Source organism: Rhynchophorus ferrugineus, unplaced genomic scaffold (assembly GCF_030347505.1).
Source record: "Rhynchophorus ferrugineus isolate W39M unplaced genomic scaffold, kcgeb_rfMv2 rfM7, whole genome shotgun sequence".
Lineage (NCBI taxonomy): Eukaryota > Metazoa > Arthropoda > Insecta > Coleoptera > Curculionidae > Rhynchophorus > Rhynchophorus ferrugineus.
The window spans coordinates 1,251,349-1,373,244 of NW_027472586.1; the positions used below are offsets into that span (position 1 = coordinate 1,251,349).

The following is a 121,896-nucleotide window of genomic DNA, read 5'->3' on the forward strand; positions in this document are numbered from 1 at the left end:
CATTAACTGTTACACATTAGTAAGGAAATAGTTCAGTAGCGTTAGATCAGGTTAGTTTAAAGGACCCTTTCCTTGGAATGATGTGGCGATTGTTCGGATGTCAGTTTAACTAATGACCATCCTAACATTTAAAAAAAAACGAGGCCTAATTATGTCTTCTATCCTATAATGTTATATTAGTAGCTAATATTTTTTTACATTTAAAACACGACATACAATTTCTGAGAAAAGGCTGCGTTTCGAAGCAAGAGGAGACGAGACTATATTACGAGAGAGAGAGAAATAATTAACTCAGTAGATGCAATTAAAGTGATTGACGTGAGTTTATGTGTAGCTTCAATTAAAAATAAAAATACCTTTATAAAATCGATAGCGTAGGATTTTATGTTAGAAATTTTCGGTTGTTTGGTGAGTTTTGGTTGTTTCTATATTTAAACCTTGAAAAATTGAACATTAGCAAATTATTTTTACAAATACTAATGAAAAGCAATAAAAAATGGATAAGATAAAATTAGCACACTGTTCGAAAACTAGATTCAAACCACAGTTGTTGAACAAAATAATAGTATCAATCTATGGAAAGCTCTATTTGATATAAACTCATTCTTTCTCGACTTTCACCAACTCTAATATTCTTAAACATATCGTAAATTCCCTCTCGGAACCACCTATTATTCGTTTTTAAATTTCAACGTTGCCGTTACGCAAATAAAGGTAAATAAACTAATACAATGTCGAAACTCCATAACAATTAAATGTACACGATTAATTAACATAGAGAAACTAGCTGACGTCATCTTGTCCACCCAAAAAATATCACTAAAACGCAAACAAAATAATATCTTTAGTTTTAACAGCTATGGGTCGATTTTTATTTACGAATATAATATACCGTAAACTTTTTTTTAAAAAGCGTGATTTATATAACAGTTTCAGACAGTTATTAATAAAACACAGTTACTTTTTCTAATCAATTTACTTTCGTTGCTCCCATTTAACATTATAATTGTTCTATTGTCTATATTTTTTCAAGAAAGCAACGGTTTACAAAGAAAAGCAATATTTTTATAAATTAGAGGATCAATTTTAATAAATACGGACTGTGATAAAGTCGTTAAAATGGCGGAGGATCTTTTCCTTCTCGTTTCCTATTCCCGAGAAACTATTTACAGTATAACTGACAAAAAAATATGGCGAAACACTTAATGACAAAGCTATTAAGGCAAAACCGAGCTGATCGTTTTTAAAGAATCGAACCATTCGAGTGTTTCAACACCTACTGGTAATTATCACACTTCCCAGGCTTCACACAATGCAGGCAACGCTGGTATTTTCACACAATCCCGGTCCCCAGACCAGAAATTACCGTGACGCGTCAACGGCGTCTTATAAAGAGGTCCGCTGATTGATATATGAGTCCCTAACGTTAAACGACGGTTATATGGGTTCGGCTATACGATAAACAGAGCCTGGCTTATTCGATTTTGGTGCGAAACAAAAAAATCGACGTCGATCTTAGAGGAATTGTACCGTTTTCGAAAAACAGAACGAAATGGCGAAGGAACCGCTCCTTCGCCATTTTCGCAGGACCGGTTGTTATAATCGATGAATCGAATTGCTGATTCCTGTATGAATTTTTATATGTTATTTATAATTAAAATCAATAAATTTGTGGTGGGTAATGATTTCAACATTCAAATCAGTAAATAAAACAATGTCCGGAAACTCATGACATGCATTCCTGCTATTTTATCCACTAATTCTACCTTATTAGAGAATATTTTTGAACTAAACTGAATGATCTATTTCTCGTTTTTTTTAAATCGATATCATCAACCATAAATACTGAAGATAAATCTTAAATTCGGATAATAAATGACCGGAAATGACACTATTTAAAACCCATTTACTAACAAGACCAAATAGGACTTAATGAAATCAAAATGTCACGTCTCCTACATCCTACATCCATTTAGATCTTTATCAAGTGCTAATCGAGCTACTCATTAGAATGAACTAGTTCTTAAATATTTAGAATAAGGAGATATAAAACTTTATCCTGTATTATTAAAACTTTATCACGAATTAATTACGAATAAAAAACGTTCAAACCTAAAAAATAACTCACCTTTAATGGTCGCCTGATTGTAACCGTCTCGATGGTGGTGGTCTGAGCCATGTTCCTGCAACAAAACAACCGTTCATCCGACTCACCAGCATGTAAACGCTGAAAAAGAATATAGTCTATCCAAAGTAGCAATGAACTCATGCCATTATGATATTTAATATATTACCTATAGTGTTGGGAACAATCGACTGAAATCGACTGTTCAGTAATTGACTACTTTTTACTATCGATTGTTTCAGTCGTTTACTTTTAGTTACTATTTTCGGTTCTACTAGTTCATTCGACTGATTTTTAACGTTCTGGCCTTCCGTCCTAGCCGCGACCTTGAAAGTAATGCGCCAAATGTATGCTTATATAGATTTATATGTATATAACTATATATTGTAAATTAATATAGCAGCATTTTGGAACGCTAGCTTTCGAGGGCAAAAAAATTAAATTGTAAATGATAAATAGTAAGATACTTTTGACTGGCATAATAGGTAATACTTTGGACTGGTACAATAGGTAATACTTTTTTGATAAACTTTCACGATTTTTGTACAAGCCTCTTGTTTGTCGAAACTTTTTTCCTATAATCTTGAAAACTAAAATTAGGTTCCAAGGATTTCAGAAATTGCATAGATCCAAAATATTTGAAGAATTTTTTACAGTAGCAGTTGTTAAATTTCTTTTAAAAATATTAACGATAAAGAGGTGAATAAAGTATATTAAATATTTGTAATAAATACATTTTCTGATAGGAAAACTCTACTGTCATATTTTGTTGGCTATTAAGAAGAGCACCAGAGTTTTTATTTGTTAACGAATGGACTATCTTAACAGAATGTGTTCAACTTTTTAAAACCCATTGAAATAATGATTACCGAGTTATCTGGTGAAAGATATCCCAACGATGCCTTTAATTATATGGTTAATAAGAAACTGACAAGAGAATGGAGAAAAAATGACAAAATTGTCTATTAAATGTCATCAATAAAAGATTGGCAATTTTAGAAATGAATACGATACGAACCGTGCATTTGACTGAAAATAGTAATTACTATTTTCAGTCGCTATTTTTTTGAATATCGACTGTTTTGCGACTATCGACTGTTTCGACTGTTTTCAGTCGATAGTTACCAACGTTAATTACCTATCACAGTTTTTAAATTCGTTTTAATACCAGATAATATTTTCCTTCTGATTTTATTCCAGTGAAGAAGAGATACAGTGCTGTTTGATACCTTCACAAAAACAAACTATTAGTATGGAAAGTATTCATAGAAAACTAGGATATGCAGCTCTTTGAGGGAGATAAGTCATCACGTCAAACACTGCCAGGAAACATAGGATTTAAATAGTATAAAGATAACCCACGAAGAAGTCCAATGCAACTTCCAGACATTGATTTTAAAATTAAGACGCTAATAAAAAGAATAAATAAAGAAAATTTGATTAAAAAAGGTAAAAGTTAGAATAACATTTGATTAGGTTTTGTAAATCATGTTATTTTTTCAATAATTCATCGCAGATATATTGTTCTTCATTCTAGAAGCAGGAATCCAACAAAAGGATCCCAACAAGTGGTCGACAAAGGCTGTATTTAAAGATTGTCTTGCAAAGCATAAATTAAGTTGTTTGTTTAATTGTTTTATGTAATTTATTTTTTTAGAAATAGGCCTAATCAGATGATCAGATGGGTGATTAATATGGCTACAGAGTGTAACGTCTTCCTCCCTATCATTGCTTATTGTAAAGTGTGAAAGATTTATGTGCCTACATATGTGTGTGTAAGCATTTGGTTGAAATGTACACGGAGATAATGAATACTAACTGTTGTGCAGATATGGCAAATGCATTAGGGAAATGCAGTAATTAAAACTAACTTTATCAAGAAAAATGTACATAAGTAGTAATAGAACAAAACTAAGGAGAAATGCAGTGATATCAGAATGATTTGACAAGAAAACACAGCAATGAAGGAAACAAGAACTAAAAATAACAAGGCAAATATGTTCCCCAATGAAAATAAAATATATTACTTGGATGTACAATTAGTAATTAGGTGGATTGAGCCTCCAGGGGATACTATGTAAATATAATAAAATAACTCTCACCTACAAACAATTGTGGCTGTTTAATTAACCGTAGTTTAAGTCCTTCGATAATATATACATTAGACGTACTATATTGTTAAAGTAAATTATATTTTATAACATTTTTGTTACACTATTTTTTTATATTATATTATTATTATTTTTATTTATAACATGATGGTATTAAATGCGACATTACACCGTTTTGACGTCATAAATCGAGAAAACGTGAGTTCACTGTTACTTTGAATAGACTATAATATATCCCAACCCCTACGACATCTCTCATCTGAGAATCAAAGACCCGTTCTAATCTCCCCGCAATTTTCCGCTACCCCGGGCTCCAGAGCGAGACAAAACCCATCTTATGCTTTTTCGAAACCCTCTACGGTCTGCGGAGGGGCGAAGAGCGCAGAGGGCAACAATCGCCCGCTGACCTATGGTCACGATTCCGGCCATCACGTTCTCCACGGTTTACTTTCGGCCTTATCTTAACGCGTCTCGGTCCACCACGACGAGGACGACATGCCTCGCATTGTCACAGTGAAGTCTTTGTGTTCTCGGACAAACGAGGCCCAGGTACGAGAGAAAAAATCCGGGGTCGATACTAATCACAAAGGTGAGAAAACATATCGAATTACTGGCGCACCGAACGGAAAGCAATTAAAAATCTCGCATTGCCATGGAAACATCGAGGGAAAACCGTCCCTGTTCCCAAAACAACATAGCCGCTCTTAAAATAGCCTATCGATTTTTTATTTGCATTTTAATTGATTAAATTGTTATTGTCCGGTTTGTTTTTGTGCGTGGTCAGCGGTTCAGAACAACAATCCTATTATTAGAGTCGGTTTCTAGGTTAATTCAACAATAACAAAACCAACAAACGCGATTAATTAAATAATTGTCAGATGACTGTCGATAGCGTTAAACGACTGACTGGTCTGAACGACGTCCACTCTAAAAATACCATCAATAATTAACACAAAGAGATGACATGTTAGTCATAATAACGCATCTCAATAATGTGCTGATTTCACGGAGAAAATAGAGTGGACGATGAGTAATGCAAGGTTTTCTCTCGGAAAGGACACCCAGCGAAAAATCGGAGCAAGGATAAACGCTACAATACACACTTACACTTATATTCCGGGGGATTCACCAACAGCCACGATAAAACCGATAAGATTAGATAGTCCGCACTATAAATATCATCACATATCAGTCACAAACCCTATTTATACCACTGATCGTTACGGACCACGGCTGGCACGACAAAAATATGGTACATCAACTGTGAACCAAACATCCGAAATGTCAACAGCGGACAAATGTCGAACGTCTTTTGTTCATGGGATCGTTAGTGGCGGGGTTATGTTCCGTCTCGGTCTGACCGACGACGGGCGAGAGAGAGGGTCGAACGGTTCGACGGTGTATTGACTTTTGTGTTTTCAATTTTAGTTAACTTCCAAGAAGGAGCCGTACTACAGGCAACTCATTATACACGTTGCTTATACCTTCGAATATCGTGTTAACAGACGTTTTAAATGATTTTCAAGATAAATATTCCGGCAAAAATAAAACGAGAGTATTTTTTATCGTTTATTTCACAACCACAACAAGATATATACAGGGTACGATCGCTTCAGCGACCACGGTACGATTTACAAAAATAAATATCTTACGCTACTAAGTACAACGGATAGAACTAACGTGAAATCAGTCAGGGTTGGGTAACTTTTGGTCGCGGACGATCCGAACAGGAAGGTCGTCCGTCTGGAACCTGCGAAACGTGAAATTATCGTTAATTTACGTACGTTATCGATGTTTACGCGGGGCATACTTTTCTCGTTGGGGTCCCTGACCCCGCACAATTTGTACGATATCTTCTTCTTGCGCTTCTCCTTGATGTAGCCCGGTATGTACAGGCTGGGACTTTCCAGGCGTCCTATGCTGAGCAGCCGGTTGAAATCCTGTTCCAATCGGCTGGCTATGGGGCCCTTGAAGTGTAACAGAATCTGAACGCAAGCGTTGTTGTGAAGGGTCTTGGTCTGTCTTGAGTCTACCGTCAAAAACCATTCAGGGATTCCCATGACCTCACGGATGTCTTCGATGAATTGAGCTCTGCAAGATATCTGATGCATATACAGAGGGAAAAAAAGGGGGAGAAAACAATCTTACACTACAAATCGAGGCGGTTTTTCGATGTTGGCGTATTTAATGATGTCGTAATCGGGTTCTATGTTAGCGCAGGCATATCTCTCGCCTCGCCTGTTGGGGCTGAGGATGACTATGGACCTACCCACCGCCGTTACGTCTCCCTCCAGGGGGAAATTGGAGTCCACGAAAACTTTTCGTTTCAAGCCTATGTCGATGGTACCGAGTCTGGCGGATAGGTCGCCCACGTAGCATCGGAGGGGATTTTCCGGGCCACATTCCTGGCGGTAGAGTTCGTCCTGCAAGTTTATTATAAGAATCTAGTGCGGAATCATTAATAAATGAAAGTTTTACGTTGAGAGGGTCGGCTAGTTGGGTGAAGTAAGGATTCCACACGTATCCTCCCGCAACACAACGGGTGTTTTGGGTTTTAACCGCGGCATCCACGCCTACTGGATTCACGTAGATGGCCCAGTTATGATCCCTAGTCTTTTAAATAAAAATTACAGAATTTTTTTCCTGTTTGCTTTCACATGCTTCGACTACTTACGATGTTCCTGTCGTTCTTGCCGGGATATCTCAACTTCACCTCTACAGTGGTGTCGCTGCTGCTGCCGTCAGTGTAGATAAGTTGTTTCTGGAAATAACGTGTTATAAAAGAGGCATATTCAGCCACTGTTCACCATCCCTACCATCTTCATGTAACCATAGGCATAGCCTTGCGGATGATGAAAGGAGGCTATTGCTCGAATTTCCCGCGCTTCCGAGGGACTGTAGCCTCGCTCGATCGTTGAACAAACCCATCTCTTATTACCCACCTAAAAAATATACAAAATTGATATTGGATACACTCAGTGTTCAAGAACAAAGAAATAAAGTTACTGTATGGTTAATTTCTCTCAACAGCACCCAACATTTAGCTTAGAAGAATGCCAGTAAGAGGTTTTTCTTGGTCAAGGACCAGTATAGATAGAAACAAAATTGTTAATACACTTTATATTTTGTAGTACCTTCTTGTGGATGATAATAGAGCGAGCCAAGATGCTCCTAGGTCCAAACAGTGGCAACATAGTGTCGTTGTAGAAGTTCTTGTAGGTCGTCGCGTTCTCCAAGTTACCGAATTTCCCGCTGAGGTCGCCCATTTCGTACTGATCCGTGGTACCCTGATATCTCGTTGGAGAGGACGTCGGGTCGACGTTTAAAGGGTTCCAGTGACCGTATAAGGTGGTTTCCTCGCACGGAAATTGAAGATTTTCCTCCACGGGAGTCTGAAAACAGAATTATTAACACAAATTCATGGGAGTCATTTGAGAATCATTATACCACATGGACATGATAACCACTGGCGTCCTGAAGCCCATCGAAAGCAACCTCCACATTAGTTATATCGTACTCCGTTTGTTGGAAGAATTCTATTTTCCCCTTCACTGTTAAAACTCCACTATTCGCGAACCAGTCTCTGGCCACAGCTTTTCTCTTGTATACACCACCGATTCTACAATAAAATTATGTAAACACCCGATCTAGTGATCTCAATAATCAATCTCACTTAGAACAAGCCAGTCTCTCTCCTCTAGCCTTCGGACCATGGTCATCGTACAGCACAAAACTTTTACCCAGGATGCTATGGGGCCCTGTTAGGGGTAACAGCGGATCTGTCCAGAGTTTCCGAGAAATTCGATCACTATCAGCTATTTTTCCCGAGATATCCAGAGTGCCTTGTCTCTTGGACAGATCCCCAACTCTACAGAGACCGATAGAGTCCAAATTACACTGTTCTATGTTTGAAGTATTGTCGTAATCAATCTTAAATATATAATGGTTGTTTTATGATAACATATATGGTACATAAATGATGGGGGGTACCTTATAGGGATTGTAAATATTGCCTGCGCTAAGGCATCGATTCTGCCAGTCGTAAAAGTCCTTGCCTGGTGGAGATTCGTGAATTGCCCATCGGTGCTCTGCGGAATTATTCAACTGAGCGCCATCAGCATGGACTAGATACTCAATGAGGACTGTGGTATCTGTCCAGGGCTCGTCCTTAACCTACAATAAGATGAAGTAGTGTTAAAACTCACGTTATAAGACGTGTCTGTACCTACTTGTCTCATAATCAGTCTACCAACGGTTGGATACCGGAAAACAACCTGAGCGGTGAAGATTTGCTGTTGATACTTGAAGTTTGCCTCGTATAAACTTATGCTACCACATATCCACGGTTCTGCGACTATTTCTGTAGTGGGATACTGAGTATTCCTGCGAAAACAACACATTAACTACAGGGTATCATCGGGATCATGAGAACGTACTTGTAGATGATAAAGGAGCGATGGATGATGGAGTGCGGACCCTGTAACGGCAAAAACACATCCCAGAAGGTACCGTTCAGTTCTTGGCTGCCTGGTACCAGAACGGAGGCGTTGTTTCTGTTCAGGAGCTTGCCGGAAATGTCTCCAAGGGGGTATTGGTCTTGGGTACCGTATCCTGCAACCAACAAAAAGTTATCTAGGCTGTTCTGAAGGAGTATCGCACATCGCTCACCGTTAGGGGGAACGCTCCCCATATCAGTTTTTCTCGGATTGTAAACAAACTTGGTGGTCAGGCAGGCGTTCTCGTTTTGACCCCCCACTGTCTTGGCCGGTTTGATTGGAAGTTCATGTATCTTATACCTGTGGATATAAAATACAATGCTCAGCGCCCTCTAAGTTAATTTCACGGACTATTTGTTGGTTTTATTAGACATTAACGACAATATTTCGATCAAAAAACTATCAGATTTGGGGTTCCGTGAGGTCCACATGTAGTAGCAGAAGGATGGTGATGTCATTGGTCTCTATTTGGCATATTTAGCGTCAGTAAAGTTATAACAAATAAACCAACAGATAATGCAGTCTATGAATTCGAAAACAAGACAAATTTTTACCCTGCCACTGTGGAACTGAACACAATACGTGTCTCTAGATCACCTCTCGCCGTGCTCAAGTTAAAGTTGAGGAACGTAGGCTCGAACCTGTTGTGCTGCGTCAGACGAACATCGCCTTTTATTCCGCCGGACTGTATGATCACCCTAAAATAATAAAATAACAAAAAACGATCGTGTTTGTTGAGTTGCCTATACTCGAAACTCACCTAGAATGCACTGGATGATCGTAACGTATCTTTGCGCACGCCAGAAAGACGTCGTCGTGCTTCTTCTCGAATATTACCACGTACAGACGTCTCTGGGGCCCCGTTATATCGCTGGGCAACAGCATTAAGTCACTGTCTCTGTACAATATCTTGAATTTGTTCCTGTTATAGTTAGTGGATACCTTCACCTTTCCCAGACGAACGTCTATGTCTCCCATAGCTTGTCCGGATCCCCGGTTTTGTGGGTCGAAAACCAGCTGCAGGATGTTGCAGTTGACCTCGGACCTGTCCGTCAGGTCGAAGATGTCCGTGACGTAGATCTTCCAGTGGTGCTCGGTGGACGTCAGGTATTTCTCATATTTCTCCTTCTTGTGGGAGTGATACAGGTCGGTGGTGACCAGCATCTCGCTGTGGTTGTCGTTGGTGGAGAACCACCGGAAATATATGTTCCCCGCCACGGGGGAGTTGAATCGAGCCACAGCCACTTTCTCCTGGCTCTTGTCGACGATGTTTATGGAGCCACAGACCCTCCGGTTCGTCTCCACTTCCTGCAGGAGAATGGATTTGCCGTAGATGCCATTCTCGCCGCTTATTGTCAACGATTTACTGCTGAACTCGCTGGTTTGATTATCCGGTATCACCAAATAACCGAATAAATCATCCAGGGTCATTAGATTCTTGCCTAATCTTTCTCCAGAACATCTAAAATAAAAATGACACGAAATTATAGTTAACTGTGTAAAAACTGACAATCGTTTGTCAGTTTTTGACATTTATAACTTAGGTTAGATCATATTTTATTAGTTTTGATTAATGAATTTTAAGTAATATATTATTATTACAAAATAAAAATTAGTTTTTATATAATAAGTATCAAAAATTGATTTGACAACTTTGTAACTTTTGTTTATTGTGTTAATTTGATTAATAACTGTGCTGTCATAACCGTATTTTGATATATTTTCATGAAAACACGGTTTTTGTGTGTATTATTAATAATCGTGGAAACTGTTTACACATAAATAGTGTGTAGTAAGATATTTATTGGTAATGACTCTTACCGGTCTTCAATTAGCGAGTAATCTACGGGAAATTCGGTGATATACCAAGCCCATACGGTGTTTGGATATTCCAAAGTCGGTTGAAGGTCGGTATTGATCACAACTTCTTCTCCTTTTTTGGTAAATGTTATGGTACCGTGTAGACCGTTTTCGGACACATAACTTCGAAAAACTAAGGAACCTGATGATTCTAAAACTGAAAATAAAGAACATATTTTTTACTTCATGTCGATTTTAGCTTTTTTGTATCTCCAGACATCTTATACCCTGGTGTGTTCAAATAATTTTCTTTTAACACAAATATGACAAAAACCCACAAATTTTCAGGAAAAATACATGGAAATACAAAAATATGGCGTAAATTATCTTTAATTTGACAACTTTTAAGATATTTGACATAAACAAAAATTCATTCCCTTATTGAAAATTTTCACTGTATAACTTAAAAACTAAGAGATGTATAGAAATAATTATTTTATATATATTTGATTCTACGTAAGATTATTTATTTTTTTTTCTATAGAGAAATATTAAAACTATCAATTAACAGTTAGGTTAGGTTGATATATAATTTTCGTGAGTGCTGCTGTCATCATGTCTATTTAAGCATCTCTAACAATATTTTGATGGGTTTTACATCAAGTCAGCTTGAGATTCCATTGTTGAAGTTAGTAACGGTTAGAACTATGGCCATAGAGCATTATTTATACATTTTCGAAATGTATTTTGGGATGAAAATAAAGAAAACTAATAAGGATTCGTTTATTTTTGAAAATACACTTTCCGTTGTTTGATAAAAAAATTAACAAATATACAAAAGTTGTTCTATTACCATCCGATTTTTTATAATTCTTGTAATTTAGTGTAGAGAAATGTCCAAATCATCAATTGACAGTTAGGTTAGGTTGTTTGACAGTCGCCTACCTGGCATATACCTGGCATTTTTGCTAATATATATCGCTGACAAAAATACAAGAGAGTACTTGATAAATTATTTTGGGTGATTGTTACTGTTATCGTGTCTATTTGCAACAATCTCCAACAATATTTTGATGGATTTTGCACTGTCAGCATGAGCTTCCATTGTTGAAGTTAGTAACTGTCATAGAGCAATATATATGCATTTTAATCGAGGTAATAACAGATGGAATGCTACGATATGAACGAAATCGCACGCCCAAAGCTAGCCAGTTAGTTCCACCCAATCGAAACCAGAATTGCGGAAGAGAACGTCGATATCAGTTCATTGTCGCGTGATCTGGTAGGAAAAAAACCGTTGCTTTTCATTGATGTGACCGAAACCCCCAGAAAAGACTCCACCGTTCAGGTACACGCATTCTTCCTCTTCGATTGATCCCAACCGTCACTTAACAGTTCTGGGAAGTGGTCGAACGCTAATAGGGGAGGCGATCGGAGGTCGGGAATACGATCGTTGCGGAAACCGCGGGGAGTTTTTGCACGGGTTTAAAGTTAATGTTAGGGTCACCTATCGGCAGCCGAGAGCCAAATTACTCTCGATTGTGTCGGCTCTCGACCTTGACAGGAATTTTAAATGGTCCCGTTTCTTTATTCTTTTATTTAAACTCGCTGCAATCTTCGTTGATTCATGAAAATGGTAATTTCAGTGGTAAAAACGTTATTACGTGATTAACTTTCACTGATTCGTGTGTGTAGTCAACAGAACTGTGTCAGAACGAAAACGTTTATACCTTAATAGCTCTAATTATTCGATTAATGTTAGATAGCAACCTGGTGCAATGTTATATAACAATATTTATGGTATTGGTGTTAAATATTTGGAGTCCAAATTGAAAATAGTCCTTATTTTTCTAATTCTAAGGCTATATTATCTATATATCTCACCAGGGAAATAGTATCTACTACTAACAATGACCTCTTGGTCCATATTTTGTGCAACATGCACATTATATGCCCATAAAACCTGTCTATGTTGTTGGCGATCCAAGAAAAGTCAAAAAAACGAAACTGCTTTTCAGCTAAATCGCATGCTATTGGCCATATTAGATGATAATCCAATACGAATTTTACGTAGAGTCGAATGGTAGTATAATAATTTTTATGCAACTTTTAATTTTTAAGATATACATTGGAAAGAGTATTTAAAAAAAATTAAATTTCAGTTTAGATCACATATCTTAAAAAGTACAAAGTCCACAGCAATTTAAACTGGATTTTCGTTATTTTCAGGCCAAAGTGCGTATGTTTTGAGGTTTTCATCTTTATCCGAGACCAAGAAAATTTTGCTAATTTTTCCATATATACAGTCGTGAAAATTTGGGATTTTTTGCGATTTTCAAACTTTTTGTTATCATTTCTATCCAAGTAATCACAGGTTAATGAAAATTGCAGGAATTATAAATAATTTTACGTAGAATCGAATGGTAGTATAATAATTTTTATGCAACTTTTAGTTTTTAAAATATAGTTTGAAAAGGGTATTTTTTAAAAAATTGCAAATTTCAATTTAGATCACATATCTTAAAAAGTACAAAGTCCACAGCAATTTAAACTGGATTTTCGTTATTTTCAGGCCAAAGTTGCTAATTTTTCCATATATTTAGTCGTGAAAATTTGCGATTTTTTGACATTTTCAAACTTTTTGTTATAATGTCTGTTCAAACAATGACAGGTTAATAAAAATTGCAGGGGTTATAAGGAATTTGACGTAGAATTGAATGGTAGTATAGTAATTTTTATGCAACTTTTAGTTTTTAAGTTATATAATGGTTACTGCATTTTAAATGAATGGATTTCTACGATCGATCGTACAGCAATTTAAAAAGGACTTTCGTTCTTCTCACGTTAAAATACATATATTTCAGACTTTAATCGTTATTCGGGAGCTATATAATGTTCACACTTTTATACATTTTACACTTTTACCTATAGTTGTGCACACTTTCGATTTTTAATCATTTTCATGTTCTTTTGTCCTTTTTGTTTAGGATGATGATCGAATTGTAGTAGAACAATTCAATTTTAAAATTAGTGAAATCACTCCAGGCATAACACTGCGCAGAGCATATGTATATATATATATATATATATATATATATATATATATATATTATATATTATTATATATTATATATATTATATATTATATATTATTATATATATTATATATATTATATATATATATATATATATATATATATATATATATATATATATATATATATATTGATCACTCAATCATCACCCGTTGTTCGAAGTAAAATATATATAGTTGTAAATACTATAAAAAGTTGTTCAAAAGCACCAGGTTTGCAGTAAGATATTGAACAATGATCATCAGTGATCACAGAACCATATGATAGTTGGTGATCGATTTCAGTTCATATTTCATGATATTTATAGGAAACACATTGTTGGGCAACTTAATATTGCTGTTACCACATCGTACTTCGTTATTGGTTCAGAAAACCTCTTGTAATGCAATTATTAGTCACCCAAACAATCGTCACACCTCTCCCACTCACCCGATATGCTCAAGGTCACAACCAAGAGGTAAACGTCCAGGAGCTTCATGGTAAAAGTCGTCTTCGTTTTCACTACGTATCAGTCGATTTCGATTTCGCACTTTTCCAATGACATTTTGCGTTTCACTGACGCGTATCCACCGGTTTCTCTTTCGCGCTCACCACCGATGACCAACCAAGTCTCAACTGAAGAACGGTCCAAGTGCTCGAGTTGCCGCTAGTCCGGTACCGCGTAGAAAGCCGTATTCGGCAAGCAGTTTTCGCACGCGCGACGCTAGAATGACGGTACGACATCGAGCAATCAATGGGATATCGGCCAGGTAAATTCCTTATTATGTCAACAGTGGCAGTGCTTGAATAGCCTTTAAAACGCCTCAATGGAATGGGTAGGGTGACAATAAAGAAGTAACACCAATATTAAGATGAATTCATAGCGGAATTAAATATATTATGTCAGAACAGGAATCAGAACTGCGTGACGTCATGGTTTCGTAAATATAATTTTGTAATTTTGTTCGTCATTCGAACTTCGGCGCTTTTTGCTTGTGTCCATGTTATTTGTATCATTTATATGGCATTTTTGGCGTTTTAAGTGCTTCATTCTAGCCATGCCATCTAAATAAACTAGATAAATATTCTAACCACACATAGAATAAAGACAAACCAAACCAAGTCCACCCACGTTAATTTGGTAGAAGCACATCTAGATCAAGTGCAAACAACTCGACAGCACTCTCCTTAGTGTGGTGGCTGATTCCAATCAGAACAAAATGAAGTTACCCAATTCCATTATCAAGCTTCTGTGGGTATACAAAAAACGTAATTTCAAAAAATAGGTGTATTTCTGTTTATGCCACTTAATTTAAAAAGTATAAATTCTACAGCAATTTAAACTGGATTTTCATTATTTTCACCCCGAAATACATATATTTTGAGGTTTTCATCTTTATCCGAGACCAACAAAATTTTGTTAATTTTTCCATACATATAGTCGTGAAAATTTGCGATTTTTTGCCATTTTCAAACTTTTTGTTATAATGTCTGTTCAAACAATGACAGATTAATAAAAATTGCAGGAGTTATAAAAAATTTTACGTAGAGTCGAATGGTAGTATAATAATTTGTATGCAACTTTTAGTTTTTAAGATATACACTGAATAGGGTATTTAAAAAAAAATTGCAAATTTCAATTTAGGTCACATATCTTAAAAAGTACAAACTTTACAGCAATTTAAACTGGATTTACATTATTTTCACCCCGAAATACATATATTTTGAGGTTTTCATCTTTATCCGAGACCAACAAAATTTTGCTAATTTTTTCATACATATAGTCGTGAAAATTTACGATTTTTTGCCATTTTCAAACTTTTTGTTATAATTTCTGTTCAAACAATGACAGATTAATAAAAATTGCAGGAGTTATAAAAAATTTTACGTAGAGTCGAATGGTAGTATAATAATTTGTATGCAACTTTTAGTTTTTAAGATATACACTGAATAGGGTATTTAAAAAAAAATTGCAAATTTCAATTTAGGTCACATATCTTAAAAAGTACAAACTTTACAGCAATTTAAACTGGATTTTCGTTATTTTCACACCGAAATACATATATTTTGAGGTTTTCATCTTTATCCGAGACCAACAAAATTTTGCTAATTTTTTCATACATATAGTCGTGAAAATTTACGATTTTTTGCCATTTTCAAACTTTTTGTTATAATGTCTGTTCAAACAATGACAGATTAATAAAAATTGCAGGAGTTATAAAAAATTTTACGTAGAGTCGAATGGTAGTATAATAATTTGTATGCAACTTTTAGTTTTTAAGATATACACTGAATAGGGTATTTAAAAAAAAATGCAAATTTCAATTTAGGTCACATATCTTAAAAAGTACAAACTTTACAGCAATTTAAACTGGATTTTCGTTATTTTCACACCGAAATACATATATTTTGAGGTTTTCATCTTTATCCGAGACCAACAAAATTTTGCTAATTTTTTCATACATATAGTCGTGAAAATTTACGATTTTTTGCCATTTTCAAACTTTTTGTTATAATTTCTGTTCAAACAATGACAGATTAATAAAAATTGCAGGAGTTATAAAAAATTTTACGTAGAGTCGAATGGTAGTATAATAATTTGTATGCAACTTTTAGTTTTTAAGATATACACTGAATAGGGTATTTAAAAAAAAATGCAAATTTCAATTTAGGTCACATATCTTAAAAAGTACAAACTTTACAGCAATTTAAACTGGATTTTCGTTATTTTCACACCGAAATACATATATTTTGAGGTTTTCATCTTTATCCGAGACCAACAAAATTTTGCTAATTTTTTCATACATATAGTCGTGAAAATTTACGATTTTTTGCCATTTTCAAACTTTTTGTTATAATTTCTGTTCAAACAATGACAGATTAATAAAAATTGCAGGAGTTATAAAAAATTTTACGTAGAGTCGAATGGTAGTATAATAATTTGTATGCAACTTTTAGTTTTTAAGATATACACTGAATAGGGTATTTAAAAAAAAATGCAAATTTCAATTTAGGTCACATATCTTAAAAAGTACAAACTTTACAGCAATTTAAACTGGATTTTCGTTATTTTCACACCGAAATACATATATTTTGAGGTTTTCATCTTTATCCGAGACCAACAAAATTTTGCTAATTTTTTCATACATATAGTCGTGAAAATTTACGATTTTTTGCCATTTTCAAACTTTTTGTTATAATTTCTGTTCAAACAATGACAGATTAATAAAAATTGCAGGAGTTATAAAAAATTTTACGTAGAGTCGAATGGTAGTATAATAATTTGTATGCAACTTTTAGTTTTTAAGATATACACTGAATAGGGTATTTAAAAAAAAATGCAAATTTCAATTTAGGTCACATATCTTAAAAAGTACAAACTTTACAGCAATTTAAACTGGATTTTCGTTATTTTCACACCGAAATACATATATTTTGAGGTTTTCATCTTTATCCGAGACCAACAAAATTTTGCTAATTTTTTCATACATATAGTCGTGAAAATTTACGATTTTTTGCCATTTTCAAACTTTTTGTTATAATTTCTGTTCAAACAATGACAGATTAATAAAAATTGCAGGAGTTATAAAAAATTTTACGTAGAGTCGAATGGTAGTATAATAATTTGTATGCAACTTTTAGTTTTTAAGATATACACTGAATAGGGTATTTAAAAAAAAATGCAAATTTCAATTTAGGTCACATATCTTAAAAAGTACAAACTTTACAGCAATTTAAACTGGATTTACATTATTTTCACCCCGAAATACATATATTTTGAGGTTTTCATCTTTATCCGAGACCAACAAAATTTTGATAATTTTTCCATACATATAGTCGTGAAAATTTGCGATTTTTTGCCATTTTCAAACTTTTTGTTATAATGTCTGTTCAAACAATGACAGATTAATAAAAATTGCAGGAGTTATAAAAAATTTTACGTAGAGTCGAATGGTAGTATAATAATTTGTATGCAACTTTTAGTTTTTAAGATATACACTGAATAGGGTATTTAAAAAAAAATGCAAATTTCAATTTAGGTCACATATCTTAAAAAGTACAAACTTTACAGCAATTTAAACTGGATTTTCGTTATTTTCACACCGAAATACATATATTTTGAGGTTTTCATCTTTATCCGAGACCAACAAAATTTTGCTAATTTTTTCATACATATAGTCGTGAAAATTTACGATTTTTTGCCATTTTCAAACTTTTTGTTATAATTTCTGTTCAAACAATGACAGATTAATAAAAATTGCAGGAGTTATAAAAAATTTTACGTAGAGTCGAATGGTAGTATAATAATTTGTATGCAACTTTTAGTTTTTAAGATATACACTGAATAGGGTATTTAAAAAAAAATGCAAATTTCAATTTAGGTCACATATCTTAAAAAGTACAAACTTTACAGCAATTTAAACTGGATTTACATTATTTTCACCCCGAAATACATATATTTTGAGGTTTTCATCTTTATCCGAGACCAACAAAATTTTGTTAATTTTTCCATACATATAGTCGTGAAAATTTGCGATTTTTTGCCATTTTCAAACTTTTTGTTATAATGTCTGTTCAAACAATGACAGATTAATAAAAATTGCAGGAGTTATAAAAAATTTTACGTAGAGTCGAATGGTAGTATAATAATTTGTATGCAACTTTTAGTTTTTAAGATATACACTGAATAGGGTATTTAAAAAAAAATGCAAATTTCAATTTAGGTCACATATCTTAAAAAGTACAAACTTTACAGCAATTTAAACTGGATTTTCGTTATTTTCACACCGAAATACATATATTTTGAGGTTTTCATCTTTATCCGAGACCAACAAAATTTTGCTAATTTTTTCATACATATAGTCGTGAAAATTTACGATTTTTTGCCATTTTCAAACTTTTTGTTATAATTTCTGTTCAAACAATGACAGATTAATAAAAATTGCAGGAGTTATAAAAAATTTTACGTAGAGTCGAATGGTAGTATAATAATTTGTATGCAACTTTTAGTTTTTAAGATATACACTGAATAGGGTATTTAAAAAAAAATGCAAATTTCAATTTAGGTCACATATCTTAAAAAGTACAAACTTTACAGCAATTTAAACTGGATTTTCGTTATTTTCACACCGAAATACATATATTTTGAGGTTTTCATCTTTATCCGAGACCAACAAAATTTTGCTAATTTTTTCATACATATAGTCGTGAAAATTTACGATTTTTTGCCATTTTCAAACTTTTTGTTATAATTTCTGTTCAAACAATGACAGATTAATAAAAATTGCAGGAGTTATAAAAAATTTTACGTAGAGTCGAATGGTAGTATAATAATTTGTATGCAACTTTTAGTTTTTAAGATATACACTGAATAGGGTATTTAAAAAAAAATGCAAATTTCAATTTAGGTCACATATCTTAAAAAGTACAAACTTTACAGCAATTTAAACTGGATTTACATTATTTTCACCCCGAAATACATATATTTTGAGGTTTTCATCTTTATCCGAGACCAACAAAATTTTGTTAATTTTTCCATACATATAGTCGTGAAATTTTGCGATTTTTTGCCATTTTCAATGTTTTTGTTGCCATTTCTGTTCAAACAATGACAGATTAATAAAAATTGCAGGAGTTATAAAAAATTTTACGTAGAGTCGAATGGTAGTATAATAATTTGTATGCAACTTTTAGTTTTTAAGATATACACTGAATAGGGTATTTAAAAAAAAATTGTAAATTTAAATTTAGGTCACATATCTTAAAAAGTACAAACTTTACAGCAATTTAAACTGGATTTACATTATTTTCACCCCGAAATACATATATTTTAAGGGTTTCATCTTTATCCGAGACCAAGAAAATTTTGATAATTTTTCCATACATATAGTCGTGAAAATTTGCGATTTTTTGCCATTTTCAAACTTTTTGTTATAATGTCTGTTCAAACAATGACAGATTAATAAAAATTGCAGGAGTTATAAAAAATTTTACGTAGAGTCGAATGGTAGTATAATAATTTGTATGCAACTTTTAGTTTTTAAGATATACACTGAATAGGGTATTTAAAAAAAAATTGTAAATTTAAATTTAGGTCACATATCTTAAAAAGTACAAACTTTACAGCAATTTAAACTGGATTTACATTATTTTCACCCCGAAATACATATATTTTAAGGGTTTCATCTTTATCCGAGACCAAGAAAATTTTGATAATTTTTCCATACATATAGTCGTGAAAATTTGCGATTTTTTGCCATTTTCAAACTTTTTGTTATAATGTCTGTTCAAACAATGACAGATTAATAAAAATTGCAGGAGTTATAAAAAATTTTACGTAGAGTCGAATGGTAGTATAATAATTTGTATGCAACTTTTAGTTTTTAAGATATACACTGAATAGGGTATTTAAAAAAAAATTGTAAATTTAAATTTAGGTCACATATCTTAAAAAGTACAAACTTTACAGCAATTTAAACTGGATTTACATTATTTTCACCCCGAAATACATATATTTTAAGGGTTTCATCTTTATCCGAGACCAAGAAAATTTTGATAATTTTTCCATACATATAGTCGTGAAAATTTGCGATTTTTTGCCATTTTCAAACTTTTTGTTATAATGTCTGTTCAAACAATGACAGATTAATAAAAATTGCAGGAGTTATAAAAAATTTTACGTAGAGTCGAATGGTAGTATAATAATTTGTATGCAACTTTTAGTTTTTAAGATATACACTGAATAGGGTATTTAAAAAAAAATTGTAAATTTAAATTTAGGTCACATATCTTAAAAAGTACAAACTTTACAGCAATTTAAACTGGATTTTCGTTATTTTCACCCCGAAATACATATATTTTAAGGGTTTCATCTTTATCCGAGACCAAGAAAATTTTGATAATTTTTCCATACATATAGTCGTGAAAATTTGCGATTTTTTGCCATTTTCAAACTTTTTGTTATAATGTCTGTTCAAACAATGACAGATTAATAAAAATTGCAGGAGTTATAAAAAATTTTACGTAGAGTCGAATGGTAGTATAATAATTTGTATGCAACTTTTAGTTTTTAAGATATACACTGAATAGGGTATTTAAAAAAAAATGCAAATTTCAATTTAGGTCACATATCTTAAAAAGTACAAACTTTACAGCAATTTAAACTGGATTTTCGTTATTTTCACACCGAAATACATATATTTTGAGGTTTTCATCTTTATCCGAGACCAACAAAATTTTGCTAATTTTTTCATACATATAGTCGTGAAAATTTACGATTTTTTGCCATTTTCAAACTTTTTGTTATAATTTCTGTTCAGACAATGACAGGTTAATAAAAATTGCAGGGGTTATAAAGAATTTTAGCAACTTTTAGTTTTTAAAATATAGATTGAAAAGAGTATTTGAGAATAGTTGTAAGGTATCAAGAGGGTCTTAATGTAATTAAAATAATTTATAGTAATTGACGTAGACATGCAAAATATGTGTTCCTTACGAAATAGTGACGTCATCAACAGACGCCATCTAGCGTTTCGGATCAAGATTTAAACTGTATAGTTTAAAACCCCAATTCTTCCTTCATAACCTTTATTTACTGCAGAAATATACGATTTTGCGGTTGTTCAAAGTTGTGAATTAATTTTAAGGGAATTTATTGGTATGACCAAAACCATGACAAAAAAATCGGACGGAGTAATGACTGGTAAATAGTGCGGGTGGTGTTGAAATTCTCATTTAACACTTCCTTCTTAAGGCTGTATAATTATTGTTTTCTCTTTCAGAATTTTACCTAAACGCATTAATTGTAGCTTGTTGTAATCGACACGTACGTTCTTGGTGTAACATCCATGACTTTTACCAGCACTTTTATCTGACCTTAACATAGAGTACACATCATCAAAGTAATCCGCAATAAAAAAAGAACTCTAATGATAGTATTTTTGAGATAAAAACTGTTACTGTAATCCAATATTCATTGAAATTAAATGAACATTTTAGTAAAACAAAGACAAGTGCAGGAGAACCATCTATTCGTCAATATTAGAAGTAAGAATTGGTGTCACTGATGAAACAACTACTTCTAATCCTTAAATTTAAAGATTAATCGTAAAATTCAACTTTATTCATCAAGATACCCTTCTTCACCAGATCGCCTTCATATACACAGACTAGTATTGTTAGGCTTCAACTTTGACAATTTCTTTTTCATTCATTAGTGAACCAGTAATCCAGTTGTCATAGATTATTTTAAAACTACCTTTAATACAGACTTACACTGTGACAGGTTCAAACCTTTTACTCATTTCCATTTTATTCAGTTATTAACATAACTTAAGCTAACTAAACTAACCCCGATGGGTGTAACATATTAGGATACGAAATAAAATGAAACTTACTCAACACAGAAATCATATATAAGTCGGTCATTATTTTAGAATTTAAACAATTAGCAAATCCAACCTTTAAAGTTAAGGAACAACTTTCGAAAGAAGCATGAATAATGAGAATTAATAATTAAAATGCAGGACCATCGAAAAAAATATCACTATATAAAAATTAGCTTTCATATATTTGTCCGCAAAACTCTAAAAGTACTTTTATTCTGATATTTTAATAAAAACGTTTTATTGACTTATATGAATGTCATACATACGTTGCTATGGTACCCTTTATTTTGTGAACTGCTTTTACTCTATATCTTTTTTATAAGGATATTCATAATTAAAATATTTAATTATTATTTACCGTGTTGTCACCATCTATCAAATAGTCATGAAAGCTGTAAACTATTTATCTTGCGTACAATAAAAAAACTCTCATATATACATCAATATTGGTTCATTCATAAACTTGTATGAACTCGTCTGTTTCCTCCCCTTACGCAGTCACGGCCTACTCAATACAAACCGAGACCGATCCGTAATCCTTGTTTGTACACCCATCTAACAGATTCGGATTCTTTGACGAATGTCGATGGGTCCCTCGTCGGACCACCAACAAGACTAATTGTTTGCGCGAAAACTTCAAACGTAGCTCACAACGGTTCTTACCTGACCATTCCGTCGAATTCCTTACCCCGTACCTGATCAGAAAATTATAATAACAGTGCAAGAGGACCCGAAGAAGTCGTTGCGCATTATTAGTATCACGTAGTCGAATTCTTTCTCACAATAAATCATTCCTTTCTATGATGCGGGTTGTTAGAAGATGAAAACGGATAATTAAAATTCTTTTGGTAGGCGCTTAATGTTAAAATAATGATGGAAAACTACTTTTATACTTCAAGAAGCTATTGCTGGTTGCCTACATTCAGACTAACGTCATGTTATACTATTTTAACATAATTTTATTTTATCAATTGTTAATATATTGTCAGCTAATATAATAAGTTAAACTTTATCCAAACAAAATAATATTAAAGTTCATTAGTAAACGAAAATAGATAATTGATAATTTTGTAGAACTCTTAATATTAAAATAATGACGGAAAATTATTTTTCATTATATTTTATATCCTTGGTTTTCCATATATTTTAATATACAGTTAAATAAAGTCATTTAAAACAGCAAACGATAACTTAAATATTGTACATCGCAAATTATGTACTTAGAAAATACAATTTCAGTTTTATTATTTATTTAGATTAGGAATTTATTATATATTTCAAATTATTTTATGGTGTAGACGGTGTTAAAATAATTTTCAATGAATTTGAAACCAATATTGTTGGCTGTCTATACTTAGTAGCAAATATTCTAATGTTCTATCACTTCGTAATCACAGTATCCTCTATACTTGCTATAAAATTAATTATAATACAATTAAAATTAAGGAATACAGTACATTTTGAAGTATAAACAAAATTATATAGTGTTAATTTTTTATGACTAAAATGAACTTTTCTTACTGAGTAAATAGTTGTACAATAATTTCGACAAAAAAAACAATTTCAATTATCGATATGAGGCAAGAGCATTATCTGTTATGTTAATTTTCCTTGGTTAAAATTAACATATCTCCTCAGGATCAATTTGTTTTTAACAAATTATAACAACTATTCAATTAAATAGGAAATAACTATCTAAGACTAATTCCCTGCAACTACATATGAATTTAAACTTAATTTATATTTAGTAATATTTAATAAAATATGTTAATTAAATGCTATGAATATCAAATACCAAAACACTTAATCCAACGAAATTTACCTTGTGAAATTTGGAAAAAACGTTTACAATGTAAGAATCCTCTGAACAGTAAGTGAAAGACCATTACTTTTTTATAAATATTTTATTTTAAACAAACAGACTTATGAACCTATGTGGATTTCTTCACTGGTGGTTTGCCTTCACGGAACCCATTACGGAAACGTCTGCGTACGATTTTAAGATGACGGAGGCGGCCAGTTCCGGTGGTCTTCCTCCTCTTGGCCTTAATAGACCAGTTGTCTTAAAAGTACAAACCAAATTAGTTCTTGTACACACTGGGACATAAAAATAAGCTATCCGTATATAAACACTTACAGGAACGCATTTTGGCAGAGGGATAACCACACTGGGCACATTGTGACTTTTGAATGTGGTATGAAGACCTTCCACACCTTCTGCAAAGGGTGTGAGTCTTATTGCGGCGTTTACCAAAACTTGAGGTACCCTTCGTCTACAAAAACAAACAAAAAATAATAGTTAAAACCTTACCACGACTGTCGATAAAACTAAAAACATCTTTGAAGAATAAATCACAAAATATCAAGACATAAATATACTGTACGAGAGGTTAAGATACAAACAAAACTATAACATCACTAAAATTGCACTATATCACTAAAATACTCATTGAAATATATTGCGGGTTTAACAATAATTGATGTCAAGCAAAATAACAATGTATGTTTAAAAAGATGAAGAAAATATTTAAAGAAATTCGGAGATATTTCCGACGACCTACCATTTCTCTGACAAGTAAACTGAAAGAAGGACTACTGTTTTACCGGCGTAAACCCGTCAAACCGAGAACTGTGTCGTACATTCGATCTACTGGTTACGATTAAGTAGTTCTAGAGGTCGTATTAAAATGATTAAGTTAATTGTTTGTTGATTTATTCTTATAACATTTCCACCGATAATTTGCAGTAGTGTCAATATATGTTTTAAATATATTTGTTTTTTGGTTGTGTGGTTTTTGTTATAAACAATTTTAATCTCTAGAAGTTTGAACTCTAGGCTTATAGTTATTCTTTGTTATATTACATATTTTGGTTATTTTATATGGTTGAACAGAATAGAAAAGTGGTAATATGAATATAATGAACATTTATATGATGAAGGCAACCAGTAAAACGTAGTTTTGAAGTGAGGAATGCCTCGCAGTACGGGAGCATTTTAAAGGATAGCGGCAGCGTGAAAAATCGACGCAAATCAATAAATTTGGCGCGGAAAAAAATAAATAAATATAATCCAAGCACGGATCACTGACAGTAACGATTGGGAGCGATCGCTAAACACACATTTCTCTATGTTTTCGGATCGACTAAAAAGTCTAAAAATAAATAGCCAGCCAATTTCGACACATAAACACTGATCGGCGCATAGTTGAGCCGAGATGGACTTGTTTAAAACATCGAACGCTCGTAATCTCGACGTCTAAAGCGTTTCCATAAAAAAGCGAGATCGCCACGCGGGTCCCAGCCTGGTTTCCCGACGGATGGGCATCGTTTCTGGGGCTCGGTCCCCATCGCGGACACGGATATTGACTCTGGACGGCCCCGGTGGTCCTGACGATGTGCGTGCATTGTTTTCGAACGCAAGACACGATCGAATTTTCGCTCCTATGATTCACTCGAACGCTATTTTTAATATAAACGTGAGTTTGTGCTTGTGAATGGTCTGAGAAACTACGCTAGAGACCAGTTTGTTTGATTGATGTGAGTAATGGATGTGTGTACGTACGAACAATGTCTTGAGGCGTGATCCTGCTCTGATGCTATTTTAACGCGTCACATGTCTTGATATCATCCAGAGTCTGATGTTGTTTACTGTTCGATCGCTCAGCTATGCTATAAACAACATTTCATAATCGTTCCAACGGCTCCAAATCACTTGGAGAACTGGAACAGCCAAAATTCTTAATTTTCTAACTTAATTTTGTTGCATTTTGCATTTTTGTTAAATACATGTGCTTAATTACTCAGTTTCTTGCATTACTAGATAAAGCTCTGGCGATAAACCACTCAATTGAATATGCAATATTCGTATTGGAAATATAATTATTCTAGACAAGCCACGACTGTGATTTAACTTAAGTAATGGTCTTTATGTCAAAATTTAACAATTTAGTGGCATTGTTTATAAGAAATGGGATACAATTTCCAGATTTGGTGTATTTAGGGTTGCTGGTAATAACATCATAATTGCACAACGACATCTGTCGTCTAAATTGTTTATTCGCAGAACTTTCATAATTTCTTAAGGGCTATATCATCAAGTTTACTGCAATTATCATAGAAATGAAGCATATTAACGCAATATAGCATATTTTTGATGATATATCTGATACATTTCCTTCATCCAAAATGAAAGTTGAGTTGATTAATTGTTGTTTCTTGCTTGATTTAATGATATATAGATTGCAAGATGATGTTCACTGGTGGATCTGTGAACAAACAGAGGAAAAGCTCGGGAGGGGACAGAAGAAACGGAGAAAGAAAAAGACACAACGGACGAAACCAGAGAAAACCCGAGGTTGCCGGTTATAGTGACAATACGTTTCCCAAGGTAACGTATTTTTTATTCCTGTACCTTTAAGCTTTTTTAAACACCCACATTTTTCTGTGCTTTTCTGTCAATTTTTTGTTAAGCAACATCTATTTTGTGACAGTGTTGTTAAGAGTTCGTTGATTTTGACAGATGTCTGACAATGTGTAACGTAGACATTGTAAAAACGTATTTATTTTCAAATATGTAGTGTAATAATAGATTTTGAGTAAAATATTTTCTGGATATATTAGTATTTTGCTACAAATTCGAGAGTGCGACATCTGTCGCTAAAATCTACAATCAACTGCGCTAGTTTTGACAGCCGTCCTTATTTAACCTCATTTTGCTTATTTATTTGATATCGCGAAATGTCAGAATGTAAAACATTAGATACAGTATTAATCTGGAATAGATGAATTGTCGAATGACATTCAAATCATCGTGGCGAGTACTTAAAACAATAAAAATATATACCCAGCTAAACTATTTGTTTTTATTCCTTATTCCCGAAATATAAATAGTGACTCTAGTATCCATAAATTGCCTGAAAGACGAAGAGATGTATAGAATAAAATGGTTAATATTTTGAATAAATAAATGTTTTCATTTCCAGACACCTGTGGTCTAAGGGTCTGCAAGTAAAACGCCATCTCTATCCGAACGCAATAATTATTACACAACCTGTTAACTATCTCGTGTGAGATTGTTTGTTCTAGATATCCCATCTCGTTTTTAACCTAATCTCTCTGGCGTTAACAAAGCTCATATATAGTTAAATTAGCAAAACAAGCGCCGTCAACGTTGTTGTGGTACCATAAAAAAATATTAGGTACCTAATCTCGGCCTGTTAAATACGTAAAAAGATTAACAGCTTCGGGATTTAGATAAACCCGCAGTTATGACTATTGCCGCACTAGATTTGCATATTCTCAAGCGTTCACTACAACGGTGGTGTGTTTTCTAGGCTCACACAAGGTCCAGGTTACCTCGGCACCATGGTACCATGCCCAAGATGACTTCCTCCGAAACCCCGGCCGGTTACAGTCCGGAGAGGACGTCGCTCAGCCCCCTGATGCCGGCCGCAGCCTCGGAGAGCGAGGAGGACGCCTTCTCCAGAGCGTTCGGTCGCCAGATCAACAGGAGGAGGGGCGCGGTGAAGCACCAGAGGTAATTTATGGCGGTCGGGTATCGGCTAACGCACTGTAGCGACCGTTTATTACCGTTTTACGGGTCGATAAATCGGGAATAAAGTAATAAAAATAATCCATAAAAATATATAAAGTTGGACTATTTCTCGCCTTCTATTTACAACCGGCCGTAATGAGGATTTCTCGCATTTTTCCACGGTTTAGTCATAATCACGTCTCTGGTTTACGATGTTGTATGTGATTTGTTGCGAAACTAAATCAAACGGTGGATTCTTCGATAATGGCCGTCTGGGTCTGATGCAGGAATATCCTGATAATTCGCTCGGTGGCTCATCAGCAGTGTAGGCTAGGGATGCCGAAAAATATCGATATATCGATTTAAACAATATATCGACATCTTTAGTCGATATCGATATTTTTCGGTATTTTCTCAAAAAAAAAAAAAAATTGTTAAACATTATAAAAAACCATATATAGTCTGTTCTAAGTTACGTTGTATATACGTCACTAAAATTTGAGATATTAAAACCAGGGGCGTGCAACTCCAATGGTAAGTAGTGGGGCAAAGTTTTGATTAGTTCAATCATTGGCGGCTCTGACAACGTGAATTTGATTGGTTAGTTTAAAATAATTATGTAGAAACCTGTAAGAAAAATACTTTGCTTTGATTGGTCTGCCATTTCACGTGATTATTTTGTGACGTCACATTTATTGGCAAATAGTATTCAAATGAAAATCAAATTTAAATTTTAAAATTAATTTATTAAAATAAAATCCTATACAAATATACATAAGTGTAAATGATATAAATATATATAAACAGAAGGCAAAAAGAAACAATTATGAACTCTTTTCTAGGCAAAATTAAAATATCTATAATTCTTCTATAACGCCTTCCCGTATTTGTTTAGTGCCATCAATTTTATGGGATCTATTAGAGTTCTAACTTATCTTGATATATTGAAGGTAAACTTTAAATCCTTCCCTATTGAACACTGATTGTTCCTATAAGTTAAAGTATTACAAATATTTTAGGGATATTTTACAATTAAAAGTAGTATTTATTACTACTAATTATCCAGTTATCTTAATTATTACCTTCTTGTAAGACTTCTTTATATAGAGACATCACATTGACAGCATACGAACAACTTGGTAGATTAATTGAATTTACTACTAACATCTTCATAAGTAAGTTTTGATTGTCTGTAAACGAACAATATATAAACAGACATGTCGTAGATAGATAATTTTATATTTACCTGATAAAAACAATGTTGGATATGCAGTTACCCTAATGATTGTTCGTGAAGGAAGGGTAATTCTAAATTTTTCACTAAAATGTCCGTGACTGACACCATGATGTTGATATATTTGCATTGTGGTTTATCCAGGTAATTTAATACTATTTACTTGATCAACATATTTTTGAAAGGTGCAAGATCATTCTTTGGGAAACGATGTCTAATTTCCGTAGTAGATTTTTACCCCGGTACACTACATCTTTTACTACACTGACGTATTGTCATCAATTTTTATATTATTACCCCATAATAATTAATGTAAAACAGAAAATATGCACAACGTAAAACGAAAATGTCTTGGTCTAAACAAAAACCAAAACCTACAAACAGTAAACTTAAAAATGGACGCCCATAGAAAATGCTGACTTCACACAATTTGATGGACCAATCACGTTCCATGTTAGTGGCGGCACCAGGAATTAGCTACCAGAACTAGCCAATCACAATTTGCGATCGCAGCGCTACCGTTGATTGAACTAAACAAAACATTTCCCCAAGGTCGCCTATACCGTAAAATTTCTATTTTTTCTGTGATTAAAACGTCGATATGTTGTCGCGTCAACTCTGAGTTTTAGTTCAGTTTGGCATTGACATACATCACAATTCTAATTTAAATAAAATAACTGAACAAAAATATTATTAAACATAATTTATTTTAACATTATAGTATATCTAAAAACTACAGTTAACTATACAGCCACAATAGTTTATAGGTTAGAGTTATAACCTCTTCTATTGCTTTCAAGAATTTGGCATACGTCCGATAACTGGACGATTTTGACGATCCCTCGATATATCGATATTTTTTGAAAAAATTAAATATATTTCTTAAACATTTTATAAAACCATATAATTATTTTTAATAAACTTTTTAAATTGATACTTAATTTCAAAGGTCCGGTGTAATTTTGATACTTAATTGTAAGGGTTTATTAAAAATACCAGTATATACTCTAAAATATTTTTCCCCCCGATATATCGATCTTTTTTAAAAGTTAACGAAATCGACATATCGATAATTTTTCGGGGGCTGACGTCCCAAGTGTGGTGCTCGTCAGGTTTTGTTCTAAGATTCGTTTATTATGACTATGAATTTGCCTTGAAAGATTTACGAAGTGTTTACGTTTTAAATTCGCCTAAATAATATGAACACCTGACATATATACAATACTTATTTGTTAATAAGGTGTTGAGCATCATTTGTTTTTGAAATAGGCGCATATCTTCGCAGAACAGATTCGTAGAGTGTCTGAATAGTTTCCAATGAAATGTTGTCCCACATTTGTGCCAAAAAATCCACTAATTACCTTAATGATGTTGGAGATGGAAATCAACTCCTCATTCTCTGTTATAAACTCCCCATAACCGTTCAACTATGTTGAGATCTAGCGATTGTTCTGGACCGAGAAGATGTGTGATAATATTGTAAAGCTTCTCAAACCAAAACTGAACCCTTTTGGCTTTGTGTTTGGCCATATTATCATCGTGAAATATGGCAGTGCTTGACAATATGCAGTCGCAGTAAGAATTTTTTCATTTAGGATGAATATCTATTTATTATTCTCCATTTATTTTATGCCATCATCAGCTAATTTGTCTGCAATATTAGCTAGGATAAGTTTATAGTTAGGAGCTTTTACATTACCCAAAAAATTAGCCACAAATTCCTTAAATGATATCCATTCTTCAAGCCAAGTTTGATCCCACCATTCATTCAAATTATTTACTCTTATGTTTTGATGTATATATGTTGGCTTTATCGACAATCACTTGTTTCGAATGATGTATTAAAGTTACATGGTGACTAGATGATGTCGTTTCTCCTATTGCCATGTTACTGGCAAAAAAAAGTGAATGAATGTGGTTGGGATCAACAGCATCAAACAAAAAGCATTAAAAAACCTAACCTAACTGTTCGACATGACGGTTTTGACATTTTTGTACCCAAAATAACAGTTTCCCATTTAGTATCATTGAGTTATTCAGTATTAATCAAGGAAAACTCTAGATTTCTTATTCAACATCAATTACATTTGTTATTTGATCGAATAAATGTGTTGATGAAGCACATTGAACACTTCTACATATACCTGTTTCATCATATTCCAATTATCTGTGGTAATTCTTGTTGTCAATGACCAAGAATGGCCTGGAGGACCAAAAACGCTCGAAAACAATGAATTGCTAGATTCATTGGGCGAAAACAAAGCTCAAACTCGTGAGGAACCTTTACACGGTTTAACAGTGGATGAACCAACTGTTTCCAGATGTTTGTATGCGATGGAAAAGGTCTGAAAGAAGGTAAAATAGCTATTACATAGTTTTGTTCATGATCAGCCAAAGAATGACGAGTTTTTTGAGGTGTATTGTAATTAACGATTAAAAGTGGATCTACTAGGATAATCTCGAACGCAGGAAGTTATGGATTAGTCCAGCAGAGCCATCAACATCGAGACTGAAACGGAATATTCATGATTAAGTGTGGCTCTGAATATGGTGCGATTAGCAAGCTGCACTGTATTGGGAGATGCTAAAACCGAATAGAACTGTTACTACAGATGTTTGCTGACGTCGGTTGAATAATACATTAGAGGGGTTGTGAAATATACAGTGATGCAGCTCGAATCGGAAGTTTTGCCTACTGACCAGACTTAGCATCCTCTGATTGCCACCTGTTCGGATCGTTGCGGCATGATTTCGCTGCCATATGCTTTCAAAATATTGAAAAGGACGTAAATCGAGTAATGATTGGATCATTGCCAAACCAACATTGTCCTTTTGATATGGCATTGCTATATTGCTAAAAAATGGGAAGAATTAATACTTTTTTAAAATGAAAAAGTGATTAGAATACATGCAAGCATCTAATATAATATGAGAAAAACAGTTTTGTTAAGTTTTAATGTTAATTAGCACGAGAACATTATTTCTGTAAGGACCATCTACTCGTTCAAATACTAGTTTAGTAGAATTAGTGTTTTCATAATTCAAAACTTGATTATTTTAGAATGTTGGTACCGGTGAATCAATACAGCTCTTAAGAACTACCAATGTTTAATGTTCTGGTTAATTTTGGCCGTATTATATCACTCTTAGTATACGGTCCGGATCATCCTTGTACGTAGTAATCAAGATGACTCGGATCTATTTATTGGAAAGGCGCGTGTTTTCAGCGAAGTACAATTACACTCATTAAACCGGCTGGTTTGGTTTGGTTTCGGTTAGATTTTGCCCGTAATACGGTTCCCATACAGACGTGGACTAAAATATATCGCACTATATCGTTATCTTATTTTTATTGTCGTTAGTTAGCGTTGATAATGTCTGACAGTACGCAGATTTTTGTTAATTCAACAATAGAAATTTGTTTAGCCTCTCAATGACTCTCAATATTTGGTTATAAATCGATTTTCGTTCAGAGATAATGCCTGTTTGTTTTGTCCGTTGTTGTACATTTAATAATCTGGAAAAGTTACACGCTTTTCATTCATATAAAGTCACCAGTCGTCCATAACTTTGTCGCCCACGTATCGTAAAGTTATGAGGAAGAAATTCCAACATATTCTCAAGTAGTAAAACCATCCAAATTCATTCAGACCATTCCTGGTAAAGTTACGTTTTTTTTCCAGAGTTCATTCGGTTAAAGGACACAAGTTCGTAGCCAAGTTCTTCCGTCAGCCCACCTTCTGCGCTTTTTGCAAGGATTTTCTGTGGGGTTTCGGTAAACAGGGCTATCAGTGCCAAAGTGAGTGGCTGTGTATAACGGATAGGCCGGATCCTGCTAATCTATGTTCTCTCCTAGGTTGTCAAACGGCGGTGCACAAGAAATGCCACGACAAACTCCTGGGGAAATGTTCCGGTTCCAGTATAAACTCGGAAAGTACCATAGTAAGTATTAATTGAGAAAATAGTGTTGATGATATGGCGAAGTCGCCGCGAGCAGTTTGCGATATTGATAAAGAACGCTAGCTAACAACTTAAGATCGCGTATTTATTAATCTATTTTCAATTTAGGTCTAGTAGTGTTGACTGATCGCCAGTAGCAATATTTTGATTAATTGTTTTTAATGTCCTGCTATGTTTTATCAATTTTTTATGCATATATATTGTTAAAAGTGATATTGATAAAATAAGTGTAGCCTTTTTAATAAGTTCTGGAGTACGGATATTAAAAAATCGATATGGATTCATTATATTTTTCGATATATATGAGAAAAGAAGCGTCAACTTTTTTTTTATCTCTTAGATATAGAGAAAACTTCAAAAATATACGTATTTTATGGTAAAAGATGTTAAGATCTGTGACATAACCTTAAATTCACTCATATTTTAAGAATTCATTTTTCTTTGTATATTTCAGAAATTAAGTGATGCAGAGAAATTATTATACTGCCATTCGATTCAGCGTAAAATTCTCTATAACCTACGTCATTTTCATTAGCCTATGATTATTTAAACAGTATATTTCTAACTTATAATTTTCACTAACCTGCAATTATTTGAACAGAAATGACAAAAAAAAATCTTAAATCTGTTAGCGGTTGAAGAAATGATAACGTATGATAAACCAAACAAAAGTATTTTATTTTATATATTTTCTATTTCTTTAACTCCTTTTTTGATGTAAAACAACACTAACATTGATTTTTGTTGTTCTACTCTATTTCAACAAAAATATAGTAAAATTATATTCCAATTTAAACTAGATCTCTAATGAGAATATTAAAATTTGTAGATATGTTTTTATCCATTACTAAGGATCAGAATTAATACTAAGCAGGCCTTGAACAGTTGAACAATTAGAAACTAACGGATATTTTTTACAGTATCTTCGGGAAAGGTTCAAGATCGACGTACCTCATCGGTTCAAGATCCACAACTACATGTCGCCCACTTTCTGCGACCATTGCGGTTCCTTATTGTATGGTTTGTACCGGCAAGGCTTAAAATGCGAGGGTAAGTATCTAAAAACGTTTTAGAAAACGAATTGGCGGAGGCGCCGGTGGGTTTTGTTGCCAATAATTTCAATTATATAATATTATATGAAAAATTTTTTCTTCAGTTTGATTTTCTGTATAATTTTTTTAGTTGTATATAATTAATTATGCCCTTTTATTACGCACAAATATAATTTTAAAAAAATATGATATTATGGAGAATGCGCTTGGTTATAGGGTTAGACCTTTCTTTTGAAACATTTCAAAGAAAATAACCCTGTTTACTAACAAAATATAAACGTGTGAAGGTCGTCGTACCAATAACAAGAAACAAATTGATATAATGACCGATAAATCCCCGAATACCAATAAATAAAACGTCTAGTATCGCCGCTAAAGCATTTGTTTGGGACTCTGCTGATATATGTACAATTAATAAATTTCCCCAAGTGTTTATAGTTTGGGGAGTCGTTTAACGAGAAAAAAGGAATAAATTGCATTTTTTTCGCACTTCCCGAATTTGTTGATGTTACCAAGAACGAATATTTCGGAACGTATACATGGCGCATACACACAAATATAAAAGCGTCGAGGTCTGGAAAACAAAAAAACCCTCACCGTGTCTATTCCCAACACAATTTCCAAGTGGGTTTCGAAATAGTACGGCGCAAATATTTGGATAGAACACTACACCGAAAATGAAATATAAATAACTCTAGTTTTTTTCGATCGTTGACATATCTTTAGAGGTTTCTGTTGGCATTATGATTGAAGGGGGCGGCGCATCCACCAAAACATTGTAAATGTGTATATTTCAGTCCGCAACGTTGTGAGATCGTTAAAATTTAATTATATGTGGGGAAATATTAAAAAAATCTGTTTTAACTTTACTAATGGATTTATTAATCAATTACTAAAATTAATTAATTGATTATATTAACACTTTATATAATATTAACTGATCTTTCCTAACTTTTCAATTGTAATAAACATAACCTAAAAAAGGTAGCTTTTTAAGTTTTTTTTTACGACAGTTTGACTTTATATATTCATTAAAGGAGACTAGAGTGAAATTAATGGTTGTATTCGTTTTTTTTTGCCATTTTAGTCCAACGTTAAAGGACATAAATTGACGTATGAGCTTTTGATAAAAAATTCGACGTTAATAATGGCCATTTTTCGGATCGCTGGGAATAATTACTCTCTAATTTGATAGAAAATTGATCTATGGACGAAAAATATGTGGTTTTTTTACACGGAGTTGGGGCTTTTAGTACAGAGATAATTGGGAATCGATAAATTATTATTTCCGGCTAAATAATTTGAAAAAGGCTGTAATTTGTTAATGTATAGAAAAATATCAGGTTTCCTATTAACTACTGTGCACTCCAAAGAAGCCACTGAAAAGTATTTAGCTAAAAATGAAGTAATATTTATAGAACACGATCCTTACTTACCAGATTTGGTGACGTGTGAGATAATTTTTTTCAGTTGAAAAACAATTGTAAGTGACAAGTAAAATCTTATTTTGATAATTTTCTTAAAGATATATTACTGAAAGCTCTAAATAAGAAGAAGAGAACTGCAATATTAACTATTAATTGAGAATTCAAACAACGTATTACAGCTTCACCCTCGTATATATAAAACTGTAAAAAAATCAGTTGGAAAAGGTAGAGGAACATCTTTATATTTGTACTTTTATTTAAATATTGCTCTTTATATGGGATCCTTGCGTGCTTTTTTCGGTTATAAGGGGATGTTTTTACGTCAAAATTATGTTAGTTATGTTTATCTTTATTTTTATTTCGTACCATTTACCTTATATTTGATTTTTTTTCTTGATAACCTCCATAAATAAGAGTGAACACTGCGATAATAATCTATTTATTTCCAGTATCAGGATGGAAATTCGTATTTACAGAAAAATAAACGCCTCCCAATTGTAGGAACCTGGCGAGATGCATCCCCATACATTAAAAAATAACGTAATATCATGTAGTGTATCTTTTATATGCAGTGTGCATAAAAGAAGCTATTTCGCTGCATCTGATCCAATCGTTATGTTTACTCGGGTAGATAGATTAAATGATACAAAAGTCGGCGAGTTCGTAGGGCTAGAGTGCGCGCGCAAATAACCTCGATATCCCCCGCCGTATAATCATTATCGTTGCGTCAACATCGCGATCAATTGTCATACCTTTATGGTTATTTGTCCAGTAAACAATGGACTGTTGGGGGAATTAATTGGGCGAGCGGGCGTAGAAATGCACGCTCCGAACAGGTAAGTAACCGAGAGGCAGCGCTAATGTTATTGTTATCGTTGGATATTGTCGTTATTGCGTTACGGTGCCGCAATTCCGACGAGATTCTGCTTCGGGGACCCTTGACGACATCGTTGGCAGGAACGACGCCGAAGTGTGGGATAATGGGACGGTGTTGGTGGCCCAATTTCTTTGTCTAATCGAAATAAGAACACATACGTTAGTTTAATTCGCTGTTGAACGGCATTTTGGGTCGATTTTTATCTTTTGCCTTTTTTTGCTTCAACTTTTTCATTCCATAAGTTCGATCTATTTGGCAAGTTCAACAACGATAATAGTTTTTGAGGTGCAGAGGAAGCTGAGTCCATTAACTTCTTTCCGATAAACCATAACACGTCCCCTCTGAAGAAACGACTAGGTGGATGCATAGGGATGCATTAATAAGAACCAGAAATGATTATAAAAAATTTGGAAGGGGCAAAAAATCGCATTTTTATCTTTTGCCTTTTTTTGCTTCAACTTTTTCATTCCATAAGTTCGATCTATTTGGCAAGTTCAACAATGATAATAGTTTTTGAGGTGTAGAGGAAGCTGAGTCCATTAACTTCTTTCCGATAAACCATAACACGGCCCCTCTGAAGAAACGACTAGGTGGATGCATAGGGATGCATTAATAAGAACCAGAAATCATTATAAAAACATTGAATATGGCAAAAAATCGCAAACTTTCACGACTATATATCAGGAAAAAGTGTTTGTGACTCTCGGATACAAGTAAAACTTTCAAAATATATGTATTTTGGGCTGAAAGAAACGAAAATTCATGATAATATACTTTAGAATACGGGTTTTTAAGAAGATATAGGACATAAACTGAAATCCACCAATTCTTTGTAAAATCACTTTTCCTAGTATATCTCGGCAACTAAATGATACACAAGAATTATAGTATCACCGTTCGATTCTGCGTAAAATTCTCTACAATTTCATTAATTTTCGCACATCGGAACAGAAGTGACAGCGAGAAGCTTGGACTGGCGAACAGTATCATGAAGAATGAAAGAAAAAAGCGAACATCATAGGTCCGTTAGTTTGCAGGGTCACGTTGAACACCATATCTGTCGTCGAATATAAAATACAATATTGTTTCTGGGGATATTTATATTGAAATCGGCTTTCTCAGACTTTACAGTCTGAACATCCCTGGTCTATTTCATGTTCCATCCAACCATCCAACCATCTCCACCAACAATTCGATTATTCCACTAAGCAGACGGCAGGAGGAGCGGGAAAAGTCGCATTATGTCGTCGAAACTAATTGCGGCGCTTGTAATTTTCCAATTTCGACAATCCAGGCTGGAAGTAAGTGAATTATAGCGTGGTGCTCTAATGGAAAACGGCCAAGTGGGGGATGGAGGAAGTTTGCCGAGCCATTCCGACGGCCCGGTCTTATGATGGATCTTGACGGTCTCGAGATGTATAAGTTGTCGAATTTCGATTCGCCAGCTCTCCTCGAAGTGCTATTTCATGCGGTGTATTTGCCAGGATATTGTTTTATCGGGTTCCGGTCGAGATCTCTGGGGTCTTGCCGTAATTGTTCATAATTTTGCATAGATTACATCGATTTTATCTCTATCTCTGTTGTGCGTTATTCGTTCTAGTCTAAAAGTATTAAAAAAATCGGTTTCTTATATATCCAAAGGCTGGTCATTGCGTTATTGTATCATTAAACAGAAAAGGATGAAAATTTCATTTGTCCCTTTAACAGGTTAACTCAAAAGTCCACGGTCTACTATAGTAAAACACATTTTTTTGGAAAAATTATTTTTTTAATTGGACATAATTCCCTTGAAGGGTGATACACTGATTATAGCGACCCTCCAACTTTTCGATATCAGTTTTGTAGTGCAATTTGTCCTTTGCTTCAAAATACGCTTCAGTTTCGTCGATCACCTCTTCATTCGACGAAAATTTCTTCCTAGCGAGCATTCTTCTGAGATCTGAGAACAGGAAATAGTCGATCGGGCCAGATCTGGAGAATACGGTGGATGAGGAAGCGATTCGAATCCCAATTCATTGTTTTTACCATCGTTTTCACTGACTTGTGACACGGTGCATTATCCTGGTGAAGCAGCACTTTCTTTGTCTTCAAATGCGGCCGTTTTTCGGCGATTTTGTCCTTCAAACGGTCCAATAACGCTATGTAAATGGTCGCTGTTGATGGTCATTCCTTTTTCAAGGTAGTCAATGAAAATTATTACATGTGCATCCCAAAATACAGACACTATAACCTTCTCAGCCGACTGTTGCATTTTCACACGCTTTGGAGCGGGTTCATCGTGTGCAGTCCACTCGGATGACTGTCGATTGGACTTCGGAGTGAAATGATGGAGCCATGTTTCATTTATTGCCACATATCGATGCAAAAACTCGGGTTTATTACGCTTGATCATCTTCAAACACTGCTCCGAATCATTAACTCGTCGTTGTTTTTGGTCAAAAGTGAGCTCGCGCGGCACCCACTTTGCACAGGGCTTTCTTATACCCAAATATTCGTGAATGATATGTTGTACGCGTTCGTTGATATCTTTAAAGTGTCTGCTATTTCATTCAGTTTGAATTTACGGTCATTCAAAATCATTTTGTGGATTTTTTGCCTTCACCGTCTTCGGTGCTCAATTCACCACGTCTGCACTTAGCATACCAATCCTTGATTGTTGATTTTCTTGGAGCAGTGTCCGGAAACTCGGCATCAAGCCAAGTTTTTTCTTCAACTGTATTTTTTCCTTCAAAACGCAATATTTCATTAACATGCGAAATTCCTTTTTATCAATTTTTTTCACAGTAACAAAAGTTGCTTCACTCAAAATGCTATAATTCACAAACTAATAATCCTATAGCTGTCAGATTTATACACGCATCTTTTGAGGGTTAGGGCTAACTAAAAAACATATGGATTTAATTCTAGTATCGCCATCTATATGTCAGACCGGGGACTTTTCAATTGACCTGTTATACAAAAAATTAAATTACCAATAAACAAATCTAACTTAATATTACTGTTTGAGTTAAATTTTTTTGTTAAAAATATTTGATTTTCTGGCAATTCTTCGGTTTGTAAACTATTTTTACGAAGTGCTTATTGTTGTTCCCGTTATGTTAACATACCGAAAGCACCGTTCTTATTGTACAGGTGTTGGGAACGTCCCGACGCCCACCTAGTAATTACACAGTAAAAATAGTTTCGATTGGCACAGATATCCCGGCTATTTCGCTTGGTTAGAGTCAGTGTTGCGTCCTGACGCTTACCAAACCGTTATTTTGCGTGCGATTCTCTCTCGAAGTGTCGTATCCGAACGTGTGTCCGGTGTCCGGGACAAGTTATACTCGATCCGAAACCCTCTGGTTAGTTCTCTTTGGTTTCCCTACTATTATTTTATTTTTGGTGTGGATAGTGCTTGAAGGATAATGGAGTTTAAGGCGTATATCGAAGTAAATTATTCATTCGTGTTCGTGTAACGTCCAACCGTAACAAAATTTGTTTCTGTTCCTCATTAGTAGTCGTGTTTTTGATGGTCATGTTAAGAAATATCGATATGTTTTCGTTAGAGTTTGATCCAGAGGGAGTAGATCAATAAGTTGCTGTTATATATTCTTCTCGATTAAACATAACTAACACATATGTTAAAATGGTGGCTTTTTAAGTTAAATTATATCTAGTGTAGAGTCACTAGGTTACTATAATCATTAGGTATAAAAATACTTCGAATTTTCGATGACTATGGTTTGCTAATTTTTGTCAGAATTTCCGTCAATATTATATATATAATTCTAGACATATCATCAAAATTTTGTATGTTATTTATGTATATCTCCATAAATACATTATACTTATTTATTTAAAATGATTGTGAATTAGTTTTGGGGGCTAATTTTTGTGTAAAATATTTTTTTCTCAAAGTATATTTTCAGCCTTTCAATTTTTTCATTATTTAGGTTACTATAATCATTAGGTATAAAAATACTTCGAATTTTCGATGACTATGGTTTGCTAATTTTTGTCAGAACTTCCGTCAGTATTATATATATAATTCTAGACAGATCATCAAAATTTTGTTTATTAATTTTGTATATCTCCGTAAAGATATTATACTTATTTATTTAAAATGACTTTGATTTAGTTTTGAGGGCTAATTTTTTTTTAAAGTACATTTGAAATCTTTAATTTTTTTCATTATTTGTATTATATCATGTTGAAATATATTTTTATGGTGTTAGAGTTTATACATTAATGGTTATTGGTTCAATGTTTGACTTAAATGCATTAATTTTATTCGACTTTCATTTTACGACGAAAATATTTCCCAATACACTGTTCAATAGTAAAATATGAGTTAAAATGAATAATAATAAAATAATAAAATGAAAATAAGAACTCAATGTATTTAGTAACTATAAACTTAATAATCAGGGTTTGTTGACTTGTTAATAACATACATGGCAATGTGACCACCATTCCATCTATCACCCACCATCCTTTTGTGAGTAGTTATAACAAAGAACAAAAGATATGGTAAAAATTAATAAGAAATAATGTGAGATAAAAGAATAGTATAGTTGTTTTAATACTGACTATGAAAGAAAATACACAAAAATCAAGGAAAACTAAAAGGAATTCAAATAAAAATTCAGGAATGAGGGACAAATCAGAACAAGAATACCTGGAATGGAGAAATTATGTTGAAAGATGGAAAACTGAAGGAAATAGCAAACCAGTACCAGTCAATAATTCGTTATGATAGGTTTATTAACGTCTCTTGATCTAAATATCATTAAGTTTTGATTAATATGTTAGTATATTCGTAGTTATCATGACTTTTTTTATTTGAAACGCAACATAAAAGGAAAATATCAGAATTTCAGTCAAATTCCGTCCTATAATATCAGTGTCACTGACCTCTTCCTTATTCTCACTTTACTCAACAAAGATTTTTGCACCGAATAAATAAGAGACGCAGAAAACGGGATGTAGCAACAGGCGAGAACGAAAATCGAGCGAATTATCATGTTGTTTATGAGTTTTCAATAGTTGGAAATGCATTCATATTTTTTTTGGATCCGCTTGGTTGAACTATAACGTGCGTAACTATATTTAGATTATTTGAAATTCTGGGCATCTTCTGACGCAAATTTACGAAAAACAATCGATTTTCTCTGGTTTTTTTCTCGCTGGTGACTAGACCAGGCATTATTTCCAAACAGTCCTGATGCATAGGAATGTTTGGAAACAAAATTGATAGTTGGGGGCCTTGTTTTAGTTGATGTCACTCGCAATTCATTTGTTTTCTTCTTTGCTTATGGGAAGCTAAATTTAAAGCTAAAGTTCGTGTAGTTTGGTTCGCTTCAACCTTATGATATCCTACGTGTTGCCCAATAGTTGTACTGCTTCGAACTTACTATGATTTGGTAACTCTATTTTATGTTATAATGCGAAATTTCGGATAACTTCGTAAATCCATTTGAGTTCAAGATTATCGTGCAGCTCTTCATTGGTTACGTAGTAATAATAATTGATATCTAATCGAAGAATTTGTACCAATTACTCTGTATATGATTTCAAATTTACAAAGAAGCTTCATTTGAACATCATGTAATAATGATGTGGTTTGTGCTTCATTCGTTTTGATCCCAGATGTTCTTATTTTACATTAAAATTACAAAAATAATGTGTAGTCTTCAATCAATGTGGTCTTCGTCAGCAGTTTAGAGGTGATAATTAATCTATAGACTTTTTTGAAGTTGATCACAATTGTTTTAACAAATCTATGGTCTGATATGTTTATTATTACTGACAATCGCAGTATATTTCAAATATTTAATAAAATAATGTTATACCCTATTTTTCGAATCTTTTTTCTAGAAACTACCTTTTATATATGATATTTTATTAAGTACAAAAGAAAATCAAACCTTCCTTCGTCCACTGCTATTCCTTTGAAGTTGTACAATGGAAGTATATCCATGTTTTCCTTTTGAGGTTTGTTGTTTGCGCTAGTAATATCGCTGAAAAATAGTATTTTTCCAATATATAGCTTAAAAATTCGCAAAACACAATGGTAAATACTGATATTATGTTCTATATAAGATTATACGTTAGTGTATCTATATATAAACGGTCTGTATATAGTCAATTATTATTTCTTTGATGTTTACAACTCATTTTTCGACAACTCTGTCTGCGTCTTTCGTATGAGGTATGGAGGTAATCTATTTTTAACGATATATGGCCAATTAAGGAAAAAGAAACGTTTTGCTACTTTTATAATAACTTTTATAATAACACAATATCAACCTCATCAGTATATTACTGAAAATGTTATTATAAAATATCAATAATTAATAATAAAAGATAATAAAATTCTATTATCCATTGTTTTATAAATAACAACAACTGTGTCTCTAAAACAATGTATTTTGTAAACTAATAGTTGGAATTATATCAAACTTTGAGACCAAATTAATTCAATTAGTAATATGAATGTGTGGATCACATATCACGTGTACTCTGTATACAGTCCAAGGCTTTTTGCTTTTATTGTTTAGGAAGCTGACTAAGTCTAACTATATTTTTGATGTCTGTGGTTGCTGTACTCCTTTTACTTGTATGTATTACTGCAGGTTTCTTGAATTTGCCTCCGAGGCATGAGCTGCAAGATTTTGAATACCTTACCTCTCACCTGTTGTGATACTATCTGGCTACCAAAGCATTTTGTGTCTAGGGTAGTAGCTTTTGGCTCGATTTATATCAGATGACAGTTTAGACACTTATATAGTAAAAATTGTTCAATACTTCAAATATTCTAGTTATATGACCGATAAATTGTTAGTTTTACTCAACTTATCAAATAGGTATTTTAATTACAACTAATTCAAATACTGTCCGACCCTGCCTATATATTATACTAGGTGTACCGGAAAATCATTGCCGGTTTTTCTAACAGATATTTCTAGAGTATGCAATGTTATGATTTGACACATATGTCATTTTACTCTATTAGCATCAAGTTTTAGAAGCATTTGAGTTATATTGCGCGAAAGTAACATCGTCATAGATTTATACCTCTTTGAATATATCAAGTTATGCGACTGAAAATGTGCATTATTTTACTTATTTAATAAAAAGAGACAAGCTGATGAATTGAATCCTTTGCTGGTAGAAAATTACGATGAGCATGCTCTAACCTTCGAAACATGCGAGATGTGGTCTCGAAAATTCAATAGTGGTCATTTCGATGATCAAAACAAAGAACGTTCTGAGAGACCATAGGAAAAGTTTGAAGATGCGAAACTTCGAGAGTTATTGGATGAAGACCCAACTTAAACAGGGCCCGAGGACACGGCAAAGTGATTTTATAGCACGATAACGTGCAGTCTCATAAAGCAAAACCGGCCAAGGAAGCGTTGAAAGCACCCGCCGAACTCTCCAGATATTGCATCGTCTGACTATCAACTTTTCGCACCAACGGGACACACGCTTGCATAGCAGCACTTCGTCAATTTCGAAGAAGTTATAAAATGGCTCGATGAGTCGTTTTGCTTAAGAACAAACAATTTTTTTGGGATGGGACCCATAAATTGCCTGAAAGATGGGCAAGATGTATAGAATGTTATTGCCAATACCTTGAATAAATAAATTGTTCCATTTTCTTGAAAATTATATAGTTTTTTCCAAAAAAAAAGATACAGTAATGAATTTTCGATACACCTGGTAAAAGTATCTGGGTTAGAATATATTTTTAACATTATTGAATAAATGAAATTCAAAGCAAAAAGTTAAGAAACAAGAGCATTGAGATATAAATCCGAATTTAAAAAAATCTGACGAGTATTTTTATTCCTAATGATTTATCGCGACATCTCCGAAATATTAAAGACGCGCCATCCGATTTTGGCACTGTCCGCATCAAAAACACCTGCCGCATCACTTATCATCACGAATTAAGTCATCTTTCGAACAGAAAACGAATTAGACGTGTCAAGAACTAACTCTAGACGTAGGACGGTCCAGTGCTCGTTGTTTGAAATTCTCGTCTGTCCGTCCGATCCATCATCATCATGCCGTACTACTCGGAGCTCGGTATCTACACGCCGAGCAGCAGTTACACCTCCCCCCTCATCAAGGGCCCCTACTCCAACCACTCGTCCATCATAGCCTCCAACATCCTGCCCCTTCCCAAGCAGATCCATCGCAGCAATTTTCGGGGGTTCAAGCCGCATCTCACCACCATCAGCGAGGCGAACGCGACCGCACCTCTGAGACGGATCAGCTCGCCGAAAGTGATCTACCACAGTTCGCCCAAGGTGCGCGTTCAGCGACCCATAAAGATCAACACAGCGGACATCGACGTGTCCGTGAATAAATACAATAACTATGTGGAACGAGGATCGGCGGAGAAAAGATCCCCCACGTCCAGGTCCGAGCCTCCGCCGGTGCAACCGGAGAAAGAGGCCAAACCCAACACGAACATCAGACGCGATCGAGCCACCATCCGTCTTCAAACCATCCACAAGGACGCGCTGGAGAAGGAAATCGGTACGATCAAAAGTTGGAGGGATAAATTCAAACCTGAAGAACTGGTAACGGAGGCTAGGGTCAAACGGAAGTCACCAGGGGAAAAACTCAAGGAGAAATTCCTGATTAAAAGCAAGAGCAAGGAGAAAATACCGCATACAGAGACCCCCAAGCTAACCCGGAGACCTTCCGTGAAGAAAAGCGCGAGTTTTAAGGATATTTGTAACGTGATAACGTCCGATCGGGCAATAGAGGACCTAAACCCGGGTCAGCCCATTGATATACGTCGGCGGCAAAGCAGGCAGGTTTCCCACGAAGACATCATCAAGGAAATCGAGAGGACGTCGTCGAACTTAAGCCAGGAGGAGGTGGAGTTGTTGGACGCGCTAATCAAAGCCGAGAACGAGGTGGGTTTGTACGAAACCCCACCGATTATCGACGATAAACCGAAAACGAGGAAGAAGAAAGTAACCAGGAAGAAGACTGTGGAGGGACTGATTAAAAAGACTGATAAAAGCGATCTCCCATCCGCGGAGACCGATGGAGCTGTGAAGAAGTCCGTGAGCGAGGGCAACGTTTTGGACGGTGCAAGTTCGAAGCTGAGAAAGGACAGCTCGTTACAGAACATGGTGAAGGACATCTCGCAGGTCGAGATTGAGATGATCCCGGTTAAGCAGAAGCCGATAATAACCGGGTCTGTCGGCGATATCGACGAGAACGCCAAAAGCAAGTTGAAGTTGGTCGTGGAGGACTACCAAGTGCATGAAAGTCCCACGCCGCCTAAAAAAGAGAAGAAATTCCGCTTCAATGTCACCGTGGAGGAGTTTCCGGTTAAAAAGAAAATACACTTCCCCAAACAGAAATTATCCGATCAAGATTACGGGGTAATGCACTTACCACAAGCCAAACCACTAGTATTGAACAATCTCATGAAGAAGAACATCAGCAAACACACGGGAACTGTTACAGAAGAGCCGAAAATATTCAAAAGAAAAGAACCCCCAGTGGAAGAAGCCAAAATGAAGAAGAAACTCTTAAAAAGTTTGTCAGAAATACAAGTTAGAAACAAAAACGATAACTCACTACAAAAATCCGGAAGCAACGACAGTATGTGTAGCAATTTTACCGTTTTGGTGAACAAATCCAAGAGCGACGAGGGTTTTACAGCCGGGGATTCTCGCACAAGCAGTGGGAAATTGAAGATAATCTCCATCGAAAAGAATTTGACCGATAAAAACAACGCTGCAGCGTCACTGATCAAAACTACACGCAAAGACTTGAAAGAAAACACATTCTTGTCTAAAGGTGATCTGGGACAGAAGAAACCTCAACCTCTTTGGGCTCAAAGAAACAAAGCTGCGAAAACTATCAATATAACATCATCTGTGGAAGAGAAACTGAAGATATCACCTAAAAATAATTTAGAAGAAAAAGTTATTGCACCAGAAACACAGTCCCCATTTTCAGATAAATTACCAGAAGCTTTGGATGAGAACAAAATCACTTTGGAACTGAAGAAATCTGAACCTCTTCTGGCTCCAGAAAACAAAAAAGAAGAAAATGTCCATGGATCATCAAAAGAAGATGTTGTTGAAGTTGATTTGTCGAAAATAGCATCTACGGAAGTTGAAACAAAAGAGATCCAGTCTCCAACAACAAAAACAACATGTGTAGAAGATACAGTAACAGAAACACTAACACTTGACGTAGAGAAACAAGCTTCCACAGTTGAAACGAAAGGTACTGAAATAAAAGAGATTCAATCTCCTGTTTCTGACAAAACAACAGATGGAGTTTTGGACGAGAATAAGCAGAACAAGTTCCTGTCCAAAGTTGATCCACAAAAGAAAAAACCTCTTTGGGCCCAGAGAAACGAAGCAGCGAAACTGTTAAACAAAAGTAAGTCTCTGGAAGACAAAGTAAAAGAAACACCAATATTGGATGTAAATAAACAAGCTGCTGCAGTTGAAAAGAAAGATGATGAAATAAAAGAGATTCAGTCTCCTGTTTCTGACAAAACAACAGATGGAGTTTTGGACGAGAATAAGCAGAACAAATTCCTCTCCAAAGTTGATCCACAACAAAAAAAACCTCTTTGGGCCCAGAGAAACGAAGCAGCGAAAATGTTAAACAAAAGTAAGTCTCTGGAAGACAAAGTAAAAGAAACACCGATACTGGATGTAAATAAACAAGCCGCCGCAGTTGAAAAGAAAGATGATGAAATAAAAGAGATTCAGTCTCCTGTTTCTGACAAAACAACAGATGGAGTTTTGGACGAGAATAAGCAGAACAAATTCCTGTCCAAAGTCGATCTAGGACTGAATAAGAGTACTCTGGAGGACAAAATAAAGGAAACACCGAAAAAAGCTCCCGCAGTTGATTCTTTGAAAACTGAAACCAAAGAGGTTGAAACAAAGCAGATCCAATCCTTAGACTCAGATAAATTAACAGAAAAAGTAACTCCTTCCGTCAACAATTTAATCCAAAATGAAACCATCATGATAGAACCAGATGCTGGTGATAAAGTGGCAGAAGAGGCAGTTACAGCCACAGCTACCTCAAATCAAAGTACATTGAGGCAAAATAGTGGACCAGTTGAAGTAAAATCATCAACTGAAGAACTCAAACCTCCATTAGAATCGAAACAAGATGAAATCAAAGACCTAAAGAATGAGAAAAGGGAGGAATTAGTTCCACAAAAGTGTGAGATTGAAACCAAAAAGTCAAAAGAGCCAAAGCAACCTCCCGAAACTGCAGATACTCAACTAGATGACTTCTGGACCGATACAGATTCCGTACCATACGAGCCTCCAGTGCTTGGCAGGCTCACGCTGGATATAAGCGAACCAGAACCGGAATCTCTCGAGGAGGTTCAGCAAAAGATGACCTCCAAAAGGTCACTGATCCAGAAGGCGAACAAGGACGACCCTGACCTGAAAATATTCGAACCCCCCACTCCCCCACCCCAGGAGCCCGTTAAAGAGCCCTCTCCTGAACCGTCGTTTGTGCCTTTACAGTCCAACCGTTTGTCCCAGTGGATGCATCCGTGGAAGAAGCCCGAGCAGAAAGATGATGGTCAGGTGGAGCTCTTCGCGAAGCCGAAGTTCATCCGCGCTCGTCATATCCCCCGTCGTTGGCAACAGAACGTGAATAGTGAGAGTGAGGACAGTACCACCACCGATGACGAGGACAGTTCCGGAGAGGATAGCGAGGAGGACGAAGACGGCGAGGAGGAGGCCGAGGAGGAGGAAGTTGAAGACGAGGAAGACGCCGGCGGGGAGAACAAGATCGGAGCCAGCACGTCCAGCACCGATTCGGGATTCGAGTCCGGAAGAACGAAGAATAAGGGTTTGTGTTTCAGTGTTTCATTTATTAACCGCTTTCTAAACGTTTGATGATTGCTCAACAAATATTTCAACGCAATACGACTATTAATAATCCGTAAATCATATGTACTAAGAAACACAAAACGAATGAATCACCGTACATTCTCTTTCTGCCATTCCCCGTTAAAAATCTCACGTATACAAGCTAGCCAAACTTCACAGGCTGCCAAGTGATTTATTCACAGTGGTAAATTAGTGGAACGTCAGTAAATAAGTATCCGTGAAAAGGTGTCTCATCTAAAAATATTGAGTTTCAAAAGCTACTGTTTTCGTTTACTGCGTTTCTTCGCTTTCGCAGAAAACTGTATCTTTCTGATGTTTTGAGGTCGACTAATTTTGTTTTTTTCTCTAAAACACTAGCTTAACACAGATACGGGATTCTCCCACTAATAATTTAGACTAAAGAACTTTCTTATAAATCTTTCTTATGAAACTAACTATGAATCTTATTTTGAATCGTTATTGTAAAAGTGATTGTTATCCAGTAATAAAGTGGAATATACCGATGATAATATTAGCAATTTAATATAAAAATAATTTGGAATATTAGTAAATATGAAACTGCAATCAGGAATATACAAGAGAAATATACGTATTATTATATTAAGTTGCAGAAATCTTATTGATATGTACTAATAAAATGGAATATACGAATAAATTGGAATATACAGGCGATTATGAAGTTATAATCAAGAATGTTTAAAAATTGTTAAGGAGTATTTAATTATAACTACTATGAATCTTATTTTCAATTGTTATTGTAAAAGTTATTGTTATCCAGTAATAAAGTGGAATATACCGATGATAATATTAGCAATTTAATATAAAAATAATTTGGAATATTAGTAAATATGAAACTGCAATCAGGAATATACAAGAAAAATATACGTATTATTATATTAAGTTGCAGAAATCTTATTGATATGTACTAATAAAATGGAATATACGAATAAATTGGAATATACAGGCGATTATGAAGTTATAATCAAGAATGTTTAAAAATTTTTAAGGAGTATTTAATTATAACTACTATGAATCTTATTTTCAATCGTTATTGTAAAAGTTATTGTTATCCAGTAATAAAGTGGAATATACCGATGATAATATTAGCAATTTAATATAAAAATAATTTGGAATATTAGTAAATATGAAACTGCAATCAGGAATATACAAGAAAAATATACGTATTATTATATTAAGTTGCAGAAATCTTATTGATATGTACTAATAAAATGGAATATACGAATAAATTGGAATATACAGGCGATTATGAAGTTATAATCAAGAATGTTTAAAAATTGTTAAGGAGTATTTAATTATAACTACTATGAATCTTATTTTGAATCGTTATTTTAAAAGGTATTGTTATCCAGTAATAAAGTGGAATATACCGATGATAATATTAGCAATTTAATATAAAAATAATTTATAATATTAGTGAATATGAAACTGTAATCAGGAATATACAAGAAAAATATACGGAATATTATATTAAGTTGCAAAAATCTTATTGATATGTACTAATAAAATGGAATATACGAATAAATTGGAATATACAGGCGATTATGAAGTTATAATCAAGAATGTTTAAAAATTGTTAAGGAGTATTGAATTATAACTACTATGAATCTTATTTTGAATCGCTATTGTAAAAGTTATTGTTATCCAGTATTAAAGTGGAATATACCGATGATAATATTAGCAATTTAATACAAAAACAATTTGGAATATTAGTGAATATGACACTGTAATCAAGAATATACAAGAAAAATATACGGAATATTATATTAAGTTGCAAAAATCTTATTGATATGTACTAATAAAATGGAATATACGAATAAATTGGAATATATAAGCGATTTTGAATATATTCAGGAATATGTAAAGATGTTTAAGAAGTATATAATTATAATTACTTTGAATCGTTATTGTAAACCTTATTGGTATCTTCCAATAAAATGGAATATTCTGATGAAAATACCGATTTGCAAAAACATTGAAATCTACTAATGAAATGGAATATGCAAAGGTTTATATCCAAATCTTTATATTTTTGTGGTAATATTATACAGTTTTAGTTATGAATATATGTGCTAGAGCATTATAATATAGTTTTACAGTAAAATTGTGTTTGCCCAAATAATAAAAAGAATATATCAAGATTTATTGCATGATAATCAAGAATATGAGACTATAGCTTTGATATTTCGTAGCTTAGTCATGTAAATTGACTAGAGTTATTTTTATTTGACATTTGAACGACGCTGAATTAAAAACAGTTTTAATATCGACAGCTGGCCGATGTCATATCCCTGTATTTATGTTTTTTTTTCTCCAAGCGCATGAGTGTTTTGTTGTGACGATTAGCGTCGCGAATCTTGCCGCTAATTATTTATTTGTTTTCGCCATTTTTATTTTCGAAGTTGACCGCCGTCCAAGATCTAAAAAAAGCGAGCGCGCTTCGCTGATTACGCCCGGTGGCGGACAGAACTTTCTTGAAATTATCGACGATTATCCTCGCCGCACCTTTACACGTGATCTCGCTCTTGATTTACGAGAAAATCCGTTCTGTCCGTTGATATACTCCCGCTACATATGAGGCACGATTCTGTTTACTTGCGAGACGCAGGCGATCAAAAACACTTGGATGTTTTGGCATTAAATCACTCCCCAGGCTGCATTCTTTCCCAGCTGGAAGATAAATCCTATAGAAAACTGATTTATTTTATTTTCTCGTTGCTTAATTGTGTTCTCCTAATTATTTTTTTGCAACGGAGAAAACTGGAAACCTATAGTCCATTCAAAGTTAGTCTATGTACAGAATCATCTAAATTTGTGACGTCAAAACGTCGCAATGTTGCCGCATCAACTCTCAGTTCAGTGCAGTTTGGCTTTGACATACAACAAAATTCTAGTTTAAATAAAATAATGAAGCAAAAATGTTATCAAATATATATAGTTTATTTTAACATTATAGTACATCTAATGCATATATTATCGAAGGACTTAAAATTACAATTACTATTACACTACCCATGAGGTAGTGTTCTAGGTACGTTTCTTTATGTAGTGGCATCTCCTTGGAAGCCTAATCCACCTAATTAACAATTATATATCTAAGTAATGTATTTTACTTTCATTAGAGAGAATATTTATCTTTTTACGTTTAGTTCTTATTTCCTTCGATGGTGTGTTTACTTGTCAACTCTTCAATTAATCATTGAACTCTGCCTAATACATTTACCATATCTTCTCCATCTTCATCCTCTCCTCATACATTCTAACCTAGTGCTCATGTTTAATTCTGAACAATCATATCTATGCACACAAATCTTTCACACCCTGAAATACCATTTTCTACAGTTATAATCTATTCACTATGTACACACCTTTAGTTGTTTCCACTCTCACCATTCTCAGGAATGTCCAGCATTGCACAGTATTATCACATATCCTGAAAGTTTCCTTTAGTCACTATCATTTTCCGAATCACTGTCCAAGTCAATCACTAAACTGTTAATTTCAAATCTGCCTAAAACATGTTCACGATCCACCATTTATCAACTACTTCCTCTATATGTCTTATCGAGTTCATCCAAATCGAAGGTGTTAGGTCGACAATGCTTCCTTCCACAAATACAAAGAGTTCTTGATGGAATATCTTTCTCGACAAGAATCTATATTTTGACTTTAATCATTTGTTCTACATCCCAATTTTTCCTTGGTTCTTTTGTCTGTACCATTCTGAAAGGTGAAATAAATCAACACTACAAACAGATGCCTAGTCACTAAGTACTAGTACCGGAATTTGGGCTTGTATTATTTTTTATTCATTTGAAAAGAATTGTAAAACTTCTCGGACGAAAAGGTTAATGTCATCATTGCCATCTCAAACTGTCAAAAGACCTTCATACAGCTTAGAAATTAACGAATCAAGTATTTCTATATAAAGATATACGATGGAAAAGATCCAGGAGGGAAAATGGTGAATATTGAATGAAAAGGTCATTTCGTACTGTTTCAACATCGCGGATTTATTTCTTGCTATGCACAAAAAGTAGAGTTTTCTGTAGCGTATTGTGACTGGCGACGAAAGGTGGATCTAGTACAACAATTCGAAGTGAAAAAAGTCACGGGTTAGGTCAAGAGAGCCATCAACATCGACATTAAACCAGATTATCAATGTCCATAAAGTCTTGCTGCTCATATGCAGTGTATTATGAGCTCGTAAACGGAGTGAAGCTGTTACTGCAAGTCTCTACTGAAGTCATTTCAACAAAGTCAATGAAGTATTGTTGCGAAAATACCAACAATAGCAAATAATAGCCGCAGGCATCCTTTTGTCTGAAAATACTGTGCCACATGTTCCAAAAGTTGTAAAAGATACATTGTTGTAGCTCGAATTGGAAGTCCTACAGTTCTATAGTTCCCAGCATACTCACCAGACATAGTGCCTTCTGATTATCACTTACTCACATCGATACTGCATGGTTTGACTGGAAATTTTGTTTAATTACATATCCTAAGTCCTTGGTACAGTATAGTAATATTTACTGCACAAAAATATTACAAAAAATGTCTTCTGCCACCTGTTAAATGACAGTTAACTCATCAGGAATCTCTATTACTTAAAAAAATCATACGACATATAATGGCTAAATAATAAATCGCTTTGAATCATACATCAAACATTACGAGTTAAACTAAATAAATAAAATCTGTTTTAATAATACATTTTATTACAGTTCAGTGATTTTCTGAAAATATGTTTATATAAAGCTCCATACTAAAAATCCTATAGCTATAATTCGATAGTAAAGAGAAATATACATGTCCAGTTATTAATATTTGATGTCTGATGTATTGAAAATGTTTTATCCAATTATCTTAATACATTTTATTCTTTGTTTAAAAATAGCAGAACTGAAATTCTATTTTAAAAATATAAACACTGATTTTTGATGATATTTTACGTCGAGCTATAGAGAGAGTAAGTGAAAAATTACATTTACTTGTTTTAAAAATATTATTAATGGTGTTGGCAGTGCATGCTCGATTATATATAGTTCTGGTAATGATCGTTATATCTGCATAAACTTTTGGAATTCTACTGCTTACGTCCATAGAGTGTTAATTTAAATTAGGAATTCGCGATTTTAAACTGTAAGGACTGCGAATTAATTTTAGAACATATTCGTACAAATTTTACATAATCTCTGAAAATATCAAAATCAGTTAGTGTTTTCTGACGACATTTTCAATCAACACTCATTTTTAGAAAATAAATTTGTTGTTTTATAACTTCAAAACTAATTGCTAATATACTAATATAAAAAATTATACCACCATTCGACACAACATAAAATTCTTTATAATCTGTGTAAAATTTCACGACTATTTAGGAACTAAGGAAAAAGTGCTAAAAATTTTCACATCTCGTATAAAGATAAAACCCTTAAAACATATGTTTTTCGGGGTAAAAGAAACGAAAATCGATATTAAATTTCATTAGAATGTATGGTTTTTGAGATATGTGACATAAACCTAAATTCACTTATTTTTCGAAAATACATTTTTCATTATATATCTTAAAAACTAATGGCTTTATGAAAATTATTATAAGACCACTCGATTCAGCGTAAAATTCTCTATAATCCTTGTGATATTCATTAACCTGCGATTATTTGAAGGGAAATGACAGAACAAAAACTGAAAATGGCCAAAAATCGCAAAATTTCACGACTATATACATGGAAAAAGTGCTAAAAATTTTCACTCCTTGTATTAAGATAAAACTCTCAAAACATATGTATTTCGGGGTAAAAGAAACGAAAATCGATATTAAATTTCATTAGAATGTATGGTTTTTAAGATAAGTGACATAAACCTAAATTCACTTATTTTTCGAAAATACATTTTTCATTATATGTCTTAAAAACTAAAGGTTTTATGAAAATTATTATAAGACCACTCGATTCAGCGTAAAATTCTCTATAATCCTTGTGATATTCATTAACCTGCGATTATTTGAAGGGAAATGACAGAACAAAAACTGAAAATGGCCAAAAATCGCAAAATTTCACGACTATATACATGGAAAAAGTGCTAAAAATTTTCACTTCTTGTATTAAGATAAAACTCACAAAACATATGTATTTCGGAGTAAAAGAAACGAAAATCGATATTAAATTTCATTAGAATGTATGGTTTTTAAGATATGTGACATAAACCGAAATTCACTTATTTTTCGAAAATACATTTTTCATTATATATCTTAAAAACTAATGGCTTTATGAAAATTATTATAAGACCATTCTATTCAGCGTAAAATTCTCTATAATCCTTGTGATATTCATTAACCTGCGATTATTTGAAGGGAAATGACAGAACAAAAACTGAAAATGGCCAAAAATCGCAAAATTTCACGACTATATACATGGAAAAAGTGCTAAAAATTTTCACTTCTTGTATTAAGATAAAACTCTCAAAACATATGTATTTCGGGGTAAAGGAAACGAAAATCGATATTAAATTTCATTAGAATGTATGGTTTTTAAGATAAGTGACATAAACCTAAAATCACTTATTTTTCGAAAATACATTTTTCATTATATATCTTAAAAACTCAAGGTTTTATGAAAATTATTATAAGACCACTCGATTCAGCGTAAAATTCTCTATAATCCTTGTAATATTCATTAACCTGCGATTATTTGAACGGAAATGACAGAACAAAAACTGAAAATGGCCAAAAATCGCAAAATTTCACGACTATATACATGGAAAAAGTGCTAAAAATTTTCACTTCTTGTATTAAGATAAAACTCACAAAACATATGTATTTCGGAGTAAAAGAAACGAAAATCGATATTAAATTTCATTAGAATGTATGGTTTTTAAGATATGTGACATAAACCGAAATTCACTTATTTTTCGAAAATACATTTTTCATTATATATCTTAAAAACTAATGGCTTTATGAAAATTATTATAAGACCATTCTATTCAGCGTAAAATTCTCTATAATCCTTGTGATATTCATTAACCTGCGATTATTTGAAGGGAAATGACAGAACAAAAACTGAAAATGGCCAAAAATCGCAAAATTTCACGACTATATACATGGAAAAAGTGCTAAAAATTTTCACTTCTTGTATTAAGATAAAACTCACAAAACATATGTATTTCGGAGTAAAAGAAACGAAAATCGATATTAAATTTCATTAGAATGTATGGTTTTTAAGATATGTGACATAAACCTAAATTCACTTATTTTTCGAAAATACATTTTTTATTATATATCTTAAAATCTAAAAGTTTTATGAAAATTATTATAAGACCATTCGATTCAGCGTAAAATTCTCTATAATCCTTGTGATATTCTTTAACCTGCGATTATTTGAACGGAAATGACAGAACAAAAACTGAAAATGGCCAAAAAGTGCTAAAAATTTTCACTTCTTGTATTAAGATAAAACTCTCAAAATATATGTATTTCGGGGTAAAAGAAACGAAAATCGATATTAAATTTCATTAGAATGTATGGTTTTTAAGATATGTGACATAAACCTAAATTCACTTATTTTTCGAAAATTCATTTTTCATTATATATCTTTAAAACTAAAGGTTTTATGAAAATTATTATAAGACCATTCGATTCAGCGTAAAATTCTCTATAACCCTTGTAATATTCATTAACCTAATGTAATTAATATAATGACAAAATCACAGGAGACCAAACTGTCAATAAAACACCTAATTTTTATGTACCATACGTTAGTCATACAAATAACTTTTTTTTTTCATTACAATAATGGATATTGTCAGGTAGCATATAAATGACGTTTTGATCAAAAATTCATCTGGCCTCATCAACTGACTGATTCACCGGAATTCTAGCTATTCCTTTAACTCTATATTGTTTATTCCTTAATACTAAATAAAGTTAAAGAACAAAGATCTCTTAAAACATACAGAACTCTTTAATAGTAATAACTTTGAAAGGCATGATATATAGATATTAAAATCTAATCCAAGTAGCCTTTGGAACTATAAAATATTTTTATCAAGAATCAAAATTAATATGATTTAAAAGCGATTATTTTGAATATAAGCCTGTTTTAGATGAGGTGATATTTTTCTAAGAAAATTCAGTTGCTAATTCAAATATAGACGCGAAAACGTCCACGATATACAAAGCCAGGCTGGGATTAAGACTGTCGACGTTTATATTTTATCTCGATGACGTTACGAGGCTGACATTGGACCGACCAAAGGAAGCAGAATAAAAGTTTACATCGTTCTATCGGTCGGAGATTTACGGTCCTCTTCGTATATCGAATAAAACGAATTTATAGCGACAGGTAAAACTTCAGTGTCGCGCATTGATACACATAACAAATTCGATCGAAATATTCCTAATAAATCTCTAAAATGCGGGATCCCCGAGCGATCTTATTCTTTCATCTGGGTAGCTTGAAAAATTACCGTCTTGTGCCGTGTATAGGGGCTTCTGAACTTGACGTATTATAGAGGCCATGTTGTCGAAGCTATATGTGTCAAAATTGAAGGTTATATTAAGCGGAAAAACGAATTTATTATTGTAAACGGGGCTTTATTTTATTCATTATTATGTGTTATAAATTTTCTCAAGGAACATTATGTTCTACGAAATGAACAATTTCCAGCCAATTTCCAATTTCCAATATTATATCTTTAAAACAGATTCAATAAACAAATTGCATTTAAATATATATATATATATATATATATATACTAGCGACCCGCCCCGGCTTTGCACGGGTGTAATGCTGATACTAAATTAAATACACTACAGAAAAAATATGAACGTTGTATATAAAAACATAGCGGCCCGCTCCGACTTTACACGGGCATAAAATATATATGCCTATGTCACTCAATGAAAACATGATTAAAATCGATCCAGTATTTTTGGTTCATTCTTTACTGCCCTTGGCCTGCACGCATTAAATTTGGAGTAAAACAATTCCTCTTCCCCTATACTTACTATGAAGATTTCCTGCTATCTTTGGAATATCTAAATTCATACAATTTTTATTACATTACACATTTTTAAACGCAAATTTTAAATTTGTAATATCTCCGAAAATATTTGTTTAATTTACATGCTGTAAGGAACCATATTGATCTATATTAATTGCACACTGTATTTAAGGTACTTAATTCGATAAGGATTAATGCCGTATTGCTTAAAATAGCTTCGTAAATAAGCCATTTTCTCACGTAAAAAGTAAACAATAAAAATGGTTAATGTGGGTTATCCCTAAAAGATAAACATATACCATCGCGGACTTTTTTGTAGACCTTTTTATGGTGTACAATACTGTAGTACATTAATTTGATCTAACTCGTAGGGTTAGGCAGCGTTTTTGCTAATTGCTAAATAAGCCTAAAAAAATAGGTTAATTTACGACATCACGTTAGAAACCTCTAAAATTAGCAATGTTGCCTTAGCATATTATGCATGTATTATACATATAAACCTTCCTCTTGAATCACTCTATCTACGGAAAAAAACCGCATCAAAATCCGTTGCGTAGTTTTAAAGATTTAAGCGCACATAGGGATATAGGGACAGAAAAGGCGACTTTGTTTTATACTATGTAGTGATTATATGTTATAAATTTTCCCAAGGAACATTATGTTCTACGAAATGAACAATTTCCAGCTTTCAAATATTGTATCTTAAAACAGATTCAATAAACAAATTGCATTTTAAATATATATATATATATATATATATATATATATATATATATATATATATATATATATATATATATATATATATATATATATCTATATATACCTTAAAAACAATACTATATTTGGTTTCAACCTCAAATTTATCCGATGGAACATCGTGTCCTGCGAGATGATGTTCCTAAGAAAGTCCTAACTCTTAAAAAAATATTCCAATATTATAGGACTGTCAAGGAAAGAAACACATCCATAAATTTTACAACATTTTGTACAATCTATAAATAAAAAAATATATAACAAATTAATATTTGACGTGATTTACAATGAGAATCGACACTTTTTTCCCTTGAAATTATTGGCAAGAACCCACTTACTGTGATCGAAATATTGAAGGGCAATTTTCTCATTTTTCCCATTCAGAGTGCGAGGTGAACTGTCACAAGAAATGCCAAAAGTTGATGGCCAACTTGTGCGGTATCAATCAAAAGCTCGTCGTCGAAGCCATCGAAAAAGTCAGGAAAGGTAAGGCGAAGGTTTTTTTTTCAGCTTTCTGTCTCCGCAGTAAATCTCAAAACTGTCCGACTTCTATACATATAACTAAGTTTCTTACATATTTTTTTCGAGCGTGTTTCGGGATATTCGGTTACTTTTTCGCATACATCAAATTCGGGGGAAATTTCATTTAGGATACAAACACAGCGCGCAGTCGAATAATCGATATTCGACAGCGATATCCTAATATATATTTCGATGTATACTTCGGTTCCCACCCGAGAGATTGAACGTATCTCACTTTTGATTTTTATTGAATTTACAATTTCATTTTTCAATATTCGGACGAGTTTTTATCGAAAGAAATGGCTCGACGTTTTGCAGTCTCGATATTTAATGATATTTGTCGATACAGCTTGATATTATATAGTATTTCATTAACAATTGAATGAATAATTGCTTGATAACAGTGAAAAATCAAAAAGGATTAAATTTGATGAAAAAACAGGTTCAAAAGGTTCCATTAAAAATCTGAGTTTATTGTTTCAATAGTTTGGAAGTATTTTATTAGCAACATTACTTTTTCTATCCAAAAAACTGACGCCAACATTTTTGCCCAATTTTTAATTATAAATTTATTTCACAGCCGAAGATTTTGAGTCATGTTTGCCAACTCACTGTAGTAAATATTTTATCCAAACTCCTCAAACTCTATTCTTCTTATAGTCACACAATTTTTTCTCACACACCAACTGCCATATCAGCTGTTTTTACAATAAAAAACTTCAAAATATGTTTGAAGATTCAACCGGTTACATTACAAATATCTTTTTTCACCATTTTATGGCATTTGCTTTATATTTTTTGATTCCACACCTTATATACATTTGATATCGAAACTTGGCTTAAAATTTTAATCGAAAAAGAAATATAATATTAACGTTTTATTCACTCTATTTTAATCAACACTCGCTGACGTAATTTCGTGAATATAATCTCGTGAATAAGACAAAATCATTTCTTATTTTCTCAATACAAAAATATATGAGAGAAATTTACGAGGAATATTTTTAGAGTTTTTCTCCGTTATTTTTATCACCTGTGGGTCGAGAAATCTAAACAATAAAAAAATACCTGACCAGTGAATAGGATCTGTATTTTCGTATCGCACATGCTTTGTACACTAAATAATGTTATGAAACGTAAAATGTGGCCGGCTGACGAGCACAGTTGGCATTAAATGCTTCGACAAAGCCTCATATATAAATTTTACGAGACTTGCTAAGGAAGTGGTGATAATAGTTGTTATTCTCCAGATAATATTAGCCGAGGATATAATTTAGACATTTTGTACCGGTAGATTACGTTAATGGTCATTTAAATACAGACCGTAAAACAATAATTTGCTATTAGTTAAAATATTGGCATTTAAAATGTAAATATACTAGTTATGGTATTTTTTAGGCGCGTAATAAGTAATAATGATTTTGTTTGTTTTTACTTTTATATATAGCAGCAGTCGCTCAAAATGTTGTTAATTTACTTTATATCTCACTATATTTATTTGCTTTAATGCTACATTGTTATTATTGTGTTATTTTGTTTGAAATTTCTTTGATTTCCAAACAACTTTAGGTTGGAAAAAATTAAATTCGATTTTTTCTCATAGACGGTTTGAATATATGGATCCGTTCACCTTATAGCCCGGATCTTGTTTCGTCTGACTACCATTCGCCTTTATGAAAGCCTGGGAAATCTCTTGATGTCAATGACCAGGTGTATCTTCCCTTAAATCCGAATCATTGTCAAATATTTCTATTGATAATGCAATTTTAGAAAACAGTGAGAAGTGTCTTTCTTATGAACAATAAAGTCCTTGAAATTTATAAAGTAATTAAAAGCGTCTTAGGAACATCATCTGCCACATGATGTTCCATAGGATATATTATTATTATAGTTTTAGTTAAAACACTATGACACTAAACACTAGTGTGATAGGGAATGATATGAGTTGATGTTGTGATCATTAAAATGGCTCCAACATTCTCTGAAGGAAATTGAACTCAATATGATGCGAGATACTCTTTTTTATAGTTATACAAGGACTTTTCAGTTGATGTACCATACGTATACGTAAAAAATGTGAAAAAATATTGATGCCATACACTAAAGACGTGTCGATTGGCGATAATTTGTTCGAAAATCGTCGAAACACGAGTAACTAGTCTAAATATACTCATACTTGCGCTAGACAAACATTAATTTAAAACAAAATCCGATAAGTCACAGGTTCTACGCGGTCGTGACGTAGACCGCTCAAAATAACGCGTCGACGCTTCGCCAAAATTCAATGGTTAAAATGAAAAAATAACAAAAAACTCATCATAGCGGTCTAGCGTCACGCGTTAATAATTATAATTGTTGATGGTAATCTGCGAAAAGTACTTCATTATCTGTTCGTATATCGAATCAGTCGTCAATCAGTCAATAAATTTATATCGAACACTGAAAATTGTGGAATATTATTTCAATAAAATAACAATTTACCGACTGACAACAATGTTTGCCATAACATTGTTAAATGTTGGGACTGTGATTCACAATAGATGGTGTAGTTTATAGTGCGTCCCTAAATTTACTTAATTATGATTTATCTTAAATTAAGGCAAACATATTTCTGATATTTATGTCATATATATATTTTTATTATTTAATTATTACATTGTTACCAGTCGTTTCCGACTAACCTACAATTTGTCTTTATGATAACTTAAAATCTAGGTATATAACTAAGAGGACCCATGGGTCCTACCTCACTCTCTAGTGAAATAATGTTTATACATGTCACTGCTATATTTTTTATTATATGCATATCACTACACAACACCACACAAGGTCAGCTGGTTTGATTCTTTTGACTCTGTGTCCTGTTCTGGTGGTATCTAAAAGCTGTAATACTTCAATATTCTCATGAGAATGGAGTCTTTCCTCATATCCCCTTGCAATTCTCTCGATTTCTTGACTAACTGTGGGTATCTGAAGGTCTCGATGTAGGTAATCAGTCCTATAGTATTTGGGTGAGCCCACAATACCTCTCAGGACTTTCTCCTGAAAAAATTAATTTTGTTTATGTTACTCCTTGCAGTTCCCATTATTGAACTTCGTATGTCCTTATAGGTTTCAGTATTTGCTTATATAATAGCAATTTATTATGTAGTGATAATTGTGATTTTCTTCCAATTAGCCAGTACATTTTCCTATATTTCAATTCCAGTTCTTTTCTTCTTTATATGTTCCTTCCAGCGAAGTTTTGCATCAAGATTCATTCCGAGATATTTAGCGTTGTTGCTATATGGAATGATATATTATTTAATGTTATTGGTGTTTGTACGGTCTGATTGTAGGTGAACTGCACATGCACAGATTTACTTTCGTTATGTCATATGTATGAAAAACTATAAACTCTAAAGCAATTTAAGAGTATTTTCGTATATTTTCAATCCAAAATTCATTCCATATTTTGAGAGTTTTGGTTAAAAATATATGCTACTTTTTCTGTAATTTTTGCTGTCGTTTTTAGTCAAATAATCACAGGTTAATGAAAATATCAAATGTTATAAAGAATTTTTTCAATAGGGGATATATATTGAGAGTTTTGTCTTTATTAGAGAGTACAGACGCCTTTTCGACATATATATAGTCGTGAAAATGTGCGATTTTTTACCATTTTCAGTTTTTTCGTTGTCATTTCCCATCATATAATCACATATTAATAAAAATTACAAGAATTATATAGAAATTGATGCAGACACTCGAATGGTTATATAATATTTTATATAAATATTTTAATTAAGATATATATTGAAAAATTATAACGCAAATAATGAGTTTGTTTATCTTTATTTTGAACTTCGAATAAGATGTTTAAGATTTTCCAAAAAAATAATGAATTTGCTAATATACAATAATCAATTTAGAAAAACTTTTCACTATTCATCTTCATTAAGCTTTAATGTCTAATTGGCATTATCAACTAATGGAGTCTAGAATTTAAAAAATTTTTTTCACAGTTGGTCCTATTCTGTGAATAGCAAACTTTCTTATATCTAAATAGTGTTCTACATTGTTATCTAGTTAGTTTCTACTAACCCTAAACTGTTTATTGTTGGAATTGCATAGTCTATTGTCAGAAAAATGACGCTTTTTCTTTAATAAGCAAAATAATCAATGAATATTATCAATTGTTGACAACATTTAATATACTAGAGCTTAACGGGAACGAAAGGTTAATAGAGTTGTCCATTTTTAGGTTCTATAGACAGCCGAGACTCACCCGGCAGTACTCTGAATCCAGCGTCGAACCCGGCATTCGCTTTGGACTTCAACGATCTACCGGAGGAGGTGTCACAGTCCAGTACCTACCAGAGTTTCCAGAGGAGCGGTCGTATCACGCCTCCAGCAACCACTATTCCACGTTTCCGAAAATACTGCGTGGAAGACTTCAATTTCCTCAAGGTCCTGGGCAAAGGAAGTTTTGGCAAAGTACGTCATATACGTTTTTTTATTTAGTAGAAACACATCGGGATTAAGTTATCGGGTCATGAATTCGGGTATTGAATATTTTCAGTATTACATTCCGTCAATTTTCTATAGATGTTCTGCTATCTGAATCAGTTGTTATTATTGCAGTTGTTGTGATGTTAGTAGTTAGCACTTGGTATTATTTATGTTAGTTTTAGCCTATAAAAAAATCTTGAATATTACTACATCTTTTATTCAAATGATACTAACAAAAAAATTAAATCCATATATAGTCTATTTAAAGTCTTTTTGTACATACGTCATCAAGATGTTTAATGTATTGCCTGTCGCAATTTCTAAATTCTTTTTAGAATTAGGCAATATTTTCCTTCTGATTTTATTCTAGTTGAAAAGAGATACAATGCTGTCTGATTAGTTCGAACACGTAAATGAATGAGCCTGTCAAAGTTGTCCGGTTGTCAGACGTATGCAAAATTCTTGAAAGCAATAGCGATAAGAGGTTATAACTGTAATTTTTAGGTGTACTATAATCACTACATAGTATAAAACAAAGTCGCCTTTTCTGTCCCTATATCCCTTAAATCCTGCGCTTAAATCTTTAAAACTACGCAACGGATTTTGATGCGGTTTTTTTCAATAGATAGAGTGATTCAAGAGGAAGGTTTATATGTATAATACATGCATAATATACTAAGGCAACATTGCTAATTTTAGAGGTTTCTAACGTGATGTCGTAAATTAACCTATTTTTTTAGGCTTATTTGGCAATTAGCAAAAACGCTGCCTAACCCTACGAGTTAGATCAAATTAATGTACTACAGTATTGTACACCATAAAAAGGTCTACAAAAAAGTCCGCGATGGTATATGTTTATCTTTTAGAGATAACCCACATTAACCATTTTTATTGTTTACTTTTTACGTGAGAAAATGGCTTATTTACGAATCTATTTTAAGCAATACGGCATTAATCCTTATCGAATTAAGTACCTTAAATACATTGTGCAATTAATATAGATCAATATGGTTCCTTACAGCATGTAAATTAAACAAATATTTTCGGAGATATTACAAATTTAAAATTTGCGTTTAAAAATGTGTAATGTAATAAAAATTGTATGAATTTAGATATTCCAAAGATAGCAGGAAATCTTCATAGTAAGTATAGGGGAAGAGGAATTGTTTTACTCCAAATTTAATGCGTGCAGGCCAAGGGCAGTAATGAATGAACCAAAAATACTGGATCGATTTTAATCATGTTTTCATTGAGTGACATAGGCATATATATTTTATGCCCGTGCAAAGTCGGAGCGGGCCGCTACGTTTTTATATACAACGTTCATATTTTTTCTGTAGTGTATTTAATTTAGTATCAGCATTGCACCCGTGCGAAGCCGGGGCGGGTCGCTAGTGTTAAAATAAATTTTATTTGATAAAATTTTTGTTCAATTATTTATTTAAATTAGAATCGTGTTATATATCAAAGCCAAACTGAAGTAAAACTCAAAAGAGTTGATGCAGCATTTTGCGACATTTTGATGTCACAGATTCAAATGACGTGTGTACAAAATAACTTTGAACAGACTATAGAAATCATCACTGCTAGAGTGTTATTAATAGGTACATTACAACTGAATAATGTAAAAATTCAAGACTAGTTTTAGTATGTATATACTAGTGTGTTGTGTAAGTCCGTGACATTGAGCAAATGCATTACTTATTTTTTTCAATCACGATTGCGATGGAAAGTGATTCCTCTCCTGAAAACTGTATAATTTTCCGAGTTTTTCCATACAAATGGTTTGTTATAGTTTGGCCAATTGTGAGTTGATTTACCATCAAAATTCCTTTTGTATTTTACGGAATATTCTTATAGAACACCCTAAATGCCTTCTAATATAAATCTGACAGAATTTCCAGAAGAACGATCGCGTCACGCTACCAGCACTATACCACATTTCTGAAAGTATTGCGTGGAACTCCTCAATTTCCTCAAAGTCTTGGGAGAAAGAAGTTTTGGCAAAGTATGTCATATGCGTTTTTTTTGTGTAGAAACACATCGTGATTTAACTATCGGGTCATGTTGCGCCGAAACTATGTCAAACATCGAACGTGTCGGTTTATTTTTTGTTGTTTCTCGCGACAAATAGATCCGCCGATGCATTTTTGTCGCTTTTGTTAACGGACCGGCGAAATTACGGGAAGCAATGCGCTCCAGTTTCGAAATAATCGGGCGGCACGTCAAAAAAATCAGGTTCAGGTAAAAATACCGGCCTCAAAATTTCGAAAAACCTCATTAGCCCCGAAAAAACGAAAGAGAAAAAGGCCGGGCGCCGCGCGTCGGGATACGTAGCGATCGATGATCGGGACCGCTTTCCATTAACGTGGAAAAATTGAACCGGAAGCCGTGGATCCGCCGATGGAAAAAACGGTTCCCAGATTAATAGATCGCGGCGCGCTGCTACCAACTATTCTGCCTCCGAAAATGCAAAATACAAAACCGACGGATGTTACTTTATCATATTTAGAATTTTTGTTGGGGATATTACTTCGTCTATGGATTTGTATCACTTTTGTTATCCATTTTATTGACAGAATAACTATGGCAACCTCTAAATACATAATAACATGGAGAGAATCCAAGAAATACTCCAAACTTGCCTCTATATATATAAAAATAAATTGTTGTTCGTTAGTTTCGCTAAAATTCGACAAACGTTGAAATGAAATGAATGAAAAACGTTTGAAATAACCACGGAAGTTCAGGGAAGGTTTGTATGGTTAGAAAATATGGAATAATTGCGAAGAAAATAGTAAAAACAACAATTTTGTGTTACCCATACAAAAATAAAATTTTTGTTATTTGTTTGTTAAATATTTATGGGTGGAAGAGGTTGAATACTAATTAAGACTATCGGCCACTATTATCAAGACGCGGTCAGAAAACGTATTAGACATTGACCAACAACAGAGTTCAAATATGTAGTGACAATTCCAAGAAGACGATTTGATTTAGATCACATTTAAGCCACGCATTCATTGTCAGATCGTCATTAGATTTCCCAGATTTACGTTCTTTTGATTACATTGTGTGAATTATTCTTTTTTTGGTCAAATTATACGTGTTGAACACAAAAACTTAAACGGATTTTTTGTAACATGTACCATTTTAAAGTTGTGATAAATTAAAGTACTATAAATAAATAAAAACATATGAAATAACATTTTAACAATGAATCAAATCAAAATCAAGTGATCAATAGAGAAAATTAGCCATATACTTTGAAAGGAAATGACGAAATATTAACTTTTTTCATACCTCGGTCGAAAGTACGCACTTTCGTCCTTAGCAACAGAGAAGAAATATAAACATTTACTCCATGTGAGAAGCACACCCGCGCCCTCTATAACGGCGGCAGGAAAGAATTTTTTATGCGTATTTATACTCGTAGCTAGAGAATATTTATTCTGTCGCTACAAGAAATTGTCTACCGCTGTCATTAACGTTGCCACCTCTAACCTTAACAATAATCATCAATGTTGTTTTGTCGTCATTCGATTGAATAATCCAGAAAAAACGAACAACACGTTATCATATAATGAATCCAGGGACAAGGAAGATGTTATTTAGAGGCGCGACTGATAATAAATACAGATACGTTGCCGAAGAAATCTATAGATGGCGTGGGCAGGCATCAAAAACATGTTAATCAAAATTTAAAGTTAAATTAATAACATACCTTCGACCGGCTATGAAAAGAAAATCGTATACACTACATGACGTATACAAACTGACGAGACAATATTAAAAAAATTAATGAGTTTGTTCTCATCTTCTTGTTATTGGTATTATCATTTTTCTATATATATTCATTAATATATTGTATTCAATCTCATACATTTTCTTTAGTGTTGAGCCTTATTGATCTAAATTTTCTATTTTTATTCGAATGATTCTTGCACTAATCTATGATTTGTCTTGTTTTTAGGTACTTCTGGCTGAACTGAAGGGAACTGAATACTACTACGCTGTGAAATGTTTAAAGAAGGACGTGGTTCTTGAAGATGACGACGTGGAATGCACCTTGATCGAGAGGAAAGTGCTGGCTCTCGGTACGAAGCATCCTTACTTGTGTCATCTACTTTGTACCTTCCAAACTGAGGTGAGTAAAAAGTTTTTTTTTCACTAGATGAGATTAAACATGGTACGTTTTGACTGATGATCTGATTTTGTGTAATTATACTCTTTATTTATTGTTATTTTGTTCTGCATAAATAGTCCATTGATTTTATTCCCTACGTATTTGTTTCCCATATTTCCTTTATCCGTCTTGTGTACTCCAAGCACTGTAAATATCCCCATCAACTGAGTTGTTTCTTTTCTATGCATTCTTCCAATGACTGAATAGTGAGGTTTTTTCTTACTTCTTTACTCCTCATCTTATCCATCTCGGTTAGACCACTGACCTTTCTGAGGTATTTCATTTCTATTTTAGTTTCGCTTGATCTATTTTTTTAGTTTTTTTTACTCTTTGTGATTCCACAATCTGCCCTATAGGCAATAAGTATTTCTTATATCTATATTATGTCTACATGGCATGTAAAAAATCACTTCATTAAGCGATGTCCTGTATAAAATATTATCTTAATTAATTAGTCTTATTCTAAAGCTTATTCTAAAGTTTATATATGTCCAGTAATCAGATCAGGTGGTGTTAAACGTTTTAGTCTACGCACTTAACTATCACGTCGCATATTTAGTTGGTTAGCGAGTATGTTGGGATGCACCGACACTCTTTCGAAGTAATTCACACCAACACGTTGGATTACACTCGATATAGGTTCAAGAGGAATATCGCGTTGTATCACTTTATTTGAAATATAGTACGGAGCATCAACAATGGCACTCAACACTTTATTTTGGAACCGTTGAATGATGGATGTGTTAGAATTGCGAGCGGTACCCCATAGTTTGATTCCATATGGCCAAATAGGCTTGAGTATAGACTCATACAGCAATACCTTGTTATCTAATGATAACATTTTTTTAATTAATGAATTTTCTATTTATAATGAGCTACAAATTCATTGGTTTTCCAATTCTGGCATTCAGTTCCATCTCCTGGCTTCCATTGCTTTTGGTTTCTATACCAAGATACTTAAATGCATTTATTTGTTTTGGATATTTATAACTTCTGGCTCTCCAATCACCATGAATTCCAGTCATTTAGCTTTAATTATTATCATTCTATCCTTAGTACAATATTCCATCTGTTTAAGATTTTATATAGATGTTCTGGTCTCTGGATCGGTTGTTATTATTACAGCCGTTGTGATGTTACTTGTTATAATGATTATGATATCATTTATCGATATGATATTAACAAAAAAATCGCTGGTTTGATCTTCAATTTTGTTAATTGTATAATTTGTTGTTTGTTTATTATATAGATATTATCATTTCTATAGTGTTACCATGTCCATAGGTACATGTCTTTATTGATGTTTTACGAAACCGATTTATAGTTGTATAAATAAATTTACTCTCGATATACAATCTTCAATCTTGTTGATCTCATAACTGTGGTGGTCTTATGAGGTTTGCAAACTATTTCTTTAAGTTTCTCTTCGTTTCTTGAAAATAATTGTCTAGAAAAGATTTCTTGAGGTGTGCAAACACACAGAGGGAGCTAAATCTGGTGAATAAGCTGTATGTTGAAATTATTTATTTATTTTTTCGATAGTCCTTTAAAATATGTGAACCGGAGTACAATCGTGATGGAAAGTGATTTATCCCCTGAAAAAAAGTGGTCTTGCTATTGTTCGATCAGTTCTGAGTTGATCTACGACCAAAATTCCTTTTACATTTAACGTAATATTCTCATAGAGGACTCTAAATACCTTTTAATAGAAACCTGACAGATTTCTTGTCCGATAAATTCGATCTATCTCGAAAAAACTTCCAACCTTTCCGCTTAGACTGAACATTATCACGCTAACGTCGTATAAATGAGGAACCACTGCACCACCGCCGACAAGAAGGAAGTAATAAAAACAATTTCCGATTGTTTGAAAGTTTGGAGTACGGGTAGGATAAAGAACTTTGTCGAATGTCGTCGGCTGGGGTCCGGGAAATTTCCTCATCGCTAATAAAAATTTAATAAAGCAGCGAACGGCATACATACAATAATGAGATCGAGACTTCGAAGTCGTTCGACTCAAAAGGCGGCGATAAAAAAGAAATCAAAAATTTCCTCGGAGATATTTCCGAAGTTTTTTATGGCGCATACGTCGATCTCGCCGTCGTAAATCCGCGAATATATCGATTTTGTCAATTTTATGGCTAGACTGCATCCTCATTAATAAATTATTTTTTATTAGAGGCCGGACGGGAACGGTCGAGATATATTTTAGAGAGTAGGAGATGGTGATATAAAATTTTAGTCTGGGAAAATATTCTTTCGATTGGTTTTCTCTTGAGTTTTCTTGCCTTCTCTGTTATGAGTCATGGTAGACTGTTTCAGAACAATGTTGTCCATCTTCTAAACTGTTCATTTATTGTATTTTTTTTAATGAGAGTGCTTGATATATGGGCGTAGCTCCCATCATTCTACATGAATGTGCTGCTGAGACTGGGGATGTTACATATCTAGCCAAACGTGCGGTTCTCCTCTTTCAATGCTAGATCGTCTATCTTCATTCTAAAGACCGATAGTCAGTTAAAGATGACTAACAGTTTTGAACATTGGTCAGGAAGAAGCATTTCAATCTTATGTTTTAAACCCTCATGCCAAACTTTATCTAAAGCTTGAGCGACATTCCTTTCACCTTCTTTTAGTTATTATTTTAATCGGTTGTGAATAGGAATCGTGGATTGCTGTTTCCTGATCTGATGGAACCTTCCTGTTGTTGGCTCTCCCAGGTTAGTAACAATTTCTTCAGCCGCCGGATACATGTACCACAGTTGGGATATATATTCTAGTCTTATTAAAGCATTTACTATGTTGACAATCTCAGTTGGTGCCTTCCATGGAAGTTCCTTTAATATTTCGTCTTTCTCTCGCTATTTTCACACCAAACAGCGATCCTCCCACTTCTATTTATTTTACAACGTAAATAACAGCTTTCTCTTTATCTGATATCGTTATATCTGCAGTTACGTAACGGGGTTCTCATTAAGGATGCTTGAAAGTGCATGCGATATATTGTTATATACTTTATGAAGATATGTTATCCCATTTACAGTTAAGGTAATCAAAATTCGGGCATCAAGTTTACTTGAAAGAATTATGGACCAGTTAGCATAAAAAATATCAGCAAATATTGCAACAATTCCACCAGAAACTTCGAACCCAAAATTATTGTTAGAAAAAGTAGTCGAAAATAGCAATAATAGTGTTGTGAATGTGTCTTATGAATTCTTTGTGCTGCTCAAAATTGTTTTTAAAGAATGTTATTTTAGTTTTATAAATTATTTGCTTAATATTTGTTCAATTAAGTTAGCATCAAATTATTGAAAAATATTACGTTATAATATAAATATATAATATAAAAATATAAAAATATAACTTTACTAGTGACTTCGAATACAATATTATTGTTAGTAGTGCTATATGCATTTTTTGCCTGACATTGTCCTACTTCAAAGGTAGAATCTACAAAACTTGGCTTTGTTTCATCATAATGTGTTTTCTTCAACATTGATTCTTCTTTTTCATCATTCTACATGAATGTGCTGCTGAAACTGGGGATGTTACATATCTAGCCACACGTGCGGTTGTCCTCTTTCAATGCTAGATCGTCTATCTTCATTCCAAAGACCGACAGTCAGTTAAAGATGACTCTAACATTTTTGAATATTGGTCAGGAAGAAGCATTTCAATCTTATGTTTTAAACCCTCGTGCCAAACTTTATCGAAAGCTTGAGCAACATTTCTTTCACCTTCTTTTAGTGATTTTTTTAATCGGTGATTTTGTGAATGGGAATCGTGGATTGTTGTTTCCTGGTCTAATGGAACCTTCCTGTTGTTGGCTCTCCCAGGTTAGTAACAATTTCTTCAGCTACCGGATATATGTACCACAGTTGGGATATATATTCTAGTCTTATTAAAGCATTTACTATGTTGACAATCTTAGTTAGTGCCTTCCATGGGAGTTCCTTTAATATTTCGTCTTTCTCTCGCTATTTTCACACCAAACAGCGATCCTCTCACTTCTATTTATTTTACAACGTAAATAACAGCTTTCTCTTTATCTGATATCGTTATATCTGCAGTTACGTAATGGGGTTTTCATTAAGGATGCTTGAAAGTGCATGCGATACATTGTTATATACTCTGTGAAGATATGTTATCTAATTTACAGTTAAGGTAATTAAAAATCGGGCATCAAGTTTACTTGAAAGAATTATGGACCAGTTAGCATAAAAAATATCAGCAAATATTGTAACAACTCCACCAGAAACTTCGAACCCAATATTATTGTTAGAAAAATTAGTCGAAAATAGCAATAATAGTGTTGTGAATGTGTGTTATGAATTCTTTGTGCTGCTCAAAATTGTTTTTAAAGAATGTTATTTTAGTTTTATAAGTCATTTGCTTAATATTTGTTCAATTAAGTTAGCATCAAAATTATTGAAAAACGTTATAATATATATATATATATATATATATATATATATATATATATATATATAATATATAATATAAAAATATAAAAATATAACTTTACTAGTGACTTAGAATACAATATTATTGTTAGTAGTGCTATATGCATTTTTTTGCCTGACATTGTCCTACTTCAAAGGTAGAATCTACAAAACTTGGCTTTGTTTCATCATAATGTGCTTTCTTCAACATTGATTCTTCTTTTTCATCATTCTACATGAATGTGCTGCTGAAACTGGGGATGTTACATATCTAGCCACACGTGCGGTTGTCCTCTTTCAATGCTAGATCGTCTATCTTCATTCTAAAGACCTATAGTCAGTTAAAGATGACTCTAACATTTTTGAATATTAGTCAGGAAGAAGCATTTCAATCTTATGTTTTAAACCCTCGTGCCAAACTTTATCGAAAGCTTGAGCAACATTTCTTTCACCTTCTTTTAGTGATTTTTTAATAGGCGATTTTGTGAATAGGAATCGTGGATTGTTGTTTCCTGATCTGATGGAATCTTCCTGTTGTTGGCTCTCCCGGGTTAGAAATAACAGTTTCTTCAGCCACCGGCTGGCTATATGTACCACAGTTGTGATATCTATTCTAGTCCTATTAAAACATTTACTATGTTGACAATCTTAATTAGTGCTTTCCATGGAAGTTTATTTAATATTTCGTCGCCGTTTTTGCGCTAATATAATTTTCTTATTTCCTTTTTAACTTCTGTTGGGATAATACTCTCGAGGTCATCTGCAAATCATGTAGCCTACTCTTGATTATCTCTGGTCTAGAAATTAACTCCTGGTGTAATTTTTTAATTGTTTAACATCATGTCTCAGTTGGAGAACTGAAATACTGAAGTAATAATTTAGGGTAGTTGTTTATGGTGTTGATTTGTGAGGTATTTCGCCGCGTTGAGGGCTGAATATCAACTTCGGCACCTCAAAATTCAGTTCTTTTTCAGTTTTTAACTGGTCTGGTCATACATACAGCTAAAAAGGCCCCCTGGCTAGCACAATCAACCTAACGGAGATGCTATGGGAAGTTCTGGAGCAGATGGTGATTATTGAAATAATTGGCGGATGTTTTGGTACAAGAATGGGATAACATTCCGTTGGAAATCACTGAAACCCCGTTTTAAAAGCTGATTGTGCCTTAATACTTTATTACTAGATGTCATATTTTGTTGACAAGTTAGATGTTTATTGTTTTGATCATACCCTGTATTTCATGTCGAATTCCTGCATCTCTCACCCTCCTTCCTATTCCCCGACGATCTTTGAACTGTTACCTCGTGGCGCAACTGCTGGAAAATCGTCATCCATTCGAATTCGACGCCTTCCGTCCGCGTCACATCGCTCCCTTTGGAGGGGAAGTGGAACACGTGCGAGCGACTAGTGACTCTCGAAAAAATAATGAGCCTCCGGGAGCAGGACCGGTGAGAAATTGGCGACGGAAATTTGTTTGTCAGTCGGAGATAGCGGGATAGTTTTTCCGAGTTCCGGTATGGTGTTAATGTCTGTTTGGGTACGTGCGTTGAATGTTACTAGTCCCGTAATGTGGGGATTAGTGAAAACTTCTGAAACTGTTAGGCGGGGCTTATTAGGGGAGCGTGTGGCGACTTGGAAAGATTTACCTTCTTCGTCTTAACGTGTTTAACATTATATCTTTATCCGTTTACTGACGGTCTTCTATAACAGGTCAATCAAGTCCCCGGCCTACCATAGTAAAACACATTTTTTTGGAAAAATTAGTTAGTTTTTTTATTCAACATAATTCCCTACAAGGGTGATACACCGATTATAGCGACCCTTCAACTTTTCGATACCATTTTTGTAGTACGATTTGTCCATTTAACGAAAATTTATTCCTAGCATTCCTTTGAGATCTGAGAACAGGAAAGAGTTGCTGGGGGCCAGATCTGGAGAACAAGGTGGACGAGGAAGCAATTCGAAGCCCAATTCATGGATCTTTGCCATCGTTTTCACTGACTTGTGACATGGTGCATTGCCTTGGTGAATCAGCACCTTCTTTTTCTTCAAATACGGCCGTTTCCGGTGATTTCGTCCGTGAAACGGTCCAATAACGCTATATATATAATAGTCGCTGTTGATGGTCCTTCTTTTTTCAATATAGTCAGTGAAAATTATTCCATGTGCATCCTAAAATACAGACGCCATAATCTTGCCAGTCAACTGTTCCATTTTCCCATGCTTGGGAGCGGGTTCATCGTATACAATCCACTCGGATGACTGTCGATTGGATCGATACAAAAACTTGGGTTTATTACGCTTCATCATCTTCAAACACTGCCCCGTATCATCAAATCGTCGTCGTTTTGGGTCAAAAGCGAGCTCGCGCGGCTCCCACTTTGCACAGAGCTTTCTCATACCCAAATATTTGTGAATGATATGATGTACACGTTCAGTTGATATCTTTAGAGTGTCTGCTACTAGATTTAATTTCAATTTACGGTCATTCAAAATTATTTTGTGGATTTTATAAATGTTTTCGTCGGTAACAACCTCCAACCAATTTCAATCAAGATATAGATTGAAATCAACTATGTTTGTTTATTTTTCTTTTTTTATTTTTTTAAAATTGAAGCTTACAGCAGATTTATGGGGAACATGTTGAAAATTTGAAACTATTTATTGGGTATACTGTCAAAAATAGCACGTGTTATGTAAAATCTGATGCAGTTTCATGAATAAATCGCCGAACTGACGAGGCTAGTGGGGACTGTCGTATTAGAACAGTAAACGGTGACGTAATCAGGACTAACGTAATGTAATTGATTTGGTAAAGCGTCTATGCATCCGTGCAAACGGATATCTGGGCGGCGGGACATGACGCATTCCAATTTATGGTCGTTTTATTGTATTTATCCACACTGTAAACATTGCCGTTTTACCCCGGCAATTTCCATTCGGCATATCTTTGGTGGCGGGATACATTCCGACGGCTTTTTCACCGACAAACGCCGTTCTCTCTCGCTATTTTCACAACAAACAGCGATCCTCTCACTTCTATTTATTTTACAACGTAAATAACAGCTTTCTCTTTATCTGATATTGTTATATCTGCAGTTACGTAACGGGGTTTTCATTAAGGATGCTTGAAAGTGCATGCGATACATTGTTATATATTCTATGAAGATATGTTATCCATTTTACAGTTAAGATAATAAAAAATCGCGCATCAGCTTTACTTGAAAGAATTACTCGGACCAGTTAGCATAAAAAATATCAGAAAATGTTGCAACAATTCCATTATAAACTTCGAACCCAATATTATTGTTAGAAAAAGTAGTCGAAAATAGCAATAATAGTGTTGTGAATGTGTGTTATGAATTCTTCGTACTGCTCAAAATTGTTTACAAAGAATGTTGTTTTAGTTTTATAAATCATTTGCTTAATATTTGTTCAATTAAGTTAGCATCAAAATTATTAAAAAATATTACGTTATAATATAAATATATAATATAAAAATATAACTTTACTAGTGGCTTCGAATACAATATTATTGTTAGTAGTGCTATATGCATTTTTTTGCCTGACATTGTCCTACTTCAAAGGTAGAATCTACAAAACTTGGATTTGTTTCATCATAATGTGTTGTCTTCAACATTGATTCTTCTTTTTCAAAACTTCATTTGACATCATTCCACAGCTATTCTTTAAACTGATAAAACCTTTCTAAGGATATCGTTTTGAGAAAATAAAGAAAGAAAATAAGCGGAAAAAAGCTTTATCTAAGGATATTTTGGAAACCGAAACGAACTTTTCAGAAGATTGGAGAAAGCGTTGATACAAATGCATTATATTTAAGAGGATTTGGTTTGAGAGAACATATTTGAAATACTCCATTTAGCGTCATGTTAGTTCGTTTACATAGTATGTGTATATTATATAGTAAATAAAGTTAGTGTATTATTTTTGTATTACTCTATAGGAAATTAAAGGTACCTAGGCAGATACAATATTTACAAAATTAAAACTATTACATTGAGGAGTGAATAAGCGTAGTTTATCTTTTAAAACTGAATTGTGAATGTCACCAAGGTTAATATAAGTAATATTCGAGACAGTGTTTCAAAAATATTAAGTCTTCTAAGAAGAAGTACTCTAGAATATGATCAACAACAACCAACTGACCCTTCAGGACGCACTATTAATATATTATTTTCAATTCCAGTCCCATCTCTTCTTCGTCATGGAGTATCTCAATGGCGGCGACCTCATGTTCCACATTCAAATGGAAAGGAGATTCTCCGAGGCAAGAGCGAGATTCTATGGAGCCGAGATTGTGTCGGGATTGCGGTTCTTACATAATAAGGGCATAGTTTACAGGTAGGTCAATGATTAAACTTTTTCTCTTCATTCCTATAAATCTCATACTTAATCATATGTGAGGAGGTACTTTATTTGTAATGTCACTCGCTGTATAGAGTTTTTATGAAGTTCGTTTTATTAAAAAACAGCATATTATTAGCGAGAACCTGAAAATTGCCATAATGCTGTATGAAAGCCAATATATTATAAATTTAGCAGTACTATTTATGGTCTATGTGTGCTATTTACCATATAACTCTCGCATATCATGGCTTAATCAAAGATAGAACATTTTAATTTATTGGTGTGTCCTACTTGGACTAGTACCCATCGACTGTGATCATGCTAATATAAATGTAATAGGGTTTACTAACCATTTCACTATTATTTCCGCGTTATATAAATGTTTGCTGACGCCAGGCTAGTTCTATGTTGCTCCTGACCAGTTGGAACGTTTCATAATCGTTCCGTTTAAAAGTTCAAAGGTTATGAACGAATATTTTCTACGCTAGAAATGTTTGAGTATGAACTCTGGCCTAAAGTAATGTATGATATTGTTGGATCAAAATAGATTATGAACTGGCACAACGTTATATAATGTATCGACTGAAAACATGATTTGCCCCCAGCGATTATTTATTATTATTTTTGATTATAAAAATATTTTAACGTCCTACCGATCTAATATTTGGATATAACTGAATATTTAGTTATTTAATTTTCGTTCGAGTATGTCAGGGACTTTCCAGTCACTATATTAACACTTCTCACCGAGAAGTATATGATGTTGGCTATAGATCTCCATTACAAACCAACACAGGGCCGTTTATTGTCCCGAATTGCCATTATTTCATCAAGTCACGAAACCTATTACTCCCTAACACATGTAATAAACACCATAAAAAATAGAAAGGTTGATATATTTTATCTAGGATGAAATATAGAAAATAATCGAGGCTAATAGCTGCAAACTTATTTTAGCAGAGCCGTCGACAAGGGTCCTGGATTCCTCCGAAATCTCCCGAGGCTTTTTCCACGGTATCGATAAAAATATTGCCCTTTTATGATACGTCTCAGAGAATATGCCATTTTCACGGCGGGGGAGGCTTAAATGGGATGATTTTTTAAAAAATATACTCATTAAATATAATTTTTTATGCAAGTAAAAAGAGTAAAATGTCCTTCAGTAAAATTTATAACGATGAAAATTTATAAAGAAAAGTGAATCATGGTAAGCCACATTATGACAACAATTAAATATAATTGATAAATATGCTTCGTTATTGTATATACATATATAGTGGGTGGCCAAATTATTAGGGACAATATTGAGATTATTTAGTTTAATTTTCTAATAAATTTTTTAATAATTTATTAGTTTAATATTATATTTTATATAATATATTTTTTATTTTAATAATTTGGGGTCATAAAAATTACAAAAATATATAAAACAGTACTATAATCTTTGTTTTAGCAATTTTAATATTATTAAAAAATAACAAAATAAAATTGAATATTTAGTAATGTCACTCTTCTGAAATAAGAGCTTTTATGCGCCGGGGCATCCTCTCAATATATATTTTTGCATTTTCTTCTAGTTTGGAGTTGTGAAGCCAATACTCTGATGATGCCACTGCTCTGTGTTTATATTAAGTGCTGCTTGGTGATCGTCACTTCTTTTGCAATTGCCTGTCATCGTCATGGAACCATTCATTGATCTGTGGTAGTTATCGAATTTCTAGTACTCGCTCCTATTGGTCTTGCTTCATTGTCCCTTCTACAATGTACAGGAGTCCGAACCCTTTTGGTGAGATAACATATCACACAATGACACTAATCTAGTGTTTAAGCCTCTCTACAAGATATTCCGCGTGGAATTGTTCAGTAGGGAGTCGTCTTGTAGAAGAACTTTTGTCAATCATAATTTGGAACGTTGATTCGTCCACAAGGCAAAGCTGTGAATTAATATAATCTGATTCGCCATATTTAAATTCCCCAGTCTTACTTGCTATATTTTTATGTTTTATATTTTTATTTTAGACTGTATTTCAAATAATAAATAGTATATTGTTGCAAATAAAATTGATAGAATATTAATTAATAAACTATAAGTAGATCTGATTCATTGTATTCATATATTTCTAGAGAAAATCCATTTTTCCGGGTTAAAAATGTTGTTCTTTCCAGTCATGACGTTCCGGCCGATTTGTCACGAAAGTGAGTGGCATTTAAGCGTCCGAAACTTTTATCTCGACCGATCTGGTATCCTGTCCACGTAACCTATATCAAATTAAAATCTTCCCCAAACCATTAACTGGATTAAAGCGGTGGTAGAGACATAAAATATCGTAAAACATTAATTTTACAAAGTTTGAGTCGATTGTGGAGTCCCAACAAAAACCACCATGTGCTTTAATGGTGATTAAATATAGACGTACTGTCAGATTACGATCTGATAGTGAGAAAACGTTAATGTGATACTAGAGCCATATGTATAAATAAAATAAAGGTTAAGTTTTGGTCATGCTGTGTTTTTAAGTTGTTTAGGTTTTAAAAGCTATTCTCAATATCCTGTCTTTAAGAATAAAGATTGTTGAAGACTACTGTTTGGTTTCACAGTCACTAAAAAGTCCTAGAGACTGATGTGACTAAAATTTCTGTCAGATTTCTTATAAATTATAAAATCGTTTTCGTTTCTTTTACATCAAAATATATATACTTTGAGGGTTTCAAAAAATAGTGGAACTCGGTTTCTGTTACATATCTTGAAAACTAAAAAATCTAGAGCAATTTAATATGGATTTCCATTTATTTTGCATCAAAATATATATACTTTGAAAGTTTTAGCTTTATCCGAGAGATACAAATTTTTGACACATTTTTTATATATATAGTCGTGAAATTTTCCGATTTTCTGCCATTCTTAGACCTTTTGATATTATTTCTGTTCAAATAATCTCAGAGTAATGAAAATTACAGTACTTATAAAGAAATTTACGCTGAATCGAATGGTAGTATACTGATTTATATTTAATCTTTTGTTTTTATGTTTCATAATGAGAATTGTATTTTCAGAAAATAGTGGAATTCAGTTTCTATTACATATCTTGAAAACTGTAAAATCTAGACCAATTTAACATGGATTTCCGTTTATTTCACACCAATATATATATATATATATATATATATATATATATATATATTGAGAGTTTTGGCTTTACCCGAAAGGTAAAAAATTTCGACACTTTTTCCATATATATGGTCGTGAAAATTGCCATTTTCAGACTTTTTGCTATTATTTCTGTTTAAATAATCTCAGGATAATGAAAATTACAGGAATTATAAAGAATTTTACGCTGAATCGAGTGGTGGTATACTTATTTTTATATAACTCTTGGTTTTTAAGCTACCTAATGAGAATTGTATTTTCAAAAAAATAGTATAATTCGGTTTCTATCACATATCTTGAAAACTATAAAATCTAAAGAAATTTAACATGGATTTCTGTTTATTTCACCCCAAAATATATATATTTTGAGAGTTTTAGCTTTATCCAATAGGTAAAAAATTTCGACACTTTTTCCATATATATAGTCGTGAAAATTTGCGATTTCTTGCCATTTTCAGACTTTTTGCTATTAGTTCTGTTTAAATAATCTCAGGATAATGAAAATTACAGGAATTATAAAGAATTTTACGCTGAATCGAGTGGTGGTATACTTATTTTTATATAACTCTTGGTTTTTAAGCTACATAATGAGAATTGTATTTTCAAAAAAATAGTGGAATTCGGTTTCTGTCACGTATCTTGAAAACCGTAAAATCTAGAGCAATTTAACATGGATTTCCATTTATTTCACACCAAAATATATTTATTTTGAGAGTTTTAGCATTATCCGAAAGGTAAAAATTTCGACACTTTTTCCATATATATGGTCGTGAAAATTTGCGATTTCTTGCCATTTTCAGACTTTTTGCTATTATTTCTGTTTAAATAATCTCAGGATAATGAAAATTACAGGAATTATAAAGAATTTTACGCTGAATCGAGTGCTGTTATACTTATTTTTATATAACTCTTGGTTTTTAAGCTACCTAATGAGAATTGTATTTTCAAAAAAATAGTGGAATTCAGTTTCTATCACATATCTTGAAAACTATAAAATCTAAAGAAATTTAACATGGATTTCTGTTTATTTCACCCCAAAATATATATATTTTGAGAGTTTTAGCTTTATCCGAAAGGTAAAAAATTTCGACACTTTTTCCATATATATAGTCGTGAAAATTTGCGATTTCTTGCCATTTTCAGACTTTTTGCTATTAGTTCTGTTTAAATAATCTCAGGATAATGAAAATTACAGGAATTAGAAAGAATTTTACGCTGAATCGAGTGGTGGTATACTTATTTTTATATAACTTTTGGTTTTTAAGTTATATAATGAGAATTATATTTTCCAAAAGTAATTTAGGCTTTTTATAAGAGGTAATACATTTCGCCACCACAACATTTAATGTCGTTGTTGCCATTTCTATTGAGATAATTTCGAGTTAATGAAACAAAATAGGACGTATCTGATAAATCTGAAGTTCTAGAAACGAGATATACGATCAGTACCAATGGTAAGAAAGCATAGTAAATTACACAGCTTTCTTACCATTGGTACTGATCGTTTCCATCTACACCATATAACCTGTATTAGGTTTTTACCTCATACATCCGAACTTAGTTAAAAATTCTTCTCTAAAAACAATCTATAATCTATAATCAAATATGCGCGGGGGGATAAATCATCCCCACACTCGCTGACGAAGATAAACATTCGGCTGCACACACTCGATTAACGGCACAGCGGAACTTTTTCCGTTCTTCGCTCCGTCCTAATCCGGCCTGATGATAATTCGATTTTCCGTTTGCCCGCAGCCTACGTTCCTGCGAGGTGGGCGGGCGAGGGGGGAAGCGGGGAGGAACCCGAAGGCCCGCCGGCACCAGCTGGCTGACTAACTGACTAAAACAACGAGCGCGACTCGCTGATTTATATTGTCAATATTTATTTTCAAGGGCGTTTTCGAAGGGGTATTAGTGTTGCGGAAGGTGCTAGAAGAGATGTTGTCCCTGTCGAACGCCCGTCTGAATAATTTCCGCGATTTTCAGCCGACGTTTTGAGATAAGATTCGTCGTGATTGGCGATCAAAGATGCTTAAGGTTGATTTTTGTCAGTCATTATATAGACATTTAAACAAGAAGAGATTTATATATCCCACATTTTATATAGAGATCGTATGAAGATCTAACTGAAAAAATCTATGAAGGTAAAAAGGTCTGTTTAGTTATATTCTTATATAGATGTGGCGTGTCATGACTCCCTTGTAATCAATAGGGATTTTGTAAACATATTTAAGAAGTATTCGATTTTAGTGTCTAGTTAGTACTAAAACGACAACAAAAATATATTACAATACCACGTTGAATATGTTTAGAATGATGCTGTGTATCATTTTGGTAATCTGGTAATATCTTTAAACTGGTAACTTTATATAGATATTGAAAACTGTTAAACTAGTGCTTTATGATAAATACTGAAAATAACCTGGTTTATATCAGGAAAGAAATCATCAAAAGAATGAAATCTCATACAAAAAAGTCACTGAAATAAACTACTACTTCTTGTTATAACATTCACATTATTCAGACAGATTTAGCTCTCTCTGACTCTTGGCTATTCTTTCTGAACTTTTACGTCAAAGATACTTCTTTACGAGTTTGGAAATTAAAAATATTTTCTTAAGGTTTTAATAGAACTCCATTGTTCTATGTCAACAGCATCTAAATGTTCTATTATAAATATATGTATATATATATATATATATATATATATATATATATATATATATATATATATATGACGTTTATTTATCGCAACATTGTTGCCTAAATCTGAATATTGTCATAGAATGTTAACGTAAGAAATGTTGCTTTTTAAATTTAATAAGTTTCAAGTGAACATTGTCAAGTATATGTTTAAAATTAGATTTGTTTGATTGTTTTTATGGTAATCTATGTACTCATTATATGAAAATATATCAGAATTGTCTATTTTTGTGTCCAAAAAATTCCTGTTGGCAAGCCAGTATAATTAAGTCGCCTTGAGCTGCTATGGAGTTTCGAAAAACCGATACCCAGCAAAGAAAAACGAGGAATATCGGCGGTTAGTTGTTCGTTTATCGTATTACTTGGGACCTCGGTCGCTTTACTTAGCATTAGGGGCCGTTCATAATTAAAAACGGACTCGAGCTCGCGGGTTTGTTTACAGATTTTCGCCCGCTTCATTAAATTATTTCTTCCGTGGCGGCCAACTTTTTTACGCTGATAATGACCAGGCAGCGTAAACTGTGCGAGCCGGATTAAACTAAAACTTCCCCGCAGATTAAAATTGAGCTTTTAATATTATTCCGTAATGGGTTGTCTAATGGTTTTCCAATTAAGTGGATCTAATTTTTCGTTTTGTTTTAGTTCGGTTTTTGTTTCTACTACGGCCTTGTCGTTCTTTTGTTTTATCGTTTCGTCTTTCCACCGTCAATTAAAACGTTCTTTACGCAGGACAAAGAGCTGTAACAGAGCGTAGTAATTAACATCTTTGATAATTGCTACTGATAATATATATACGGCGGTTTGGTTTTACGAGCAAACATTCAACAATTGCAAGGTATTACTAGAAGATAATAAGTTTTTGCTAAATAAGCCAATTCTTCGCCCATTTAGGTCGATGGTATTGAGTTGTGGTATACAGCTAGTAAATCCAACATAGCTATCTGTCAGAAGGTCCACCATAAAGTGTTGCGAGTCATCGTCGATGCCCCACATTACATCTCCAACAAACTGATTCAGCGTGATATCCCCTTAGAACCCATAATGCGTGTGATTCGAAGTACTCTGAGAGACTATTAGAGCATGCTAATGCACTCGCCAAACAGTTAAATATGCGTGATGACAGTGTAGTACATAGGATCAAACACAAACTACCATACGAAGTGATCAATAGACACATAGAGTTAGATTTAATAATCTCTAGAAGAAATTAGAATACTAGCTAGAATAATATTTAGATAAGTTGTACAGCAGATCACCTACTGAAGCGATCTTCTACATGTCAGGATAGTTATAGTATAATACGGAAATCATATAATAATACTTATTGCTCACTGGTAGATTGTTGAAGTTATAAAAGATTAATAAAAAAATTGTTGGATGTAGCGCAAGCCTTCCAAAAGTCTGGGATAAGGAACTCATCAACAAAATAATCTAAAGCAATACGTCAAGTTTTTGAGCTCCTACATCTCAGCCAGGATGTTTAGAGTTAAATAAGAAGAAACTTACTCAACAATGAAGGAAACAAAAGACATCGCATTACTTTTGGCTATGGACTGTATTGCGTATTGGTAAGAGAGTGATTGGGTTAAAATTGAAAGGCGTTAAGATCGTTCCACGAGTGAGATATATAAAACTAGACCTTATCGAGTGGTTTTTTACCATCAGTGTCGTTTTGTATCGCCGTTTAACAAGTTGTCTCTTCTTTTGCTTGTTTGTTTGTCCTATATAGACCTCATCAGAGTCACGACAGCAAATTTGGTATACTCCTTGGTCTTCCAGCTCTATCTTGGCTTATGGTGTTAGTTGGATTGTGCTAATCTTTCTGCCGCTGTTAAAAATTGTTTCCATGTTTTTCGTTTATTTTCTGAATTTTGTGGAGGCATGTTCGTCTTTCAGGGATTATATATTCATTTTTATATAACCCTTGGTTTTTGAGTTATATAATGAGGATTGTATTTTTTAAAAATGTACAAATATTTGACAATTTTTCCATTTTTAAATATGATCGTTAGAAATTGCGAGTTTGTACCATTTTCGAACGTTTTACTATCATTTTTATACAAATAATTCCAGGATAATGAATTTTTTATGCTAAATCGGATGGTACTATAATAATTTTTTACAATCTTTAGTGTAAAAGTCATACAATGAAAAATAGATTATCAGAAAGATAGTAAATATCTGTTTAACCACAGATTTTAAAAATTACAAATTTTAATTAAATTTTACATAGTTTGAGATTTGTCTAAGGGTTAAAACATTTTGCCACTTTTTCCATATATATCCGTCCAATCCGTCCGAAGTGGCGATCCAGATGAAGCAGTCGTAGCAAATCCTGGACAGGATCCGAGGAGAAAAAGTCCCGATTATGCAGGCCGGGCGGGGGGATATCGGTCGGGGATGGTAGAAGTGGAGTCATTCTTCATGTCTTGTTGCGAATCTCTTAATTTCCTTTCTGGCAGTGGGAATCTGAGGGTGTAAACATTTGTTCGCGTAGTATCTGAGTGTATCCACAATAGTTCTCAGGAATTTTAGTTTGAATTACGTGTAATATTTTGATGTTAATTCTCACAGAACGTTCTCATGGCTGAATTTCTTAGGCTCTTACAGGTTTTAGTATCTGCTTGTACAGCAATATATGGACTATTTAGATTGTCTTTCAAATAAACAATACATTATTTATATCTTAACTCGAGATGTTTTCTTTTATTTTTAATATCATTCTTCCAAACTACTTTTGTTTCTTCCGTTGTTGAGTAATCTTCTTGTTTAACTTTTATACAATCTCTTATATGATATCTTGTCTAAGATGTAGGGGTTTAGAAATTCAACTTTTTTGGTTCGACAACATTTTATGGAGCTTATACACCACTCTCTTATGCCAGATTTTCAAACATATATCTAGGTAATTTTTTTCCTATGTTCTATGCGTTAATTGTTGAATATTTACTCATAAACTCCCATTTTTCTATATGTTCCACCATTTATGATTAAAGAGATATGAATATGGACAAAAGTTATAAAACTGAAAATGTGTTACGCTATGTTAAGGGAGTATTCTAACCTAGAAGTTTGAATTCTCTTTAATTTAAATTATTTGCAGAGATATGGCTGTTTTAGTAATATGGCATCTAAAAACGAAGCTTTAATCGATTTTTTTCTCTCGAAACAGCTCAAGTTCCATCTAGTTTGATAGAGTAATTCAGGAAGAAAGCTCAAACCAAAATTTAAGTAAATATATTGAAAAGAGCTAGACTAGTTTCGAGAAAAACGCTTTTAAAGTTTAGTTTTGAGGACATATCGACGAAGACGAGGAAAAAATGGATTTTTTTACATTTCTAGACTCCCTTAATTTCTTTAAAAATTATCACAGCTTCTTAAATTTATAACAAAACATTTTTAATGAGATTTATTTCTTGCAAGGACCGTAACTAAAATATAAATAAAATTTCTAATGCAGATTCTATATAGAGGCCAGACAAATCAATAAAATTAACGAATCAGATAAATGGTATTGTCTTTGACTTGTGAAACCATAAATAGTACTCACCGTCTCGCACTGCACGTACGTAACAGACATCAGTAGACTGTTGAAACAGAACAATGCGAACCGAAACAAAAGAAAAATCATTCGATTTTACTTAATAGCACGGTCGGTTATCTAACGAGAGTTCGTAACGTTCCAGAGGCCAGACGGTCCTCTCTATTTGTTGTTTTGCCGTCTGCGAACTTACTGTTCCATATATATATATATATATATATATATATATATATATATATATATATATATATATATATATATATATATATATATATATATATATATATTTTTAGGCTTTCAAGGCCGGTATATATATAGGTATTGAAAACGAAATAAAAAAGATGGAATATCCATTTCCAACCCCAATAGCGGGCGGCAATCCGTCCGAAGTGGCGATCCAGATGAAGCAGTCGTAGCAAATCCCGGACAGGATCCGAGGAGAAAAAGTCCCGATTATGCAGGCCGGGCGGGGGGATATCGGTCGGGGATGCGGCGACGTCCTTAAAAATTGACACTTACGGCGCCTTCATTCAGGCTTTACGGGCCCGAAAGCCGGCTAGCGGCCCGGCCCGAATTCCCGACACCCCATCGACCGTCGGCAGTAAAAGGGATCCGGAATTGACTGGATATCCGGACCGAGAGAAATTTAATATTTTCCCTCCGATGATATTATTGCTTTGTATAAATCAAGATGTATTGGACGTTGATGCCGTCGGCAGTTTCCTGCGCGTTTCGGTATCTTTTTATTGTCTTGCGCTTTTTTATTTCGGCTTTTTCATTATCGGTAAGCGTATAGAAGAAGATAAACAACATTGAGGTATATAAATAGTCGATAAGCGATGGTCCGCGTCTTATATTAAGATGACAATCTTCGGGTGTTATACTGCAGAGTATTGGAACTTTGGAACATTGGAATGATCACCGTTAATATATTGGGGTACAGGCGATACTCAAAAATAATTTTAGAACAACTATAAATTGTCGAGATGGCATTACGATAGGAAAAATATATGTTTTTCTTTAATTTAAACATAAATTACAAGATAATATCTGGAGTGTATTTAAAATTCGAAATACAAAATATTTTATAATATAATTTTAAGTCACTTTGTTGAAATACAAAATACTATTTCTTAGGTCCTGTATTTAAGATATATGACAAAAAATAAAATATTTTAACTATTTTTATTTAAGACAGAAGCTACAAAACACTGTCGCGTATGTACTTAAGATACGGAATACAAAATTCTTTAAGTCGTTTATTTAAAATACAAATTACGAAATACTAGCTCACATGTATTTAAAATACGAAATACAAAATATTTTCAAGTCGTGTATGTAATATATACAATACAAAATATATTATTTTAACTGTTTTTGTTTAAATTTTAAAATGCTAATTACAAAATATTATCTCGTATGTATTTAAAATAGGAAATACAAATTATAAAATAAAGTCAGGTGTTGGGTTATGTAAATAGAAGTAATACACCGAAGCCTTCCAATCAGTAAAAAAACTTATTTCTTAAATTCTTTGAAAATTATATATATATATATATATATATATATATATATATATATATATATATATAATATACATATTGTAAGGGTGGTAGCACGATGCCAATGATGGCTTGATATATTTCAGGCGAAAAAATACTTTTGATGGTACTTATTATATTTAATATATTTAATATGAGCTGCTTGAACATTATCATGGACGCTACTGGTTAATTTAAAATAATTCCCCTCATTCAAAATAATTCTACAAAACGTACATATTGTGTTTTGATGCAATAAGTATCTGAAATACTAGCTACAAAACACCTCAGCGTCAGCTATTTAAAAGACTAATTGCAAAGTGTATTATTAAGAATTAATTGAATTGCAAATATCAAATGCACATGTGTATTTTAATTACAAGTAATTTAAGTACTGTCCTAACTTTTCAACATGCATACAGTTTTTGGAAGCTTCGTTGATTGAGATCACTTATTGCTGAAGATGCAAATCATTCGGAAAATTGTTAGTGGTCAACAATAAGTGTTAAGTGTTCTTCAGGGTTTGATACTTACTTTTATTTAAATATATTTTATCCTTAGATGTTCGGCTAATAATAAACCTCTCTACAGGTGACCTATATTTAGGTGTACTTTTTATATCCGAACGTATATGTTTTGAGTGTTATCAAAATGAATAAATTTCAATCAAAATCAATAAATATTGCATCTCTAGTAAAAGGTGACTCTTGCTCGTTTGGTTGTTAAGAAATGTAGTAATGTAATGTATATGGTAGGAGGATGTATACGACTATGATATGAGACTAGGTTGACTAGATAATGAGGGGTGTAGAATTTAGACAAGATCTTAGCTGAAAGAACAAGAGGAATACTGCAATACATTTTTCTCTTTTAAATTTAAGGCAACAGTTACCAGTTTCTTTTGATATGTAATTAGAAACTATTGATAATATTATATATATATATATATATATATATATATATATATATATATATATATATATATATATATATATATATATATATATATATATATAATGACATTTAAATGTAAATGTCCTCCATGTACTGGAATGCTCGACCAATAAATTAATATTTATTACTGAAATATGTTACGGCATTTAATGTTATAATTAATAGGGAATTACTACGCACGTTGTGCTGGTTATAAATCATTCCGATGGCCTAGGAACGGCTATTAGTTGGATGAATATGTTTATGGAACAGTAAGTTCGCAGACGGCAAAACAACAAACAAATAGAGAGGGCCGTCTGGCCTCTGGAACGTTACGAACTCTCGTTAGATAACCGACCGTGTTATTAAGTAAAATCGAATGATTTTTCTTTTGTTTCGGTTCGCATTGTTCTGTTTCAACGGTCTACTGATGTCTGTTACGTACGTGCAGTGCGAGACGGTGAGTACTATTTATGGTTTCACAACAAGTCAAAGACAATACCATTTATCTGATTCGTTTATTTTAATGATTTGTCTGGCCTCTATATAGAATCTGCATTAGAAATATTGTTTATATTTTAGTTACGGTCCTTGCAAGAAATAAATCTCATTAAAAATGTTTTGTTATAAATTTAAGAAGCTATGATAATTTTTAAAGAAATTAAGGGAGTCTCGAAATGTAAAAAAATCCATTTTGTCCTCGTCTTCGTCGATATGTCCTCAAAACTAAACTTTAAAAGCGTTTTTCTCGAAACCAGTCTAGTTCTTTTCAATATATTTACTTAAATTTTGGTTTGAGCTTTCTCCCTGAATTACTCTATCGAAGTATATGGAACTTGAGTTGTTTCGAGAAAAAAATCAATTAAAGCTTCGTTTTTAGACGCCATGTCACTAAAATAGCCATATCTCTGCAAATAATTTAAATTAAAAAGAATTCAAACTTCTAGGTTAGAATACTCCCTTAACATAGCGTAACACATTTTCAGTTTTATAACTTTTGTATATAGAAAAATGAGAATTTATCAGTAAATATTCAACAATTGATGCATAGTACATAGCAAAAAAATTACCTAGATATATTTTTGAAAATCTGGCATAAGAGACTGGTGTATAAGCTCCATAAAATATTGTCGAACCAAAACGTTGAATTTCTAAACCCTTACATCTTAGGCAAGATATCATATAAGAGATTATATAAAAGTTAAAGAAAAAGATTACTCAACAACGAAAGAAATAAAAGTAGTTTGGAAGAATGATACTAAAAATAAAACAAAACATCTCGAGCTAAGATATCAAAAATGTATTGTTTATTTGAAGGACTATCTAAATAGTCCATATATTGCTGTACAAGCAGATACTAAAACCTGTAAGAGCCTAAGAAATTCAGCTATGAGAACGTCCTGTGAGAATTAATATCAAAATATTACACGTAATTCAAACTAAAATTCCTGAGAAGTATTGTGGATACACTCAGATACTACACGAACAAATGTTTACACCTTCAGATTCCCACTACCAGGAAAGGAAATTAAGAGATTCGCAACAAGACATGAAGAATGACTCCACTTCTATGTTAACATCGAAGTGCTGCAATTCTTAAACGATACTGAACTGGGACTTAGCTCAAGAGAACCCAAATTGTGTGATCTTGTGTAGTTGTGTGGTGAAGTTCATTAAATAGTAAAACACTGAAAAGAGCTGTTGTTTTTATTTTATTAGAGACTAAATAAGGATCTAATGGGACTTCCTAGATAAGTACCTAGTTTTAATTGATGAGACAAATTGTAAGTTAGTCTACAACGACTAGTAATGTTCTATCAATATATTTAAAAAAACGATAAACCATCACATGGAGAATTTGAACATCAAGTTTAATGACATGACCTTATTAACCAGATTTGATCTTGTGCGACTTTTTTTAAAAAATATATATCTATAAAACCTAGTGAAGGTCATTAAATGAAACGAGAAGTTCAAACTGAGAAGCTCCTGTGAGAAGTGGTTTAAAAACGGAATAATTGCCGCCTTTTTGGCATAATATATGTGAGTTTGTAATAGGTTATAGGTTATTGATGAACTGTAAGAGCAAAAAGGAAGAATTCTTTGTTTTCTTCCCTTTTTTATCTCGATATATATATATATATATATATATATATATATATATATAAAAATATATATATATATATATATATATATATATATATATATATACATATATTTCTCTTTCTAATATGCCTTTTTGTATTCCAGAGACTTAAAATTGGACAATATCCTCCTGGATTTCGATGGCCACGTCCGCATCGCCGACTTCGGAATGTGCAAATTGCAGATTTTCCTGGACAGAATGGCCGATACCTTCTGCGGCACGCCGGACTACATGGCTCCAGAGGTTTGACTTTTGTTTTTTTTTGTTATCCCAGATCTCACGACACACCCCACCTTCTTCCGCGCGTCCCCCCACACCGAACGGGAAACACTTGAAAAGACGAGAGGAACCAGGGGAGTTTTTCACGACCGACTGCCGACAATATTTCCGCGAGCTGCCGCGGTGGAGTTTTATCACGTAGACGGCGAATTATCGATCTTCTCCGTCGAAGGGGAGAATACCGAATTTTCTATCTCAATCGTTCGCCCGTTTTTTATGGTCCAAATGCAATAATGCCGGGCGGAAATTCCTTACACATCGTTATTAAACGCTCCTTATGACGTAAAAATCAATTCTAAAGCGATATTGAACGAGTATGAGGGAATATTGTCGGCTGAATAGATAAAGGTCCTTGCGAGACTGTGCGAACTAGATAAAATTAATAAGAAACGGCGCATCGTACCTAAGAAAAGTATGAATTCTATCGGATGTTTACATGAACTGAAACTATTTTAATACTGAACATATTTTAATGGATTTTCAAAATAAAGTTTTCACTTATCATATCAAATGAAAATATAGAGAGAAAAAACGTAATATTTACATTTATTGAGTTTATTAACAAAAATTCAATAATTGATCAATGGTGCACAGATGTCAAGATATAACAGATGCCATTGAAATAGCCAGATTACGCCAATGAAGATAAAATCTTATATTATCAGATGTAGCATCGTCTTCGATAAAGTTGGGCATGATAACCTCATTCATAACCTCAAAAAAATATTACCGAAGCAACTCGATGAACTATTAAAATCTTACCAGAATAGTTACAATGAATGTTCAGAATATCAGAATAGTTAGTTACCAATAAGTTTAGAGCCAAACAAGAGGAAGTCTACTCTGCAATAAAATGAGTTAAAACAGGTGGATTACAAGGGAATGTATAGCAATTCTTTACCTACTTTACACATGTGATATACCACAAATGGAAAATATCTTGATGGCTACATGTGCATGTACAGCTCACAACTCACTGTAATTTCACAAACTCTAATAACAATAAATAATACTTAACATTAAATAATAAATCATTCTATAAAGTAACTATAGAGTAAAAATAAATTATAAAGCGATATCGAATGAAGATGAAGGAATGTTGTCAGTGGTCGTGGCCAGTTTGTGTGAATTAGATAAAATTAATAAGAAACGGTGATTCATACCTAAGAAAATTATGATGTTTGTCTGAATTTTTATTTAAACTTATTTTAACAGATTTTCAAAATTAAGATTAATTTTATCATATTGAATATAAAAACAAGCATAAAACGTGCAACAAAAATAACGTGTTTTCTCAAAGAAACGTTTTCGTAAGTTGCCTATATGAAAAATGAAATGTAAGAAAAAAAAAACATAATATCGGAAGCAATTTATAGATAAGTTGAGGCGAAGATGGTATTAATTCCTCGAGGAGAAATAACAAATCGAAAACCTAATGGAAGAGATAAAAGATAATTTACTGGCGTTAAGATACCCCTCGAAATCCTATCGGGACGGGACTGATATCCCATAAACACTGGGATTAAATGATATGCTAGTTTCCTTTACGCCTTTTTTTCCTTGTCGGTGGCGTTTGGCAGCCTTGTAATAATTCTGTTTTTGTTTATAAGAATATCAGGCGCCTGTTTTATGGAGGATGTTTCTTTTTATTTCGTATTTGACACTGCGAGGTTGTGCAATGAGTATGATGGTCGTACGTGGGAAGCCGTAAAGTTTTTTTATATTTTACGGGATTAAGCGATTTTGTTGAAATACATTTTTGTGTTCGTTAGTCTCGCTAAAACTCGAGAACGGCTGGACTGATTCGGTTAATTTAGGTTTTGACATACTTATGGAAGTGCAGGGATGGTTGATATGGTGAAAAAAGGTACAAAAGTTGTCCGGAATAAATTTCTGGAATTTTGGAAATGACAATCTCTGAATTTCTCGCAGTGAATACACTTTTCTTGGTCCTCACACACATATATAGTACTGAAAGTTAAGTAATTTTGACCACACTGCTCGTTTTTTTCAGATAATCAAGGGACAACATTATAACCAATGCGTTGACTGGTGGTCTTTCGGTGTTCTGCTCTACGAGATGTTGCTGGGACAGTCCCCCTTCAGTGGCTGTGACGAAGACGAACTGTTCTGGTCCATCTGCAACGAGAAACCCGTCATTCCCAGATTCCTCAGTGCTGAAGCTACATCTGTTTTAACTCAGGTCAGTTGGTTTTAATTATTTCTAGGCCTACAATTTAATTTTAAAAGATTTACAGCTGATGGTGTTATTATGCTTTATTGACAAGTTTCACTTTTCCGTATGATTTTGAGCGCAGTGCGTCGAAATTATCTGAATTTGTATCGAGTAAACCGCATTTGCGGGAAGTTTTACTTTTTTACTTCGTACAAGGCTGAAGGTCATTGAATGCGGTGTGACGATTATGACAATCATTAATCTTTGATTCTAACATATGAATACTGATTTAGACTCTTTAAAAGTGGATATTTTGATACTAAAAACAAAAAGTATTCTGGACAGCCAAAAAAAATGAAGAGGAGAACTTGAAGGCATTACTCGATAATGATCCGTGTAAAACGCAAGAAGGATATGTAGAATTGTTGGGAAGAAAACAAGAAACCACTCTCAATCGATTGATTCAACATGGGAATGATCCAAAATCTTGGATATTTTGTACCGTATGAAATGAAGCCCAGAGATATTGAAAGGCATTTGGTCATGTGTGAACGGCTTCAACGGCAAAATCGTTAAGGTTTTTGCATCGTATTTTTACTGGTGAGGAATAGTTGATCCATTATGACAAACTGAAGCAAAAAAAAAATGAGGTCACCATCTGGCCATATATCAATATCAGCAGCAAAGCCGAATTTCACTGGCTTCAAGTTATTCCTCAGTATTTGGTAGGACCAGCTTGGTGTGGTATATGATAAGCTGCTAACACCAAGTGAGACCATCAATGGGGATTATCATAGGCTGCAATTGATGCATGTGAGCCAAGCACTACGTGAAAAACGTCCGGAATACGAACAATGACACAAAAGCTCAACCACATGTTGCAAAACCGCTGAAAAGATACTTGGAAACATTAAATTGGGATGTCCTCATTCTGATATTACATGTTCCTATAGGTGGGTCATGGCCTGGCTGAGCAGTGCTACACTTGAGATGAGCTGAACGATGAAAATGAGCTGAGAGATGGGGATAAGTAGTGGCTATCGATTGTATTATTAAATATATTATGCCGAGTTGTCCTTTATTCAACTTTCAATACAAATAATTGATGATATTGGTTGATAAAGATGTTTTTCTCCTTCAGTGATGTTAAAATTTTTCTTAATTGTTGCAGTTTTTGGAAAAAGACGCCAATAAAAGACTAGGGAATCGCTTTTCGCCACACGGCGACATCCAAGATCATCCGTTCTTCCAGCCCATCGATTGGCCCGCTCTCGAAGCTCGTAAACTGGAACCGCCCTTCAAACCCAACCTGGTAAGTAAAACGCGTCGCAAGAAACGAATTCAATCAACGGCCAGGGAAGTCGGAGAGGAAATATCGCGTGAAATTTCTCGTTTCACTTAATGAAAAATAAATATATTTCTATTTCGAACTGGCAGCCGTCAAAAGCCTGTTGAATATAAAAGTTTCCCGAAATCGTATAATTCTATATTGGATCAAATCCGTTTTTATTTAAAATATCGGGATTTGTGTGTATTGCCGCGATATTGGCAGTAACGGGAGTAGAGTGAAATGAAAAATAATAATTCTTTCGGGTTTCTAATTTCGATATATTCGGGATTAATAATCGAATACTGATTGTTTGTGTTTTCGTCAATAGTTATTCCAGTTGGATTTTAAATTTCTTTTTATGATATCATTTTTGTTATATAAGATTGAGGAAAAAGTAATTTCGGTTATATTTAAAGGATATAGCAGGTCAATTGAAAAGTCCTCGGCCTACCATACTAAAACTCATTTTTCTGGCAAAATTAGTTTTTTTTATTCAACATAACTCCCTGCAAGGGTGATACACTGATTATAGCGATCCTCCAACTTTTCGATACCATTTGTGTAGTACGATGTGTCCTTTACATCAAAATGGGAAGCAATTTCGGTGATCATCTCTTCATTCGACAAAAATGTCTTCCCCGCGAGCATTCTTTTGAGATCTGAGAACAGGAAATAGTCGCTAGGGGCCAGATCTGGAGAATACGGTGATTGAGGAAGCAATTCGAAGCCCAATTCATGGATTTTTGCCATCGTTTTCACTGACTTGTGACACGGTGCATTGTCTTGGTGAAGCAGCAGTATCTTTTTCTTCAAATATGGCCGTTTTTCGGCGATTGTGTCCTTCAAACGGACCTATGTAATAGTCGCTGTTGATGGTCCTTTGTTTCTCGAGGTAGTCAATGAAAATTATTCCATGCGCATCCCAAAATACAGACGCCATAGCCTTGCCAGCCGGCTTCAATTTACGGTCATTCTAAATCATTTTGTGGATTTTTTAAATGTTTTCGTCGGTAACAACCTCTTTTGGGCGTCCACTGCGTTCACCGTCTTCGGTGTACTGTAACTGGGAACTGTATTGTTTCCCTTCAAAAATATTCTATCAACACGCGAAATTCCTTTTTTTCTATTTTTTCACAATAACAAAAGTTGCTTCACTTAAAATGCTATAATTCACAAACTAATGATCCGATAGCTGTCAAATTTATACACGCATCTTTCGACGGTTAGGGCTAACTAAAAAATGCATATGGATTTAATTTTAGTAGTGCCATCTGTGTGTCAGGCCTGGGACTTTTCAATTGACCTGTCATAAACCACTGTTTGGAACACGTCACGTGGTAACACGTGAAAGGAAATTTTACATATTTTTAACACTACGTGATGCAAAACGACACTTCACTGACTCAGATTAAAGAGGACAATCATAATAATTCATTTCTGAACCGTATACGAACTAAAGCACGAAAAACTTCATAATGTATTCGCCGTTTAAAATGCTTAATATTCCCGCAAGAGCGCCTCGCTCGTTTAACTCCGCTCGTACGGCGTAAAAAGGGTTCCCCACCCTTTTCACCCCCGGTACGTATGGAGTCCCACAGTTTTTTCAACACACTTCAACTCTTTATATTGTAATTTAATTTACGAGTTTGCCACAAAAAATACGGACGTGATTTTTACGTAGCAAATTAATTACCGGCGGGAATAGAGGAGGAGAGGTACCGCGGAGGGGTAGCGCGTAAAATAATGGAACGTTTACACGGCCCCATTTTTATGTTGCGTTCTGTTGGTCCGGGTATCGGTTTGATTGATTATTATCTAGAATTTGACGGCGTATTTTTTCCTCGTGTTGCTATCGTGATGGAGCGAGAGAGTCTGGGGGATTGGTGAGGGTGGGGGTGGTCTCGAGAAAGCTCTAAATCAACTTTGAGGGTCTAATCTGTTGTCCTGTTTATTAAATTGGAAGATTTATATATTTTTTTCGACGACGGGATTGGATTTTTTTCGGTGAGGAATGTGTTTTTTCCTCTCTCGGATGGTGTTGGTTGATCTTTTAAGGGTGTAGGGGTCGGTGGTAAATCGAATTCATTGTTTTTAATTGAAAATGGCCGATTATTATTGGGAAAATTAGTTGTGAAGTGTTTTCCCGATCTCTCCCTTGTCGATCACTATATAAATCAGTCACTGTTTAAGGCGACAAGATAGTCCCCCTACTGTTACGATCATCGCGGGTTCGAATCCTGCTCGGGCACGGTCGTAAATTTATGTTTGCGATTGTCCATAAAGTAGAAGTACAAAACGGGACAAACCAGGTTGGTTCCTAATTCGTGAAGAGGTCCTCTAAAATACCGAATAAAATTGTGATGCCTTTTGATCATCATCCTTCCATGACAGTTTATACATATATACATATGTCACACATCAGTCATACGTTTCTTGCAGAATTCGATGCCATTTTGCAAAACGATTTGTCCTAGTTTTATTAATGACCACACAAAGACATAAACGAATCACTTTTATTTTATTTTAACAGCTCCATACATCTCTTTGGGTCATGAAATTCAAACATGTGAATAACATGTACGTTCTTCGTGTGAAATTATATAAAAAACACTACGTTCTGATATCCTCAAGATGTCAGCTATCTGACAATATTGTTAGAGTATACTAATGCCAAGATTATAATGAAAAGGAAAATATATAATAGCTTTCTATATGAATATAGAGATTGGATTAATGAATAGTACCTCTTTGACTGAATGATTTAACCAATACACATATACTGCTAATTGTTGATGTCTCAATGATGATTGTGTGATTATCTATCGCATTGCAGAGGTTTCCACCAGACTCTTATGTTTTTTAAACTTTCAATATCGATGTGTCAAAATTTCATTCTGTTTTACTTTTGTTATTTAAAAAAAATTGACACAAAGGTTATTTGTTTATTCAAAATTATATTTAGTGGGATAAAACAGTGCTGAAGTTCAAATGTGACGAAAACACTTTAACCAGATTGTCCTATAAATGCCGTTAAAAAGATAATGGTGATTTCGATTTAAAAAAACTTCTTGGTTGCTCATTGTATTTCCATATAAATCAGAAACAAAATCAGAGTTACAGTATATCGTGCCCAGAATGCGGGTTGTGTGATTTTTGCCAATTTTGAACAAAATATTCAATAGGCTTTTCGCTTTATAGAAATTTGTACTCATAAATATTACTTGTGAAATAGTAACTGATATTTTTTTTATAAAATTTACATCAATAAACATCAATAAAAGTACCAGGATAGAGCAATTTAGAAAGCTCACATAATGACAGACGACGTAAAATGTAACTAGTTATCCTACACCGTTTCCTAGGGTATATTAAATTTGTAAATTATTAATATCAAGGTTCCTAGTGTTTGTTAAAAATTATTATTTGTAGACATGTGAATTTGATAAGAATATATAAAGAATAGGTACTGATACTATTGTAAAATAATTAACTATATTCTATAAACTGTAATTTTTTCTTTTGTTTTCATTAATGCTTTCAGTACCTCATTTAATTGCTCTTATTTATATTATTTTGATCAGCATAATAAGCATTGATGTTATTTTGAGTTAAGTTTGTGAACTTTCAATTCAACTAATTGTCCTAAGACATTTGTAATTTTAATCGCATTATGATTAATTGTTTTTTAAAGTGAAACCACGTCGTTAAATTTACTTCTCATATACTACATATTGTCAGCTTCGATCATCCTTTTCTTAAAAATTAGGGTCATAGCATTTTTTCGCTTATAATGATCTCGTAGGTGGTCTGATTATGTAATAGGAATCATATTTTATACCGAATACTATTAAGTGTTTTTGGCGAACTTTTATCGCGCCATATTAATAATTCTGAACGGTGCTGGAACGTTTCGAACAATTTCCCAGATCCTTCGTGGCGGTTTTTTGCTATTTACCAAACTCCATCGTGAATCTATCGAACCCGTCTTACCATTATGCCCAAACTAATGGAGAGGCAGACTACGGCCAGGGAAAAAAACAATTTATAACGCGCCGCTTCACATCTACCCCCGGTCGCAGGCACAATTTCAATCTATAGCGATAGTTCGGCCATTAATTAAACGTATTGGCGGGCAGCGCCAACTGGCGGCGGCCGTCCCCTTATAAAAAGGCGACAGCCTTGAATTATTAGCATACATGGCGGGAACCCGTGTTTTTTCCCCGTGTTCCCGCGGACGTGGGATGGTGGCCGTGTCAATGGAAAGATTAATGAGCGATCTGGGTTGATTGGTCTGTTAATTATTGCGGTTTTTAATGGGTGACGGTGACGTAGCGCGATTTTGACGAAAAATTTGAAATGTGGCTTCGGAGGGCGCGATTTCGGTTGATGTTTTATGTGTTTTATGGGGTGGAAGGGGGTTGTTAGTGGATGGACAAGCGAGATTCACGTTGTTTGATCGATATTAATATATCTCGATGTCAAAATGGTTATTAATATGAGTATTGAACGTGCTTTCGGAAAATATCCCAATATTTATTAAAAAATTCTTTGTTTTTCCTTTGTTTTCATGATCAATAAATGGCCGGAGGTGAGCGGTGTGAGTGCCCATTTCTCAACCAATTGATATTGGTACAGCACTTCGATATTCTTTACTAAATCTCGCCATAGTTCAGACTGTTTTCTATGATCCTGATCTATGTAGTTCTTGAGAGCTGTTTCCTGAGGCTTCCACTCACAATATCGATTTTTCCATGGAAATCTATAAATAATTCCTTCATATTTCATTTGAAAGACTCCAATCTATTACCAGACATCTGACATATTGTATAATATTGCCATACTTTACAAGAGAAACTTTAATTGATTATCTTGTAGACCCTTTCGCTATACTTTTCGATATCAAACTTCTTTCGTATAACTTTTTCTTTAATCCTAAGATACAAAATAGAGGAAGATATTCTAACTCCATAATGTAGTTCCGTTCTTTAATTAGAGTGCGTGCTAGTACATGCCTTAACCTACATATTACGATGTTTGCGACTGGGATATGTATTGAGGTACACTACAAAAGCTCTAAAAATTATTTAACAAAATTCGCTCATTGCTTCTTATTAGCAGAGCTTTTTTTCACAATATGAATTGGAGTTTCTTCTTTTTTTTTATCATTTTCCGAAATTTTTAATAATTCATAATTGTTGAAGGTATGATTGACCTTTTACTTGATTATATCAAAATATTTTATTCCAAACTCGTCTATTACATTCCTTGTCTTTTTATTGTGGTTTTAAGTTATAAGATTTTTTCTGTATTTAATCGAAACATACATTTTTATTGATAGTAGTTCTTTGTGATGGCTTAGAAGGGGTTTGAGCTTTTAGTTCTTCATATTCGAACAATTCTTCGTTGATGTATCGTTAATATTCCCAAGATTTTATATACTATAGAGATAAACATACTCTACGGCTCTGTTTATCTTAACTAATGATACATATATAATATATATGGGAAAAAGTATTTAACAGCTCTTATTCTCATTCCGACCTCAGCTTTCCAAGATGGAAACCAATCAGAGCAGTGCCACTTCGTCGTCGATGATTCAAAGTCCGACGGTCTCTCCACCCCCTCTCCTCGTCACCCCCACGGCATGATTTACCGTCTCGAACTTGTATTTTACTTGAAGTTCCGCGACCTATCTCAGTTCTGACTGTCAGCATTAGTTGATATAATGTAAAGTTATGGCACGTCCCGAAATTGGGATTTATAGTTTTAGTTGAGGGCCGCGGGGGGTACGGGGAAAAGGGGAGAGTTGAAACGTTGCAGGAGCGGCGCTTGGCCTCTCCCCCTCCGTCCGCCTGGTCGGAAAGTTTAAAAGATTTTCCATGAATAACAAAACAGGCCTGGCTGGTGCTGGTTTTGGGCGCGGTAATCGCGACGAGACCAGCGGGGGTCGAGGGGTGCGGTGGTAGGAGGGAAGGTCGTCGCGTTGTTCTGCGGGATAGTTCGTGAGAAAACTGCCGATATATGGTTAATAAACAATATGACGCTAAGCTGAGCGACTTTATAATCTAGGGCCGTTTATTATGACGCGTGTTTTTACTGCGTGGGTTCGTGATTTATAATTGAGCGCGTGTTGGTGTAAGGTCACATGGTAACAAAGAAATCCCCCTCAACTAGAGGGACGCCATGAAGATATTAGTATCAATTAGTATCGTTTATAATCAGCCTATACCATAATACAAAATAATAATTTGATCTGTTTCTGTAAATAAACACTAATAACCTATTTGTTTTAATCCTAATTTTATACGATATCTGTGGTTCTACGATAGACACTTTGCCCTTAACAACTATGTCACTGTTTTAAATATACAATGAGTTTTGCTTATAATTTCACTGAATCTGTTCAAATAGTTTTACTCCCTTTAGTCTTCTGATTAAACTATTATTTTCTAGAACTGGAGAACCTAAATATTAATGTGCTCATGGAACCTCTGTTCGTGGATTTGGGTATAGCCGATAACGTTATTGTTGGTAACATTGCTCGATCCAAAAGTAATCGATAGTCATCTTTCGTCATGGTCTCGGTTGGTTCGAATGAATTCTTCTTTTCTCATTGAGCATTGAAATTGAATTGTTTTTTATCTATTTTATAGATATTACCAGTTCTAAAAGGTTGAAAATTGTGTTTAGCTGCACCCATTTTTTGTAAAGAATTTTATATAGAATCCAATGGTATTATAATTATTTTATGCATTTATTTTTCTAAATATTATAAACTCTAAAGTAATATAATATGCATTTTTATTTCTTTTGTCTCAAAATAGATGTATTTTTCGTATTTTTGTTCAAGAAGTAAAAATGACACTTTTGATAATGACATTTGCACTGATTGATTTTTGATGTCATTTAGTTCCAAATTATTGCAGACAAATGGAAATTGTGGCGATTATAAAGAGTGTTATTTTGAATTAAGACGTTAAATTTAGTATTATATTATATTCGTATGTCCAAATTTAACTCCTGCTCCTAAGACTGACAAAATCCGGACACACATTGTCTTTTTAGTTGTTTCAGTATTATAGGGATTCCTAAAAACATAACATATACAGAAAATAACGTTGAACATACGGCATCTCAACTAGACGAGAAAATCTGCCCTATATAACTTTTTATTTGTTCTTAAAAGTAATTCATCAACTCCCACGGGACATTTCATCCATTCTCCGATTGTCTGCCCGAAAGAAATCACGTTTCTTATTGTTTGAGATGTGATGCGGACGAATCAATAGTCAATTAGTTGCAGCAGAGATTGTTAGACGTGTCGTGGTGACTGGGGCCCGATTTCTACGAAGACGACACCTCCTGCGTCAATTTATCACCTTGCGGAACGCGGGGGGTGGTGCGGTAGAACAGCGGAAGGATTACCTCTTTTTCTGGTCCGGTATTTGTAAACGTTCAGATAACGAACTGAGATTGATTAGGTCTTTTAGTTCCAGTCAATAAGACACCGTCTGTGAGGAGGCGGTCTGTTTTTTTGATTGAGATATGATTTCGTTCGTTTTCTTTCCTTGTTCCACCGATAAGACGTTAAGTTTTTCAACTCTTTAGTTACTGGGTAATAACTAGCGCACAAGAATAGTAATAAGTGAGTTTTATTGTCCCAAAGTCATCATATTCATTTCAAAATCGTTTTTAATATAGTAATTATTTTGCAACAATAGTTTCATAATTCCTTGAAGTATGATTGACCTTTTATTTCATTGTATTAAAATACGTTAATCTTGTCTTGAGTATTAATATTATATTTATCTTACTTGAGTATATATATTATAGAATTATGATTGACCTTTTATTTCATTGTTTTAAAATACATTAATCTTGCCTTGATTATTATTATAGTTGTCTTCTGATTTTAAGTTATGAAGTGGAAAAATGAGAGTTAATCTAATTAGCTTGAATATTTTATTCCAGGTTGATTATTTTTCTGTGTTTTGTCGATAAAGCATTAAGTTTCTCAACTCTTTAGCTCATTGGAGGATTACAAATAGAGCACAAGAACAGTAATATCTTGGTTATATTGTCTCGAAATCACCACATTCATTTAAAAATAATTTTAAATTTAGTAATTTTTTTCCAACAATAGTTTCATAATTCTTAGATGTATGATTGACCTTTTATTTAATTTACTCAATAAGTGTTTCAACACTATTGCTTATCAGAGGATTATATATTTATATATTATTGATAGTAATTCTTCATGCTGGTTTTGAGTGGTTATGTGCTTTTAGTTTATTTACCTTATATTATTTAGTATTTATATTAAAAATACTCTGCAGGTCTGTTGGAGGTAGATTTTTAATAGCTATATTTTGCTACAAACATTGGAAAGTGTCTGTTTGGATAACTCCTAGCTGAACTAAAAGTTATGCACTGTAATATATTGTTTATATTTTAGTAAAATGACATAAATATAAAGCACAATTTGTACCCTCTACAATTTAATATTTTCTTTATTACAGCAACATCCGTTGGACACTCAATACTTCGACAAGACCTTCACCACCGAAAAGGCGAAACTCACTCCCATCGAAGGCCCCATCCTCCAGTCGATGGACCAGACCCAGTTCCAGGGCTTCAGCTACACGAACCCCAACGCCACGGACAAATGATGCTGTCCGTCTGATGATGAAGCGAGCTATTCGAAACGTGTACTTTTCTTGTTCGGTAGAAGGGAAGGGAAATGTGGTGGATCCAGCCCTGGTGGAGGGTCGAGCTGTCCCGCAGCAGTAGCGGGACTGAAAAGAAGAACCACGTTTTGTTTTTGATACATTTTTTTCTTTTTGGACCGTAATACTGTATATTTGTGTAGGAATTCGAAATAATATTTGTATATATAACTTATACTGTTCCTAATATTTTGTGTGATAACTATTATTACTTAGATTTTTACGGTTAAATCATTTTTGTACAGGGCATTGCGGTGGAGAGATAGCCCGGGATATTTTTAGTAGTGATATGGATCATAGATCGTATCTTTCAATATGTTTTGTCATACTAATAATGGAGTAAATAAACGTTTGTCGAGATCCTAAAATACAACAAAAAAGGATATTTATTTGCCTATTTTTTGTATACTGTAATATATATTTTTATAATAGTACAAAGTTAGTAGTAATAGAAGTAATGTTATTTATTAAAGTGTATACTGTTTTCATACATTAAGGTCGTATCCTAATAAAAATATAGATGAAATATATTATTATTTAAATAGATTTTTTTAGGTCTGCATCCTTTCTATAGAATACTCAATGTATTTGAATTATCAGTTATGAAATGTAATATGAATTAATTTGATAATGCATACCTTTACGTGTTCGATAAACCGTAATACCTATATATTTATTGGAATATTAATTAATTATTTTTTACAGGTAATAGTACAGATAATAATATTAACAATGTTGGTATTTGATTGGAATAATATAGATTCCTTCCCAAGTTTATGCGTTCTGAAACAAAAATATAGTAAATAAAATACATAAATAACTTTAATTAATAGTAACTTACTTAAATAACGTATTGTAATAAAGATTCAGCGCAACAACTGCATCTGCAGTAGGTTAAAAAGTCATTGAAATGGTCAAGCGAGAATTTGAAACTTTTTTGAATCAGAATATTGTCGGAACATATCAAACCTTACTGAGTTTCCAGATTGGTTTTCATAATTTAAGTGATGGCTGGTTTCTGGAGTCAAAGTGCTTGACATGTATTAGTTAGGTATTTTATAAGAAGCAAAAACTAAAGTTTATATAAAATTTATTCTACTACCGTTTGATTTAATGAAATAAGTATTATTCTAAAAAGTGGAAAAATTGTGTTTCTGTCAGATAAAGATGAAACTCTAAGAATATATGTATTTTGAAATAAAAAATACGAAAATACTTTTTAAATTTCGTAGAATTTATTTCTTGAAAGTTATATTATATAAATACAAATTTGGCCATTTGTTCAAAATATACTTTCCACCATATTACTTAAAACCATAATGCCGTTCAAAATTTGTTACACTACCATTAAATTCGCCGTTAAATTCTTTATCATCTCTGAAGTTTTCATTAACTGGAGATCATTTGAAGACAAATGAGAGACAAAAATGTGAATATTATAAAATATTGCAAATTTTTACGACTATATACATGATATAATATAAAATAAATAAAATTTGATATCTCTCAGATGTATTCTCAAAGTATTCGTATATACTGTTCAATTCTTTAATTCGCCATTTGATATTTTGAAAATAGTTATAGCGTCTGAAAAACTAACAACAGTTTAAACTAATTTCTTTCAAAAAATATGGCCACTGTAGGCTATAAACGTTGACATACCAATTAAACAAAAACACTATAAAGAAAAACTATAAAAAATATATAAATATTTTGCAATCACAAACCTATCAGTCGTTTTGTTTTGTTAGTTCCTGTTAACGAAAGAATGATTTTTTTTAATTATAGCCTATACGAAAAAATACAATGGCTTTTTCGGTTCACAAAGTAAATAAATATATTTTTCAATATAACAAATATGTAACGTTTATACGCGCGAGAGGCTGAAAGATTAATATAAATTTCCATATATTTCATTTGGCTCGAAATATTGATGCTGTAGTATCAGTTTGTAATAGGAAAACAATTTCGTTCAGCTTCGGATTTCGTTTTTTGACTTTTTGTTGAATATATATGTGTATAATGTGTAATTTCCGAGGTATTATGTTAATTGTTTTTTTTTTAATTTAATACAAATAACTATTTTAATAAGCTGGATCAGAGAAAAATCAAAAAGATTTCTACTATGCAGTTTTGATTTGCCATTCATGGATTATCAGGGATAAACTAGGGACTAGGGAATATAATACTAGAGGAAATAAATCAAGAGACCAAAGAATTGACGAATGCAAATTAAACAAATAATTGAGAAAAGAAACAAGAAACCAATAACGATGGTGGTAGCTGGAAATATAGATAAGCACATATGGGTTCAATAAGTGTCAGGTAGTATCTTACAGATAAAAACAAAAACAAAAAGATAAAGGAGATAACTAAAAATAGGAGAGAAGGGAATAAGGTGTGCCAAAAGTTAAAATAAAGCTAGATAGAAGTATTAAACCATTTATCAATTCAGTCACATTGAAATACAATATATTAACGTATTTATACTGACGTTATTTTAATTGATAAACTCTATACCAAATGGCGGAAACAAATTAGTATGGATCGCCCATGTCTCCATATTTTTATCCTTTCTTCGTTGATTCTAGAAAAATCTTTATTACTGTACATAATCTCAGTATCTCGCTGTATTTATTACGGTCTTTCTCAACTGTTTAGCGTACTTCCTCGCTATTACGTCCAAGCCACCACCAGGTAATGGATCGGAAAATATGTATGGCAACAGACTTAAATCATAGTCTGGCAAAGGTTTCAGCTCGTTCTCTAGTCGTATCCTATATTAATTAATGATTAGTACTATATATTACAACGGGTGATTTTTATATTTCAGTATTTTGCCATTTTAGTAATAAATTACATGCTTAATTGGCGAAAACCGAAATATAAAAGGCTCCCTTCGTATTTAAATAGAGCGTTGGAACCTGTCTAATTTCACTCTCTCTAACACGGCGGCTATGCAGGATCGTATAACGAAGTAATAGATGATTTCTACCATAGAGAGAATACTGAAACCTAGGAATAAACCGGCTATTCCTCCAAAAGATACTAAAATATCCGGAGGGATCAATAAAAACATGGTAATGTTCATTGTTAGTGTTATCACTTGCCCAATAGGTCCACCCATCCGAATAAGACTTGTCGTTTGTATCGAAGCATTGGCCATACGGCAAAGCCAATCTCCATATCATCAACAGTGTTATCTATTCTGTTTAAAAAAATTAAGGGCGGATTACTCAATACTCATGTATAGGTAACACAATAAATATATTAGGTTGACATTTCTCTATATTTCTGTATTACTTGAAGGGGTCGAACTTTTCTGATACCTGCTCTATATATTACTCTCAAAATTGTTATAGGAATTTAAAATAGTCATAATTGAACTGAAAGGTGCATTTTAAAGACTGTAATATGCAAAATGGTGAAAAATTAAACAAGGAATATAGTACATACGTTTCAGCATATTGACCTTCCACTTCATAAATTATATTATCACAACCTAATTGACAGTTGCAAGTGTCCAGCTGTTTGATATCTTCAAAATGTTTGGCAATGCACTGCAACTCTTGCACCGTGCAATACGGAAAATCCTCGAGTGTTTTGTAGAAATAGGGTATGCAACCGCATATTTTCTTCGCATTTTCCATCCTACATTGTATGGTACAAGCAGAATAAGTGTACACGTTATGAACTGAAACCAAACAAATAAGGAACATTCAAAATGTTGTTCATAATTTGTATGTGTATGTAATACATCATTTATAAAATTTGACTATTGCGTAAAGTCTGGGAAACTATGAGACAAAAAGAGACTCTCTAAATTTCGTTCATAATTTGGGTGTTCATAATGCACAATTATTTACAGGTACTTTATCACTCATTATTTAGTTTTTTAAATATCTTTTCACAACAAGTAATGAAGGACATATCAAAATACATAATTCTATCAAATTTTATTACTATTTATTAACAAAATTGCCTTAATCAACTTTAAACTTTCAATTTTCATGACTGCGATAGATTAAACGGTCTTTTTTCCCCATCCGTCCCATAAATTCGTTCTTTCCCCTAAACGTGGATTGATGAAAATCGCAGGAAAACGCAACGAATAATATTGAAACGCTCGAGCAAATGCACACCATCAATCTTCTCGATACTACTCACCTTTTAGTCGATATTCGTCTTGGAACACGCAGCGTCTCTGTTTTACCGACAACTGCTTGGTGTCGTCGGTCGTGTACGTTTGTCTCATTAAGAAGTTGATTTTATAAATTTGAAATTCCCATTTGTGCTGGGGCTGAACGTTGATGGATACCATATCGTCCACGCTTAATATATATACCTGAATAACAAATTATTGGTATAAAATAATTTGTTTATTTTGTGTTATTGAACTGATGGTGATGATGATGATGATGAGGCTCTAAATCTACTTATAATAATGAGAAGGATTTGCAGGAACGAAGTAAAAAGTTTAAATATTGTTTGGACATTATCCCAGGCATGATTCTTTCCAGAGAGTACTTAAAAATTGAAGAAAACCGTGTTATATGGAGGCTTAATAACGAAGAAGCCACACGAAAATTACAACAGGAAAGTGACCATATAAATAATTCACAGGCTCGATTCTCATGTGAATATCGAAGTAGTACAACTCTTGGACAACACCATAATTTGACCTTGTATAGTGTAATGAGGTGCATTTAAAAGAATAATGACAGTGTTATTACGTAAGTATTATTACGCCAAGGACTAAGATAGGGGTTTTGGAATCTCTATTTTCCTGAAAGACACTTACGTTTTTACTGGTTTTCAACATATTATTGGATGAAGAGTATTTTCAACATAACAATGTTACAAAAATACCATTTCTATCTGATAATGTACACCTTCTATCCATAACTGGTGTATATGTGGGATAACGATTTTTTTGGCCATTTACTGATTGGTCAGGCCATTTTGGTGGAGAAACTTGGTTAAGAATCTTTGAACCTCTAAATGATACTGAAGAAATAGAGTACCACAAGGATTGGTATTTGAGACTCTGAAGCACTAATGGCATCTAGGAATTCGTGACAAAAATACATTAAATGTTATCAATCAACCACCGTATTCACCAGACTTTACTGCGTGTTAGTTTTTCTTACTTCTGAAGCGAAAATACCCAGAATTCAGTCAATGGAAGTCAAAGCTGTAAATATTGACAAATAAATTAATACGATGACAACCTTTAACAACTCGCAGGGTCTATTGTGACATAATGCGCGTACTCAAACAATTTTAAAATGAAATATGCTCAAAAGGCCAGGATTTGTGGAAGATTACGGACCGATAACCTGAGCAGGTGGCGGGCAGGATGGGCGTGACATCATCCCGAATAAAAATTATTACGTTCATATTTTATCTGACTAAGCGTTTTAAGACGTACTTTAAAAAAATACGATTATAATATTCAAGATCTCCCTCTGTTTCGGATGAAATACCGTCCGGCCCTTTCCCCCCGGATGTACTTGTATAAATCTTTTTAAAGGAGACCTTTCGGGCCCGTCGCTCTCTTTTCTTTTTCGGGCACCTCTTTAGTTTTCGGGACTGATGTTTGCCAACGTCTTTGAACTACTTTATGTTAATTCGGTAATAATGGGTTGGGTAAAAGTTAATTTGGATTTTTTTTCAGAATATTTATTTATTTTCATTTCAAACACTAATGATTCGGTCGTTGTAGAGCTTCTAAACTTTTCACCAATCAACCAATTTCGACGAGCTTCCTTTGTAGCCATTTTTACAACATTAATAGTTTTGCGCAGAGAGGGCATCTTGCAGGCTTCACTCAATTCCTTTCAAAGATTGGTCAGTTACGTAAGAGAGCAGTTTAAGTTGCTACTGTACAAGCAAATATTAAAACCTATATGGACTTATGGAATTCTGTTATGCGGATGTTTTGCGAGAAATAACATCAGCATAATACAAGTATTACAGAATGAAGTCCCGAGTGTAGTATAAAGTACCTAGATTCCACAGGAAAAATATGTATACCTAGACCTTCGGATTCCAGCTGTAATAGAGATTCCATACCCATGTTAACATTGAAATGCTGCAACTTTTGTACAACACTGAACTAGAATGCAGACCAAGACATTGAGTGTTAACATTGGTACGAAGAATTGTGGCCTCGAAGGACGAATTTTGGAAAAATGGGAATATAGTTTGGGGAGTACAATGGGTTGTAATAGAATTATTACACATTGCAGATACACAAAAAGTGAGTGAATCTAGAACAATAGTGTTAAAACCAAAATCCAGACGGCTAGAGTCATCAAAACCGTGAATATTCTTAATTCGTTTGTTCATGGTTATCAGAATATTTCAAATTCAGACGCAGCCAAGTCTTTGAATGTACAGTCATCATTGCATGCCTTTTGTCTAAATATATAGAACTGATTCAGTAGATGAAAGAAAAGTAGGCCAATCAGAGTTTTGACTTCGAAAACCAGTCATTAAACATTTCTATAGTAACGATTTAATTGCTATAAGTTTTATCTTATGGGATTATCTTAAAGTATTCAAAGTATGTGAAAATGTACCTAGAAATATTTAACAACCAATATTAATACTGATCATTTGTGGTAGTGAAGCTATCACTTTCCAAGAGAAAACAAAACTATTTTTTAAAACAATTTTCCTCGCATTATTTTATCATTTCCTGCGATACAAACCATCCCTGGACATCCACGAATAGTTCAGAACTAGAATTAGCCAAATCTGTCCATCCGCTCTCGAGTTTTAGCGAGACTAACGAACATCAATTCACTTTTATGTATATAGAAGATTTATAAAAGTAAATCAATCAATGAAAAATTCTTTTATGCAACGCACTGGCATAAAACGAACCCAACCTTTACTCAGACATACTCTTACGCAACTCTCAGCCTCACCGCTCCATAAAATCTCCAACAGTATACAACTTTCTACTTAGACAAATCAAATAATCCGAATTATCATACGTCTCCCGATCCGTATATATATATATATATATATATATATATATATATATATATATATATATATATATATATATATAATTGGTTAAAGTGAAATTGAGTTAGAAGTTACATAACCAAGATAGCGGGCAATCAAAATGGTAGAGGGACTTTTCCCCACTGGTTATATTAATTAAATACTTAAACAATGTGATTAGTATTAGTTTTCAATAACAAATGTAATCGATCACATTCAAAATTACACTTCTTTCAGTATAATATGAAAATGAATATGAAAAATGAACAACAAGAAACATTTTTGACGAGTATAATAGTAATAATGCAAGGGTTGTTTTTTATATTTCGGGAATGTGTAAAATCTTACGTTTCTGATTATTTCGAAACATAACAGTGTCATGATGAGACGAAAACGGTGCGCTATGAAAGAAACGAAACAAAAACAGTGCTGATTACGATGCAACTGGCATCTTTGCTGATATATATATGCTGATATATATATGCTGATATAAAATGCACCTAGAAATATTTAACAACCAATATTAATACTGATCTTTTGTGGCAGAGAAGCTATCACTTTGCAAGAGAAAACAAAACTATTTTTTAAAACAATTTTCCTCGTCTTTACTCAGATATAATCTTACACAACTCTCAGCCTCACCGCTCCATAAAATCTCCACCAGTATACAACTTCCCACTTAGACAAATCAAATAATCCGAATTATCATACGTCTCCCGATCCGTTCCCCTCCGGCCAGCCGATAAAACGGGAACATATTTCCTCACCAGAAACCTCAATCGAGACGCCCCTAAATTGATTTTAATATGATAATCCGAAAAACTGAGGAAACGCCCGAAGGTGGAGGCGGCGGTGGCGGAGGTGGAGGGGGCCAAGAGGTTACGTAGCAGAACCATCATTATTCGTGCCTCCGTTCCGTTTTTTCCCTCTGTGTCGGCTTTTGTTTTAGGCCGGCATTTTTTTCGACGAAGTATTTGCAACTGATCTCATTATTCCGGGAACAAATCGGGACCCTTACGGGAAATAGACCGTATTTTTAATGGAAATCAATCTTGGGAAAGGAGCGCGTGGGATGAGATTAGGATGATGAATGAATTTTAAGTATTGTACAGTGGGTACGCTCTTATCGGGACTGCTGTATACTGCGTGCGTCAACGATAACTTTGTTGCAACTTCATATTGTTCTTGAAACTTAATAAAATATTTCAATGATATATCAAAAAGCCAAACGAAATAAAAGCCTATAGACAGTATCACTGCTGCCAGTAATATCTAAGCTTTAAAAAAACCTGTTGAAAATAATAAAACCGATCATAGAGAGAAAAAACCTAATACCAACACACCAGTTTGGGTTTATTAAGAAGCATTTAACAATTAGCAAGGTCTACAGAATAACAGGTGTTATTGAAAAAGACTACGAAAGTAAAAAGTATGCTCATCTATATTCTTAGATGTGGCACAAGCCATCGATAAAGTTTGGCATGAAGGCCTTGTTCATAAACTACAGAAAATGTTACCAAAACAACATTCCGAACTACTAAAATCGTAAATTATAGCCCGAATGTTTAGTGTAGAATGTAGAGTTAAACAAGAAGAAGCTTACTCTACAATAAAAGAAGCTAGGTGCATCACAAGGAAGTGTACTGGGGCCAATGATGTATCTACTCTACACTTGTGATATACCACCAATGAAGAATATTACGGTGGCTACATTTGCTGATGATACTGCGATTATAGCTCTCGGAGACTATAGTGAAGAAGCCTCACGAAAATTACAATAGGCAAGTGACAATATAAATAATTGGACGCAAGCTTGGAAAATAAAAATTAACGAAAGTATAGTTGTGCATGTGCAGTTCACCTACAATCAGACCGTACAAGCATCAATACCGTTAAGTAATACTGTCATTCCATGTAGCAACATGTAGCTAAATATTCCGGAATGAATCTCTATGCAAAACTTCCCTGGAAGGAACATATAAAGAAGAAAAGAAAAAAACTAGAATTCAAATATAGGAAAATGTATTGGCTAATTGGAAGAAAATCACAATTATCAGTACGTAATAAATTGCTATTATATAAGCAAATACTGAAACCTATATGGGCATACGGAGTTCAATTATACTGATGTTCTGCAAAGAGTAACATAAACCAAATACACATTTTTCAGAAGAAAGTCCTGAGAAGGAAATTGCAAGGGGGCATGAGGAAAGACTCCATTCTCATGAGAATATTGAAGTATTGCAACTTTTGGATACCACCAGAGCAGGACACATGCTCAAAAGAATCAAACCATCTGATATTGTGTAGTGTTGTGTATTGAGGTGCATATAATAAAAAATACAGCAGTGGCATGTATAAACTTTATTTCACCAGATTCTGAGATAGGGCCGATAGGTTCTCCTACTTATATACCTAGATTTAAGTTATAATAAAGACAAATTGTAGCTACAATGACTAATATGTAATACAATGTAATAATTAAATATTAATATATATATATATATATATATATATCATACTAGTCATTGTAGCTACAATTTGTCTTTATTATGATTGGTTAAAGTGAAACTGAATTAGAAGTTACTTAAAAAGATAGCGGGCAATCAAAATGGTAGAGTGACTTTTCCCCACTGGTTATAATAATTAAATACTTAAACAATGTGATTAGTATTAGTTTTCAATAACAAATGTAATCGATCATATTCAAAATGACACTTCTTTCAGTATAATATGAAAATGAATATTAAAAATGAACAACAAGAAACATTTTTGACGAGTATAATAGTAATAATGCAAGGGTTGTTTTTTATATTTCGGGAATGTGTAAAATCTTACGTTTCTGATCATTTCGAAACATAACAGTGTCATGATGAGACGAAAACGGTGCGCTATGAAAGAAACGAAACAAAAACAGTGCTGATTACTATAAAACTGGCATCTTTGCCGATCGAAACGTGAGCCAAACGACACACAACTTACGTAAACCGGTGCTTTCCTCGATTTCAGCGAAAACTGCAAGGACCACTTGGTGTCGGCTTCCTTAATATATTGTATATTAAATGGCGCGCCTCTAAAACCAGTACAGACAATGAGCGGCATTCCATTCTCGGTTTTATTATGACTTGAGGGCGTGCCTCCTTCCTCCCATCCATTGTCGGGATCGGGAACAATGAAGCTAGACGATCGAGAGGAACAGACACAAATGGAATATCGTGATGTAGTGTTGGCGATTTCGTTCTTTAGTTATTGCCATTCGATCCGGAATCGATTTGTTGACGATGGGTTTTAATAAAGCAAATATTCGACGATCGTCTTGCCTTGATTCATTCAATTCTCGGTATCTTTTCGATATATATTTTTCCGTTTAGGCCATTGAGTGATTTTTCCCTTCGTTTAATCGGAGAAAACATATTAAAAGTAATCTATTTTTAGAACTGTCTGGGTTCATTTTACTTAACACCATTTTATTGACATGGATATAAGATAAAAAGCCCCAAAACATTTGTATTTTGAGGTGAAAACCCACAGTAAACAGTTCTAGAATTTGTGGTTTTTCAGATATGGATATTAAAGCAAATTTACTCGTTGTTTTTAAATTAATTGTTCATTGTATAACTTAAAAATTAAATTTTATATGAAAATCATTATACTACCATTCGATTCCACGTAAAATTCTTTATAAATATAATTTATTTTTTATATAAAAATTCTTTATACAGATATTCATTTACCTAAGATTATTAGAATAGAAATGACAATGAAAAACTTGAAAATTATAAAAACTCAAAAATTTTCACCACTATGTATAGGGAAAATGTATAATTTTTTTTCTGCGTCTTGGATCAATATACAATTCTCAAAAATTATGTATTAAGTGGAGAAAGGAACGAAAATCCATGTTAAATTGCTCTGGTATAAAAGCTTTTGAGAAATTTGTTATAAACTGTAATCCATCTATTTTTTGAAAACTTGTTTTTCATTATATAGCTTAAGAGCAGGATGCTGTATGAACATTGGTATATCACTACTAAATTCAGCGTAAAATTCTCTATCTACCTTGTAATTTGCATTAACCTAGAATTCTTTGAATAGAAATGAGAGTAATAAACTTGAAAATGGCAAAAAATCATTAAATTTCACGACTATATATATGGAAAAAGTACTAAAATATTGTACCCTTCGGATATGAGCAAAAGTCTCAGAATATATGTATTTTAGTGCGAGATAAACGAAAATCTAGGTTAAATTGCTCTAGAATGTATAGTTTTTGAGATATTTGATATAAACTGTAATCTATCTATTTTTTGAAAATTTGTTTTTCATTATATAGCTTAAGAGCAGGATGCTGTATGAACATTGGTATATCACTACTAAATTCAGCGTAAAATTCTCTATCTACCTTGTAATTTGCATTAACCTAGAATTATTTGAATAGAAATGAGAGTAATAAACCTGAAAATGGCAAAAAAAATAAAATTTCACGACTATATATATGGAAAAAGTACTAAAAAATTGTACCCTTCGGATATGAGCAAAAGTCTCAGAATCTATGTATTTTGGTGCGAGATAAACGAAAATCTAGGTTAAATTGCTCTAGAATATATAGCTTTTGAGATATTTGATATAAACTGCAATCCATCTATTTTTTAAAAATTTGTTTTTCATCATATAGCTTAAGAGCAGGATGTTGTATGAACATAGGTATATCACTACTAAATTCAGCGTAAAATTCTCTATCTACCTTGTACTTTGCATTAACCTAGAATTCTTTGAATAGAAATGAGAGTAATAAACTTGAAAATGGCAAAAAATCCTAAAATTTCACGACTATATATATGGAAATAGTACTAAAATATTGTACCCTTCGGATATGAGCAAAAGTCTCAGAATATATGTATTTTGGTGTGAGATAAACGAAAATCTAGGTTAAATTGCTCTAGAATGTATAGCTTTTGAGATATTTGATATAAACTGTAATCTATCTATTTTTTGAAAATTTGTTTTTCATTATATAGTTTAAGAGCAGGATGCTGTATGAACATTGGTATATCACTACTAAATTCAGCGTAAAATTCTCTATCTACCTTGTAATTTGCATTAACCTAGAATTCTTTGAATAGAAATGAGAGTAATAAACTTGAAAATGGCAAAAAATTATTAAATTTCACGACTATATATATGGAAAAAGTACTAAAATATTGTACCCTTCGGATATGAGCAAAAGTCTCAGAATATATGTATTTTGGTGCGAGATAAACGAAAATCTAGGTTAAATTGCTCTCGTATGTATAGCTTTTGAGATATTTGATATAAACTGTAATTCATCTATTTTTTAAAAATTTGTTTTTCATTATATAGCTTAAGAGCAGGATGCTGTATGAACATTGGTATATCACTACTAAATTCAGCGTAAAATTCTCTATCTACCTTGTAATTTGCATTAACCTAGAATTCTTTGAATAGAAATGAGAGTAATAAATTTGAAAATGGCAAAAAATCATAAAATTTCACGACTATATATATGGAAAAAGTACTAAAAAATTGTATCCTTCGGATATGAGCAAAAGTCTCAGAATCTATGTATTTTGGTGCGAGATAAACGAAAATCTAGGTTAAATTGCTCTAGAATATATAGCTTTTGAGATATTTGATATAAACTGCAATCCATCTATTTTTTAAAAATTTGTTTTTCATCATATAGCTTAAGAGCATGATGCTGTATGAACATAGGTATATCACTACTAAATTCAGCGTAAAATTCTCTATCTACCTTGTAATTTGCATTAACCTAGAATTCTTTGAATAGAAATGAGAGTAATAAACTTGAAAATGGCAAAAAATCATTAAATTTCACGACTATATATATAGAAAAAGTACTAAAATATTGTACCCTTCGGATATGAGCAAAAGTCTCAGAATATATGTATTTTGGTGTGAGATAAACGAAAACCTAGGTTAAATTGCTCTAGAATATATAGCTTTTGAGATATTTGATATAAACTGTAATTCATCTATTTTTTGAAAATTTGTTTTTCATTATATAGCTTAAGAGCAGGATGCTGTATGAACATTGGTATATCACTACTAAATTCAGCGTAAAATTCTCTATCTACCTTGTAATTTGCATTAACCTAGAATTCTTTGAATAGAAATGAGAGTAATAAACTTGAAAATGGCAAAAAATCATTAAATTTCACGAATATATATATAGAAAAAGTACTAAAATATTGTACCCTTCGGATATGAGCAAAAGTCTCAGAATATATGTATTTTGGTGTGAGATAAACGAAAACCTAGGTTAAATTGCTCTAGAATATATAGCTTTTGAGATATTTGATATAAACTGTAATTCATCTATTTTTTGAAAATTTGTTTTTCATTATATAGCTTAAGAGCAGGATGCTGTATGAACATAGGTATATCACTACTAAATTCAGCGTAAAATTCTCTATCTACCTTGTAATTTGCATTAACCTAGAATTCTTTGAATAGAAATGAGAGTAATAAACTTGAAAATGGCAAAAAATCCTAAAATTTCACGACTATATATATGGAAATAGTACTAAAATATTGTACCCTTCGGATATGAGCAAAAGTCTCAGAATATATGTATTTTGGTGTGAGATAAACGAAAATCTAGGTTAAATTGCTCTAGAATGTATAGCTTTTGAGATATTTGATATAAACTGTAATCTATCTATTTTTTGAAAATTTGTTTTTCATTATATAGTTTAAGAGCAGGATGCTGTATGAACATTGGTATATCACTACTAAATTCAGCGTAAAATTCTCTATCTACCTTGTAATTTGCATTAACCTAGAATTCTTTGAATAGAAATGAGAGTAATAAACTTGAAAATGGCAAAAAATTATTAAATTTCACGACTATATATATGGAAAAAGTACTAAAATATTGTACCCTTCGGATATGAGCAAAAGTCTCAGAATATATGTATTTTGGTGCGAGATAAACGAAAATCTAGGTTAAATTGCTCTCGTATGTATAGCTTTTGAGATATTTGATATAAACTGTAATTCATCTATTTTTTGAAAATTTGTTTTTCATTATATAGCTTAAGAGCAGGATGCTGTATGAACATTGGTATATCACTACTAAATTCAGCGTAAAATTCTCTATCTACCTTGTAATTTGCATTAACCTATAATTGTTTGAATAGAAATGCGAGTAATAAACTTGAAAATGGCAAAAAATCATTAAATTTCACGACTATATACATGGAAAAAGTACTAAAATATTGTACCCTTCGGATATGAGCAAAAGTCTCAGAATATATGTATTTTGGTGCGAGATAAACGAAAATCTAGGTTAAATTGCTCTCGTATGTATAGCTTTTGAGATATTTGATATAAACTGTAATTCATCTATTTTTTGAAAATTTGTTTTTCATTATATAGCTTAAGAGCAGGATGCTGTATGAACATTGGTATATCACTACTAAATTCAGCGTAAAATTCTCTATCTACCTTGTAATTTGCATTAACCTAGAATTCTTTGAATAGAAATGAGAGTAATAAACTTGAAAATGGCAAAAAATCATAAAATTTCACGACTATATATATGGAAAAAGTACTAAAAAATTGTACCCTTCGGATATGAGCAAAAGTCTCAGAATCTATGTATTTTGGTGCGAGATAAACGAAAATCTAGGTTAAATTGCTCTAGAATATATAGCTTTTGAGATATTTGATATAAACTGCAATCCATCTATTTTTTAAAAATTTGTTTTTCATCATATAGCTTAAGAGCAGGATGCTGTATGAACATAGGTATATCACTACTAAATTCAGCGTAAAATTCTCTATCTACCTTGTAATTTGCATTAACCTAGAATTCTTTGAATAGAAATGAGAGTAATAAACTTGAAAATGGCAAAAAATCATTAAATTTCACGACTATATATATAGAAAAAGTACTAAAATATTGTACCCTTCGGATATGAGCAAAAGTCTCAGAATATATGTATTTTGGTGTGAGATAAACGAAAACCTAGGTTAAATTGCTCTAGAATATATAGCTTTTGAGATATTTGATATAAACTGTAATTCATCTATTTTTTGAAAATTTGTTTTTCATTATATAGCTTAAGAGCAGGATGCTGTATGAACATTGGTATATCACTACTAAATTCAGCGTAAAATTCTCTATCTACCTTGTAATTTGCATTAACCTAGAATTCTTTGAATAGAAATGAGAGTAATAAACTTGAAAATGGCAAAAAATCATTAAATTTCACGACTATATATATGGAAAAGGTACTAAAATATTGTACCCTTCGGATATGAGCAAAAGTCTCAGAATATATGTATTTTGGTGTGAGATAAACGAAAATCTAGGTTAAATTGCTCTAGAATGTATAGCTTTTGAGATATTTGATATAAACTGTAATCTATCTATTTTTTGAAAATTTGTTTTTCATTATATAGTTTAAGAGCAGGATGCTGTATGAACATAGGTATATCACTACTAAATTCAGCGTAAAATTCTCTATCTACCTTGTAATTTGCATTAACCTAGAATTCTTTGAATAGAAATGAGAGTAATAAACTTGAAAATGGCAAAAAATCATTAAATTTCACGACTATATACATGGAAAAAGTACTAAAATATTGTACCCTTCGGATATGAGCAAAAGTCTCAGAATATATGTATTTTGGTGCGAGATAAACGAAAATCTAGGTTAAATTGCTCTAGAATATATAGCTTTTGAGATATTTGATATAAACTGCAATCCATCTATTTTTTGAAAATTTGTTTTTCATTATATAGCTTAAGAGCAGGATGCTGTATGAACATTGGTATATCACTACTAAATTCAGCGTAAAATTCTCTATCTACCTTGTAATTTGCATTAACCTAGAATTCTTTGAATAGAAATGAGAGTAATAAACTTGAAAATGGCAAAAAATCATTAAATTTCACGACTATATATATGGAAAAGGTACTAAAATATTGTACCCTTCGGATATGAGCAAAAGTCTCAGAATATATGTATTTTGGTGCGAGATAAACGAAAATCTAGGTTAAATTGCTCTCGTATGTATAGCTTTTGAGATATTTGATATAAACTGTAATTCATCTATTTTTTGAAAATTTGTTTTTCATTATATAGCTTAAGAGCAGGATGCTGTATGAACATTGGTATATCACTACTAAATTCAGCGTAAAATTCTCTATCTACCTTGTAATTTGCATTAACCTAGAATTGTTTGAATAGAAATGAGAGTAATAAACTTGAAAATGGCAAAAAATCATTAAATTTCACGACTATATATATGGAAAAAGTACTAAAATATTGTACCCTTCGGATATGAGCAAAAGTCTCAGAATATATGTATTTTGGTGCGAGATAAACGAAAATCTAGGTTAAATTGCTCTCGTATGTATAGCTTTTGAGATATTTGATATAAACTGTAATTCATCTATTTTTTGAAAATTTGTTTTTCATTATATAGCTTAAGAGCAGGATGCTGTATGAACATTGGTATATCACTACTAAATTCAGCGTAAAATTCTCTATCTACTTTGTAATTTGCATTAACCTAGAATTCTTTGAATAGAAATGAGAGTAATAAACTTAAAAATGGCAAAAAATCATAAAATTTCACGACTATATATATGGAAAAAGTACTAAAAAATTGTACCCTTCGGATATGAGCAAAAGTCTCAGAATCTATGTATTTTGGTGCGAGATAAACGAAAATCTAGGTTAAATTGCTCTAGAATATATAGCTTTTGAGATATTTGATATAAACTGCAATCCATCTATTTTTTAAAAATTTGTTTTTCATCATATAGCTTAAGAGCAGGATGCTGTATGAACATAGGTATATCACTACTAAATTCAGCGTAAAATTCTCTATCTACCTTGTAATTTGCATTAACCTAGAATTCTTTGAATAGAAATGAGAGTAATAAACTTGAAAATGGCAAAAAATCATTAAATTTCACGACTATATATATGGAAAAGGTACTAAAATATTGTACCCTTCGGATATGAGCAAAAGTCTCAGAATATATGTATTTTGGTGCGAGATAAATGAAAATCTAGATTAAATTGCTCTAGAATATATAGCTTTTGAGATATTTGATATAAACTGTAATCTATCTATTTTTTGAAAATTTGTTTTTCATTATATAGCTTAAGAGCAGGATGCTGTATGAACATTGGTATATCACTACTAAATTCAGCGTAAAATTCTCTATCTACTTTGTAATTTGCATTAACCTAGAATTCTTTGAATAGAAATGAGAGTAATAAACTTGAAAATGGCAAAAAATCATTAAATTTCACGACTATATATATGGAAAAGGTACTAAAATATTGTACCCTTCGGATATGAGCAAAAGTCTCAGAATATATGTATTTTGGTGCGAGATAAATGAAAATCTAGATTAAATTGCTCTAGAATATATAGCTTTTGAGATATTTGATATAAACTGTAATCTATCTATTTTTTGAAAATTTGTTTTTCATTATATAGCTTAAGAGCAGGATGCTGTATGAACATTGGTATATCACTACTAAATTCAGCGTAAAATTCTCTACCTACCTTGTAAATTGCATTAACCTAGAATTCTTTGAATAGAAATGAGAGTAATAAACTTGAAAATGGCAAAAAATCCTAAAATTTCACGACTATATATATGGAAAAAGTACTAAAATATTGTACCCTTCGGATATGAGCAAAAGTCTCAGAATATATGTATTTTGGTGTGAGATAAACGAAAATCTAGGTTAAATTGCTCTAGAATGTATAGCTTTTGAGATATTTGATATAAACTGTAATCTATCTATTTTTTGAAAATTTGTTTTTCATTATATAGCTTAAGAGCAGGATGCTGTATGAACATTGGTATATCACTACTAAATTCAGCGTAAAATTCTCTATCTACCTTGTAAATTGCATTAACCTAGAATTCTTTGAATAGAAATGAGAGTAATAAACTTGAAAATGGCAAAAAATCCTAAAATTTCACGACTATATATATGGAAAAAGTACTAAAATATTGTACCCTTCGGATATGAGCAAAAGTCTCAGAATATATGTATTTTGGTGTGAGATAAACGAAAATCTAGGTTAAATTGCTCTAGAATGTATAGCTTTTGAGATATTTGATATAAACTGTAATCTATCTATTTTTTGAAAATTTGTTTTTCATTATATAGCTTAAGAGCAGGATGCTGTATGAACATTGGTATATCACTACTAAATTCAGCGCAAAATTATCTATCTACCTTGTAATTTGCATTAACCTAGAATTCTTTGAATAGAAATGAGAGCAATAAACTTGAAAATGGCAAAAAATCCTAAAATTTCACGACTATATATATGGAAAAAGTACTAAAAAATTGTACCCTTCGGATATGAGCAAAAGTCTCAGAATATATGTATTTTAGTGCGAGATAAACGAAAATCTAGGTTAAATTGCTCTAGAATGTATAGCTTTTAAGATATTTGATATAAACTGTAATCTATCTATTTTTTGAAAATTTGTTTTTCATTATATAGCTTAAGAGCAGGGTGCTGTATGAACATTGGTATATCACTACTAAATTCAGCGTAAAATTCTCTATCTACCTTGTAATTTGCATTAACCTAGAATTCTTTGAATAGAAATGAGAGTAATAAACTTGAAAATGGCAAAAAATCATTAAATTTCACGACTATATATATGGAAAAGGTACTAAAATATTGTACCCTTCGGATATGAGCAAAAGTCTCAGAATATATGTATTTTGGTGTGAGATAAACGAAAATCTAGGTTAAATTGCTCTAGAATGTATAGCTTTTGAGATATTTGATATAAACTGTAATCTATCTATTTTTTGAAAATTTGTTTTTCATTATATAGTTTAAGAGCAGGATGCTGTATGAACATAGGTATATCACTACTAAATTCAGCGTAAAATTCTCTATCTACCTTGTAATTTGCATTAACCTAGAATTCTTTGAATAGAAATGAGAGTAATAAACTTGAAAATGGCAAAAAATCATTAAATTTCACGACTATATACATGGAAAAAGTACTAAAATATTGTACCCTTCGGATATGAGCAAAAGTCTCAGAATATATGTATTTTGGTGCGAGATAAACGAAAATCTAGGTTAAATTGCTCTCGTATGTATAGCTTTTGAGATATTTGATATAAACTGTAATTCATCTATTTTTTGAAAATTTGTTTTTCATTATATAGCTTAAGAGCAGGATGCTGTATGAACATTGGTATATCACTACTAAATTCAGCGTAAAATTCTCTATCTACCTTGTAATTTGCATTAACCTAGAATTGTTTGAATAGAAATGAGAGTAATAAACTTGAAAATGGCAAAAAATCATTAAATTTCACGACTATATATATGGAAAAAGTACTAAAATATTGTACCCTTCGGATATGAGCAAAAGTCTCAGAATATATGTATTTTGGTGCGAGATAAACGAAAATCTAGGTTAAATTGCTCTCGTATGTATAGCTTTTGAGATATTTGATATAAACTGTAATTCATCTATTTTTTGAAAATTTGTTTTTCATTATATAGCTTAAGAGCAGGATGCTGTATGAACAT

At 33.0% G+C, this 121,896-nt stretch overlaps 5 protein-coding genes and 1 long non-coding RNA gene across 21 annotated transcripts in view; 1 reads left to right on the forward strand and 5 right to left on the reverse strand.

The window, feature by feature from the left end:
• The window catches only part of LOC143200107 (transmembrane protein 47), a 99,573-nt gene extending 94,048 nt beyond the window's left edge, over nucleotides 1–5,525 (reverse strand). The window contains exons 1-2 of the mRNA XM_076410429.1: nucleotides 5,344–5,525; nucleotides 2,129–2,183 (exon numbers count right to left, since the gene is read on the reverse strand). Of these exons, the coding sequence (XP_076266544.1) occupies nucleotides 2,129–2,179 (51 nt within the window). The 5' untranslated portion in view covers nucleotides 2,180–2,183; nucleotides 5,344–5,525. The remainder of the gene's footprint in view (nucleotides 1–2,128; nucleotides 2,184–5,343) is intronic.
• Nucleotides 5,526–5,792: 267 nt separating this feature from the next.
• Nucleotides 5,793–14,283, reverse strand: Rsod (superoxide dismutase family protein Rsod). Its single transcript, XM_076410427.1, has 17 exons — nucleotides 14,057–14,283; nucleotides 10,554–10,749; nucleotides 9,493–10,194; nucleotides 9,287–9,430; nucleotides 8,905–9,032; nucleotides 8,673–8,847; nucleotides 8,466–8,619; nucleotides 8,227–8,409; nucleotides 7,910–8,166; nucleotides 7,684–7,855; nucleotides 7,371–7,628; nucleotides 7,053–7,178; nucleotides 6,911–6,997; nucleotides 6,715–6,849; nucleotides 6,385–6,659; nucleotides 6,047–6,327; nucleotides 5,793–5,986 (listed from the first exon to the last, which is right to left on the reverse strand). Exons 1-17 carry the CDS (start codon nucleotides 14,103–14,105, stop codon nucleotides 5,868–5,870), a joined length of 3,441 nt encoding a protein of 1,146 aa, XP_076266542.1. The 5' UTR covers nucleotides 14,106–14,283; the 3' UTR covers nucleotides 5,793–5,867.
• A 9,594-nt stretch (nucleotides 14,284–23,877) lies between these two features.
• Nucleotides 23,878–24,694, reverse strand: LOC143200110 (large ribosomal subunit protein eL37). Its single transcript, XM_076410448.1, has 3 exons — nucleotides 24,555–24,694; nucleotides 24,131–24,266; nucleotides 23,878–24,055 (listed from the first exon to the last, which is right to left on the reverse strand). Exons 1-3 carry the CDS (start codon nucleotides 24,555–24,557, stop codon nucleotides 23,925–23,927), a joined length of 270 nt encoding a protein of 89 aa, XP_076266563.1. The 5' UTR covers nucleotides 24,558–24,694; the 3' UTR covers nucleotides 23,878–23,924.
• A 388-nt stretch (nucleotides 24,695–25,082) lies between these two features.
• Pkcdelta (Protein kinase C delta) lies at nucleotides 25,083–102,833 on the forward strand. 16 transcript variants are annotated; one of them, XM_076410440.1, is made up of 14 exons: nucleotides 25,083–25,530; nucleotides 26,232–26,380; nucleotides 27,327–27,529; nucleotides 32,444–32,559; nucleotides 32,617–32,702; nucleotides 33,641–33,770; nucleotides 58,138–58,239; nucleotides 62,519–62,751; nucleotides 66,740–66,913; nucleotides 75,605–75,759; nucleotides 89,882–90,020; nucleotides 92,071–92,259; nucleotides 93,404–93,544; nucleotides 102,082–102,833. In XM_076410440.1, the coding sequence occupies exons 2-14, from the start codon at nucleotides 26,240–26,242 to the stop codon at nucleotides 102,229–102,231; spliced, it is 1,959 nt and encodes a 652-aa protein (XP_076266555.1). In that variant the 5' UTR covers nucleotides 25,083–25,530; nucleotides 26,232–26,239; the 3' UTR covers nucleotides 102,232–102,833. The 16 variants fall into 16 exon arrangements, with proteins under 16 accessions (XP_076266555.1, XP_076266556.1, XP_076266557.1 ...); XM_076410441.1 differs by having other exon boundaries at nucleotides 25,083–25,469; XM_076410442.1 differs by lacking the exons at nucleotides 25,083–25,530; nucleotides 26,232–26,380; nucleotides 27,327–27,529 and adding an exon at nucleotides 32,340–32,383.
• Nucleotides 28,364–29,036, reverse strand: LOC143200111 (uncharacterized). Its single transcript, XR_013006630.1, has 3 exons — nucleotides 28,773–29,036; nucleotides 28,609–28,716; nucleotides 28,364–28,515 (listed from the first exon to the last, which is right to left on the reverse strand). It is a non-coding gene; the product is annotated as an uncharacterized LOC143200111 (long non-coding RNA).
• A 1,899-nt stretch (nucleotides 102,834–104,732) lies between the features above and the next one.
• Nucleotides 104,733–112,635, reverse strand: ppk23 (amiloride-sensitive sodium channel pickpocket 23). Its single transcript, XM_076410020.1, has 8 exons — nucleotides 112,615–112,635; nucleotides 112,288–112,545; nucleotides 106,456–106,633; nucleotides 105,745–105,982; nucleotides 105,399–105,496; nucleotides 105,213–105,336; nucleotides 104,930–105,065; nucleotides 104,733–104,875 (listed from the first exon to the last, which is right to left on the reverse strand). Exons 1-8 carry the CDS (start codon nucleotides 112,633–112,635, stop codon nucleotides 104,789–104,791), a joined length of 1,140 nt encoding a protein of 379 aa, XP_076266135.1. The 3' UTR covers nucleotides 104,733–104,788.
• Nucleotides 112,636–121,896: the final 9,261 nt, after the last annotated feature.

Coding starts and splice junctions, on each gene's coding strand:
- LOC143200110 (XM_076410448.1), bottom strand. Junction 24,056..24,130: donor CTCTGCCAAAATGCGTTCCT/GTAAGTGTTTAT, acceptor TGTACTTTTAAG/ACAACTGGTCTATTAAGGCC.
- ppk23 (XM_076410020.1), bottom strand. CDS start 112,635: ATGAATCAAGGCAAGACGATC. Junction 105,983..106,455: donor AGACGAATATCGACTAAAAG/GTGAGTAGTATC, acceptor GTTTGGTTTCAG/TTCATAACGTGTACACTTAT. Junction 104,876..104,929: donor CTAAACAGTTGAGAAAGACC/GTAATAAATACA, acceptor AGATTTTTCTAG/AATCAACGAAGAAAGGATAA.
- Pkcdelta (XM_076410434.1), top strand. CDS start 44,131: ATGCCGTACTACTCGGAGCTCGGTATCTACACGCCGAGCAGCAGTTAC. Junction 62,752..66,739: donor GCAAAGGAAGTTTTGGCAAA/GTACGTCATATA, acceptor TCTTGTTTTTAG/GTACTTCTGGCTGAACTGAA. Junction 92,260..93,403: donor CTACATCTGTTTTAACTCAG/GTCAGTTGGTTT, acceptor TAATTGTTGCAG/TTTTTGGAAAAAGACGCCAA.
- Rsod (XM_076410427.1), bottom strand. CDS start 14,105: ATGAAGCTCCTGGACGTTTACCTCTTGGTTGTGACCTTGAGCATATCG. Junction 10,750..14,056: donor TGTGACCTTGAGCATATCGG/GTGAGTGGGAGA, acceptor CTTTATTTTCAG/TTTTAGAATCATCAGGTTCC. Junction 6,328..6,384: donor AAACCGCCTCGATTTGTAGT/GTAAGATTGTTT, acceptor GATATCTTGCAG/AGCTCAATTCATCGAAGACA.